At 47.7% G+C, this 143,307-nt stretch overlaps 6 protein-coding genes across 10 annotated transcripts in view; 1 reads left to right on the top strand and 5 right to left on the bottom strand.

The window, feature by feature from the left end:
• Positions 1–180, top strand: part of LOC149336729 (uncharacterized) — a 47,834-nt gene extending 47,654 nt beyond the window's left edge. For all 4 annotated transcript variants that reach the window (XM_089553081.1, XM_089553083.1, XM_089553082.1 and 1 more), the window contains exon 5: positions 1–180. This exon is cut by the window's left edge and continues 2,203 nt beyond it. The gene's annotated coding sequence lies outside the window, so the exon portion shown is untranslated.
• A 4,594-nt stretch (positions 181–4,774) lies between these two features.
• LOC149336730 (regucalcin-like) lies at positions 4,775–22,745 on the bottom strand. Its single transcript, XM_089554763.1, has 5 exons — positions 22,589–22,745; positions 16,315–16,509; positions 14,744–14,953; positions 12,563–12,709; positions 4,775–4,968 (listed from the first exon to the last, which is right to left on the bottom strand). Exons 1-5 carry the CDS (start codon positions 22,743–22,745, stop codon positions 4,775–4,777), a joined length of 903 nt encoding a protein of 300 aa, XP_089410889.1.
• Positions 22,746–31,718: 8,973 nt separating this feature from the next.
• On the bottom strand, positions 31,719–48,589 carry LOC149336731 (regucalcin-like). The gene is made up of 5 exons (XM_089554764.1): positions 48,433–48,589; positions 42,127–42,321; positions 41,135–41,344; positions 39,056–39,202; positions 31,719–31,912 (listed from the first exon to the last, which is right to left on the bottom strand). Exons 1-5 carry the CDS (start codon positions 48,587–48,589, stop codon positions 31,719–31,721), a joined length of 903 nt encoding a protein of 300 aa, XP_089410890.1.
• A 9,206-nt stretch (positions 48,590–57,795) lies between these two features.
• LOC149336732 (regucalcin-like) lies at positions 57,796–85,254 on the bottom strand. Its single transcript, XM_089554767.1, has 5 exons — positions 85,098–85,254; positions 69,893–70,087; positions 68,986–69,195; positions 64,998–65,144; positions 57,796–57,989 (listed from the first exon to the last, which is right to left on the bottom strand). The coding sequence occupies exons 1-5, from the start codon at positions 85,252–85,254 to the stop codon at positions 57,796–57,798; spliced, it is 903 nt and encodes a 300-aa protein (XP_089410893.1).
• Positions 85,255–96,099: 10,845 nt separating this feature from the next.
• LOC149336733 (regucalcin-like) lies at positions 96,100–116,995 on the bottom strand. Of its 2 annotated transcripts, XM_089554766.1 has the most exons (6): positions 116,281–116,995; positions 106,229–106,407; positions 104,417–104,611; positions 102,766–102,975; positions 100,794–100,940; positions 96,100–96,488 (listed from the first exon to the last, which is right to left on the bottom strand). In XM_089554766.1, the coding sequence occupies exons 2-6, from the start codon at positions 106,383–106,385 to the stop codon at positions 96,295–96,297; spliced, it is 903 nt and encodes a 300-aa protein (XP_089410892.1). In that variant the 5' UTR covers positions 106,386–106,407; positions 116,281–116,995; the 3' UTR covers positions 96,100–96,294. The 2 variants fall into 2 exon arrangements, with proteins under 2 accessions (XP_089410892.1, XP_089410891.1); XM_089554765.1 differs by lacking the exon at positions 116,281–116,995 and having other exon boundaries at positions 106,229–106,651.
• Positions 116,996–125,522: 8,527 nt separating this feature from the next.
• Positions 125,523–133,147, bottom strand: LOC149336734 (uncharacterized). The gene is made up of 3 exons (XM_089554223.1): positions 132,708–133,147; positions 130,215–130,365; positions 125,523–127,193 (listed from the first exon to the last, which is right to left on the bottom strand). The coding sequence occupies exons 1-3, from the start codon at positions 133,145–133,147 to the stop codon at positions 125,523–125,525; spliced, it is 2,262 nt and encodes a 753-aa protein (XP_089410349.1).
• Between the last annotated feature and the right edge of the window lie 10,160 nt (positions 133,148–143,307).

Genomic DNA, 143,307 nt, shown 5'->3' on the forward strand with positions numbered 1-143,307 from the left:
TTCACGTCACACATCGCACTATACGTGTTCTCGAAACTATTTTGTTGTGTCATCCCGTACTCATGTTTCTGGTCAACCCGTTATAGCGCCTCTTGGCAATCACTTAACTTGTGCCTATCTTTTGCAATGAGCCTACAATTTTTTCGAGTATTTCCGTCAATAAAGTGTGGAAGTGCAGGTAAGGATATTGTGCATTTCTGGATACTTGTTTTCAGGTCGGTTGGCTGACTGATTAATAACTGACGCTTCTGTTTTAATGATGGGCGTGCAGGTAAGCATAACGATGTGGACCAGACGAGCGACTTGTCCGAGTGAGGAAGCCTGTAGACTTCAGAATCTTTCACCTACTCCGTGAAAGGCTTTATGATTGCAAAGTGGGCTTGTGAATGCCTGTTCACTCGTCACATATACTTACTTGTTTAATCTTATATTCAACCAAACAATGATGCGGCATGACAACTTCCAGCCCATGCTGGTGGGAAACCTCTGGCTTAAGGACATCCTAGGTGTGGTTTTTACTACTTTAAAATACATGTTTGCCCCTAATTATGTATATTAGAAGTTTGGTCACTCGGTCGAGTGCTCGTACAGACCGAGAGACCGAACTTTTAACATGCATCATGAGCACGTGGCTTGTGTGCTGTTTATAAGTCCTGGTTTAGTGCACTGTTCCACCATCCAAAGTTTACGTAAGAAACGATATTTGGAAATTATGATGAGTTCAGCAAAACTGCTTGCATGTTAACGTTGCAATAAATACTTTACATTTTTATCTAACCTTACAGTTTCTTTTAACTACAGCCACACTTCGGAGATAGCGCTGCCTAAAGAACAAAATTTTGTATTCCTTTATTTGTTGACAGGCGATTTTGTTTTCATGTCTCCGTTTACAGTTATTCCAAGCCTCACCTAACTCATGCAAGAACATGCCCAGATGTAAGCACCGCAGATGATATTTGAACAAAAATGGCTGCGGCTTAGCTCAGCTAACAGAATCGACCACCCGTAGAGCCGCCATATTGCATGCACGTTTCATGCAGGAAACACTTCTGCCACAACGGGCATTAGCAGAATAGCCATCTCCAATTGTTCAGATGTACTGAGCATTGTTAGTGCGATACCAAACAGCCTCCTCTGAGTTCCCGATTAAGCTCACATTATCTACTCAATTCTGACAGAGCAATGTATAGATAACGGCCATCGTTAAGACTTGCAAGTCGCTGCTTCTCAATCTTCGTGTCTGAGCTCATGCTCTCACATGTTATTGCCGAAGCATGAAGAGGAGCGGTCATACTGCGACTGTTTATTTATTTAATTACTGCATTCCCACAGAGACCGCCAGGAGCAGCAAACGATACTGTCAGATTCGTGGCGACAGGTAATAAAATACACAGTGAAGACAAATCCACAGATGAAAATAAAACGACGGAGATTGATAAAAAGAGGTTAGGTGGAACAGTCTTAAAAGCAATCTGTTTTTCTCCGTATGCTTGACAATTTGACGGAAACCAGGTAAATGAACGTGTTTGAGGCGTTTTTTATAGTCTTTCTCGCCACATTCTTCTACCTGCTGAATTTGCCTAATACACTGAACACGGCGGGAAAGACTGGACAAGAAAGTAACGATAGACAAAGCGTCGCGGAGCGTTTTCGTTGGTTGTCATGATTGAACCGTCTCAGCAATACTCCACCAATTCTCCAGCAGTCATCCAGCAATATTGTACGATGCTGCCCTTCCTGTGAGAAATAAACACTACTATCCCAGCGGACCTGCCGGAAAAACGGAATTGACGCCTGCCCGCAACCAGCACGTCCGTTCTTCATCGTTGACACTACATCAGCCACGTGGCCGGTGCTTCCCTCGGGGCCCGAGCATAACGACGCCCGGCGGCCTTTTTATTAGCACTGCTTCCCGCCAACACCGATATTAACAATATCCCTTTCCGACCCATCGATCAGTACACTAGACATAACAACAAAAAGCGACGAGAATAAGCAAACAAAGCCTAAATCAATACCCAAACCCTTTCCACGGCTTCCGTAAGAGACGAGAAATATCTCGATCATGCTAGTTCCTGTTTCGGTCGCATCTTCTTAAGAGAGCAGCGCAAAGTAATGGTGTCCTCCACTATGCCACGAGTAGACCACCGCCCGCGACGTGCTTAACTTTTCACTTCGTGCAATTCAAATAAATATTTCGCTCGAGTTAATGTTAAAGTCTGCCCTAGTTATAGTTTAGTTAAAGTTATAGTTAAAGTTTGCCCTAGTTATAGCTAGTATTTCACAATGCAATAATGTTCTTATGTCCAGTGTACTGGTCGCTAGGATTCAATAGGTGCGTATTACTCAAATCCCCGTGCAAGCAGGTTGTTTGATTTTCAATATTTTTTGGCGCCAAAATGACGCAACTAGCAATGTCGTTATAGAAACAACCTTATGTGGATTTCTGGTGCAAGTAACACGACTTTGAGCACCATTTGGTTGTTTAATTTTAAGAAAGACGCCTACTAATAAGGATGGTCGATGGTTTATGAGGATTATAATATCTGAAAGAGTCCCAGGCTATAAAGGACGCTGTAGTGAAGGGCTTAGGAAGTTTCGACAACCTCGGGTTCTTTAACGGGCACTAATATCGCACAGTAGACGGGCCTCTAGAATTTCGCCTCCATTGAAATGCTCTCTAATGAGGAAATCCAGGAACTTCTGCTTGGAGACAAGTAAGACCTTGATGTTGATTCGTACTCAGGCGAGGAAGCAGAATTATTACAGCCAGAGTCTGTACTTCACACCGAAGAAAGCAGCGACAATTCCAGTGCAGATGAAAAGGTTCTACTCCTAGTGCAACGAATAAATCAGAGTGTCCAGTATACTGGACATGCTTCTCCCTTGAAAACCATTGTACTTACTGTTTTCGTAATTTTTTCACGCTTTTTAATAACATCTTAACAGAAAAAAAGCGCCACGAACTTTTGTGCTCGCCCACAAAAAATTCTGGATGCAAAGGGCTATGCGTCCTGAACATTGCTATTTTATGTAATTGCTGGCAGCCGCTGCTGTAGATTTCTGCATCTAAGGATGCTTTTAAGGATGCTGATCAGCCTGACTACGTCCACTGTAGGGCAAAAGCCTCTCCCATGTCTCTCCAATTAACCCTGTCCTTTGCCAGTTGCGGCCACCGTATTCCTGCAAACTTCATAATTTCACCCCCCCCCCCCCCCCTAAGTTTCTGCCGCCCCTGCTACGCTTGCCTTCCCTTGGAATCCACTCTGTTACTCAAGGACCAGCAGTTATCTTCCCTTCGGACTACATGCCCTGCCCAAGCCTATTTCTTCCTCTTGATTTCGACTAGGAAGTCATTAACCCCTGTTTGTTCCCTCAACCAATATGCCCGTTTCGGTCCCTTATCGTTACACCGGTCATTTTTCTTTCCATAGCTACCTGCGTTGCCCTAAACTTCAGCTGAGCCCTCTTCGTTAGCCTCTATTACACCTAGCTGTGAAATGTAAGTATCGTCTTACATTACGTTGGGCATATTCCTTTGATTTTTTTTTGTTCATAAAGGCAACGTCCTCTTTAAACATTCTGACACCAGCTTTTAAGTCCGGCCGCGTAGCAGGGCTCTGGCAGAACCACTGGCATCTCTAAGCTAACGAGGGTAAACGGGAAGTTCTCACCCTGGAGAGATGTTGAGAGCTTGGATAATAGCGGTAAGTTGCAGTTTTCGTAGTTGAAGATTTATGTCTTTCACTTTCGTACAGGCAGGTTCTCTATTTGAGGGTGCCATGCAATTTCAGAATGGATTGCCAGGAAGTTTTCATCAATAAACTTTTTTTTTGCGGAAGTTCGAAGAGCTACTACAAGGTGATAACGTAAATTTTTATGTTTTCTTTCCTCATTTGTGCACAATACAGCGTTACTACTGTACGGGTCTCCAGTGGATGTAAATCAATAAATAAATGAGTTATTGAACAGTTACATAGCCAAAAATTTTCAACTAAAGCATCTTTGAGCTGGAAACCGTTTATTAACGCAGTTTTTTTCACATAATCTAAGATTTCAATATAAGAATCAATATATCCGCCGATTACCCGACGGCATTCAGGAATATTTTTTCTCAACGTTTTTGCCATAATCGAAAGCGTTCCCCATTGGGTTTCTGTGGCAGTATTAAATGCGATGGAAACACTTTAAATGAAAGATCTTTCTACATATCCGAAGAATTGACCATTGACTTCAATGTTTCTATAACAGTATACCTCACAATTTTCCAGTTTTCAAAATTTTTGTCCGAGGATGTTGGACATGTGTCTGCGGATAGAAAATTTCACGCACAGAAGAGTGTTTTTTCAGCCCAACGGTGCACACAGCCACGATTCAATCCATGATATCCTCGTGTGTGTGTTCTCTTCTCTCTGCCGGTTTGTAAAGGCTACCACTCTCCTATTTTCCCATAAAGGCATGAAGGCTGGCAACTTTATTAATTTTCACGTGAATAAATTTCTGCACCACACTTGATCGTGATCCGATTGGTCTGCCCGCGCCTGGCTCCAAATCCAGAACGTTGCCATGGTGACGGCATGAAAAAACAGAGTGAGGGAAATGAATTTTAATGAGAGGAAAGAAGAGAGGCATGAAAATAAGCTGCGCATGTGAGAGGGCGGTGGTAACAAAGGTGATGTGGTGTGGAGAAGAACGTGTTCAGCGCGCATAACACATTCCCAGGTGTCAAAGATGATCAGCGCACATTGCAGGTTCCTAGCTGTCAATGAGCGTGTCAGCCGCCGAACTCGTACGCGGCCTTGCCTTTGACCCCCAGCTCCGTCACTTTAAAAAGCCGGCCGTCTTCCGGTCTCGTGGCATCCGGCATGAAGCTTCCGGAAGTGACGTACAGCGTGTCGTAGTTCCGGCCCCCGAAGCAGCACGATGACGTGTACTTGGCCGGGAAGCTGACCTTGGTCAGGATCTTGGCTGCATGGGTGCGGAAAAAAAAGAGAGGGTGAAAAAATCAGCTTCGTCCCTCTCTGAAAGAGGCAATCATTGATTTGTGGTTCGCGCAGAAATACGAGCGCAGGACAATGCACAGGTTCCCGAAAAAGTTTACGGAACACAAAAAACCTGAATTTCCCCGTTGCTTAAAGGCGGGGCCTCACATTCTGGGACGGAGTGTGCAGGCAGCGAAGGTGAGTAGCTTACGCTTTGCTCTCTGGTTCCGTGTTAAGGTTGGGAATAATTTGAGCATTTTATTGGTTTCTGCAGTCCAAAACTCTTCTAGGCATCTGTTAAAGAGCGCCCAACACATGACGTTTTATAAGGGGCTAAAAGAATGCCGATACCACTTGCTGCCAGACCTATTTTTAGCTGTAAAGTGCGTCATACGATCACGCAACGTCTCTAGGGCTGCGTATACCAGCTGTTTCACCGAAGGAGAACCAGAGTTTTAAAAACTAGGCTTTTTGAGATACCGAGATGGCTTCTGCTGCGTTGTAATACCGGTGTTGGCGGACATCAGAAAAAAGAGGATCACGTTAACTTGTTAGCTGGTTTACTAATTTCGAATATCTACCTTCTTGACTACCACATTTTAGGACGTTGATTTCACAAGATTTACGCATTTTTTTTATGACCGCTGACATTGGTATTTCGAAGCCGAAGAAGCGACCTGGATAACTCACAAAGCATATTTTCAAGAATTTCTGTTCCTCTTTGTTCAAACAAAAGCTTTATGAAAGAGCAGGATGGCGGTGCAAAGGGCTCTAATAAAGTTGCGGTATGCTTGGGATATCAAAGCACCCGGATTCGATTCACGATTATTGCCCAGGAATAAATTTTTTAATACGCTTGGTAGAAGCTGAGTTATCTGTAGATAAAATTCAAACTTCAGTGTCTTCGTGCCCTTAACTCTTGTTATTTTATGCACGCTGGAAGGTGGGCGCTATTTCACCGGAGCTACGCTGCTTATTAGCCGCAGCCATACCCTTACAAAAAAAGTTTTAGACAGTCTACAGAGTCTCTATAGACTTCTGTCTATAAAGTCTATAGAATGTTTATAGACAAGAGTCTATAGGCAATACAAATTCCATAGACAGTCTATAGAGAATCTATAGATTTATTGCCATACACTTTTAGTAGACTTTTCTCTATACACAGTATATGAATATAGTATATAGTTTAACAGGTAAAAATAAACTGAAGCTTCCGGAGTGCATTAAGCGTCCTCTAGTGAGAAGGACTCGGAACGTTCATAAACATTCACTTACTCCCCTTTTCGCCAAAACTAACAGTTTTAAATACCGTTTTTTCCTTAGAACAGTGCAAGATTAGAATTCGTTACCGGAATCTGTTTTTTCCTCGCAAAATTTTTCTGATGCGTTAAATCGTCTACTTACCTGCTAATATTGCTTATATGTATGTTTTGTATCCGTGTGCTGCTAATATTGTATAAGTTTATTCTTTTGGTTTTATTCTTTTGGTTATGTAACAATGCAAGTTCACTCCTGCTTGGGCCAAGCAGTGGCCGGCAGTATTATGAAATAAATGAATATATAAATAAATAAAGAATAGACAAAAAGCAATATCTATAGGAAGTCAATGGAGTCAATAAGATGTCTATAGACTGTCTATGGATCATTTTTATAAGGCATAGTAGATGCCTGACGTCTGAAGGAATCGAACCAATAGCCACCTTGCAACTTGCATACGCAGGTGCGAGCAACGAAGGAAGGTAACATCATGAAAAACTCGCCGGGAAGGGCTCTCCAACTTTCGCCCGTGATTGTGGGTTCTCTGCTGCGTGTTGAGATGTATTATTTGGCTAAGGCTTTCATGGCAACACAGTGCAGTGATTAAGAGAGTGGATGTTCTCTCCTGGGAAGGCGTTTCAGAGCCCCTTTAACTCACGTGCAGTTGAAAGGGTTTCAAATGGTGTAACCAGAAAATCGTTAAACAACCAAGCTACAAAATCTTGGGCCCGACTGGACATGCACCAAATCTCCAAAGGCTTAGAACTGGGGGGTCCTTACTCAGTGAGATTGCAACTCATTGTTTTACTGTACGCAATGCATGATATCTGATGATGGTAAATAGGTGGTCATTGCGTAATGAATAAGACGCCGGCCTACCAATTACGCTGTGAGCAAAGATTTGTGTTTTTTGTTCACGGCTTAATATTTCAGGCATTTTCCAGCGGTAAATGAACAAGGAGAGAAAGACACGGACGAGACAAACGCTGTCGTGCGTTTATTTCTGCTCTTGCCCAATGACCGCTGGAGAATTCCTCGTCATTAAAGGCCTCTGGATTTAATCGCACGGCCTTTTGTTGAAATAGAGGCGCTTTCATTAGCACCGCCGAAAAGCTTTCGTGACGGAGAATCATGGACGAAATTTTACCAACAATTTTGCTGCATTGCTGTGTTTCCCAATAGACTGTTATTCACTCCATCTTATACAACATGTCTGCCGTTAGGTATAAATAGCGTTTTAGTAAATTCTTTTCCCGGACCTCAAAAAGTATGTATTTTCTTTTTTCCTGGAACCGAAAGCCCATAATCTTTCTTTACTCTATGACTGTAAGTACATGGGACCGATTATCACAGCCGGCTATGGTCAACGAGAGTCAGAACATGTTGAACAGACAACGACGAAGGATCTGCTAGATACAAATAAGTGCTAGACTACGGTGTTAAGGTGAGCGTTAAGCTTAGTATTTGTTCCACACGCGCCTTAAGTTGTCGTTCCACGCCTGCAAGCCAGTTAGGGTTAGGATACGCCGCACCTGATTCCGCTGGCCTAACGCGACTCAACGTGGGAAGATGAGAACAAGCTTCTCGTGCTGTGTAGTGCGAAAGACGATGACGTTGATGCTTGCGGTAAGAACTGAATGTAATAAAACTCAGTCAATTAAATCAGCAATTAACGTCAAGAAGTTGGTGCCCTGTTCTCAATTTTTTTATTAATGCATCCATTTGAGTGTTACAGCATAATCCTCTGGGTCTCAGAAGGGGAAAATGAGAACAACATTTCAGCAGACATTAACAACAGCTACAACACCACAGCGATCCATGTCAATGCGGCTTAGGTTTCTAAACTTTCCTCGTCCACAATTGCACGTCAGTGCACGGCATAGGCTGCAACCTTCGCGCACGCGCAGTGACGTTGGGTTCGAAGTGCTGCTCTCGCGCGAAGGTAAAAGGCCCGTCGGCTCTTCGGGCACTCGAAGCGGTTCAGGGTGCGTACACCAAGGGGTGCAAATGAGCGAAACTTGGAACGGAATTCCTCTCTTCTAGACCTCGGCGCTTTTCCTCACGCAGCCTGGCTAGCGCCCGCCAGGAAATGTCGCGTAGTGAGCGCTGTGCGTGTTTGAGCAATTATGCGTAATCGTTAGTTAGAACCGTGACGTTATGTGCCCGTTAAATGCTGTCGCTTGCCCTGTTTGTTCCCAGGAAAATGACCGCGCGGCAAGCTTTGTTCTGAAGGGTACTAGCTCATCTATCGACTGCAATGTGGCCTCGGCGGCCCGTTGAGGCAGGTGCGCTCGGTCTATTTTCGTGATCGAAAACAACTTCGCCGTTTTTCAGCTCTCTGCTAAATGTGTTCGGCATCCGCTACAGCTTTGCGACATCTAGTGCCTCGTAGTGATGTTTTTATCCCCGGTGAGTGAACGCCCATACACGACGTTGTTGGTGCTGAGAATTAGTTCATGGTTCCGAATCTCTTTCCCGTTGGTAGCATTTCATTCGAAGTTGGCAGCGAAGCCCGTGCGGGTTGATACACTTCCACGTTAAACACCCTGGCTGCTCGAAATTATAATATGGCATGGTTGATAAGCTAGAAGTGGCATCCGAGAGGTAAAAAATGTTCAGTAACAAACGAAAACAAAACAAAAAATAATGCCCGCAGGACTGCAGGAATGAACACATAGTCATTGCTTGATGCTCAAACACCTGGGGTACATCGCTATCGGTCACAGGAGAACTTAATCATGCATCCTTCTTTCCAATTCATATCCATGAAGTCGTAACGCTACGCACCAGTCACAAGTTCGCTCTCAGCCGAAAGCATAGCCGGGGACTAAGGTTAAAACTGTTTTCACACTTTCAAGCACGCCAAGACGGGCAGCAGCATAGTGAGCACGTGTCTAACGAGGGCAGCTATAAATAAGGGCAGTATTTCCAGGTCAATGCGCGTGCGCCCAGCGAGATGCGAGAAAGCGAAGGCAGCGTGACACAACAATGACAATGAAAGGAAAGCTAGACATGAGAACAGCTCAAGTTTCCTTTTTTATACTTGTGGTGAAGTGCTGGCTACAATGCCAGTGAATTCACACTAACTAGGGCAAGCCTAAGTGGGGACCTAAATCCAAGAATACAAGGTTAATTCCTGTGTTTAGCAGCTCAGATGGCGTACCAAGGCAGTAATTTTCGGCATTTTTGTATTCCCGTAAATTGTTCTGACCGAGAAGCTACAATGCGTGGTGACGCGCTTTACTCGTCCCCTGTGGTTCGCTTCCCTGGAATGTACCCTTTTTAGCCGTTATAGTTACTTTAACTAACAAGGGAGGACGCTGGCGTCGCAGCGACACGTGCGCCACGAATGGCGTGCTCGCTGCACGCACGCGTGGCAGAGACGGCCCTCTTCGGCTCGAGAGTTGGCGGCGTTCGAACGTGTTGCGCGGTGATCCGCTCTTTGTCAGCGGGCGCCTCGTGGTGGGAACATGCTCCCGCCAGCTCGTCCCGTCCGGCGTCGGAGTTTCCCCTTGCCCTAGCGTGGGCGAGCATTCGCTCGTAACCGTACTTTTGAGTAGGATGTCCTCGGTTCTGCAGCGTATTTTGTTGCTAGCTGATGTTAGTGTTGTAGCAATAAATGCCTTGTTTGTGTCAGCTAGTATGTCGTTATTTTTTTCCCTCAGAGCAATGCCCGCCGTGGTCGGCGTGAGCTCGGTAGCGTGCGCGATCACGTGGTGGGGTCTGGCGGTTCTGAACTGGGTCAGCCGCGGTTAAACGGGGAGGAAACGTACTTACCTCCACCCAATTAAACACCACACAAGTGGCGCCCAACGTGGGGCTTGCTCTTGGAACATTGGATGACTGTCTGTTCGGTTCGAGGAAAGGACTTTGTCCGGACTTGACAAGTGCTAAGCCTAGTGCGAATTTTGGTCGCTAGGATCTGCGGCATGCTTTCTCGAGTGCGAGGTGTACTGCACTGCAGCATCTTTGAACTTTTCGATATGCTCAGCACATTTTGCGTCAAGTTTTCTCTGGAGTTTTTTCAGCACGAGAAGCACTTGGTACGCATCGAGGGAGCGCGAGGCCTAGCGTCCGCAGAGTAAGTGCGAAAGCCGCGTGGGTGGTCCGAGTTTTCTGTATATATTTTCTCTGCTGTCGCTGTTACGACTCCGGTAGTCGCGGCTACGGGAGCCGGGTGGCCTGGGGCCACGGATGCCGCTACGAGCTCGCTGGTATTGCAGCTGGGCACCGGACGCTCCGACGCCGTCAGATACGGTGGGCGCCGACCGCTCAGAAGCTGCTTCGTGCAGTGAGCGGGGTAGCACCACCCCACAGAGCTAATGTCTCCTCGCGGCTGCGCGCACGTAACCCGTTCTGGGTCTCTCTTTTTTGAGGGTCGTTGTCATCATGGAAGTTAGGCCTAAGGCTTTTCAGAGCTGCCTGCATTATGTTGCAAGAGACACGACCATCGGACCATAGTGTTGAGAGGGGGTGCGCTTTGCTGCCCACCCGTTTTGTAACCTAGCATGAACTGAGCAGTCGCGTTCAACTCAAGAAATGACTTTGTTAACTCGAACTTTGCTTTGCACAGCCGCCCGACACGTTTTGCTAGTGAGCTGAGCATTGAGCCACGAGGCCCTTGCGGACGCCGTTTCCCCTCCCGTAACCTACGTTAAAGGCATGCGGAGTGTGTTTCGGCAATGTTACAAATCCAGCGGAGCCACCCGGGCTTGGTGCCATGTGCACATCGTCTCACTGCCGCCTGCTGCGACGGAACTGCCTTATCCTGTTTGGCGCATCCATCCGGGGCAGCCGTGGCGAGACCAGTCAGCAGTCTCCTCCGGCTGCTTTTACCCTGGCGACTACTGCAGAATCCTGGCCTGCCGAATCCTGGCCTGCGGAAAACCTAGTCCACGGTCCATGCGAGTCGTCCCAGCGGAGACCTTCACGCCGCCTTCGGAATACGGCTGCAAGACCTGCCTCAAGTGCATGAAGACCAGAAGACTCCTCCATAACATGTATTTGCAGGCGCATGGGTCTATTTAAGGTTGGGGGGTTGTAGGGACGCGCTTTCCTCGTCCCCTGTGGTTCGCTTCCCCGCAATACATCTTTTTAGCCGTGATAGTTACTTTAACTAACAAGGGAGGGCGCCGGCGTCGCAGCGACACGAGCGCCACGGATGGCGGGTTTACTGAGCGCGCGCGTGGGAGAGAGGGTACCTCTTCGGCTCGGGATTTGGCCGCGTTCGGCCGCGTTCGGAGCAGTGATCCGCTCTTCGCCAGCGGGCGCCTCGTGGTGGGAACATGCTCCCGCAGCTCGTCCCGTCCGGCCTCGGAGTTCCCCCTTGCCCTAGCGTGGGCATTCGCTCTTAATCGTGCTGTTGAGTCGGACGTTCTCGGTTCCTCAGCGTATTTTGCTGCTAGCTGGCGTTATCGTTGTAGCGATAAATGTCTTGTTAGTGTCAGCCAGTGTGCCATTTCTTTGTTCCCTGAGAGCAAGGCCCGCCGTGGTCGGCGTGCGCTCGGTAGCGTACTCGATCATGGGGTGGGATTCGGCTATTTCGAACTGTGTCAGCCGTGGTTAAACGGGGAGGAAACGTATTTATTTCTTCCCAATTAAAAACCCCACAAGTGACAGGAAGCAATGATCACGTGAGATGATTTTTTTTTTGGAAAAGCAGATGTTTGCAGCTACACCTCCTGGCATTAGAAGCTAAGTTCCATTCAGTCATTTTGATGCGCTCGCAGCGGAATCACCCAAGCGCAGCAAGATCATGCTTCCACATCGTTTGAAAAATATGGTAGCTCTCGTTAAGGTGCGTCCGATCCCCTCAGTGCAACATAAGGGGACGTACCGGGGTTATATGCAGCCGATCCTTGGTCAAATGTTTAGGGGAATCCCCCAAGGTGGAGTAGATTTGTAGTAAAGGGGGGGTGCAGCTGTGGAGCTGAATAAAGGTGTATAGCTTTCCTTTGTAGCCATGTGGCTGCGTTCGGGTGGATGTCAATGATTAATTACTCTCTTATTGCAGCCGATCTCTGACGGCCCACGCTGAGATAGCACCAGCGGGTGATCCGTCATTCAGTATTTAACCAGTCACTGCACCTATACCCGTTGATGGCCAGGCAACCACACCATGGATTTCACAGGATACTTCAGTTATCCCATCGGCTGATGCGTGAGCACGGGCGCTTAATATTTACGGGGAGGACTTCATTATAAAAGCAAATGTGACTTGACTAATGCTCACTGGGGCAGATAAATGCTGGAACATAACTAAGAATGGGATCTATCATTTCTCCCCTGACTTCCATCGCATGACAAACACACAGTGGTCCTACCAGTTTCCGGGTCAATCTGTACGACGGCGCAGCCTCCGAAGCAGGCCAACCAGACTTTGTCGTTGAGGTCGATGGTCATGCCGTCCGGCACTCCCAGCTCCTGGTAGCCGGGCGTCTTGTTGAAGTCAACCAGGACTCGGCGGTTGCCTGCGAAGGCCCTCGCGCATGAAACTAGGCGCCGAGTTAAACCACTATAGACCCGTGTAAGGACGACCGCTGAAATCGCTGTGCAATCACTACATCAGTGATACATGAGTGGTGCGTGTGAGGTCTTCTCCTCTACGTCGACCTAACATGTGTCCTATCTGGAAGCAAGTCTGGATAGCTAGTCTGGAAGCATACTTTCCGGGTAGGTCAGATAAGCACTCCATAAGACGCATCGCCGTCTAGCCAAGAAACACGAACCGCTGAGGCATTTGGTTTACTGCAGTCACTGAAAGAAACAGAGGAAACAAGACGCAGGATAAGCCACAGAAGGAGCATATCTGTATGCGCTCCTTCTGGCCTTGTCCGTTTTCTTCCCAGCTGGTTCTTTCAGTGCCATATGTAATTAAAACATTGTCCCGAGCAGTTGCGGAGCTGTGACTGTCGAACTGCACATGTGGTAAGTATTTGTGCTCAAACTACGCGCACAGCTCGAATGGGCATCAAGAAAATCATCATCATCATCATCATCATCATTTATTGAACCCTTAAAGATCCCGTCTGGGACATTACATAAGGGGGGGGGAGACTGTGGTGTGAAACGGTCATAAAAAGGCATGTAAACATAAAAAAGCATAACAAAAAATAACAAGAATAACAAGTTTGACGTGCAATTAGCGTCAGGTAATTCAAATAGTACAGAATATATAAGGCAAAGCAGTAGTATATAAAATTAAACATTAAAATGTGCGGAAATTAAATAAGTGGGAAAACACTTGTGGCGGGGAGGGGGGGGGGGTCGCAATGGCACAAGCAGTTCAAATTGCAGGCAGAGAATCGCGAGGGAAGTAGCTATAGTTGGTTCAAGTGGTCTGTTATTAGCTGCCTAAATCTGGCGGGATTAGTTTCGATGCATGGGCTTAAAATGCATAGGCTTAATCATTCGTACGTTGATAAACGAGGTGCTGAGTTCCGATTTCCCGCGATTAAGTGAAGCAGTGAAGCCATTCCTTCGTTAAGGTCTTACAATTTCCTAGGACATTATTCGCAATCTGCGTTAAGGAGCTCATGTCCCAGGAAATCCGACGGCGGCATCGTGTTTGACCGTGAGCAAAAAAAATCCAAGGAAAATCCCCTGACAAGCAATCTACGAAGCAGGTGGGCCACCCAGGTCACGTGACCTTGCGGTGACCTTGCGGTGACCTTGGCAGGTGGGAGTTAAATTAATTATTGGTCGTTCGGGAAGAGCAACCTGGCACGCACAAGGTTCACCGGTGGCGCATTGCTCAACCATTGCATCACTGCAAAAATTATGCGCTATCTTCGAAAAACAAGTAGTTTCCCTAGATGTTACAATGAGAAAGTTGCGCGTGTCTACGCGGAGGGTACGGCGAGTGACTCACTAGGTGGTTCGAGAAATGATTCGAGAAACGCTAATCGGTAATTACTCCCGGATCACAACTCTAATCCACATTGGGGAATCGGCTTAAAAAATTGGACTGTCCAGTACTTGTTTTCCGACTAAAGCAGAAAGCACAGAAATACAGTAATATTATATAGAGATCACAACAATATGAAAGGAAAGTTTGAGCATTCAATTGATTATTACTTTATAATTACGCGTGACAAGCACACTGTCTTCTGCCTTCAAACTATTTTTTTTTTGGTGTATAACACCCGAAAGTCAGTTAGCAGAGAAAGTATTCAACAAAGAAATAACAAAAAATTTCCTCCTGCTACGCAAACTGGTCGTTCCTTTCATATTGGAGGGACCTTTATGATATGGTGTAGCGCTACTGCGTACTGGATGAAGTCATGGACATGGATTTAAAATGTAGCGAGTCCTCCTAACAACACCTCCTTTTAACTTCTCCTTCTTATAAAAAAAAATGTGTGAACATCCTGACATAAAGCTACGCCATCCGCGCAGCTTTCCACCTGGAAGCCTCTTAACTCAGCTGCGGATGTACAGGAGTTCTAGTGTCTTAACAGGCGAGACTTCAAGGTACGAGGACTTTCGGTCATTGGTGCACTCACTAATTTCACCCGTGGCGAGGTCGAAGTCAAAGGCGTAGACATTTCCGGGCACCGTGTCAACGTAGAACATGGTTCTGTTGTCGCCTGTCCACGTTATTCCGTTGGACAAGGAAATCTTGCCGAGCTTGTGTTTCAGCTGTCCCTTGGAGAAGGACCAAAAATTGTTCTTCTCGGGTATCAGGTTCTGCGTTCCCGTCGAGGACATCGATCCTGCAGACACAAAGAAGCGGTTAACCGTCCTCCAGGACCATTGCCATTGCTCGCTGGGTAAGTAAACACTTAAATCACCAACTGCACAGAAAGTACCGTCCTCAAGCACTTTTCTGCGGAACGTGACCTGAATTCGAGGACAAAAATTTTGATGATGGGAAAACTTTCGGGTACTGGTCCATTCTCCCGATAGGTATCAAAATCTTTCTTTTATAGTGCTTCCATCGATCGCACAGAGCAGTTAAGACTAACATAGAAAACCAATGGGGAACACTTTTGACGACTGCAAAAACGTTATACAAAAAATTCAACCCTGCTGACCTGACATCTGCGCATATATTGTTTATTTATTTATTTATTTATTTATTATTCCTCAAAGGTCCCTTTCGGGACATTACATGAGGGGTGGGCATAACACGGCAAAAAAAAATATACATTAATAAGAAAATGGACAAAAATTACGTTGAAAATTATAGCCGGCTTCCTCGATAGTGGTCTTGAAGAGTCGATGATTCATGATGGTGGCCACTTCAGCAAAGAGGTCATTCCAGTCACGGGCAGTCTTTAAGAAAAATGATTGCTGGAATGTGGTGGTATGTGCACGTTCAGGGTAAACAGCGTTCGGGTGGTTATGGCGGGAAATGCGATGCACACGTGGAATTAATTGGTTGGCTTCGGGAAAGTTGTGGAAGAACTTGTGAAATAAGCAGAGACGTGCTGCGTTCCGACGGGTGACTAGCGTAGGCAATTGCAATCGTGATTTCAGACCTGAGATGCTGGTATGATAGGAGTAGTCGGATGAGATGAACCTGGCGGCACGATTCTGAACTTACTCAATGGTATTAATTAGGTTAGTCTGATGGGGATCCCAGACAGAATTAGCATATTCAAGTTTAGGTCTGACGAAAGTCTTGTAAGCCAGCGATTTGAGACAACTTGGTGCTAGAGCAAGGTTGCGCCGAAGATACCCAAGGACAAAGATACTGTAATCTTACATTATATGAAAAATTGCGGTCAAAACCGCCCTCTTGTTAAAAAATGTTTTTGTCCAGAAGCAAACTATGTATCGGACACCACTTACAAAAGCATCGGAGTGGAACAACTGAGGGTAGTAGAACCCGTGGTAGCCGGAAAGAAGACGCAGGAGTCCTATATGGCCTCTCGTAGCGCAAGTGCAGTTTCGGAGCATTAAACCGCGTATACTGGGCCATAAAGCGTGCTCTCTCAGCTAACAGGCAGAAACCAATGGGCATGCAGAGCTATACGCGTCATTTCAGAATCACCGGTATCTCCGGCAGCCTAATGCTGGGGCGAAGACCAAGATCAAGGCATTCGAATGCAGGGTACGACCGCTCACTCACCGAGCCACAGGCGTCCGTTGGCATCGCACTTTCCGTCGTTTATGCGTGTCTGCACCGTAGATTCGGGGTCCTGCACCTCGACCAGTAGCTGCTTCTCTCGCGTGTCCAGGTTAAGCCGGTAGACGCCTCGCTCCATGCACAACGCCACCAAGCGGTTGTTTTCGGCGTACGGGATGGCATTGCCCACGTCGCCTTCTGCGGGGATGTAGACACGGGCATCTAAAGAGGTGATATACTGGCACTAAAAATAAAGCGATGTAAGTGGCCCATACACTGTTGACCGCATTTTTGCTAACATTGGTGGTAGCCTTTCTGATAAGCCTCGGGATAGTGCGCTGCAGGCATACCCCGCTAAAGCAGCGAGCCCAAACTGAAGGCATCGTTTTGGTGTGTATTGCATCAGCCCTGTATCCCACGGACCAATAGCAACTACGCCTACGCTGCATTCTTTCCTAACTATGTTGAGCCTCTCACAATCTAACGCTCTTACGCAAATGAAATTCACTGATTATATCAATCTGGCAACATCGATCGTTTTTCATATCCCGTGATTACTACCGGTACTGTGATGGCTGAAGTTATCATCAAACTGAATCTTACTGACTGCATTCGTGCCTTGTTTTTAAGTATTCATAATGCCCAGGAGGGCAAATATATTCGCAGGAAACTGTGCTCCAACGCTTGTTTAAGTAGTGAGCCTTGAATTTTGTATATATTTCTGTACGAATATACTGCAGCAAAACAAACTGTGCAAGCGAAACAAATCCAGACAGCTATGGCAGTGGCTGATTTGTTCGCACGGGGCTAACACGACCTCCTCACCACACTTTTCGTCTTCGTATGCATGATCAGAGGCCCGTGGTATTGTATGGGATACGGAAATATGGAATGGAAATATAGGTGCTAAGGTGTGCCTTGAAAAGTGTGAATATGAACGTATATGTCAATATTTTGTTGATATTCTACTCTATTGTGATAACAGTTCTCCAGTTTGTTTCATTATATGTGAAAGTTGTCTGCCATCTTTCGTTGTGTGTTCTAGCAGTTCGGAGGCACACTTCTTCAGTTTACTTGTTTTTATTGTGTTGTATTGTAGATGAGTACTGTCAAGTTCCGCTCATAATAGCCTGATAACTGTAGCCTGTACTAAATTTGTGTGAAATAATGTTGTGTATCAGTTATTGAGTTAAGAGATGATTTTTGAATGTCGCGCGGCATCGTTGTTGAGTTGGAATTTTTTCTGCTGTGCTTTCTCGCCTTTAGAGGCCCATCGGCGTAGCATATTCATATTCAGGGCTGTGTTGCCGAGGAGGCCAGTGACATATGCATCTCATGAGTCCGAATTATACATTGAATGAGGGCTCTGTTAATGTATAAAAGGAAATAATGTCTCCAGCAAAGGAAAGGGTCACCGATATCTTGACAAATTTGTGATTTAAATAACAAATAACTATTAGAGATGCGGCATCTCCCCCATGGCAGTGTCCTAGCACAGACACTTGGCAACGTTGCACAAAAGAGCTCTGCGTGCAAAATATTACCTACTCGATTAACAGAACAAAATACGAGTCTATTTGCTCAATTCCCGGTGTTAAGTGCAGCAACCCATTCTGAATCGGGATCTGGCAACAACACAAAAAACACTTTTGGACAGAAAGCCAAGGAATAGCAGTGAAATATTTCAAACGCTTCAAAAGTTAATTTCCAATAGGGAAAGTAAACCAGAAAAAAGGCTAAACAAATGCAGAGAATGGATTCGGAATTTTCTGACCGACCGGTAGCAGTTTGTTTTGGCTAATAAATGGACATCTTCTTGAACTTCTATCGCGGTACCCCAAGGCATCTTCCTGGGGCCCTTTCTATTCATTATTTACATAAAGGACATACCGGCTAACATAGTTCTTATGTGCGCATGTTAGCAGATGACTAGGTTATTTACCGCCAAATAACCAACAACAGTGACCTTCAACTGCTGCAATTTGTCGTTGAATGCGTAACAACCTGGTGTGACAAATGGCTAACGTTTTTAAACGTGAAGAAAACATCATTACTATCTTTTCATCGACTTCACTCCCAACCGTCCTCAAATTACTTTATCTCTAACTACAAAATCACTGTTGCGACTGATCATAAATACTTAGGCGTTCATTTAACAGGCCATCACAATTGGTCACATCACATTGCGCAGATTACTAACGAAGCTAATCGCGTTCTCGGTTATTTTCGGCGAACTCTTCACCTAGCACCCCTTAAGTGAAGTTATTAGCTTACTTAACGTTCATTCATCCCAAACTAGAATACGCACGTGGTTCTTGGGTCAAGTATCAAAGTAAACTTTCTAACTTACTAGAAGCAACACAAAACCGCGCAGCAAGATTCATCTACTCGGCCTATTCCTATCATGTAAGAGTCAGATAACTAAAACGTAATGCTCACCTTACAAACTCAGCCAACAGCCGTACTATTGCAAGACTGCCTTTTTCACTAGTTCTACTATCATCCCAAGATAAAGTCTGATACCAGCCCTGTCCATCGCATCTCCATCCGCACCATTAGAAGGCCGTTGCCCGGAAATTGGAGCGTTTGTCATCATTTTTTTCTGTTCGCACAGCAAAGGACTGGAACGACTTGGCCAACGCCGTCGTACTTCATTCCGAACCACAGTCGTTCATATCATCCGTGGAATCAACCATGTGCCCTGAAATCTCATTTTAATGAAATACCATTTTAATGGGGCGTTTCAGGTAGTAATAAGTAAATATATAAATAAAAAATAAAAATAAACAAAACAGTTTCACAGCTCCTGAAATTTTCCCTCTTCACTGGGGCGGGGTAGTAACAGTAATAGCTGCTCAGAGCTTCGCCACTTCCCAAGACCACCCACTGTCGAGGCCTATGTATGTGGACACACTAACCCTGATGGCAGTCCCGTAAGCACCCACACGTCTTCCGTAGCTCAGGCCACCCTTGATACCATTCTTCAGGAATATCACGTGAGCATGGCCTACCATAGGCACAGTGCTGATACTGTTTGGGAAAGATACAACTTCTAGGGCGGTTTCTAGCGGTCGTGGGTCATTCATATGCTCGGTGTTGCGATCCACTAATGGCGAGTGTAATACACAGTCTCTCGCACTAAACGGGCCTGAATACAGGTTCATATGTGTCCTAATTTTTATTCCAAAAAAAAAGACATGTGCATAGTCTCCGTTTTGCGAAGACATGGTCCATTCCAGCTGTTAAGGGCATCACAAATATAACGTGATTTAAACCTAACGAAACAAAATTAGTATCTATGAAACCAGACCCTGAAGCCAGGAAGAACCTAGTCCAAGTTAGCCGCCTATAGGCTTGCTAATAAAGATGCCATATATATTCTGTACGTGTTGTTCTGGTACCAAAAATATTATTTGCCGTGCTTCCAAACTCGCGATGATGGCTGAATGATTAGAGCGCTCCGCTACTGTGCCGGAGTTCACAGGTTCGAACCCGGCCGCAGCGGACGAGTTTGGATGGAGGCGAAACGGAAAGGCGCTATGTTGGTGCACGTTAAAGATCCCAAGGTCGTAGGAATTGTTCCGGATCATTTTAATCCGGTCTATACATTCAAAGATATATTATCAAATTTGTCATCGCCTTTACCCTAGCCCCTGTAAAGGCCTGAAGAAGGCGTATGAGCGGCTCGTTCTCCGCCTTCTCACCAATACATTGCTGTGCCCGGCAGCGCTAAAACATTTTGACCCCTCCTGTTGCGGCAGCTGCCCGCACTGTAGTGCAGTGTCTTCTGACACCTACCACATGGTGTGGGCCTGCCCCTCCAACCCCGCTATTCCCCCCATACCCAAGCCAACCCGGGAGGACTGGGAGGCGACCCTGCTCGGCTGCCACGACTCACAGGCCCAACAAGCCTTAGTTGGGCGCGCCAGGGCGGCGGCCACCGCCACTGGGGTCCCATACTAGGGACCTCCACCTAGTGTTTGTAAGGATCGGTCCCTTACGGGCTGATCCAAACATACCTCCTGTTCATTCTTAATAAATGTTTTCACCTCCTGGGGGTAGAACCAAGACGTCTCTGAAGATGCCCCCAAACTGCAGGAAAAACCATTAGTGTAAATAAAGTTTTCCCTTCCCTTCACCACCACCACCACTTTACTACAGCACCTCGTCCTGTATTTCCTTTTTCATTCCCTCCTTTACCTGTTCCCTTACGGCGTGGTTCACGTGTCCACCGATGTGCGAGAGAATTTCCTTTCCTCAAAACCATTTTTCAATTTCTTTATTCCTATAAAGAGCAATTTGCATCAAGACGAAGCCAGAAATCCACGCTACCCCAGCAGTTGTCGAGCTTGTGTATGAAAATACAATGTCGACAATAAACATTAATGATGGCACAGCAAAATGATGGCTATCCGTACTGCTGGCTAAATGCGTCAGCAGAACGATACCCGGTTCCGTGACGTATGAATAGCGCCGGCAGTGGCTCAGTATGCGATACGCTCGAGAATACACCTCTGCCTACTTAGGCAAGGTCAACTGTGCATCGCTGATGCAGTTCGACATCTGCCACACGCGATCTTTGAGTGTTCGGTAGCTACGACATTTTCGGTCCTTATGTCGCGAATGTTCGGGGCGACCCTTGGCCCCAATTCAAGGTTCCGCGACCCTTTTGTGCGTATGCTTCTTTGTGTCGGGGCGTTCGTACTGTGGCGCCAGAGAGGTGCGGCGGCTCTACAAGGACGGCCGCAGAGGGCCATGTACCCCATGTTGCGGCGGGTGCGTGCTCGCATGTTCGCCCAGGCGTGCGTGGACCTCGTGTCGCTGGAGGAGCTCCAGTTCCTTCGGCGCTGGTCTACCCGCTTCATCGTCGTAGGCAGGGGCCGTGTTACGGTGCGGCCCCTGCCATATTAAGTGTGGCGCGCATGTGTGGCGCGCGTGTGTGGTGCGCGTTGTTCGTGCGCGGGTTTTTGTGCGCGGTTTTCAACCCGGCGTGCTTCCCCCGCGTATGGACCCACTAGAAAGACAGCGACAGTGATGACGTTCATCATTGGTCAACAGGCTCGTGACGTCATTCCGCCACCATTACGTAGTGCCTGTTACACTGGGACCCGAACCAATGCCTCTTGGAGGGCTGAGTTAGGAGCGCTACTCCCGTCCACTGAGGAAAGATCGTTCCATTAGGTTACAGGGAGGATATGTGGGTCTTGTGGTAGAAAATAAAAATAAAATAAAGAACAGTGCCAAGGTGTGTGAAGTGATATGCAAACAGTACTCCAGGCCGGCGGAGGGACTTAATAACGTTGTCGTCCCGAATACCCTTGAGGCCGAGCTTAAGTTTTGCAATTTTTTTTCTTCACGCTACTGCACCCGCAGTGAACACATACCAACAAGCTAACCATTCCGTCTCATCAGGACAGCGAAGCTGTGCCTCTTGCTATCTTCGGGGCTAGACTTGGGCACGGATGTTACAAAGTAAGATTTGAAAACAATCTCACTTGTCCTTCGGTTTCCTAATGGCGCGACGTTGTATTGCTGCGTTAGACGGCTACATAACTGCAGTTTGTTGTTGTACACTACCAGGACTTTGAGCAGGAAGTCAGGCCGCTGACTTCTGTGTGTTATTTGTGGAAAGTGGACGTATCTGGGCCATAAACTATGTTTAAAGTTAGTTTTTAAGGCCTAAATAAAGCGTTACTCAATATGTATGCTCGGAGACTCGCTGAACAGAACCATCCGTTTATCCTCTTCGTGGATGTCTATTTGCTCGTTATGCACCATACACCCACAGTGATCATGGTGGACGCTTAGTTTAATATGCAATAAATTTAAATTTTCGGTTGCTGGACCCCACATCTCCTCAGGTTCTCAGCGAGGTGCATTACTGCTAAATAAATCTATAATCTGCCCCATCGATCTCAGCTTGACTGATCAAAGAAACGCCTTGCGGCACTCGACAGCTGACACGAAAGACGAGGGTTCGATGCTGGCCGCGGCGGTCGAATTTCTATGGAGGCGAAATTCTAGAGGCCCGTGTACAGTGCGACGTCAGCGAACGTTAAAGAACCCCGGGTGGTCGAAATTTCCGGAGCCCTCCACTACGGTGTCCCTCATAGCCTGAGTCCTTTTGAGACGTTAAACAATAATAAACCAAACCTTGCAGCACGAGTCTATTTTAGTGCGTGACTGAACCAAAAAGATGAATACGACACACATACTGCATGGTGTCTAACATACGTAATCGATACGCGTCACACTGTCCAGGTCAGAGGTGGCTTACCCAACTTGATGACTTCTGTCTCTGTGCGGATCTCGGGGTCGTACCGCACCAGCTCTCTCCCAAGGCAGTCAACGTGGAGGAGCGTCGAGCTGCGGCCGTCCCAGTGGGGTCCTTCTCCCAATAGATTCTTGCGGGTGCTGGCCACCTCTACTTTCATCTCGGAGGCCTTGGACTATGCGGCGAGGGTACGATAAGGAGGAAATGCAGGCTTATGGACCGAACTGCGTTTACCCACTGTTGCGCCAACCTGGCGTCGTGGCCTAGTGGTCTGGGCGTCCGCTTCGGCTGCGGGAGGTGGTTGGTTCGAAACCCACCGCCGGACACCCACCGGTAAAAATGGGTACAAGCCACCCCCGGTCCGGCGCCCGGCTTCTTCAGGGGTGTGCGCTTGGAGGAGGCTCCGCAAACCACGCTGCGCCCCTTCGGGGGCAACCTAGTTTCGAGCACTCAGCCTGCAAAGGTGGTTCGTGTTTCACTGCAAAGTGAAGAGTTTGGACTCAAGACTCGTACGCTCTAACCAGCGTGTCTCAAGAAAAACTACTGTAAGCGATCCTTCGTTCCGAAGAGAAAACTTCAGAGTATCACAGCTGACCAGACACCCCGGTTTTGCCGGCTGTCTGACTTGCGAGAAAAAGGGCCACAAGTTAGGCTTCCACCGCACGAGGCGGATTTAAGGTTGCCTGACGGCGGAACTTATCTCTGATCCGTCAAGGCAACTGTGGTCTAAGACCCTTTTCCCAAGCATTTCACCCTAGAAGAGCCGAGCACCAGGCCAGGGGAAATCTTGTACCCATTAAAGAAACCGGTGGATACCCGGCGGCACTGGGGATCGAACCCAGCGCCTCCCGAATGGGAGGCGGATGCTCTACCACAAGGCCACGCTTCGGTGCTAAGTTCCAACACCGAAGTTCCAACAGAAGTTCCAACAGAAAGTGTTGGAACTTCTTCTTCGAGACGCATCAGAAAGTTGTTGTTGTAGCTGTGACCACTACTTCTCGGCGACCACGTGCCGCTGCGGCTAAAGATAATGATGATGTCCTCAGGCTTAATGGCCCATACCGACGGCGGGGGACTGGACAGGATGCACAGCGGATACAAACGCACTCATGTAAAAGGAGTGGAGTATTTGAATAATTGTGTGTCTTACAGTGCTGGAAAAAAAAACAGTCTTCGTTCTTTGTCCCTCGTCTCAGCGCTGTTTTTTTTCCAGCAGTATGTATCAACTAGCTTAACACTCCATTTTATTGAAGTGTCTTATAGTCTAGAATTTCTACAAAAAAAATGAAATAGAAAAAGCTGTGATATCTCATTCTAGTAGATGAATCTACCTGATGTAATTATATAGCCGTGCCGTGAATACAGTCGCACACTGGTTTCAGGGCATATCCCTTGACGCTTGCCCCGAAGGAGAGGACAATCGGAATAGGCAGAGGAATCCCGAGTCGAGCGAGGGGGATCTTCAAGAAAATTCTACGAGGACCACAGAACCGCCTGAAGAAGAGGAGAAACTGACCTATGGACTCAATTTCACCACACGACTCACAAAGGTTGGTCGTAGATAACCGTGAGCGACGTAATTAAAGATTTACACGCGGTATTCTGCAGCGCAAGGGGGCATTGCCTTGAAATGCACATCCGCACACTCCAAGGGAATGCCACGTGTTGAAATCCACTGCAGCAAGTAGAGGCTCATGGCTCAGTTAGTGGAGACGCTGAAATCACTGAAAGCGTGCTATAGTCAAGTTGACTGTAGTATAGTCAGGTTGAAGGGAGAATAGGTCCACTAAGGGAGCTCTTTGCTAAAAAATAAGCCCTACAATTAGAAACAATGCCACATTGCCCAGGGAAACATGAGAGCGTACGTCTGTAATATGTGGTGGATTAAAAAATTGAAAAGAACGGCTTATTGGAGTATCCCTCGAGTTTTCAAGCGCTGTCGAGACGGAAAGCCTGTCTGAATGTATAATAACCTGAGAGACACAGCACGGAATCCTTATTAAAGCCACAACTAACGGCCAGAAACTTAACGTCAAAAATAGGAGTATAGTCAGGCACCCGAAATGAATAACTCCCATCAAGAGGTCTTGAGTAAATGCCAATCGCTGCCTTTTCATTTTTCTGGGAGGCGTCTGTAAAAGCGGCAATACGGTTGGAAAAATTATCTAGGTACTCCTCTATAAGCCCGTTTAGCAAACAGGCAGGCAGATTCTTAGCATTCCATCGGAGGGTGCCGTCAAAACAGACTACCGTATCAGCCCGCCTGTGGTTAACTTGTACTAAGGATGTATTGATACAGACATTTTTGACAGTACGGAATTAGGAAACCTAAAACCAGAGGGAGCTTATACCTAGGCCAAATAGTACCAGAGAGTTGGGTTCGTTGTAAATGAGGGGTTTACAACGAAACTATTCCTGCGCAATGCTGCCCATGTTTACCGGGGCTGCTTTCAGGGCGTACTTTCAATGCTGCATGAGTTTACTGTGGCAGAACACGTTGAGGTCTTAATAAATGATTTCTCGAATGTTTAAAGCACATTTTTGAGGCTCTAAATCCCGCATTAGCATCTCACACTGCATCAACTGCTAAACACGTATAAGAAAGGCACGACTTACCGCGGCGACGCGTAAAGCACTGAAAGCGCCAAAAGATGGCAAGCGTGCTACCCAGCTGTGATGAGAGGCTAAGGACGGAGGATCCTCAAGCCGCGTATTGCAGCCAGAAAACCATGCGCACACCTGCCTAGTTCGAAGAACAGATGCGAGCGAAGTCTGGGGCACGTTCAGAAAGCAATAAACGTATCTGATGCCAGAGTACGGCCACCGCTATACATGAGCAGTCCTATAGAATGAGCTATACGCCTTACCTGTAATCGCATAGTGAACAAAAGAGGGAAGACCTGAAGGTGCTTGCCAACGTTTCGACAAGAAGAATTTTCTTCGTCTGTCTGGGCAAAGCGTTCACCATTGGCAGGGTTTAAAGAGGGCCATTCCTCCTCCGAGGAAGGCCCGGTAAAGGGGAATGAATTTGTTCCTTACACCTCGACGAAGAGAATGGTTGCGCTTTTTTTTTTTCAGTGGGCGAGACTCATGCTCCTTTATAGAAGAGCAGAGGCTTTCAGTGTAATATAAGATAACGAACCGGGGTCCGAGGCCCACAGTGAATCTACACTAGCGGTGCATGACCATTCTCTATTCAATCTAGTTATTACTACACATGCCAGTGTATGTCCAGCCAGGCGTTCCAGGCACCTAAAAGAATGCTAGGAATATTCTCTGCACGGATGCGCAACCCGGAGCGCCCATTTCTCGCTTCTGGGGGGGGGGGTCCTTTAAAAGCAAAACTAATTTGCATTCACTGCCAGTTTACAGGAGCTATTCCGGGGCCTGAAATGGGAACAGTTGGGAAAAAAATTAATGGAGAATACCTAAGTAATCTGCGATTCGCTGATGACATTGCCTTGCTAAGTCACTCCGGACATGAACTGCAATGCGTGATCAATGAGTCAGACAGGCAGAGCAGAACGGTGGGGCTAAAATTAACATGTAGAAAACCGAAGTAATGTTCAACAGCCTAGCAAGAGAGCAGCTGTTCGCAAACGGTAGCGAGGTGCTGGAAGTAGTAAGAGAATTTGGCTACTTGGGGCAGGCAGTGGCCGCTGATCCGGATCAAAAGAGGGAAATAACAAGAAGAATAAGAATGGGGTGGAGTTCATAGGGCAGGTTCTCTCAGATAATGAATCGCAGTTTGCCAATAACCTTCAAGAAAAAAGTATACAACCGCTAGATCTTACCGGTACTCACCTGTGGGGCAGAAAAGCGGAGGTTAACAAAGAGGGTTTACCTCAAGTCAAGGAAAACGCAGCGAGCTACGGAAAGAAAAATGGTAGGTGTAACGTTAAGAGATCGGAAGAGGGCGGAGTGGGTGAGGAAACAAACGCGAGTTAATGGCATCCCAGTCGAAATCAAGAGCAAGAAACGGGCTTAGGCCCGGCATGTAATGCGAAGGCAAGATAACCGGTGGTCCTTAAGGGTAACAGAGTGGATTCCAAAGGAATGGCAAACTTAGCAGGGGGCGGCAGGAACATAGGTGGGCGGATGAGATTAAGAAGTTTTGCGGGGATACGGTGGCCGCAACTGACAAAGGACAGGGTTAATTGGAGAGTCTTGGAAGAGTCCTTTGCCCTGCAGTGGGCGTAGTCAGGCTGATGATGAGGATGTATATCCAGCCAACCCTAACCTAAACGCAGGAAGGGAATCCAACAAGGAGTTCGCATTTGCGCCTCTACGTCTGCATCGCGCTCAATGAATGGTAAAGCACAGCGGTCCAACCTGTCTCCGGGTCAATCTGTACCACGGCGTAACCATCGAAGCAGGCGACCAAGAGTTTGTCGTTGACGTCGATGGTAATGCCGTCCGGCACTCTCAGCTCCCGGTATGCGGGCGTCTGACTGAAGTCCACCAGATCTCTGCGGTTGTTTGTGATTGCCCAGAACAAAAAATTCCGAGTTGAAGTGTTATAAAGCAGTGCAAAGACTACCACTAAGCTAACCCTCGTGTCGTTTTGACGCTTGCAATATTCGCTAACAAAAAAAATTTGTTTTAAAGGCATGCTGGGTCTCTCTGCAGCAAAAGCACGCGCTAATCTGCTAGTCAAGCCACATATTTTGCTAATAGTTGTCATACCTATATCCCTGTATCATATCATACCTATACCATAATCATGTGTTGCCCAACTTGTCTCCTTCACTAAGAAGCTTCACCTTATTTTAGTGTAACACAAAGAACTCTTTCCTGTACGCATACTACGCGGAGAAGCAGAACGACGGTGCGCACTGCAGGGTTTTAGATGGCCGTTTCGAGAGTATTTCAAATAGCACGTATACAAAAGGACCGTTGAAATACGCCAAAATGTTTAGCTGAGCGCTCAGTCTCGTTATCACATATATAAGGACAGAAAACATTATCATCCCGACGTACGTGAAAAGCCCTTGTTCGTAATCACTTAACTTGTGCCTATCTTTTTCTATGAGCCCATGCTTTCTTTGAATACTTCCATCAATAAACGTGTAAGTGAGTATTTCGGTTCACTTGCTTTCAGGTCGGTTGGTTGACTGACCGATAAATGATGCTCATGTGTTAGTAATGGGCGTGCAGGTAAGCATAAAGGTGTTACCCACACGAGCGACTTCGGAGGAAGCCTGTATACATCTGAATCTTACACTCCGTCAAACGCTTTATTACTCAAAGTGTGCTTGTGAATGCCTGCTTACTCGTCATATATACTAACTTGAATAATCTTACGCTCAACCCTACACTAATGAAGCATCGTAACTTCCAGCCCAAGCTGGTGGGGAACCTCTGGATTAAAGACGTCCTAGGTGTGGTTTTCACTTCTTTCAGAGCACATTCTTTGCCCCTAATAATCCATATTATTAGTTTGGTCACTCGGTCGAGTGCTCGCACACACCGAAAGGCCGAACTTCTAATATGCATGTGAGCACGGATGTATTTATTCTACCGTCGAACAGTTACAAACAAAAGGCTTCAAATACAGACGGCAGCGTCTCCGCTCGCGGCTGAAGGCTCTCTCCCCGACTCGGCACTTCGAGAGGGAACGCGCGGAGACAGTCAGGGTTGCCAGGCCACTTATGAGTTTGGCTGTTCTAGGCGGTGAGTGGCTTGCACCTCACAATACTAACTTGAATAATCTTACGCTCAACCCTACACTAATGAAGCATCGTAACTTCCAGCCCAAGCTGGTGGGGAACCTCTGGATTAAAGACGTCCTAGGTGTGGTTTTCACTTCTTTCAGAGTACATTCTTTGCCCCTAATAATCCATATTTTTAGTTAGGTCACTCGGTCGAGTGCTCGCAGACACCGAAAGGCCGAACTTCTAATATGCATCATGAGCACGTGGCTTGTGTGCTGCTGGTTTATTTCACTCTTCGTTCATCCAAAATTTACATTAGAAACTTGATATTTGCACATTATTATTAGTTCAGCAAAACTGCTTGCCTGTTAACGTTGCAATAAATAATTTACATTTTTATCTAACCCTAAAGTTTGTTTTAACTTAAGCCGCACTTCGAACAAAGCTCTGCCTGAAGTGCTAAGTTTTGTATTCATTTATTTGTTGACAGGATATGTTGATATTAATGTCACTGCTTAAAGTTATTCAGAACCTAATGCAGGAATATGCACAGATGCAAACACCGCTGAAGATCTTTTAACAAAAAGGAGAGACGCGTGCCTTGCTGAATAGACCATGCATTCGTAGGGCTGCCGCAATCGTGACACGTTTCATGCAGAACAATCTGCTGACCGAACGGGCATTAAAAGAGTAATTATCTCCAATCGTTCTGTTGTACTGAGCATTGTTAGTGGCTCGTCAGACTGCCCCCGCTGACCTGTACATCAAGCTCATATTACCAGCAGAAAAATATAACATACAGCACCCTTGGTACACAAGTTGCTCTTTATACGCAAATCCCGAGCTTTTTTAAAGTATGCAAATATAGCAGACACTTCTAACGCCGTCCCTCGCCTTGAGCTCCTCGCAAACTAAGAGGTCATTTCTACCACATGGGCTGCCATTTTCCTGAGTACTGCGCCTCTTCGTGTCACAAAGGGTTTTTATGCACATCTTGGTTTCGTCAAAGTTATTGCATTGAATGTGTCACAATAAATCAACACTTTGCCACCCCACCTTCTAGCGCCCTCATGTATTGGATTTGTGCCCATGCAAGAGAGTTGTCCACTCAACAAAGTGGCATGCTCGTTCACACGCCTTCTACTCAATTCTGAGAAAGCAAAGTAAAGATAGCGACCATCGTTAGGCCTTGCACGTCGCTGCTTCTCAATCTACGTCTCTGAGCTCACGCTCTCACACGTTATTGACAATGCATGAAGAGGAGTGGCCGTATGGCGACTGTTTATTAATGCCGACAGAGACAGACAGAGACAGACAGGGCGGAATGGGTTACATAAAAATGGTCGTGAACAAGCATTAGACGATACTCGCCGATTTGCGGCGCCAGGTAATAAGATACACAGTAATGACAAATGCACGCTTTCAAAAGAGCTCTGACGGAGATTGATGACAATTGGTCTTGAAAGCAATCTGTTTTTCTCTATATGCTTGACGATTTGACAGAAACCAGCTGAACAAACTTGTTCGAGGTGTTTTTTATTGTCTTTCTCGCCAAACTCTTCAACGTACTGAATTTACCTAAAACAATTAAAACGGCGCAAAATATGGGATAAGAAAGTAACGATAGACAAATCGCCGGGGAACGTTCTCATTGTGTTTATCATGAATTAACTTGCTCAGCTATACTTCGGCAATCCTTGAGCAGTATTGTACGATGTTGCACTTGTTATAAGAAATAGACTCTGCCATCCGAGCGGACCTGCCGGACATACGGAAATGAAGCCTGCCCGCAACTAGGACATCCGTTCTTCATCGTTGAGGTACATCAACCATGTGGCCTGCGTTGCTCTTGGACGTCGGGCACAAGCACACCCGGCGGCCCTTTTATTAGCGCTGTTCCCCGCCAACGTCAGCATTAACTATATACGTCCTGAAGACTGCTATTGTGTAGGATTGCTGGCAGCCGCTGCAGTAGATTTCTACATCTCTTTTATATCATCATCATCAGCCTGACTACGGCCACTGCAAGGGAAAGGCCTCTCCCGTATCGATCAAATTAACCCTGTCCTTTGTCAGTTGCGGCCACCGTATCCCTGCAAACTTCTTAATCTCATCCACCCACCCAACTTTCTGCGCCCCCTGCTACGCTTGCCTTCGCTTGGAATCCCCTCCGTTATCCTAAATGAAGACCGGTTATCTTGCCTTCGCCTTACATGCCCTGCCCAAGCCCATTTATTCCTCATGATTTCGACTAGGATGTCGTTAACCCGCGTTCGTTCTCTCATCTACTCCGCCCGCTTCCGATCTCAACGTTACACCTATCAATTTTCTTTCCATAGCTCGCTGCGTTGCCCTTAAATTAAGCTGAGCCCTCTTCGTTAGCCTCTATTACATATAGCTCTAAAATTTAACCATCATATTATACCATCCCATTAACCCGTATTCTGTTTATGTTTTCTTTCAATAAAGACAAGTCCTGTTTAAACATTCTAAGGCCATCAGGTCTGAAGTCCGCCCACGTATCATGGGCTTGGTTGAACAACTGGCGTCTCTAAGCAATCGAGGGTAAACGGGAAGTTCTCGCCCTCGCGAGATTTTGAGCGCTTGGCAGTGTTCGTAGCTGAATATTTATGGCTTTCCTTTTCGGAGAGGCACGTTCTCGATTTGAGCGTGATGTGAAATATTAGAATGGACTGCCAAGAAATCTTCGCCAATTAACTTTTTTTGTGTGTGTGGAAATTCGAACAACTACTACACCGTGATCAGGTTAAGTTCTTAAACTTTTATTTTCTCTTTTGTGCCCAATACAGCGTTACTACTGTACGGGTCTCCAGTGGATGTAAATCAATGAATAAATAAACTAATGAACAGATGCATATCCAACAATTCGGGACAAAAGCATTTTTGAGCGGGAAACCTTTTATGAACGCAATTTTTTCACATAAATTTAGATTGTAATATAAGAATCAATATATCCGGAGATCACCCGACGGCAGTGTTCGAGTTTATTTTTTCTAGTAACGTTTTTGCCACAATCAAGAGCGTTCTCCGTTATGAGAGTCTTAACTGTTCGATGCAATCAATGGAAACACTTTAGAAGAGAGATTTTGCTACACATCAGTGAATGAACCCCTGACTTCCATATTTATATAAGAATACCTTACAATTTTCCAATTTTCGAAAATGTTGTCCTAGAATGTTAGACATGTGTCTGCGGAATGAGAATTCGAGGCAAAGAAGAGTGTTTTTTTCAAACCAACGGTGTAGCCAGCCACGATTCAAGCCATGATATCCTGGTATCCGTGTTCTGCCCGCTCTGGCTGTTTGTAAAGGCTACGAGTCTCCTATTCCCCCTAATGGCAGAAGACTGGCAAATTTATTGATTTATTGATTTTTATTGAGGTGGTAACAAAGGTAATAGAGTGTTGAGAAAAGCGCGGTCAGCGCACTTTACATATTCCTCGCTGTCAATGAACGTGTCAGCCGCCGAACTCATATGCGGCCTTGCCCTTGACTCCCAGCTCCGTCACTTTAAACAGCCGGCCGTCTTCCGGTCTCGTGGCATCCGGCCGGAAGCTTCCGGAAGTGACGTACAGCGTGTCGTAGTTCCGGCCCCCGAAGCAGCACGATGACGTGTACTTGGCCGGGAAGCTGACCTTGGTCAGGATCTTGGCTGCATGGGTGCGGAAAAATAGAGAGGGTGAAGAAAATCTGCCTCGTCCCTCTTTCGAAGGATAGCACATGAGACGCATCTGAGAGAATGACTGATTTGTGGCTGGCATAGAAATACGAGCGCAGGACAGTGCACAGGTTCCCGAAAAACTTTACGGAGCACGAAAAACCTGAATTTCCTCGTGGAATGGACTGCCCAGGCTGCGAAGATAACTAGCTTACGCTTTGCTTTGTGGTCGCATGTTAAGGTTAGGAATAATTTGGGCATTTTATTGGTTTTCGCAGTCCAAAAACTCTTCCAGACACCTGTAAAAGAAGGCCCAGGACATGACGTTTTATAAGGGGATAAAAAAATGCCGATAGCACTTTCAGCCAGACCTTCTATTTGTAGCTGTAAAGTGTGTCATACGATCATGCAATGTCTCTAGGGCTGCGCATACCAGCTGTTTCAGCGAAGGAGAAGCAGAGCTTTAAAACTAGGTTTTTTGAGATACCGAGATGGCTCCTGCTGCGTTGTAATACCGGTGTTGGCGAACAACAGAAAACACGGTATCACGTTAACTAGTAAACTAATTTCGAATATTTAACCCATTGATGATTATATTTTAGGGCCTCAATTGCTATTGGACATTTATAGCCGGCTGTTGTAACAGCCATATCAATTTATAGAATTTAGAAAGCGCGACTTGCCTCGGCGGAGTGGCTCAACAAGTTTCGGCTGCTGCGCGCCATTTTCGCCGCGGTGGCTCGGTGGTTATGGTGCTCGGCTGCTGACCCGAAAGACGCGGGTTCCATCCCTGCCGAGCCGGTCGAATTTCGATGGAGGCGAAATTCTAGAGGCTCGTGTTCTGTGCGATGTCAGTGCACGTTGACGAACCCCAGGTGGTCGAAATTTCTGGAGCTCTTGACTACGGTGTCCCTCACAACCTGAGTCACTTTGGGACGTTAAACCCCTTAAAACTATAAAAACCTTTCCAAAAAGCGCGTGATATGAATCGTTTTCCTCACTACGCGTTACTCATTGACGTACGTACCTCGTGACCTTCTCTCCCGCTCGCGCCGCGGTGTTCACCGCTGCTCGCTGCTTCAGCCAACACAGCAGATTGAAGGTCCCGTGGGACGTGCGCCACGGAGTGACATAAAGTGATGGACGTCGCTTCACGCGTGCCCAAAACGCGCACTTTACGGTAAGGAAGCGCGACGGCGAAAATTTTTTGTATCACAGGGCCTACAGTAATCGCGTTTCGAAGTTCTAAAAAGTGACATGGCTATGTCTCCAAATCTCCAGTCGCAACCAGGGACTTAACTGTAATGAAGCAATGTTACTATTTCACAAGATTTATGCATTTTTTTATGTCCACCGACATCGGTATTTCGAAGTCGAAGAAGTGACCTCGAAAACTCACAAAGCATATCTTTAGGAATTTTGGTTCCCCATCTTTCAAACAACCGCTATATGAAGCAGCACGATGGCGGCGGTTCACGCGGACGTTCACACACGTGCAGTTGAGAGGGTTTAATACGGTCTATACCGAGAACCGTTGAAACAACCAAGCTACAAAATCTGTCTCCGGACAAGGCATGTATCAAATCTCCAGGGGCATAGAACTGGAGCGTCCTTATTCAGTAAGATTGCAACACGAGATTTTATTGTACGTAATGTATGTATGCTGAAAAATAGGTGGTCATGGTGTAATCAACTAGACTCAGAACTTCAAAGTACGCTGTGAGCAAAGATTTGTGTTATTTGTTCACGGTTTATTATTTCAAGCATTCTCCGGCGGCAAATGAACAAGGGCAGACAGACACGGAGGAGACAAAGGCTGTCGTCCGTGTATTTATGTTCTTGTCCAATGACCGCTGGAACAAGCATCGTCACTAAAGGTCCCTCGATTTAATCGCACGGCTTTTTGATGAATTGGAGGCGCTTTCATTCGCACCTCCGAAGAGTTTTCGTGGTGCGCAATCATGCACAAAATTTTACCGGTATATAGCACTTGCGCGAAGTACATTATTGCTGCGTTGCTGTGCTTCCCAATAATTCTATATGACGCAACTTGCATGCCGTTAAGTATAAATGGCTTTTTTAGTAAATTGCTTTCCCGAACCTCCAAAAAATTATTTTTTTCTCCTCAAACCAACAGCCCATAATCGTTTGTCTGTGACTATAAGTGCATGGGACCGATTATTAGAGCCGAATAAGGTCAGCGACAGTCAGACCATGTTGAACAGACAACGACGAAGGTTCTTCCATAATCGTTTATCTATGACTATAAGTGCATGGGACCGATTATTAGAGCCGAATAAGGTCAGCGACAGTCAGACCATGTTGAACACACAACGACGAAGGATCTTCTACTTACAAATCAGTGCTTGATTACGGTATTAAGGTGAGCGTTAGGCTTAGTAGTTGTTCCACACGCGCCTTAAGTTGCCGTTCCATGCGTGCTAGCCGATTAGGGTTAGGATGCGCCGCACCTGATCCCGTTGGCCTAACGCGACTCTATTATGAGAACAAGGTTCTCGTGCTGTGTAGTGCGAAAGACGATGACGTTGATGCTTGCGGTAAAAACAGAACAAAATAAAACTCAATGAATGAAGTTAGCAACTAACGTCAAGAAGTTTGTGCCCTGTTTTCAATTTTTTTATTATTGCATCATTTTGAGTGTTAGAACATCATCTTTCGAGTCTCAGCCAATCCCCACAGTATGTACCAGTTCCCAGTTCAGGAGGAGGGGGAAAATGAGAACAACAATTCAGCTGATATTAAAAACAACACCTACAACACCACAGTGACTGATGTCATTGCGGCTTTGGCTAACCTTCCTCGCCCATAATTGCACTTCAGTGTACGGCACAGGCTGTAAACTTCGCGCATGCGCAGTGGCGTTAGGACTCGATGTGCTGCTCTCGGGCAGAGGTAGAAGGCCCGTCGGCCGGCTCTTCATTTACTCGAAGCAGTTGATGGTCCATTCATCATCACCAGTCTGCCTACGCCCACTGCAGGGCAAATGCCTCTTCCACGTCATCTCAAATTAAGCCTGTACTTTGCCAGTTGCGGCCCCCGTGTTCCCGCAAATTTAAGCTCATCCGCCCACCAACCTTTGTGCCGCCCCCTGCTACGCTTGCCTTCTTTCGGGATCCTCTTCGTCAACCTTAAGGACCAGAGCTTATCTTGCCTTCGCATTACATGCCCTGCCCAAGCCCACTTCTTCCTCTTGATTTCGGCTAGGATGTCATTAACCCGCGCTTGTTCCCTCACCCAGTCCGCCCGCTTGCGGTTTCGTAACGTTACACTTATCATTTTTCCGTATGCCAGGGGGGTTCAAATGAGCGAAATTTTAAAAGGAATTCCTGTCTTCTAGAGAACGGTGTTTTTCCTCGGGCAGCCTTGGTAACGCCCGCCAGGAAATGTCGTGTACTGAGCGCTGTGCGTGTTTGAGTAATTAACCTTCACGTAATCGCTAGTTAGAACCATGACGCTTCGTGCGCGTTAAATGCTATCGCTTGCCCTGTTTGTCCGCAGCAAATTTATCGCACGGCAAGCTGTGCTCTAAGGGACGTTAGCTCATCTATCGGTTGCAATGCAGCATCGGCGGCCCGTTGATGGAGGTGCGCTCAGTCTAATTTCGTGATCGAAAACAAGGCCGTCGTTTTTCAGCTCTCTGCTAAATGCGTTCGGCATCCGCGACAGCTTTGCAGGGTCTAGTGTCTCATAGTCATGTTTTTATCCGCGGTGAGTGAACGCCTATACACGGCGTTAGGAATAGTTCCCGGTTGCGAATCTGTATGTCCCGTTGGTCGCATTTCAGTCGAAGGAGGCAGTGAAGCCCGGTCGGCGTGATGCTCATCTATGTTGAAGACCTTGGGTCCTCGAAATTCATTCGGAACATAACAATACGGCATGCAAGATTACCTAGAAGTGGCGTCCGACAGTTAAAAATGATTAGCAGCAAGCGAAAACAAAAATAATCCCAGCAGGACTGCTGGAATAAGGACGTAGTCATTGCTCATTACTCAAACACCTGCGATAGATGGATATCGGTCACAGGACAACCTAATCGAGCATTATTCTTTCCAATTAATATCCATGAAGTCGTAAAGCTACACACCAGTTACAAGTTCACTCTCAGCCGAAAGCATTGCCGGGGACTTCGGTTACTTGTTTTCACACCTTCATGAACGTCAACAACGGCAGCAGCATAGTGAAGGGGTTTCTAACCAGTAATAGTTTTTTCAACAGCGCAAGCTACACAAGGACACAAGACGAGGAAACACACACACACACACACACACACACACACACACACACACACACACACACACACACACACACACACACACACACACACACACACACACACACACACACACACACACACACACACACACACACACACACACACACACACACACACACAGACACACACACGCACGCACGCACACACACACACACACACTCACACACGCGCGCGCGCGCGCGCACGCACACACACGCACACGCGCGCACACACACACACACACACACACACACACACACACACACACACACGCACACACGCACACACGCACACACGCACACACGCACACCAAACAACCATCCTGAAGAAATGCACCTACCAGCTGACTCGCTAAATAATAGAAGCAGCCAAGATTTGTAACCTCAAGAGTGAATGCGTTAGTACACCTTCTGTTTCACTTTCAAACAAAGAGATAGCGTTCCTGTCTGGTTTTATGTGATTTTGACCTGGTTTTTTCCGGTAGTTCTTCCTTCGTTTTTTACTTTTGCTTTTACTCTCCTTTTTGTACCTCTGTTTTATCTCTTTTAGTCTTCGTGTTAGCACTTTTTACATCGCATTTGCCACCACTTTTTTAGCCGTGTTAGTTGTTGGCTCTCATGCACTTCAGATGTTTTTCGCCTCGGTCATCATCATGCTTAGTTACCGCGATTCGTGCTTTTACCACCTTTAAAAACGATTTCTGCCCACTGTTTGTTACGCAGAAAAAAAAAGGGCAAGTGAAAGAATTTCTTCTCGCTGCTTCTTGTAATCTTTCTTCTTTCTTGCGGTCTTGGTCACCTGTCTACTGTATGCTTAACTCTTGAATATTTTTTTCTTGCTTGTGGTTTCACACGTGCAGTGATTTTAGGTTTTACCCTAGTGGGCGGTTCCTTGAGGGTATATATGTAGAGTTTGGCGCCTTTTCTCAAATAAAGTTGCAGTTCAGCGCTCGTGTGTGTGTTTCCTCGTCTTGTGTACTTGTGTAGCATGCGCTGTTGAAAAAATTATTATGAATAACCAACTAGCCCGCGAGCTCACCCTGTGTCTAACCAGGACAGCTATTAATAAGGGCACTATGACCAGGTCAATGCGCATGCGCGCAGCAAGATGCGCGAAAGTGAAGGCAGCGTGACACAACCATGACAAAGAAAGAAAAGTTAGACATGAGAACAGCTCAAGTCTCCTTTCTTTATCCTTTTCGCGCAGTGGTGCCTACACAGCAAGTGAATCCACACTAACTAGGCCAACCCCCAGCGCGGACCTAAATCTAAGAATACAGGTTGAATTCCCCCGTTCAGCTGCTCAGATGGCGTACCGAGGCAGTAATTTTCGGCATAGCTTCAGTATTCCCATAAATTACTCTTCCCAAAAAGCTATAGTGGCAGGGCGCAGTGGTGACATGGGATGAATTCTTTGGGGACGGCTGAAGGCAGATCTTTGTAGTTCCATCTCCGGCCATTACACGTTATCCACTCAATAGGTTTGATGCGTTCGCAGCGGAATCACCTAAACGCAACGGGAGCATCCTTCTACGTCATTTGACCAATATGGTGGCTCTTGTCAAGATGTGTCAAATCCTCTCAGTGTAGCATAGGGGGACTACCGGGGCCTCACGCAGCCGTCGTAGGGCCCACGCTGAGATTGCACCAGCAGGTGCCTGGTCATTCAGTATTTAACCAGTCGCTGCACCTATACCCGTTGATGGCCAGACAACCACACCTTGGATTTCACAGGATACTTCAGTTATCCCCTCGGTTGATGTGTGACCACGGGCGCTCAGTATTTACGGGGAGGAGCTTCGTTATAAAAGGAAAAGTGACGACTAATGGTTACTGAGGCAGACAAATGCTGGAACATAGCTGATCATGATGACGATGCTTTTTGTGGCGCAAGGGAATCTCTGGCCAAAGATTGCCATGGCGCAAGGTGTTTTCTTCTAGTCAAGGTATGGTAAAAGACCCATTTCCCTAAAATTTCACCCTAAAGAAGCCGAGCTTCAGGCCAGAGGAAAGCTTGTACCCATTGTATCCCCGGTGGTTACCCGGCGGCACTAGGGATTTGCTGGAACATAAGTCCACCATAGTCACTCAGGACATGAACTGCAAATCATGATCGATGAATTATACAGGCAGAGCAGAACGGTTGGGCTAAAAATTAACATGCAGAAAACCAAAGTAATATTCAGCAGTCTAGCAAGAGAAAAGCAACAGGTGGCGCGGTGTAGGAAAGAGTAAGAGGATATGTCTATTTAGGGAAAGTAGTGGCAGCTGATCCGGATCATGAGAGGGAAATAACTAGAAGAATGAGAATGGGGTGGAGCGCATATGGGAGGCTATCTCAGATCATGAATGGCAGTTTACGGATATCCCTCAAGAGGAAAGTACACAACAGTTGTATCTTACCGGTACTCACCTGTGGGGCAGAAACGTGGAGGCTAACAAAGAGGGTTCAGCTTAAGTTAAGGACAACGCAGCGAGCTATGGAAAGAAAAATGATAGGTGCAACGTTAAGAGATCGGAAGCGGGCGGAGTGGGTGAAGCAACAAACGCGGGTTAATGACATCCTAGTTGAAATCAAGAGGAAGAAGTCGGCTTGGGCAGGGCATGTAATTCGAATGTCAAGGTAACCGCTAGTCCCTAAGGGTAACGGAGTGAATTCGAAGAGAAGGCAAAAGTAGCAGAGGGCGGCAGAAAGTTAGGTGGCTGGATGAGATTAAGAAATTTGCGGGAATATGGTGACTGCAACCGTCGAAGGACAGGGTTAATTGGAGAGACATGGGAGAGGACTTTGCCCTGCAGTGGGCGTTGTCAGGCTGATGATGATGATGAACTAAGGAAATGAAAAAAAAAACACAGTGGTCCTACCAGTTTCCGGGTCAATCTGTACGACGGCGAAGCCTCCGAAGCAAGCCAGCCAGACTTTGTCGTTGAGGTCGATAGTCATGCCGTCCGGCACTCCCAGCTCCTGGTAGCCGGGCGTATTGTTGAAGTCAACGAGAACTCGGCGGTTGCCTGCAATGGCCCCCGCTCATGAAACAAAGCGCCGAGGTGAACCACTATAGACCCGTGTAAGGTCGACCGCTGAAATCGCTGTGCATTCACTGCCCTGCGGCTGATATATTAGGGGTGCGGGTGAAGCCTTCTCCTCTACCTCGACCTAACATCTGCCCCGCCGCGGTGGCTCAGTGGTTACGGCGCTCGGCTGCTGACCCGAAAGACGCGGGTTCGATCTCGGCCGCGGCGGCCGAATTGCGATGAAGGCGAAATTCTAGAGGCCCGTGTACTGTGCGATGTCACTGCATGTTAAAGAACCCCAGGTGGTCGAAATTTCCGGAGCCCTTCACTACGGCGTCCCTCATAGCCTGAGTTGCTTTGGGACGTTAAACCTAAATAAACCAAACCTAACATCTGTCCTGTGGCTTAGACGCGGGCACTACTCGCCTGAGTTGGGAGCCGAGGCATATGTTCAGTGATCCGGTCTGGAAGCATACTTTTCAGGTAGGCCGCATATGCACTCTATACGAAGTATCGCCGCATAGTCAAGGAACGCGAACCATTGACGCATGTGATTCACTGCTGCCACTAACGGGAACAGCGGTAAGAAGACGCAGGACAAGCCCTAGAAGGAGCAGAACTGTATGCACTCCTTGTGGACTTGTCCGGAATTTTCTTTCCGCGAGTTCCTTCAGTGCCACCATGTAATTAAAGCCTTGCCCCGAGCACTTGCCGAGCTGTGAGTGTCGAAGGCCACATGTGGCGAGTATTTGTGTTCAAACTACGCGCACAGCTGGAATGACGATCAATAAAATGCATGGGCTTAATCATTCCTATATTGATGAGCGAGACGCTGAGTTACGATTTCTCGCAATTAAGTGAAGCGATTCCTTCATTTAAGATATTTCAATTTCCGAAGAAATTATCCACGAGCGCTATCTCTTGACAACCAGCAGCGAACACCGCGCAAACCAACTAATCTATTAACACAGCAGCGTCAAGGAGCTCATGCTTACGTTTACGTGGTTGACCGTGTGCAAAAAAATCCAAGAAAAATCTCCAGAGAAGCAATCCACGAGGCAGGTAGGTCACCGACGTCACTTGACCTTGCGGCATCATCAACACCTGCCCGCCATGACAGGTGGCGGTTAAATTAATGATTGGTCGCTCGGGAGGAGCAACCTGGACCGCACAAGGCTCACCGCTGGCGCTTCGCTTAACCGCTGCACCAGTGAAAAAAATATGCCCTGTCTTCGAAAAGCAAGGCGCTTCCTATACAGGTGCAATGGGAAAATTGCGCCTGTCCACAGGGAGGGTACGGCGAGTGACTGCTAGCTGGTTCGAGAAATGATTCCAGAAATGCTAATCGGTGATTATTCCCCGATTATAATTCAAATTCACATTTGGGGATGTATCTAAAAAATTGCACTGCGCAGTACTTGTTTTCAGACTAGAGCAGAAAGAACAAAAAACAGCCACGTCATGCCCAGATCCCGCCAATGTGAAAGGGAATTAAGAACACTCTATTAAATATTACTCCATAATGCTGCTTGACAAGCACACTCTTTTCTGTCTTCAAACTAGATTTCTTGTTGGTGTATAACACCCAAAAGTTAGTCAGTAGAGAATACTTATCAAAGAAATAACTACAACTTGCCTCCTGTGGTGCAAACTGGCCGTTCCTTTGATATTTGAGGGACCTTTAAGATATGGCGTCACGCTATTGTGTGCTGGTTGAAGTGATGGACAAAAATTTCAAATGTAGCGAGTCCTCCCACCGACACCTCTTAACTGCTCCTTCTTACAAAAAAATGTATGAGGATCCTGACATGAAGCTACGCCATCTGCGCAGCTTTCCACCTGGAAGTCTCATAACTTTACTCCGAATGTACCTCAAGAGGCCAGACTTCAAGGCACGACGACTTTCGGGTGCCTCATTGGTGCACTCACTGATTTCTCCAGTGGCGAGGTCGAAGTCAAGGACGTAGACATATCCGGGCACCGTGTCAACGTGGAACATGGTTCTGTTGTCGCATGTCCAGGTTATTCCGTTGGACAAGGAAATCTTGCCGAGCTTGTGTTTCAGCTGTCCCTTAGAGAAGGACCAAAAATTGTTTTTCTCGGGCATCAGGTTCTGCACTCCCGTCGAGGACATTGATCCTGAGGACACAAAGAAGCGTATTCACCGTCATCCAGGACCATTGCAATTGATCGCTGGGTAAGTAAACACTTAAATCACCAACTGCACAGAAAGTACCGCCCTCAAGCAGTTTTCCGCGGAACATGCCAAACATTCTTGAAGAGAGATTTTTATTATGGGAAAAATTAAAGGTACTGGTGCATATATAATGACGGTAATGTTCCATTCTTCCGATATGTCGCAAAATCTTTTATAGTGGTTCCATCGTTCGCACCGATCAGTTAAGAGTAATATAGAAAACCAACGGGGAACGCTTTTGACGATACCAAAAAAATGAAAGCCTCCTGACCTGACATCAGGGCATGTATTGATTGTTATATTGTAATCTTATATAGTGTATGAAAAATTGCGCACAAAATGTCTTTCCCGTGCAAAAATGTTTTTGTCCAGAATTTGGTATATACTGCTTCTACAGTGAACGACATATCGAACACCATGTACAAAAGCATCAGAGTGGAACGACTTAGGAAAAATGAGAACCTCAGGTGGCTGGAAGAAACACGCAGGAGTCCACTACGGCCTCTCATATCGCAAGTGCAGCTTTGGAGTGTTAAACCGCATATACTGGGCCGTAAAGCTTGCACCGCCTGCTAACAGGCAGAAACCAATGGGTATGCAGAGCTCAACGCGTCGTTTCAAAATCACCGGATGTCTCCGGCAGCCGAATGCACCAGTATCTAGGTGTTCTGGGGCGAAGACCAAGATCAAGACTTCTGAATGCAGGATACGACCCCTCACTCACCGATCCACAGGCGTCCGTTGGCATCGCACTTTCCGTCGTTGATGCGTGTCTGCACCGTAGATTCGGGGTCCTGCGTCTCGACCAGTAGCTGCTTCTCTCGCGTGTCCAGGTTAAGCCGGTAGACGCCGCGCTCCATGCACAACGCCACCAAGCGGTTGTTTTCGGCGTACGGGATGGCGTTGCCCACGTCGCCTTCTGCGGGGGTGTAGACACGAGCATCTTAACAGTTGATATACAGGCACTAGAAAGAAAGCCATGCAAACGACCCATACACTGCTTGACCACAATTTGGTCAACCTTGGTGGTAGCCTTTATGACAATCCTTGGGATAGTGCGCTGCAGGGTTGCCCTACTAAAGCAGCGGGCCCAAATTGAGGACACCGTTGGTAAACAAGCAAATTGGATTTTGAGGAAAGGAAATGGAGCAGTATCTGTCTCACATATCTCGGTGGAGACGTCAACTGAGCCGTAAGGGAAGGGAGGAAGGTGGAGGTCTGGAAGGAGGAAAGAAGAAAGAGAGATAGTGGAGGTCTGCGGACTAAGTTCGACCACCTGGGTTGTATTCCAGCAGCCTGGTACAGCGTGGATCAATAGCAACTAGGCTTTCTTTCCTCGCTATGCTGAGACTCTCAATAACCTGGCGCGCTTATGCAAATCAAATTCAGAGATTATACTAATCGGGCAACATCGATTGTCTTTCATTTCACGTGATACCACCGGTACCATACTGACTGATGCTACCATCAGTCTGAATCTTACTGACGGCATTCGTGCCTCATTTTTAAGCATTCAGAATGCCCAGGCGTAGAAAAATATTCGCAGTAAACAGCGTTTCAGGGCTTGTTAATGTAGTGAGTCTTGAATTTTGTACTTGAAGTCTAGTGTTTGACGGCAACCCGTCTGGTCGGGATGGTACATGAAGAAATTTGAAGGTGGTGGCGGTGAAAAGCATTTATTACAGGTTACACATAGAGAGGTAGTTTGGGAGGTGGCCCCTAGTGCGCCACCCCCCTCACAATACTAGGTGGGGTCCCTATTCCGGAACCCCATTTGACTCTACCGCCGCTCGGGCACGCGGGACCATGGCCTGTTGGGCCGGAAGGTCGTGGCAGCTGAGCAGGGCCGCCTCCCAGTCCTCTCGGGTTGGGTTGGGGTGCGGGGTGAGGGAAGGATTTTTCTGGCATGCCCACACCATATGGTAGGTGTCAGCCACCTCCGTACAGTATGGGCAGAGGCCAGAAAAAGAGGGGTCGAAGTGTTTCATGACTGCCGGGCACAGCAATGTATTTGTAAAAAGTCTTATCAGAAGACGCTCACCTGCTTTTCCCAGCCCCTTGAGGGGTGTCGGGTACTTGCGGTGAGAGTCTTGATAGTGATTGACTATATCTTTAAATTTTAAAAGGGGTTGATTTTCCAGATCCGAATCGGTAAGGTCATCGCCAGGGGCCCGGGAAGTGAGTGCGTGGGCGGCTGCGTCTGCGGCCTCGTTACCTGGTAGGCCTTGGTGGCCCGGAGTCCAGACTAAGTAGCGGAGCGTAGGATCTCGGTCCCGTGCCGCGTTCCGAAGTATTCGATAAGCTGTGAGGGAGACCCAAGGCGCCGACCAAAAGAAAAGATGAGATGACGTTTCGGCTCCCCCACGGGAGCGTTGTTCACAATGAGGCAGAACGTAGCTGCGTTGTCCATTTTATACACGGCGCAAGAGCGAATTTTGTACATATGTCTTTACGAACATACTGCAGCATAACAAACTGCGCCGGCTGACAACTATGGCGGTGGCTCGATGGATTCGCACGGGGCTAACACGACCGGCTCATCGCACTTTAGGTCTTCGAGTGCATGATCAGAGGTCCGCGGTATGGTATGGGTTATAGTTTTATGAACTGTAAATACAAATGCCGAGGTGTTCCTTGCGAAGTAAGAATATGAGCCAATATGTGAATATTTTGCTGATATTTTATTGTTTTCATAGTTATCGAGTGTGTTTCATTTGTGAAACTTATGTTATATTTTGCGGCGTGTTCCTGCAGTTCTGAGGCACAGCTCTTCAGTTTACTTGCTTTTAGTGTGCTGTATAGTAGTTGAGTACTGTCAAGTTCGGCTCATAATGGCCTGGTAACTGTACCCTGTACTAAATTTGTGTGGAATAGAGTGGTGTATCAGTCGTTCAGTTGATATGATTTTTGAATATCGTGCAGCATCGTTGTCGAGTTAGAATTTTTTCTGCTGTGCTTTCTCGCCTTCAGAGGCCCTTTGGCTTAGCATATTCATATTCAGGGCTGTGTTGCCGATGAGGCCAGCGACATATGCATCTTATGAGTCTGAATTATAGATTGAATGAGGGCTTTGTTCAAGTATAGAAGGAAATGTCGCCAGTGAAGGAAAGGCTCGCCGAAATCTTCACAAATTTGAGATTAAATTAACTAATAACTCATCTCCCCCTTGCAGTGTACTAGCACACACACTTGGCAATGTTACACAAAGACCCCTGCGTGCAAAAGATTACCTACTCGATTAGCAGAACAAAATACGAGTATATTTCCTCAATTCCTGGTGCTAAATACAGCAACATAATCTGGATCTGGAACTGGCGACAGCAAAAAAACACTTTTAGACGGACAGCCAAAGAATAGCAGTGAAATATTTCAAATGCTTCAAAAGTTAACTTCCAATAAGAACAGTAAGCCAGAAAAAAGGCTAAAAAATGCAGAGAATGGATTCGGAACTTCCTTACTCACCGGTAGCAGTTCGTTTTGGCTAATAAGTGTACATCTTCTTACACCTCTATTGCGGTACCCCAACGCACCGTCCTGGGGCCCTTTCTCTCCCTTATTTATATAAATGACATAACTGCTAACATATGTTCTAATGTGCGCATGTTTGCAGATGACTAAGTCATTCAACGTCACACAACCAACCGTAGTGACCTTCAACTCCTGCAATTTGTCACTGAATGCGTAAGAACCTGGGGTGACAAATGGCTAATGTTTTTAAACGTGAAGAAAACATCTTTACTATTTTTCATTGACTTCACTCCCAACCGCCTTCAAGTTACTTTATCTCCAACTACAAAATCACTACAAAATCAAGATTTACGTACTCGGCAAATTCCTATTATGTAAGTGTCAGAGAACTAAAACGTAGCGCTCACCTTACAAACTCAGCAAACAGCCGTAGTATTGCAAGACTGTGCCTTTTTCGCAACTTCTACTATCATCCTATAATCAAGTCTGATATCAGCCCTGCCTACCACTCCTCCAGCCGCACAAACCATGAGAAGGCCGTTTACCCTCGCCTTTCTCGGACATTGCAGCATAAGTCATCAGTTTTTTGTTCGCACTGCAGAGGACTGGAAAGGCTTGCCCAACGCCGTCAGACTTCATTCCGACCCAGAATGGCGACCTGAGAAGTAATAGTAACAGCTGCTCAGAGCACCGCCACTTGCCAAGACCACCCACCCTCGAGGCTTATGTGGACACATGGCCCCAGATGGCGTTCCCATAAGCACCCACGCGTCTTCCATAGCTCAGGCCTCCCTTGATACCATTCTTCATGAATATCGTGTGAACATGGCCGGCCATAGGCACAACGCCGATACTCTTTGGGAAAGGTACAACTTCTAGGGCGGTTCCAAGCGGTCGTGGGTCGTTCACGCGCTCTGTGTTACGATCCACAACTGGCTAGGGTAAACAGCCTCCCTCACTAAAAGGGCCTGAATACAGTTCATATGGGCCCTTATTTTTATTCAGAATAAAATACATGCACACAGCCTCTGCTTTGCGCACCAATTGTCCATTCCGGCCGATGGGGGCATCATAAATGTAAGGTAATTTAAAACTAACGAAACAAAATTACCACATATGAAACCAGACATTGAAGACAGGAAGAGCTATAGTCCACGTAAGCCGCCAGTAGGCTTGCTAATAAATATGCGGTAGTGATGCTCTACGTGTTGTTCTGGTAGCAAACAAAAATTATTTTCCGTGCTTCCTAACCCGAGGTGGCGACTTAGCAGTTAGGGCGCTCGCCTACTGGGCCGGAGTTCACAGGTTCGAATCCGGTGGCGGAACGTAAAGGCACCCGTACGTCTGGTGTGCGATGTCAGTGCACGTTAAAGATCTCCAGGTGGTCCAAATTGTTCCGGATCCCTTTACGACAGCACCTCTTTCTTTCATCTTTAACTCCCTCCTTTACCCCTTCCCTTACAACACAGTTCGGGTGTCTGCCGAGGTGCGAGAGAATTACTGCGGCATTTTATTTCCTCACAACCAATTTGCATTTTTTTTTTACTATAAAAAGCAATTTGCATCAAGGAGACGCCAGTAATCCACGCTATCGCAGTACAAAAGTATCTTCTGGCGGGCTAGTTGGTCTGAACCATTCATATCGCAGTAGTTGTCGAGCTTGAGTATGACAATGCGATATTGACACTAAACTTTAATGATGGCAGGGAAATATCGGCTATCCATACTGCTGTCTAAATGCGTCAGCAGAACGATACCCGGTTCCGTGACGGATGAATAGCGCAGGCAGTGGCTCAGTATGCGATACGCTCGAGAATACACTTCTGCATACTTAGGCAAGGTCAATTTTGCATCGCTCATCCAGTCCGACAGTACTAAAGTAAACTATGAGGTCGATATTCACAAGCATTATACAAATCAGCTTCGCATCTTACACCGCAACCACTTTTTCTATGCACAGTATGTCACTTCACAAAATGTATGCAAAGTGCGCGACATCAGGTGGTCCAAGACAGTAGCACGAAAAAAACAAACAGAGAGAGCGATGAGGCCACTACACAATTCATCATTGGTCAACAGGTTCGTGACGTAGTAATTCCACCACCATTACCTAGTGCCTGTGAAGAAAGGAAAGCAATTCCGCTGAAAAGAAAAATAATCGAGCTGGGACTGGAAGCGCTGCCCCTTGGGGTGCTGAGCCAGGCTCGCCCTTCCCGACCACTAAGAAAAGTTCGTTCGATTTGGTTAAAGGGGGGATTTGTGGGTCTTGTGGTAGAGGAGAAAAAAAAAAGAAAATAAAGGTTTGGTTTTGGGGTTCAATGACCCAAAGCGACTCAGGCTATGAAGGATGCGGTAGCGAAGGGTTCCGGAAATTTCGACCACCAGGGGTTCTTAATGTGCACTGACATCGCACACTACGCAGGCCTCTAGAATTTCGCCTTCATCGAAATTCGACCAAAGTGCATATACTAAAAATAAAACAGCGTCAAGGTTTGTGAAGGGATATGCACACAGGACTCCAGGCCGGCGGAGGGACTTAAGAACGTTGTCGTGCCGAATACCCCTGAGGCGGAGCTGAAGCGGAGCTCAAGTGCAACAATTTCTTTTTCTTCAGCCGCCGCGGTGGCTCAGTGGTTATGGTGCTCGGCTGCTGACCCGAAAGACGCGGGTTCGATCCCGGCTGCGGCGGTTGAATTTCTTTCTGGGAGAAATTCTAGAGGCCCGTGTACTGTGCGATGTCAGTGCACGTTAAGGAACCCCAGGTGGTCGAAATTTCCGGAGCCCTCCACAACGGCGTCTCTCATAGCCTTAGTCGCTTTGGGACGTTAAACCCCATAAACCAAACCAAACCTTCTTTTTCTTCACGCTACTGCACCCGCAATGAACACATGCCAGCAAGCTAACCATTCCGTCCCATCAGGAAAACAACGCTGTGGCTCTCGCAATCTTCGGGGCTATACTTGGGCAAGGATGTTACAAAGTAAGATTTGAAGACAATCTCGTCTGTCCTTGGGTTTCCTAATGGCGCGGCGTTGTATTGCTGCATTAGACGGCTCCATAAATTCAGTTCGTTGTTGTACACTGCCAGGACTTTGAACAGGATGTCAGGCCATTGACTTCCATGTGTTATTTGTGGAAAGTGGACGTATCTGCACCCTAAACAGTTTATAGTTCGTTTTTAAAGTCTAGAAAAAGCATACCTTAATATGTATTCTTCGAGATTCGCTGAATAGAACCGCCCGTTTAACCTGTTCTTGGACATCTGTTTACTCTTTATACGCCATACACTCTCACTGATCATGATGGACGCCTACTATATGCAATAAGTTTGAATTTACGGTCGTTGGACTCCACATCTCCTTAGGCCCCAAGCTGGGCTCTTTACTGCTATATAAATCTATAATCTGCCACGCCGATCTGAGCTTCCGGGAAACGTCTTGCAGCATAAGTATGTATCTTACTCCGTGACTGAACAAAAAAGCTGAATACGAGTTACATACTGCACGGTGTCTAACATTCGTACTCGATACACATAGCACTGTCCAGGATAGAGGTGACTTACCCAACTTGATGACTTCTGTCTCTTTGCGGAGCTCGGGGTCGTAGCGAACCAGCTCTCTCCCAAGGCAGTCAACATGGAGGAGCGTAGAGGTGCGGCCGTCCCAGTGGGGTCCTTCGCCCAATAGATTCTTGCGAGTGCTGGCCACCTCTACTTTCATCACGGAGGCTTCCGACTATACGACGAAGGTACGGTAAAGAGGAAATGCAGGTTTATGGACCGAACTGCGTTTACCTACTGTTGCCCCTACCTGGCTATGGCACAGAAAGTGTTGGAACTACTTCTCCGAGACGCATCAGGAAGTTGTTGTTGTAACTGTGACCACTATCTTCTCCGCGACCACGTGCCGCTGCGGCTGAAGATAATGATGATGTCCTCAGGCTTAATACCCACGGCGGGGGATGGGACAGGGTGCATAGCGGATACGAACGTACTCATGTAAAAGGAGTGGAGTATTTGAATAATTCTGTGTCTTATAGTCCTGAAAAAAAAAACAGCTTTCTTACTTTGTCCCCCGTCTGAGCGCTGTTTTTTTTTTCCAGCAGTATGTACCAACTAGCTTAACTCTCCATTTTATTGAAGTGCCTTATAATCTAGAATGTGTACAAAAAATACGAAATAGAAAAAGCAGTGAAATCTCATTGTGGCAGAGGAATCTACCTGATGTAATTATATAGCCATGCCGTGAATATAGTCGCACACTGGTTTCAGGGCATATCCCTTGGCGCTTGGCCTGAAGGAGAGGACAATCGCAAGAGACAAAAATCCCTAGTCGAGCGAGGGGGATCTCCAAGCAAATTCTACGAAGACCAGAGAACCGCCTGCAGAAGAGGAGAAACTGACCTATGGACTCAATTTCACAACGAGACTAAAAAAGGCTAGTCATAGATAACTCCGAGCGACGTAATTAAAGATTTAGACGCGGTATTCTGCAGCGCAAGGGGGCCATGGACACCTCACATTGCCTTGAACTGCACATCCGCACACTCCAAGGGAATGCCACGTGTGGAAAATCCACTGCAGCAAGGAGAGGCTCATAGCTCAAGAAGTGGAGACGCTGTAATCACTGGAACCGTGCTATAGTCAAGTTGACAGTAGTGTAGTCAAGTTGACAGTAGTATAGTCAGGTTGAAGAGACAATAGGTCCACTAAGGGCGGTCTCTGCTAAAAAATCAGCCCTCTCATTAGAAACAATGCCACAGTGCCCAGGGACACATGAGAGCGTACGTCGGTAATATGTGGTGGAATCAGAAAATTGAAAAGAACGGCTTACAGGAGTATCCCTCGAGTTTTCACACGCTCTCAAGACGGAAAGGCTGTCTGAATGTATAATAACCTGAGAGATACAGCACATAATCCTTATTAAAGCCAACTAAGGGCCGGAAACTTCGCGTCAAAAATGGGAGCACAGTCAGGGGCCCGAAATGAATAACTCCAATCAAGAGGCCTTAAGTAAATGCCAATCGCTGCCTTTTCATTTTCCTGGCAGGCGTCTGTAAAAGCGGCAATATGGTTGGAAAAATTATCTAAGTACTCCTTTATAAGCCCGTCTAGCACACAGGCAAGCAGATTCTTAGCATTCCATGGAAGGGTGTCGTCAGAAGAGGCTACCGTATCAGCCCGCCGCCTGTGGTTAACTTCTACTAAACAATGTATTGATACAGAAATTTTTGACAGTATAGAATTAGGGAACACAAAACCTGAGGGAGCTTATACCTAGGCCAAATAGTACCACAGAGTTGGGTTCGTTGTAATTATAGGTGTTTACAAATAACCTATTCCTGCACAATGCTGCTCATGTTTACCGGGGCTGCTTTCAAGGGGTACTTTCAGTGCTGCCAGAGTTGATTGTGGCGGCTCTATTTCCGGCATTAGTATCTCACACTACATCAACTACTAAGTATGAGAAAGGCTCGGCTTACCGCGGCGACGCGTAAAGCACTGAAAGCGCCAAAAGAAAGCAAGCGTCCTGCCCAGCTGAGATGAAAGGCTGATGACGTAGGGCCCTCAAGCCACGTATTGCAGCCAGAAAGACCGTGCGCACACCTGCCTAGTTCGAAGAACAGATGCGAGCGAAATCTGGGGCTCGTTAAAAAAGCAATAAACATGTCTGATGCCTGACTGCGGCTACCGCTATACATGAGCAGTCCTATATAATGAGCTAGACGCCTCACCTGTAATCACATAGTGAACAAAAGAGGGAAGACCTGAAGGTGCTCGCCAACGATTCGAAAAGAAGGCTTTCCTTCGTCTGTCTGGGCAAAGCGTTCATCATTTGCGGGGTTTAAAGAGGGCCAGTCCTCCTCCGAGGAAGGCCCGATGAAGGAGGATGAATTTGTTGCTTACACCTCGACGACGAGAATGGTTACTCTTATTTTTTTCAGTGGGCGCGACTCAGGCTCATTTTTAGAACAGCAGATGCTCTCAGTGTAATATAAGATAACGCACCGGGGTCCGAGGAAGACAGTGAATCTACACTAGCGGTACCTGACAATTCTCTATTCAATCTAGTTATTACTACACATGCCAGTGTATGCCCAGCCATGCGTTCCAGGCACCTAAAAGAATGCTAGAAACATTCTCTGCTCTGATGCGCAATCCGGAGCGCCCATTTCACGCTGATGGGGACTTTCCTTTAGAAGCAAAACTAATTTGTATTCACCGTCTCTTTACACGAGCTTTTCCGGGGCCTGAAATGGAAACAGTAGCTGAGCAGAGTTAATGGAGAATACCTAAGTAATCTGCGATTCGCTGATGACATTGCTTTGCTAAGTCACTCAGGACATGAACTGCAAGGCACGATCAATGAGTCAGACAGGCAGAACAGAACGGTGGGGCTAAAAATTAACATGTAGAAAACGAAAGTAATGTTCAACAGTCTAGGAAGGGAGCAGCAGTTCGCAGTTGCTAGCGAAGTGCTGGAAGTAGTAAGACAATATGTCTTCTTAGGGCAGGTAGTGACCGCAGATCCGGATCATGAGAGGGAAATAAATAGAAGAATAAGAATTCGGTGGAGTGCGTAGGGCAGGTTCCCTCATATCATGAATGGCAGTTTGCCAATATACCTCAAGAGAAAAGTCTACAACAGCTGTATCTTACCGGTAGTAACCTATGGGGCAGAAAAGCGGCGGTTAACAAAGAGAGTTTAGCGCAAGTTAAGGAAAACGCAGCGAGCAATGGAAAGAAAATCGATTGGTGCAACGTTAAGAGACCGGAAGCGGGCTGAGTGGGTGAGGGAACAAACGCGGGTTAATGGCATCCCAGTCGAAATCAAGAGGAAGAAAAGGGCTTAGGCCCGGCATGTAATGCGAAGGCTATATAATCACTTTAAGGGTAATGGAATGGATACAAAGAGAAGGCAAGCGTAGCTGGGGGCGGCAGAAAGTTAGGTGGGCGGATGAGATTAAGAAGTTTTGCGCGGATACGGTGGCCGCAACTGGCAAAGGACAGGGCTAATCGGAGAGTCTTGGGAGAGGCCTTTGCCGTGCAGTGGGCGTAGTCAGGGTGATGATGAGGATGAATATCGAGCCAAGCCTAACCTAAACGCAGGAAGGGAATCCAACAAGGAGTTCGCATTTGCGCCTCTACGTCTGCATCGCGCTCAATGAATGGTAAAGCACAGCGGTCCAACCTGTCTCCGGGTCAATCTGTGCCACGGCGTAACCATCGAAGCAGGCGACCAAGAGTTTGTCGTTGACGTCCGCTCTCATGTTCTCCGGCACTCCCAGCTACCGGTACGCGGGCGTCTGATTGAAGTCCACCAGAACTCGGCGGTTGCCTGCGATTGCTCAGAAAAAAAAAATTCCGAGTTGAAGTGTTATAAAGCAGTGTAAAGACTACCACTAAGGTAACCCTCTTGTGTCTTCGACGCTGACGATATTCGCTAACAGAAAACATTTGTTGTAAAAGTGTGCTGGGCTCTCAGCAGCAAAAGCACGCGCCAATCTTCAAGTCAATTTCTGCAAGTCAAGCTACATATTTTGCTAATCGTTGTCATACGTATAGTCCTGTGTCATATCATTCCTATATTATATTCATGTGCTAGCCAAGTTGGTCCTTAAGGAACAAGCTGCACCTTATTTTAGTCTAATAAAAAGAACTTTTTCCTGCACGCATACTACGCGTAGAAGCAGGACGATGGTGCGCACTGCAGAGTTTGAGATAGCCATTTCGAGAGTATTTCAAATAGCATGTCTACAGAATGAATGTTGAAAGGCGCCAAAATTTTGGCTGCGCACTCAGTCTCGTTATCAGATATGTAAATGCAGAAAACATTATCATACCGACGAAAGTGAAAAGACCTTGTTGACAATCAATTAACTTGTGCCTATCTTTCCCTATGAGCCTACGCTTTCTTTTAGTACTTCCGTCAGTAAATTTGGAAGTGCAGGTAAGGAAATGGTATATTTCGGTACACTTGCTTTCAGGTCGGTTGGTTGACTGACCCATTAATGACGTTTGTGTTAATACTGGGCGTTAAGGTAAGTATAAAGATGTGGACCAAACGAGCGACTTGCCGGAGGAAGCCTGTAGACTTCTGGATCTTTCACCTGCTGCATCCAATGCATTATTACTGCAAAGTGTGCTTGCGAATACCTGCCTGCTTACGCATCACTTATACTTACTTGTTTAATATTATGTTCAACCCAACTTCGATGAAGTATGGTAATTTCCAGCCCAAGCTGGTGCGGAACCACTGGATTAAAGACGTCCTAGGTGGGGTTTTCACCTCTTTAAAACGCATTTTTGCCCCTAATTATGCATATTGTAAGTTTGGTCGCTCAGTCAAGTGCTCGCACGGACCGAAAGACCGAACTTCTAATATGCATTATGAGCACGTGGCTTGTGTGCTGCTTACAAGTCGTTGTTTAGTTCTCCGTTCTGTCATCGAAAATTTGCATAAGAAACTCAATACTTGCAAATTATTATTAGTTCATCAAAACTGCTTGCCTGTTAACGTTGCATTCAATACTTTAGATTTTTATCTAACCTTCCAGGTTCTTTATCCTTAGCCCCACTTCGGACATAGCGCTGCTTAAAGAACTAGATTTTGCATTTATTTATTCGTTGACAGCTGATGTTGATCTTAATGTCACTGCTTAAAGTTGTTCAGAACCTCTTGCAGGAATATTCCCAGATGCAAACACCGCTGATGATCTTTGAACAAAAAGGAGAGACGCCCGCCTTGCTGAATAGACCATGCACCCGTTGGGCTGCCGTAATCGTGACAAGTTTCGTGTGGAACAAACTTCTGGCACAACGGGCATTAACCGACTAATTATCTCGAATCGTTCAGTTGTACTGAGCATTGTTAATGCCTCGTCAGACTGCAACCTAAGACCTGTAGATCAGGCTCATATTACCAGCAGAAAAATATAATACATGGCACCCTTGGTGTACAGGTTGCTCTTCACACCCTTGTCCCGAGCATTATTTAAGGTACGCAAGTATAGCAGACACTTCAAACATCATCCTTCACCTTGAGCTCCTCGCAATCTAAGAGCTCATTTCTACCGCCTGGGCTGCTATTTTTCTGAAAACTGCGCCTCTTCGTGTCACAAAGGGTTCTTACGCAGCTCTTGGTTTCGTCAGAGTTAATATTGCATTTAATGTGTCACAATAAATTGATCATTTTGCCAACCCGCCTTCTGACGCCGTCATGTACTGGATTTGTGCCCAGGCAAGAGACTTGTCCACTCTTCAAACTAGCGTGCTCATTAACATCCCTTCTACTCAATTCTGACAGAACAAAGCATAGATAACGGTCATCATTAGGCCTTGCACGTCACTGCTTCTCAATCTTCGTCTCAGAGCTCACGCTATCAGATATTATTGCCGATGCATGGAGAGGAAAGGACATATGGCGACTGTTTATTTATTTATTTACTTCATTACTGACAGAGACCGACAGGGTGGAGTGAGTTACATAAAAATGGTCGTGAACAAACAGTAGACGACACTCGCCGATTTGTGGCGACAGGTAATAAGGTACAGTAATGACAAATGCAAACATGCAAAGAAAACTGACAGAGATTGATAAAAAGAGGTTAGGTTCAGCAGTCTTAAAAGCAATCTGTTTCGCTTTGCATGCTTGCCGATTTGAGGGAAACCAGGTAAATAAACTTGTTCGAGGCATTTTTTATAGTCTTTCTCGCCACATTCTTCTGTCCGCTGAATTTGCCGAAAACATCTAAAATGGCGCGAAATACGCGACAGGAAAGAAGCGATAGGCATAGCGCCGTGGAACGTTTCCATTGTGTTTCTCATCAACCAAATCGCTCAGCAATACTTCGGCAATAATCCAGCAATATTGTACAATGCTGCACTTGCTGCGAGAAATATACACTGCCATCTGAGCGGACCTGTTGGACGCACGGAAATGACGCCTTCCCGCAACCGGGACGTCCGTTCTTCATCGTTGACGCTACATCAGCCACGTGGCCTGCGTTTCCCTCGGGGGCCAGGTACAACCACACCCGTCGGCCCATTTATTAGCGCTGCTCCCCGCCAACGTCAGCATTAATTATATTCGTCCTGAGATCAGGTATTGTGTAGGATTGTTAGCAGCCGCTGCTGTGGATTCCAAGCGCTGAGGATGTTGTTCTATTGCGTCATCATCATCATCAGCCTGACTACGCCCACTGCCGGGCAAATACCTCTCCTGTATCTCTCAAACTAATCCTGTCCTTCGCTAGTAGCGGCCACTGTATCCCCGCAAACTTCTTAATCTCATCCGTCCCCTTAACTCTCTGGCGTTCTCTTAGAATTCACTCCGTTACCCTTATAAGGAAAAGCCCATTTCTTGCTCTTGATTTCGACTAGGAGGTCATTAACCCGCATTTGTTCCCTCACCCACTCCGTCCGCTTCCGGTCCCTTAACGTTACACCTATCATTTTCCTTTCCATAGCTCGCTGCGTTGCCCTTAAATTAAGCTGAGCCCTCTTCGTTAGCCTCAGTTATAACTAGCTCTAAAATTTAATCATGGTGTTATTATTCCATTTCCGAATCCGTATTCGGTTTATGTTCTCTTTCAATAAAGACAACTACTGTTTAAACATTCCAACGGCATCAGGTATGAAGTCCGGCCACGTAGCAGGAGTCTGGTAGAACAACTAGCGTCTCTAAGCTATCAAGGGTAAACGGGAAGTTCTCACTTTCGCGAGATTTTCAGCGCTTGGCGGTGTTCGTAGCTGAAGATTTATGCCGTCCCTTTCGTAGAGGCACGTTCTCTATTTGATCGTGCTACGATATATTAGAATGGATTGCCAAGAAATCTTCGTCAATTAACTTTTTTGTGTGGAAATTCGAACAGCTACTACAAGGTGACAAGGTAGAGTTTTTATCTTTTCTTATCTCTTTATTGCCCATTTCAGAGTTTGTCACAAAGTGTGTACTTGCCTTATTTTCGTTTTTTCTTTTGCGACCGAGGTGGAGACGGCTGGCCACGGCGCCGGTTCTTCGCAAGCATGTCGCGACGAGGAGGCGATAATTTCGCACTTCTCGTGCGGCCAGTTGACCGCTCTCGACACTGGAGGGTCAAGGCAGCTCCGCCCCCTCCCCAGGATTATCGCCGGGAAGCGAGCGATTGCACGAGGTGGGGACGGGAAGTGGTCGGTTGAATGCCCTAGCACCCTTCCCGACCTTGGTAAATTAGCATCGCTCCTCGTGAGGACCGTGGCTTTCCCTCGCGTCCCTTCTCAATCTCTTCGTGTTTTGTTTTTCTCCCGTTCTCAACATCTGCAAATCGTTGGCGCACTGTGCCTGGAAGATTTCGGTGCGGGTGGACGTGTGTGAGGTCAGCCAGGGAAGTGGTCGGCAAGCGAGCTAAGGCGGATAATCTAGCAAAACTTTTTGATGGGCTAGTTAGTCCATTCTGACATTGGTGAAAACAGCGCGAAAGAAGAAGCCCGAAGGCGAAACGAGGAAGTGACAGGAAAGAGCGCTGACTGACAACTGAATTTATTGAGCGAAACTCGCGCAATAAATTGAGCGAAACTCGCGAAACTTCGGGCTTCTTCTTTCGCGCTGTTTTCACCAATGTCTAAGGCGGGTGTCTGACGCGTAGAGCGCGGCGACGGCGGCCCCGAAGACGCGTGGCCCAAGTTCGCCCGTATCCGCAACCCCCCATGCCACCCCGCAGCTAAGCCACCGTTTCTCATGATGAGGAAGTTAGAGCGCAAAAAAACACAAAGACAAAGTGGAGACGTGGACGGGACAAGCGCTAACCTTCAACAACCGCTTCTCCCCACTCGCTTTACTCTTTTCTTTGTCTTGTCACTCTTTCTCGTCGCAACCTTTTGTACATTATTGCTTTTTTGTTGTAACGTGGTTGTATAGTTCTTGCCCTGCTGTTTTCCTCTTCCTGTAAATAGTTGTTTGTGTTCTGATTCTGTGTTATTCGCGTCGCGCCTGTGCATTGCCGCTATCTTGTTGGGCCTTGGTGTTGTAACTTTTCATTGTGGTTCTGTGCCCAAGTATAAAGGTGTTTGATAAGTAACTTTTCTACGCCTCATGCCTCCGGTCAACGGCTAATCAGGCGTGGCCCCTATCGCCGATCAGCAGTCGAATCTCATATTCCGCACGCGGGGTGGAGAAGTTTGTCGCTCCTCCCCCACCAAACTTAAGGAGAGTGCAGTGGTGGGCAGGTTGGCCCGGTTAATTATAATTTCGGCGCCAACCAAAAATCAAGCCGCCCCGAATATCGTGACAGCGTTACTACTGTACGGGTCTCCAGTGTATGTAAATTAATGAATAAATAAGCCACTGAGCAGATACATATCCAACAATTCTGGAGAAAAGCATTTTTTATTGGGAAAAAGTTTATTAGCGCCATTTTTTCATGTAAAGGATTTTTATATCAGAATTAATATATCCGGAGATCACCCGACGGCAGTCTTGAATTCATTTTTTCTATTAACGTTTTTGCCACCATCAAGAGCGCTCTCCGTTGGTTTTCTACGGCAGTCTTAACTGTTCGATGCAATCGATGGCAACACGTTAAGATAGATTTTGCTACATATGAGGATAATGGACCACTGACTTAAATATTTATATAACGGCACCTTACAATTTTCTAATTTTCGAAATTTTTGTCTCAGAGTGTCAGGTGAGTGCCTGCGGAATCAGAATTTCACGCAGAGAAGAGTGTTTTTTCCAATATAACGCTATATACAGCCATGATTCGATCCATGATGTCCTGGTATCCGTGTTCTGTTCTCTCTGACGGCTTGTAACGGCTACTAGTCTCCTATTCTGCTTAAAAGCATGGAGGCTAGCAAATTCATTGATTTTTATTGAGGTGGTAACAAAAGTGGAAAAGAATGTGTTCAGCGCACATAACACATTCCCAGCTGTTAATGAACGTGTCAGCCGCCGAACTCGTAGGCGGCCTTGCCCTTGACTCCCAGCTCCGTCACTTTAAAGAGTCGGCCGTCTTCCGGTCTCGCGGCGTCCGGCCGGAAGCTGCCGGAAGTGACGTACAGCGTGTCGTAGTTCTTGCCCCCGAAGCAGCACGATGACGTGTACTCGGCTGGGAAGCTGACCTTGGTCAGGATCTTGGCTGCATGGATGCGAAAGTAAAACAGAGGGTGAAAAAAATCAGCTTCGTCCCTCTTTCGAAGGTTTGGTTTGGAGTGGTTTATGGGGTTTTACGCCCCGAAGCGACTCAGGCTATGAGAGACGCCGTAGTGAAGGGCTCCGGAAATTTCGACCAGCTGGGGTTCTTTAACGTGCACTGACATCGCACAGTACACGGGCCTCTAGAAGGATAACACATTAGACGAGTGTGAGGCAATAACTGATTTGTGGCTCGCACAGAAATACGAGCGCAGGACAGTGCACAGATTTCTGAAAAACTTTTTAAAAAAATCTACTCCACCTTGGGGGATTCCCCTAAAACATTTGACCAACACTGTTCCCACTTCGAGTTATTGATCAATTCGCTCTCGCCCTACCATAAGCTTGCCGTCCCGGTTAGCTCAATTGGTAGAGCGACTGCTCCGGTGAAGCGGTGGTCCCGGGTTCGAACCCCGGACCAGGACGAATTTTTCTTTAACTGCGAAGTTTCTGAGAAAGCTGTATAGCTTTCCTTTGTAGCCGTATGGCTGCGCTTGGGTGGGTGTCAATGAGTAATTACTGCCTTATTACCTTACGGAACATCTGAATTTCCTCACTGTCTGAAGGCGGCGCCTGATATTGTGGGATGGCCTGCGCAGGCAGCGAAGGTAAGTAGCTTACGCTTTGCTTTGTGGTTCCGTGTTAAGGTTGGGAATAAATTGGGCATTTTATTGGCTTCCGCAGTCCAAATACTCTTCCTGGCAGCCGTAAAAGACGGCCTAGGACATGACGTTTTATAAGGGGCTAAAAGAAGGCCGATACCGCATGCCGCCAGACCTTCTATTTTTAGCTATAAAGTGAGTCATACGATCCTGCAATGTCTTTATGGCTGCGTATACCAGCTGTTTTACCGAAGGATAACTAGAGTTTAAAACTAGGTTTTTGGGATACCGAGATGACTTCTGCTACGTTGTAATACCGGTGTTGGCGGACATCAAAAAACAGAGGATCACGTTAACTAGTGAGCTGGTTAACTAATTTGCAATATCTAACTTCTTGACTATCACATTTCAGGACGTTCGTTGCTACAGGAGATTTTTAGCCGGCTGTTGTAACAGTAATATTACTTTATACACATTTCGGCTGCCGCGCGCTTTCTTCGAAAAGCGCGAGCTATGAAGCTTTCTGCTCACTACGCGTCAACCAGTGTCGTACGTACCACGTGACCTTCTCTACCGCCCGCGTCCGGGTGTTCACCGCTGCTCGCTGCTTCAGCCAACACAGGAGATAGACGGGCACGGTGGACGTGCGCCACGGAGAGTCGTGAAGTGATTGACGTGGCTTCGGCGCGCGCTTTTTGATAAAGAAATACGACAGCGGAAATTGTAGGGCATGGTTTGGGTAATCGCATTTTTGTAGTTTTAGAAAGTGAAACGCCTAATGCTACAAATCTCCAGTCGCAATAGAGCACCCAACTGTAATGAAGCTATGTTACTATTTCACAAGATTTAGGTATTTTTTATGCCCGCTGACATCGGTATTTCGAAGTCGAAGATGTGACCTCGATAACTCACAAAGCCTATTTTTAGGAATTTTGGTTCCCCATCTTTCAAACAACCCCTATATGAAGGAGCAGGATGGCGGTGGTTCACGCGGACTTTAACTCACGTGCAGATGAGAGGGTTTATTACGGTCTATCTCGAGAACCGTTGAAACAACCAAGCAAGAAAATCTGTCTCCGGCCACGACGTGTATCAAATCTCCAGAGACGTAGAACAGGACAGTCCTACTCAGTGAGATTGCAAACCACGGCGTTATTGTACGCATTGCATGATATCTGATGATGATAAATAGGTGGTCATTGCGTAATGAATAAGACGCCGGCCTCCAAATTACGCTGTGAGAAAAGATTTGTGTTACTTGTTCATGGTTTAATATTTCAGGCATATTCCAGCAATAAATGAACTAGGACAGAAAGACGCTCACGATACAAATTCTGTCATCCGTGTATATCTGTTGATGTCGAATGTCCGCTGGGACAAGCATCGTCACTAATGGTCCCTCGGTATAATCGCACGGACTTTTGATGAACCAGACATGTCCTCGTCTAATGTGTTATCCTTTCAGTCGCACCGCCGAAGAGCTTTCGTCACGCAGAATCATAGACAAAATTTTTCTGGTAGCATTAATATACTGTCTTGCTGTACATCACAAAAAAACTGTTATTCATTCCATCTGGTGCAACATGCATGCCGTTAGGTACAAATGGCTTTTGAGTAAATTCGTTTGGCGGACCTCGAAAAATAATTTCTTTTACCTCGAAACCACAGCCCCAAACTTTCTCACCTCAGACCGTAAGTACAAGGGACAGATTATAGGAGCCGATTAAGGTCAACAAGAGTCAGAACATGTTGAACAGACAACGACAAATGATCTATTACATACAAATAAGAGCAACAGAGCTCGACTACGGTATTAAGGCGAGCGTTAGGCTTAGTAGTTGTTCCACACGCGCCTTACTTAAGTTGTCCTCTCATGCGTGCCAGCCGACTAGGGTTAGGATGCGCCGCACCTGATCCCGTTGGCCTAGCGCGACTCTACGTGGAAAGAAGAGAACAAGCTTCTCGCGCTGTGTAGTGCGACAGACGATGACGTTGATGCTTGCGGTACGAACTGAACACAATAAAAGTCAATAAATTCATTTAGCCGTTAACGTCAAGAATTTTGTGCCCTGCTTCTCAATTTTTTTTTAATTAATGCATCCATTAGAGTGTTACAACATAATCTTCCAAGCCTCGGCGAATACCCACAGTATGTACCGTTTCGCACTTGAGGAGGACAGGGGGAAAAATGAGAACATTTCAGCAGATATAAACAACAGCTACAACACCACAGCGATGCATGTGAATGTGGCTTTGGTTTCTGAACTTTCCTCGCCCGTAGTTGCACGTCAGTGTACGCCTCAGGCTGGTCAAATGTTTACGGGAATCCCCTAAGGTGGAGTAGATTTTGTAATCAGGGAGTAAATATTCATTGACGTCCACCCGATCGCAGCCATACGGCGACAAAGGACAGCTGTACAGCTTTCTCAGAAACTTCGTAGTTAAACATTCGTGCCGGTCCGGGGTTCGAACCCGGGACCACCACTTCACTGGAGCAGTCGCTCTACCAATAATAAGCGTAATAAGGGAGTATTGCGTAATAAAGTTGTATTTACGCCCTTATTACGCCACAGGCTCTAACCTTCGCGCATGCGCAATGACGTTAGGGTTTTAAGTGCTGCACTCGCGCGAAGCTAGAAGGCCCGTCGGCCTTTCGGGCACTAGAAGCGGTCCAGGGTCCGTACGCCAGGGGTTGTGAATGAGCGAAACTTTAAACGGTATTCCTCTCTTCTAGACCCCGGCTCCTTTCCTCACGCAGCCCGGGTAGCGCCAGCCGGGAAATACGGCGTAGTGAGCGCTATGCGTGCTCGAGTAATTGCACGTAATCGTTATTTAGAACCGTGACGTTATGTGCCCGTTAAATGCTGTCGCTTGCGCTGTTTGTTCCAAGGAAATTTATCGCACGGCAAGATTTGCTCTAAAGGGCATTAGCTCATCTGTCGGTTGCAATGCGGCCTCGGCGGCCCATTGATGCAGGTGCGCTCGGCCTATTTTCGTGATCGAAAACAAGTTCGGCATTTTTCAGCTAAATGTGTTCGGCATCCGCGACAGCTTTGCGGGGTCCAGTGCCTCATAGTGATGTTTTTATCCCCGGTGAGTGAAAGCCCATACACGACGTTGTTGGTGCTGAGGACTAGTTCATGGTTCCGGATCTCTTTCCCATTGGGAGCATTTCATTCGAAGTTGGCAGCGAAGCCCGTGCGGATTGATACTCGTCCACGTTCTGGTTGCTCGAAATTATAATATGGCATGGTTGACAAGCTAGAAGTGGCATGGACGCTTATACACGGCATTGGTGGTGCTGAGGGTTGGATGATGGTTCTGAATTCTGTCCCATTGGTTGCCTTTCAGTTGGTTGGTTGGTTGGTTGATTTATGGGGTTTAACACCCCGAAGCAACTCAGGCTATGAGAGACGCCGTAGTGAAGGGCTCCGGAAATTTCGACCACCTGGGCTTCTTAAAAACGTGCTCTGACATCGCACAGTACACGGGCCTCTAGAATTTCTCCTCCAAAGAAATTCGACTATGATGTCGACTAGAATTTCGACTATGATGTCATTAGCCAGCGTTTGTTCCCTCATCCACTCCGCCCGCTTCCGATATCTTAACGTTACACCTGTCGTTTTTCTTTCCATAACTCGCTACGATGTCCTTAACTTAAGCTGAACCCTCTTTTTTAGCCTCCACGTTTCAGTCCCATAGGTTAGTACCGGCAAGATACAGCTGTATGCTTTTCTCTGAGGGATATACGTTGATTTATTGGGGTTTGACGTCCCAAAGCGACTCATGCTCTGTGGGACGCTGTAGTGAAGGGCTCCGGAAATTTCGACCACCTGGGGTTCTATGACGTGCGCGGACATAGCACAGTACACGGAGTTCTAGAATTTCACCTCCATTGAAATTCAGCCGCCACAGCCGGCATCGAACCCGTGTCTTTCAGGCCAGCATCCCAGCGCCGTAAACACTGAGCCACCGCGGCGGGCTGAGGGATATAGGTAAACTGGCATTCATGATCTGAGAGAACCTGCCATATGCTCTCCACCCCATTCTTATTCGTCTAGTTATTTCCCTCTCGTGATCCGGGTCACCGGTCACTACCTGCCCTAAGTATACATATTCTCCTACTACTTCCAGCACCTCGCTACCAATTGCGAACAGCTGTTGAACCCTGATGAACATTACTTTGGTTTTCTGCATGCTAATTTTTAGATCCACCGTTCTGCTCTGCCTGTCTAACTCATTGATCATGCTTTGCAGCTCATGTCCTGAGTGACTTAGCAAGGCACTGTGATCGGCGAATTGCAAATTACTTTGGTATTCTCCACTAACTCTTATCGCCAACTGTTCCCATTTCAGGCCTCGGAATACCTCCTTTAGACAGGCTGTGAATAGCATTGGCGAGATCGTGTCCTCCTGCATGACGCCTTTCCTTTTTGGAATTTTATTGCTGGCTTTATGGAGGACTGTGGGAGCTATGCAATTGTTATACAGGGTGTTTCACCTAAGACTTTCTGCAATTTTTAAAAATAAGCTATTTGAATTAGATGCGTGCTTTTTCTGGCATAGCATTGTCAGTGGTGTAGTACATCATAATGCAGCTAAGACGTGCTAACTAGCAGGCTTGTTAACCAATATTTAATAGTTAACTTTTAAACTATTACCGTTGGGCTCCTTAATTATTGAGAGACATGCAGCCCACCGTAAGTAATATCCATATCCATTTTTAGAATTTCGAGAACGCGATTATCCTCGGCGCTGTGGCCCAACAAATTCTGGCTATTTCGACGAGTTAGGTTCACTGGAGAGGTTGCTTTGCCTGCAAGCTTCTCAAACCGCATGCATTTTGACGCGATGTAGGCGAAATTTGTTGGGCCACAGTGCCGAGGATAATCGCGTTCTCGAAATTCTAAAAACAGATATGGATATTACTTACGGTGGGCTGCATGCCTCTCAATAATTAAGGAGCCCAACGGTAATAGTTTAAAAGTTAACTATTAAATATTGGTTAACAAGCCTGCTAGTCAGCACGTCTTAGCTGCATTATGATGTACTACACCACTGACAATGCTATGCCAGAAAAAGCGCGCATCTAATTCAAATAGCTTATTTTTAAAAATTGCAGAAAGTCTTAAGTGATACGCCCTGTATATATCTTCCAATATAAAAAAAGTCATATCCATGAAGTCGTAACGCTGCACACCAGTTACAAGTTCGCTCTCAGCCGAAAGCATAGCTCGGAACAACGACTAAAATTGTTTTCACACCTTCATGCACGTCAAGACAGGCAGCAGCATAGTGAACGGGTTGTGTCTGACCAGGACAGCTATTAATAAGGGCACTATGTCCAGGTCAGTGCGCGTGCGCACAGCGAGATGCGAGAAAGTGAAGGCAGCGTTACGCAACAAGGACAGGGAAAGGAAAGCTAGACATGAAAACAGCTCAAGCTTCCTTTCTCTATCCTTGTGGAGCAGTGCTGCCTTCACTGCACGTGAATCCACCCTCCCAGGTCAGCCCTCAGCGCTGACCTAAATCCAAGAATACAGGGCGAATTCCCATGTTCAGCTGCTCAGATGGCGTACCGAGGCAGTAATTTTCGGCATTGTTTAAGTATTCCCATAAATTTCTCCTCCCGAGAAGCGACAGTGGCAGGGGGAAATGATGACGTGAGGTGAATGTTTTGGGAAAAGCCAGACTTTTGAAGCTCCATCTCCGGGCATTATAAGTTATCCGCTCAGTCGGTGGTTTGAAGCGTTCGCAACGGGATCACCCAAACGCAGCGGGATCATCCTTCCACATCGTTTGACAAATATGATGGCTCTCGTCTAGATGCGCCAAATCCCCGCAGTGTAACATAAGAGGACGTACCGGGGTTATATGCAGCCGATCCCGGGTGGAATGTTTAGGGAAACCCCCAAGGTGGAGTAGATTTGTAATAAGGGAGGAGGGCAGCTGTATAGCTGCATAAAGCAGCATGGCTTTCCTTTGTAGCCTTATGGAGTCGCTTGGGTGGATGCCAGTCAGTAATTACTCCCTTATTTCAGCCGATCCTGGAGGGTACACTCTAAGATTGCGGCAAGGGTGCTCGGCCATTCAGTATTTCCCAAATCGCTGCACCTATACCCGCTGGTGGCCAGACAACCACACCATGAATTTCATAGGTTACTTCAGTTATCCACTCGGCTGATATGTGACCACGGGCGCTTAATATTTACGGGGAGAACTTCATTATAAAAGCAAATGTGACTTGACTAATGCTCACTGGGGCAGATAAATGCTGGAACATAACTAAGTTATGGGATCTATCATTTCTCCCCTGACTTACATCGCATGACAAAACTCAGTGGTCCTACCAGTTTCCGGGTCAATCTGCACGACGGCGTAGCCTCCGAAGCAGGCCAGCCAGACTTTGTCGTTGAGGTCAATGGTCATGCCGTCCGGCACTCCCATCTCCTGGAAGCCGGGCGTCTTGTGGAAGTCAACCAGAACTCGGCGGTTGCCTGCGATGGTCCTCGCGCATTAAACAAAGCGCCGAGTTGAACCGCTATAAAACCGTGAAAAGACGACCGCTGAAATCGCTTTGCAACCACTGCCCTGTGGCGGATACATTAGTGGTGCGGGTGAGTTCTTCTCCTCTACCTTGACCTAAAATGGAAGGAAGTCTGGATAGCAAATCTGGAAGTATACTTTCCAGGTAGGCCGCATATGCACCCTTGCGACGTATCGCCGTTCAGCCAAGGAACGCGAACCATTCAGGCATTTGATTCACTGCTGCCACTAATGGGAACAGCTCTAAGAAGACGCAGGACAAGCCATAGAAGGAGCAGAACTGTACGTACTCCTTGTGGACTTGTTCGCCGCTTTCTTTCCGCTGGTTCCTTCAGTGCCATCTTGCAATTGAAGCCTTGCCTCGAGCACTTACAGAGCTGTGAGTGTCGAACGCCACATTTGGTATTTGTGCTCAAACTACGCGCACAGCTGGAATGGGGATCAAGAAAATGAATGTGCTTAATCATTGCTATATTGATGAGCGAGGTGCTGAGTTCCGATTTCCCGCAATTAAGTGAAGCGATTCCTTCATTTCAGATCTTACAATTTCCAAGGACATTATCCCGAAGCGCCATCTGTTGACAACCAGCAGCGAACACCGCGCAAACCCATGTAAATATTAACGCGACACCGATAAGGAGCTCATGTCCTAAAAAAATCCGTCGGCGGTGTCGTTGACGTAGTTGACCGTGAGCAAAAAATCTAAGCAAAATCTCCAGAGAAGCAATCTACGAAGTAGATGGGTCACCTAGGTCGCGTGACCCTGCGGCGTCATCACAAACTGCCCACCATGGCAGGTGGCAGTTATATTCATTATTATGCGAAGCATATTAAAGTAGGTTTTGGGCCTTCGCGCGACGCCCGGCGGTGGCCACCATTGACCTTCAAGTGACCTTCAAGTAGGTCACGTGACATGACGTCACGTGATGACGTCACACCGGCTGCAGATGGGGCCTCATATCGCGCCGTCGGTCGCCTCCCGGCGGTGGCCACCATTGACCTTGAAGTGAGATCACATGATGTGACGTCACGTGATGACGTCACACCGGCTGCAGATGGGGCCTCATATCGCGCCGTCGGACGTCGCCCGGCTGAGGCCTTCACGCTTCGGTTCGCGCCGTCGCACGCGACGCGGCGGCGGCGCCACCATCGCTACATCACGTGATATGTGACGTCACGCCAGGGATGAGGCGGCGCGCGCCCGCCGTCGCATCGGTCTCTGTGCCCGCAACCGCGCTAGCGTCTTTGCGCCGGGCGTGTATGCGGTCAAGTTGCCTCCAAACGCTAAGGACATGCTTCGCATCCACTGGGCTTAACCTTGATAAGCCTCCAATTTTTTGGTCGTTTGGAAAGAGCAACCTGGGCAGCACAAGGCTCACTAACCGCCGGCGCATCGATTAACCGCGGCACCACTGCAAGAATTATGCCCTGTCTTCGAGAAACAAGGCCCTTCTCTTACAGTTATAATGCGAAAATTGCGCGTGTCCACAGGGAGGGTACGGCGAGTTACTCGCTAGCTGGTTCGAGAAATGATTCGAGAAATGCTAATCGGGGATTACTCCCCGATTGTAATTCTAATCCACATTCGGTGATTGATCTAAAAAACTGCACTGTCCAGTACTTCTTTTCAGACTAGAGCAGAAAGAACAAAAAAAAAACAGCAACATCAAGTACAGATCCCGCGAATATTTTATTTATTTATTTATTTACACATACTGCAGTCATAGAGACCAAGCAGGGGGGCAACATTCAAAAAGCAAAAATAATATCAAACACTACGCAAATCCAGCGTTCCGGCAACAATAAAAGAAGAAAACCAAACAGAGGGCAATGATATTGTTAAGTTTACACATACAATAAGACACTCTTTTCAAAAGCAGCGGCATCCTGAGCCGAAAAGACATTTGCTGGCAGTGAGTTCCATGTTGTGATTGTTCGGGGAAAAAATGAGTTTTTGAACGTATTTGTGCGTGCAAAGTACGGGGTAAGGTTATGGTTGTGGCTATTGCGTGTCTGCCGTGTAGAACGGGGGGATATATAGGGAGCAGGATTAATATTAAATTGACTAGAGTAAAATGAGTACAAAAATTTAAGCCTTGCGAGTGCTCTCCTTCTTTCTAGAGTGGATATGTTCTTCGTAGACATCAGAACGGATGGCGAGATAGAGCTATGGTAAGCGTTAAAAATGAAACGGACGGCTTTTCTTTGGATCATCTCAAGTTTCTTTATATCCTTTTTTAAGTGCGGATCCCATACGACGGAAGCATACTCAAGTTTCGGACGAATTAGTGTGTTGAAGGCAAGTTGTTTAAGTTCAGAGGGAGCGTGTTTTAATTTGTGTCTTAGAAGGCCGAGGTTCCTTGAAGCAGACGAGCAAATGCTATTAATGTGGCTGGACCATGAAAGGCGATTTGTAATGGTGACTCCAAGATATTTGTATTCGCTCACCTGTAGCAGTGGAAGATTGTTTATTGCGTAATTAAAACTGTATGGTGCTTTCTTGTTAGTAACCTGAAGAAGAACCGATTTGTCGCTATTTATTTTCATGGACCAAAGGGTGCACCACTCTAGGACATTATTAAGATTTGACTGCAAGCATTCTTGGTCGGTAGTGCTGCTAATTTTCTTAAACAGAATGCAGTCATCTGCGAATAGTCTAATACTGACTTCGGACGTATTTACGGAGTTAACCAAATCATTGATATAAATAAGGAATAAAAGAGGCCCAAGTACGCTGCCTTGAGGCACACCAGAGGTAACGGGTAAAATACCTGAATGAGATTTTTTAACATCGACGAACTGTTTTCTGTTGGAAAGATAGGTTTTAATCCATTTGACAAGTGCTGTTGGAAGACCAAGATGCTGAAGTTTAAAGATGAGCTTATTGTGCATGACGCGATCAAACGCCTTGCTGAAATCTAAAAAAATGACGTCAACCTGTCCAGCATTGTCAATCGATGAAGCGAATTCATGAACTGTAGTGACGAGCTGAGTAACCGTAGATAAGCCTCTTCTAAAACCATGTTGAAAGGGAGACAGGATGTTATTTTTTCCAGAAATGACATAAGATATTTAGATATAACATGCTCCATAAGCTTGCAGGTACCTGAAGTTAGCGATATGGGACGGTAATTGTTAACGTTCAAACGATCACCTTTCTTAAAAATTGGAACAACGCGAGCTAAGCGCCAGTCATCAGGGACAACAGAATCTTTTAATGAAAGTTCGAAGAGGCGAGTTAAAATGTGGGCTAATGGTTCGGAATAACGGCGCAGAAACTCATTAGGGATATCATCAGGCCCCACTGCCGATTTCGTTTTTAAGTTTAGCAGCATGTTTAGTACGCCTTCATAGCTTATAAAGTCACCTGATATATATGAAAAGGAACTAAGAACATTCTTTTAAATATTACGCCATAATGCTGCGTGACAAGCACACACTTTTCTGTTTTCAAACTAGATTTCCTTTTTGGTGTGTAACACCCAAAAATTAGTAGAGAAAACTTATCAAAGAAATAACCACAGTTGGCCTCCTGTGGTGCAAACTGGTCGTTCCTTTGATATTTGAGGGACCTTTATGATATGGTGTAGCGCTACTGCGTACTGGCTTAAGTGATGGACAAATTTCAAAAGTAGCGAGTCCACATACCAACACCTCCTCTTAACTTCTCATCTGCGCAGCTTTCCACCTGGACGCCTCATAACTCAGCTGCCGGTGTACAGCAGTTCTAGTGTCTTAACAGGCGAGACTTCAAGGTACGAGGACTTTCGGGCGCGTCATTGCTGCACTCACTGATTTCACCCGTGGCGAGGTCGAAGTCAAAGACGTAGACATATCCGGGCACAGTGTCAACGTAGAACATGGTTCTGTTGTCGCATTTCCAGGTTATTCCGTTGGACAAGGATATCTTGCCGAGCTTGTGTTTCAGCTGTCCCTTGGAGAAGGACCAAAAATTGTTCTTCTCGGGTATCAGGTTCTGCACTCCCGTCGAGGACATTGATCCTGCTGACACAAAGAAGCGTATTCACCGTCATCCTGAACCGATGCCATTGATCGCTGGGTAAGTAAACACTTAAATCACCAACTGCACAGAAAGCACCACCCTCAAGCACTTTTCCGCGGAACATGCCCAACATTCTTGGAGAGAAATTTTTATTATGGGAAAAATTAAAGGTACTGGTGCATATATATTGATGGTAGCATTCCATTCTTCCGATATGTAGCAAAATCTTTTATAGTGGTCCCATCACTGGCACCGAGCAGTTAAGAGTAACATACAAAACCGACGGGGAACGCTTTTGACGATAGCAAAAAAAATGCAAGCCTCCTGACCTGACATCTGGGCATGTATTGATTGTTATATTGTAATCTTACAGTTTACAAAAAATTGCGCTCAAAAGCAATAGAGTGGAAGAACTTGGGGCAATTGAGAACCCCAGGTGGCTGGAAGGAACACGCAGGATTCCACCACGGCCTCTCATAGCGCAAGTGCAGCTTTGGAGTGTTAAACCGCATATAGTGGGCCGTAAAGTTTGCTCATCCTGCTAACAGGCAGAAACCAATCGGTATGCATGCAGAGCTCTACGCGTCGTTTCAAAATCACCGGTGTCTCCGGCAGCCTAATGCAACAGTATGTCGAGATTCTGGGGCGAAGGGCAAGATCAAGACATCTGAATGCAGGATACGACCCCTCACTCACCGATCCACAGGCGTCCGTTGGCATCGCACTTCCCGTCGTTGATGCGTGTCTGCACCGTAGATTCGGGGTCCTGCGTCTCGACCAGTAGCTGCTTCTCTTGCGTGTCCAGGTTAAGCCGGTAGACGCCGCGCTCCATGCACAACGCCACCAAGCGGTTGTTTTCGGCGTACGGGATGGCATTGCCCACATCGCCTTCTGCGGGGGTGTAGACAGGTGCATCTTAAGAGGTGATATACCGGCACTAAAAATAAAGCGCTGTAAGTGGTCCATACACTGCTTGACCGTATTTTTGATAACCTTGGTGGTAGTCGTTAGATTAAGCCTTGGGATAGCGCGCTGCTGGGGTACTCCATCCAAGCAATGGGCACAAATTTAAGGCACCGTCTTGTAGTGTATTCCTGCAGCCCAATGTCCCATGGATCAATAGCAAATAGGCTGCATTCTTTCCTTGGTATGTTCAGCCTCTCGATAACCTGTACCACTCTTATACAAATCAAGTTCATAGAATATACAAACCTGACAGCATCGACTGTTTTTTAAATCACGTGATTCTACCGGTATCTTGTAGGCTGAGGTTATCAGCTTGAATCTTCCTGACTGCATTCGTGCCTCAATTTTAAGCATTCAGGATGGCCAGGAGTAAAAATATTCGCCGTAAACAGCGTTCCAATTCTTGTTAAAGCAGTGAGCCGAATTTCGTAATTGCGCATACTTTTTTACGAGCATGCTGCGGTAAAACAAATGCGCTGGCGAAAAAAATGCGGACAACTATAGCGGTGGCTCGATGGGGTCGCACAGGACTGGCACGACCTCCTAATCACACTTTAGGCCCTCGTATGACTGACCAGAGGCCTGTGGTATGGTATGGGATATAGGTGTATGTTTTCCTTGTGTTCATAAGTTCTCGAGTTCGTATCATGACTTGTGAAAGTTTCTTGCTATATGTAATTTGTCACGTGTTCCTGCAGTTCTGAGGCACAGTTCCTCAGTTTACTTGCTTTTACACTATCGTACAGTGGACGGGTACTATCTTGTTGCGCTCATAATGGCCTAATAGCTGTATCCTGTACTAAATATACATAGAGTTGTGTATCAGTTGCTTAGTTCAAGAGATGGTTTTTGAATATTGTGTGGCATCGTTGATGAGCTGGAATTTCTTCTGCTGTGCTTTCGCTTCTTAAAATTCTCCAGCCACCGACATGTGCATTGCATGCGAACGAATTACAGAATGAATGTGTGCTTTGTTCGAGTATAAAAGGATATTTCGCTAGCAAAGGTAAGTATAATCTAGACCATAACTGATCTCAGATTAAAATAGGTAATACTAATTACCGATGAGGCATCTTCACTCCTGAGCTGTGCACTAGCACTGATACTCAGCAAGTTTTCTCGAAAGAGCCCTTCCCGTAAAACTGTGCTACTCAGTAGAACAAGTCATCTATTGCCACTAAAACCCAGCCCCTGGTGCCAAGTGCAGCAGTCTAATATGACATCCAATAAGCAGTCTAATAAGCCGGCTTTTGGTAGCAGGGTTCCCCTGTTCGGTCCTGACAGCAGTCTCTTAGGCCATCCTTCAGAAGTGCAAACGGGGAGCAGGACGAAAAACGGCTGATGCTCCTCAAAAGACCCCTAGGCCTGAGGTTGTGCCCTACCTCCCAAAATCTCGCAAAACCTGAAAAAAAGACACTAGCAGGCATGTTTTGTTCTCGGCTCCAAACAAGTTGGGAAAGCTCTGTCCACGCAGTGGAAATGCAAAAAAGCGTGAGTGCCTGAAAAGCACCAGAAGCCATTAGTAAGGTGTTCCACTGAAGTAGCTGGTCTATTCCATTCCCATGTCCTGTGGAAAGTTTTATGTCGGCCAAACTGGACGTTATGTCAATGGCCGTCTAGGAGAACACGCCCTAAAATTGGAAAAGAAATATGATCAATAAAAGCATCTTCTTGCACACGTAAGTAAATGTGAAGCCCGTGTGGCACGGTTTGAAGAGACAAAGGTTCTTGGAAAGAGTAAAGACAGGATAGCACGGATTAGCCTAGAAGCCTACAACATACGTAAACAAACTTGGCAGCGCGAGTGCGTCAGCGAACAGTCTTTATCTCTCTTCCAAGCTGAGATTGGCTTTCTTAATGCAGCCTACCTGTTGATACGGTGGGAAGATATACAAAAGTGTGATACCCTTGCATACCCGCGAATACGTTCTTGATTTGATGGCTCTTTGACAACCCTTGTTTTTTTTGTGTGTTTGTCATCATTTCCGTCCCGACCCTTCCGCCTATATAAGGTGTGGCCTTCCGCCAATAAAACTAATTGCACGGGCCTGCGCTGTGTTTGTGTTTCGGCTGTCTTGTCTGTATCTTTGTTTGCGCAATAAACCCTTCCACATCAAGATGAACTACCAGCTCGCCCAACAGAAAGTTTTAATCCCAATACCATTCTTCATAGATAAAACGTGAACATGAAAGACAGCACGAGGACAATTATGTTATGGAAAGATAGAACTTCTGGGGCCGTTCCAAGCTGTCGTGAGTCGTTCATACGTTCTGTTACAATTCACCAGTGGCTATAGTGAACATATAAAGCCTTTCGCACTAACCGGGCCGGGATACAGGTTCAAAGGTGGCCTTATTTTTATTCAGAAAATCGATATCGGCACAGCCTCCACTTCCCACACAGATTGCCATACCGGCCGCTGAGGACATCATAAATGCTAGGTAATTCAACCTTAACAAACCAAACTTTAAACTAATATCTCATTTTCAGTGCAAGGGTAGTGGGCAACTTTTTTTACTTTTTATGAAACGTAACTCTGAAGCTAGAAAGAGCCTAGCCCCCATCAGACGCTGTTAAAGGGAGACTGAAGCACTTTTTCTGAAAATCGGGCTGGCAGCGGCATCCTATAGTTTTCCATACTGTATGCTGGAATATCGCATCCAAATAAGGCAAAAACAAGCGCGAATTGCCTTTTTTAGCCGAAATATGCGGCCTGTGCCGCGGGGCACGCCGCGCGGCGCGCCGCCGCCCGTGATTGGTCAAGAGAGGTCGTGACGTCACTTTGAGGACTGGAGAAGCTGCCGATGCGGATCTGGCGCTGCGTTGGGGGCAGATCGCAGCTTTCCGTGTCGTTGTAACAGCGAATACGGTGACTATTTTTTTTACTGACCACCGAAGAAAAGGATACTACAGTTTGCTCATTCCACGTATCGCCTGAAACCAAAAAAGACACAAGCAAAAAATTCTATGCCTAGCACAAGCATACGCCAGCGTCAAAGACGCGATGCAGCACAACATCGGCTCGTATTCTCGGAAAGGAGGGAGGGCGCCACCAGCGCCACCGTGATCGGCTGTGCGCACACCGAGCTCCAGCAAAATCACGTCTACGTCCAGGTTCCTGACCTCGGATCGCCACCAACCGGTCTATAGGAGTGCTACTTCATCGCCTGTACGCCTGGTAATCAAAATTCCAAGCGTTCTGCGCCGTTTTCTGGCACATCAGCATCTTGCTGGCCGCCCACGCCGGGCGCGCTAAGCCAAGCCTACATCTGCACCGCCGGGGCAACGCCCCCCGCGCTCGCCAGCATGCTCGCAGCCGGAACGGCGGGGAGCTCGCCTAGCCAGTCAGCAGCCCAGGCGCTGAATCACAAGCACTGTGCTCTCGCGGCGCCCCGGCAAGCCACCGCAGCCACGATCGTCATGAAATTTGCGAACCACCTCAACCTCGGCAACACTTTATTCCCTGTGCCCTGTCGGTCCGTCATGGATTCCGCCCGCCTAACCAAGACTGAACGTGACAATACCTACATCAAACTCCGCACCTCGCAAAACATCCTGGCCATCGATACCCACCGCCCAGCCGCTGCTGACAAGCTGCTTCAACTCAAGCAAGTTTCACTGAACAACACCCAGTACGAAGTCACCTCGTACGTAGCTAACGACCCCCTTAACGCCCGTGGTGTTATACACGGCATCACCATGGACTTTACCGAAGACGACTTTGCCGCTAACCTTCGTGTTGACGGCACCCGACTACTAAGCGCCCGCCGTCTCGGTCGTACCAACACACTTCTGCTCACCGTCGAAGGGCCCCGTCTACCACGCTGTGCCGTCTTCTACAGCGGAGTGTACCGCGTCTACCCGCAAAAGCCCCACAGCAAACAATCCACGCATTGTCACGCCATAGGGCACCGTGCCGACGTCTGTCCTAACAAGCCTAGCCTTGTTCGGTGCTCGATTTGCAGCCAACCGTTTCCTCCTGATCAAGACCCAACGACTACCCCACATGAATGTGAACCACACTGCTGGAACTGCAAGGGCGACCACACACCGTCTCATCCTGAGTGCCCCGCAAGGAAAGACGCCGACGCTGCAGTCCTAAAGTGGCACCGCGCCCAACGACGCCATCGCGCCCGCGCCGCCCCTCCACCCCCTAAAGCCGACGCGACCATCTGGCCGCCCCTGCCTACCTCGAACCGCTACGAGGCCCTTCAGCTCTCCTGCAGCAGCAACAGCAGCAGCAACAGCAGCAGCAACAGCAGCAGCAACAGCCCGGGGCACGAGACCGAGCAAAGAAGTCAATCTCGAACCAAGCCCTCTGCCAAGCGGCCACCGTCCACCACTTCTGGTGCGGCAACCAGCACCTCCACCTCCTCTACTAAACCGCAAGCTTCCGTGATGCAGTCAGAGACTCCACCAAGTCACCAGGTGAGCGGTCCATCTCCCACATCCATCGCACCCCCTCCCCCGTCCTTCAAACACCGGTTTTACTCACGTCCCTCCACACCTACTCCACTTTCACCCCTCCCTACCGACAACGCTATTGCTCTCATACAGCAATCCCTTGCTCCCGTCCTATTGGCCTTACAACAACTGATGGCTCGCGTCGAGCAACTAGAGCACCATCTCCTCTCCCTCGCGTCCTCTGCCCCATGCTCTCCCGACACAGACTCCAATGCTCCCCCTCGAAAGCGCGCAAGCGCCCCTCCTGTGCCTAACCTCGACACCATGGAGGAAGACCCGCATGATGAGTGATATCATGCGACACACATCTCCACCCCAAAACCCTCTAATTATTTGGCAGTGGAACTGCCGCGGTTTTCGTCGCAAGAAAAATGCCCTCTTGCAACACATGCGGATTACTGGCGTTAACCCAGACGTCATCGCACTGCAAGAAACGCACGGTGCCTTTTCTCTTCCAGGTTACGACCATTTTACTCAGCCAAGTATAGTCATGAAGAGAAAAGGACATCAAACGCCCCCTCCTCCGCCGATTTTGACGGTTACATACATACGGCGCACGATACCCACCATTCAGGAAGATACATCCCACCTCAACTCCGGGACGAAAGAGCATGTCCTGACACACTCCACCTATCAGGGTCACCGTATCACCATTTTAAACTGCTACTGGACTCCCTCCGACTCTAAAACCAGCATCCCACCTTTGCATACGGCCCTCCCTGCCTCTAATGTCCCTACTACTTTCGTCCTTCTTGGTGACTTCAACTGCCCACACCCTGCATGGGGATACGACCGTACTTCAGCCTCCGGACGAAAACTCGACCGCTTCGCCAGTATTCATCACCTCACCCTCCTGAATGACACGTTCATGCCTACACGTCTAGGATGTGGAGCACAATCCGACACAAACCCCGACCTTGCATGGATTCGCAGCGATCTCCGCGCTTTTTGGAGTAATACGGGTGACACGATGGGGAGTGATCACTGTATTCTTCAGATAACGTTCACGTCCCAGCGACCCTCCAGACCACCCGGAACACATCTACCTCCCACTATGCTCGTAGACTGGCCAAAGGCTCGGCCGGCCCTCGACTCATCAGTCTCACTCGAGGACCCCGAAAAATGGTGTAGCGCCATTATGGAGACCGTCTCCCAACACACCAAACATATCCACCGATCTCCCGACTATCCATACATTGACACACACCTACTTGGGCTATGGAAACAACGTCGCCGGGCCATAAAAGCTTGGCGCAACTGTAGATCTAGCCACGCACTGAAAAGAAAAGTTGCTGAACTAACGCAAGCAGCCCAAGAATACGCCGACCAACTAGCCACGAACAACTGGCTTCAGCTCTGCGATGACATGGTCGAGAGACTCCACACTCCAAAAGTCTGGCACATTATGCGCACTCTACTTGGACAGGGTAAACCTCGTAACACACTTCAAAAGCTACAGTTGGCCCTCTCCGTCTCACAAGAAGAGCTGGCTGAGCAAATCCGAAATCAATTTTACCCATCCTCTACTTCTCCTGCCAGCTCCCCGTCATACCCTTACACCGAAGAAGAAGCAGACGAGCAAGGAATGAATTCTGACTTCACATTCGCCGAACTTCAGGCTGCTCTACGCTCCCTTAAGCGAAACACAGCACCCGGCCCAGATAAAATTACCTATGGTATACTCCGTAACCTCCCCGATTCAAAACTAGACGAACTTATTCAGATCATTAATACTGTTTGGCGCTCCGGGAAAATTCCCGCTGCGTGGAAAGAGGCACACGTAATTATGATTCCGAAACCAGGAAAATCCTCTGCGCTCATCACTAACCTCCGACCTATATCCATGACTTCTTGCCTAGGGAAGCTGATGGAGAAGATGGCCCTTACCCGCCTCGAATGGCACCTGCATACCAATCGCTGTCTTGCTCCCACTATGTTCGGATTCCGCGCCCACGTATGCACACAAGACATTGGACGGCAAATCTATGAGGATTTGTACGCCTTCCCAAGCAGCGCACAGCTTCGAGTTTTGACCGGCGTGGATATCAAAAAGGCTTTTGATAATGTCGCCCACTCCGCAATTCTCACCAACCTGGCAGACACTCGGCCTGGGGTCCGCATGTTCAACTACATCAAAGACTTTCTTACAGACAGGACCCTCCGAATCATTGGCCCCGACAGCACACCTTCCGCCCCCTTTCCCCTCACCGCAGGTACACCACAGGGATCCATTCTTTCACCTATGCTTTTCAACTTGGCAATGAAAGAACTGCCCCGAAAACTCGCTGAAATTCCTGCCTACGCCACGCTATATATGCGGATGATATCTCTCTCTAGTCTACCACAGGAAACGCCGGGGAACTAGAATCCACTTTGCAGCAAGGCCTCGACGTCGTTCAGGAGCATGCACGCCGCTTAGGTATGAGTTGTTCCGCCGAAAAGTCGGAATACATCGTGGTTTCTAACGCTCCTCAAAAAACCGCTTCTTCCTACCGCGAACTCATTCAACTCTCTCTCGCGCAAACCCCTATTCCCCGACGGAGCCACATCAAGATCCTTGGCTTCACTTTTCAACAAGATGGCAAGTGAAACGTGTGGCTTAGCCAACTCCTGCAACAACTGAACCAAATTCGCCACATGCTGTCCCGTATATCTCGTCAAAAGCATGGACTCAGAGAACACGAACTCCGTCGAGTTATAGAAGCACTCGTTTATTCGAGGGTCATGTACGCCTACCCCTATCAACGCCTCACATCCTCTCAAGTAAGCAAACTGGAAGCGTCTCTGCGTCGCTTCACTCGATTAGCCATGGGAGTTCCCATCTACGCCGCAAATGCTCTGATCGCAGACGCCGCCATTTTCAACTCCCTCGAAGAACGCGCAGCAGCACACCACCGAGCCCAGATACACCGTCTCTCTACCTCCGAGCAAGGCAGAGACCTCCTCAGCCTTTTCGGACACACCATTTCCCAACTACCCTCGCTTCAACCATCTGCTCCCCCGTGGAAAAGCCTCCCGCGTCTTACTGTAAAACCCATTCCACGCCACATGTCTCCAACGATAAATCCCGGGCGGCGTGAAGCACTGGCGAACCATTTACCCGCACTGGGCCACGACACTTACTATACCGATGCCCATATCCTCGAGCACCAAGTAGTTACTGCAGTAGTCGGCCCTCGAAGCACCTCCACGCATCTCCACACAGGAGTGCCCTCCTCAACCGACGCAGAAACGCTGGCCATAGCAGAGGCGATTACGCTTCACGACCACCTTTCCTCCACCATCACCATACGTGCAGACTCTCAGGCTGCCATACGCTCATTCGAATCTCAAAAACTCCCTCCCCATATCCTAGACACTTTGCTGCAATACCTAACAGCCCACCCTACGCTCCATGTCCGCCTTGACTGGATTCCTGGTCATCAAGGTATACCGGAGAATGAGCTTGCTCATGCTCTGGCCCGTGAAAAAATATCACCGGGCCCTCCGACTGCCTGGCCAGCCCATTATAATCCCAAGGCAGACCGCGCTACACACCGACAGGACCACCGCGAACACCTTCGCAATTTGCGCCACATGCGATGAACCCTTCCGTCACCCTTCCATTTCCGTTGCCGTGCTGACGCCACTCTAATTCGACAGGCACAGACTAACTCCCTTCCCTGCGAACTGTATTCCCACTACATCCTTCATAAACCGGGCAAACCCGCCTGTCTCGTGTGCGGGGAGCGCCCCTCAAACATTCATACATATTGGTTATGCCCCCGCGCCACTAACTCTCATACCATACCTTCCTCGCATACCTTGCCTCCCCCCTTTCACCTCACGTGGGCCCGATGGACCGCTCCACCAACCTCTCTGCAGCCCACCCTCTGGCCGCTCCTCGCCGCCCACATCCGACGCATCCAAGGGACACGTGGCCCCACTCCGCCACCGCCGATAAATAACGCCCACCAAACGGGCAGATAAGAAGGCTCGGACTTGAGCTGAAAAATAAAAGTTATCTCTCTCTCTCTCTCTCTCGGAAAGGAAGGGGTGCGAACAATACTCAAGTCAATTACCACCACCGGACGCCTCCTGGCTCGCCCGGAAGAGCGTCATCCTAAAGAAAAGGCCCAAAGCACTGTGTAAATCCTGTTCTCAGTACCCGGCGTTGCAGGTTGGGGCAAGAAAGTATTTCAAGTGAACGATGAAAGAGCACAAAGTTGGTGTCAAAATTAGCGAAGCGCAGTGGCCAAGCACTGCGAGGCATGCGACCACAAGATAGTGACGCAATCATGGTGCGCTGGAAACCAAGCCAAATACGCGCACAAATACGCTTCACTCCTGGCGCGTTCAGCAGATGCCAGAAAATATTAATCGCTGCCTCGGAAACGTTCGCCCTTCCTAGATTTTCAGTTTAGGTTCAGTGAAGTAGTTGCCAACTATATGTGTGTTTAAAAGCCAAGCTAGCTGCAACTCGACCGCTGCCACAACTTGATGAAGAAACCGAGTAAGGTTGCGGTGTTTTTTTGCAAAAACTCGGTTGGAATTCATTTCTCTCATAAATTTGCATCCGAAATCAACGTCGAACGCTTTCATTTTAATTGCTTAGCTAGGATTAAACGAGATGCCGCATATGAAGAGCTTCGATGCTTGCTTACTTTGCTTTATTGTGATTTGCTCTGCTTGCTTGCTTGCTTGCTTGCTTGCTTGCTTGCTTGCTTGCTTGCTTGCTTGCTTGCTTGCTTGCTTGCTTGCTTGCTTGCTTGCTTGCTTGCTTGCTTGCTTGCTTGGACACGTCGAACCGAGTATAAAATCACTAACCGAGCCTTGCTGAGCACGTCTCAGGTGGTCTGGCCGCACCTAAGCTGAGGAGAGCGACACATGCTTAAGCCTCTATAAGGTTTCTTCAGGGGCTAAGTGAGCATGTTTCTACTTTTAAAAGAGGCGCTTCTTCAGAATGGTGACACGCCTCTTATGCGCGAGGAAATCGATGGAACTGTGTCATGGTTCAGCCGCGCCTTTTCGACAGAAATCTCCAGAGATCACACTAGGACAAGCTCTGCCTGTAGCCGCTCTTACGAAAGTGTTTCGAGCAGAGTAAGCTTGCTTTAGTCGGCTTGAACTCTTCGTCACAGCAGCGAGCGGTTGCGCTGCGAGCTTGTGGTCTTGCGGAAAAGAGTGGAAGACGACACAGACTCGGCCGTATTTGTTCGTGGACACGAACGCAGAGTAGCACCTGTTGAATCTGATTCTCAAGGTCGGCTGACACGCTTTGTACGTCGCAACGCACGTAGTACGAGGAACAACGCATGCAGCACGAGAAACAACGCGCGCTGAAAGCGCGCTCGGGTGCGCCGAAGCATCCCCGGCTCCTCAACATGACGTCACGCAGGCCGACATGGACGAGGTTTCCCTCTCTGTTCCCCTCTCGTGCGCTCGCGCGGGGCGCGGGAAATTTAAACATCGCGTTTTAATTGGTGACTGAGCCACTGTTTTAGCCAAAATCGAAAAAATAATTTCACAGACGTGATCAGCAATGACACTACTTCAAAACCCTAGAAGGTTAGCCGATTCGAAAACCGCCTCAGTATCCCTTTAAGCTTTATAATGAAGTTGATGCTTTGGTTGTGTATATGTAATTCTGAAGGCAGAAACAATAATATTCCTTGATTGCTATAAACAGCCAATTACATCAAGAAGACGTCAGCAATCATCGTACCCTAGTAGTTGTCCAGCTCCAGTATTAAAGTACAATGCAGACAGTAAGCATTTATGATGGCAGTGTAAGACGACGACAGCGTACTGCTGTCGCAAATGAGTCACAGTACAGATACCCGTCTCAGTGACGGATGAATGCAAGTGGCAGCGGCTAAGTGTACGACCTCTTTGAAAAGACACCTGGTGTATATTATGTAGACGTAGCAGGCCCATCGCCCACGGGATTTTACACGGCCGCTGTCGTTCACCAGGAAGTGCACGTTGATGCGGACTCTCTTTTCGAGCCCCGAATTCAATGCGAGCCGAGGAAGTAGCGATAGCGCTTGCTGCCGCCCACGCCAATTCGAGAATCATCATTACGGACTCCCGAAAAGCATGTGATCATTACTTGGCAGGGGAGATCTCCCCCTTAGCTGCTTGTATTCTAAGACGGACTGCCACTGATCCAACACCCAAAAGAATCATTTGGGCTCCTGGCCACCAGGGCTTACGAGGTAATGAGGCCGCTGACGCGGCTGCCCGAGCGCTTACTCACCGGGCTCCTCATCCCAGCTCTTCTGGCTCGGAGACTAACCAGCCGCTGCTGCGATTCAAGGAAATTATAACGCATTATAGCGACATCCACCGCCTTTTCCCGGCCCCTGCAAAGGGGCTGAGTAAGACGGAGGAGCAAACTTTAAGGCGCCTGCAGACAGGTACTCTACTCTGTCCTGCAATCTTAAAGCATTACGATCCTAACACGGATTGGCGATGCCCACACTGTGGGGAGACCTCTGATATCTTCCCCATGGTGTGGGCATGTACTCAAAATCCCCACCTCCCCCCTTCCCCTACCCCTTCCAGAGAGGCATGGGAGACTGCCCTTCTCAACTGCTCCTCGCTTGAGTACCAAAGGGCTCTGGTGAAACGGGCTAGAGACGGGGCATTGTCATGCGGTGTCCCGGACTAGGGACGCCGACCATGTAGCGGGGCCACTCTGTGGCTCCCAAACTCTATTTCAGTAATTAAAAGTTTTCACCACCACCACCACCACCACCCCTGCCTAGAGTGGAAACACCAATATTGCTCCGCTCATGCGATTGAACCATGAAGTCGATGTTCACAAGTATTAAGGCGAAAGCCTTTAATGTCTCATCGTTGTAAGCAGCAGTTGTCGACAGAGAATGTCACGCTTTTCAGTTGGTCGAAACGGTCGTGACGTCACAGTGCGCCAATTTCAAACGGGGCCAATTGTACTTTGGCTAGTAACCATGCAACCAATTGAAGGGATCATATAGACATGCTCCAAGTAAGTGGGACTGAGCGTAGTTAATTGATTAATTACCCAATTAGCCTAATTAACTTCTCTAGTCAGGCCATATAAATAAATAAAACCTAGTAAGAAATTGGTCGAGCTCGGGAATCGAACTCCGGTCTTCGGAGTGCGAGACGAGGATGCTATCCACTCCGCCATGCCAGCTCGATGGTTTGGAATGAACAAAGGCACGTCTAGTGAATACGGTGTCTTCGCTCACTGCCATACTCCTCCCTTCCCTTCCGGCGAGGTTTAGGTGTCCACCGAGATATGAGAGAGAAATACATTTCCTTTCCTCAAAAACCAATTTACCGACAAGCGAGGCGTAGAACCGAATGGGCGATGGCGTTCTATGGACTCCCTGGCAGCGTTGCAAGACGCTCTCGCGTTCCACTCTTGGAGGCGAAGCTTAACATCCTAACCACACATCAGTGACCACACTTTAGGTCAAAAAAGTGCACCCCCCCCCCCCTGAATTTTGACGGGTGTCCACCGAGATATGTGAGACAGTTACTGCGTAATTTTCTTTCCTCAAATACAATTTTCATTTTCTTCATTACGGGCCATCTTCGTCTTTCTTCTTTCACTCCCACTTCCTCCGTTCCTCTACGGTGCGGTTCAGGTGTCCACCGAGATGACAAAGATTTACTGCGCCATTTCCTTTCCTCAAAAACCGTTGCGTTGAAACAGCAAGGCACCGCGCCGAACGGGTGGTGGCGTTCCGTGGACTCCCTGGCAGCGCTACAACACGCTGTCGCGTTCCACTCCTAAAGGCGAAGCTTAAGCTTAATTAGCAGTTAATTAGTATCCAGGCATTAATCAGTAATTAACCATTAATTAGTGATTTGTCATCACTTAGTAATTAGTACTCAATTACATGCGACGCCACCAGTACCACAGAAGCACTGAAAGTGGTGCGGAAAACGCTTTCGCCTCTACGCACTTTAGACAGTCAAAGTGCCGCCTGAATTTTTTTTTCAATCTGCTTAGCGCCTTACACCGCAAGGAATTTTATGCGAAGCATATTACTAGAGCTACACTACAGCCCGTCGAGCGCGGCGGTGGAGCTACCATTGACCTTTAGCGTGACCACGTGACACCACGTGACAACATGACGTCATAGCAGAGGAGATATGGGCTGCCGGCTCGCGCGGTCGGCCGCGGCGGTGGAGGCTCCACATCAGAGGCGCTGCAGCTGACCACGTGACGCTACAGCAGCGGTATAAAGCTGAGCTTGCCTCTCTCTCTCCTTCCTCTGATCTTTTAACTCTCCTCTATCTGCACGTGGCAGCAGTGGTGGCTTGGCTCGAGCCAGTAGCAGGCCCGTGCAATTTCTTTTTCATCCTTCTCTCAGTCACAACAACAACAACAACAGCTCTCCGGGCACTTACGAGGCGGCCAGGTGTTGGGATGCCGCCTAGAAGCAGGGCTGATTTGAACGAGAAGCGAAAGCTTCAGCGTGCCACAGAGACCTATGAAGAGCGGGATGAACGTCAACCAAGGAAAGCCATGTATTACCAAGCCTAGCCATCAATATGCTTCGCATCTGACTGGACTTAACCTTAGCTAAGCCTTAGCCATTTTTTCTTTCAATGCGTAATAGGTGATTTCACGAAATATACGTCAAATGCATGACCAAAGGCTTTACCGACACAGTAGTGTGAAAAAAATCTCTGCCTCTCCCGTAACCGAGAGCAGAGTAAGCATGAAATGTTTACGGGCATAACACGAAGTGTACGCGGACAGGACGAGACGCAGGCCTGACAAGAATGTATATGCAGCGCGTTCGAAACTGTCTAAAGTGCGTAGAGGCGAAAGCGTTTTCCGCACCACTTTGCCTATTATATGTCACACTGGTGACGTCACTAGTGGATTACGTCGCACATAATTGATGACGAAGTAATGACAACTTACTAATTAGGGACTAATTACTGGTTAATGACTAAATACTAACCAACTGCTAATTAATAACGCTTAATCTTCGCCTTTAGAAGTGGAACGCGACAGCGTGTTGTAGCGCTGCCAGGCAGTCCACGGAACGCCACCACCCGTTCGGCGCGCTGCCTTGCCCTTTGAACGCAACGATTTTTGAGGAAAGAAAATGGCGCAGTAATTCTGTCATCTCGGTGGACACCCGAACCGCACCGTACAGGAAGGGAGGAACGCCACCCCCCCGTTCGGCGCGAAGCTACCGGCGCTTGTACGTCGGTCCTGTAGGAGGGCTTAGAGAGTCTCGTTAAATCTCGTAAGGTGCCCGGATGTTCTCGTTTCAGTGCCCGGATGAGCGGAATTCAGTGTCCGGATGCTGGCTCTCGGTCTCGGCGTGACGTCACGACACTGCCGACAACGGGAGCTAAAAGCATTTCATGCTTTAAAAAACGAAGGGCGAAGGATATACACAAGATTCATATCTGTTTTCTCGCGCTAATGCACCTGCAATGAACACATACCAACAAGCCAAACGTTCAGGCCTATTAAGACAGCAATGGTGTTCCTCTTCAGCTATTCGGATCTAGGATTGAGCAAGGCTGTTGCAAAGTAAGATTCGAAGTCAGTCTCATCTGTCCGTCGGTTTCTGATTGTCAGGGCCTAAGGTTGCTGCGTGCACTTCTATAAATTCGGTTCGTGCTTGTGCAGCATCAGGGCCTTGAACAGCAAGACAGACCTCTAACTTGTATGTGTTATTAATGAAAAGTGGATGCATCTGCGCCCTTAACTTTGTTTAATGGTCATATGTGGAGTCTAAAGAAATTGCAGGAATTGGAGGCTGACCTCTCCGTTGATGTATGTTTGCTATTTTTGCGCCATTACACTCTCACTCATAGTAATGCTTACTCATCATCGTCATCAGCCTGACTGCGCCCACTGCAGGGCTCTCCAATTAACCATCCCCTTTGCCAGCTGCGGCCGCCGGGTCCGAGCAAACTTCTTAATCTCATCCGCCCACCTAACTTTCTGCCACCCCCAGCTACGCTTGCCTTCTCTTGGAAACCACTCCGTTACCCTTAAAGACCCCAGGTTATCTTGTCTCCGCATTACATGTTCTGTCCAAGCTCATTTCTTCCTCTTGATTTCGGCCAGGATGTCTGTAAACCGCCTTTGTTCCCTCACCCATTCCGCCCGCTTCCGATATCTTGACGTTACACCTATCATTTTTCTTTAAATAACTCACTGCGTTGTCTTTAAGTTAAGAGTTCAGAGTAGTGCGATTTTACTTTGTTCATTGCTGATTCCACGTCTCAGTCCATGCAATAAATTTGAATTTTATATTGCTGGACTCCAACTCTGCTTAGGCCGCAAGCGATGATCATTACTGGTAAATAAACCAATAACCTGCCCCAGCAACGTGCGATCGACTAGTCCAAGATGATGTCTTGGAGCACCAGTCTTTATCTTACTCCCTGACTGAACCACATAGTCACATACTGCATGGTTTCTAACATCCGTGTACGGCACAGTTAGTCGTGACTTACCCAACTTAATTACTTCTGTCTCTTTGCGGAGGTCGGGGTCGTACCGCACCAGCTCCCTCCCAAGGCAGTCAACGTGGAGCAGCGTAGAGCTGCGGCCGTCCCAGTGGGGTCCTTCGCCCAATAGATTCTTGCGGGTGCTGGCCACCTCTACTTTCATCTCGGAGGCTTTCGACTATACGACGAAGGTGCGATAAGGAGGAAACGCAGGCTTATGAACCGAACTGCGCTTGCCCACTGCTGCCCCAACCTGGCTGAGGCACAGAAAGTGTTGGAACTTCTTCTTCGAGACACGCAGGCTTATGAACCGAACTGCGCTTGCCCACTGCTGCCCCAACCTGGCTGAGGCACAGAAAGTGTTGGAACTTCTTCTTCGAGACACGCAGGCTTATGAACCGAACTGCGCTTGCCCACTGCTGCCCCAACCTGGCTGAGGCACAGAAAGTGTTGGAACTTCTTCGAGACACGCAGGCTTATGAACCGAACTGCGCTTGCCCACTGCTGCCCCAACCTGGCTGAGGCACAGAAAGTGTTGGAACTTCTTCTTCGAGACACGCAGGCTTATGAACCGAACTGCGCTTGCCCACTGCTGCCCCAACCTGGCTGAGGCACAGAAAGTGTTGGAACTTCTTCTTCGAGACACGCAGGCTTATGAACCGAACTGCGCTTGCCCACTGCTGCCCCAACCTGGCTGAGGCACAGAAAGTGTTGGAACTTCCTCTTCGAGACACGCAGGCTTATGAACCGAACTGCGCTTGCCCACTGCTGCCCCAACCTGGCTGAGGCACAGAAAGTGTTGGAACTTCTTCTTCGAGACACGCAGGCTTATGAACCGAACTGCGCTTGCCCACTGCTGCCCCAACCTGGCTGAGGCACAGAAAGTGTTGGAACTTCTTCTTCGAGACACGCAGGCTTATGAACCGAACTGCGCTTGCCCACTGCTGCCCCAACCTGGCTGAGGCACAGAAAGTGTTGGAACTTCTTCTTCGAGACACGCAGGCTTATGAACCGAACTGCGCTTGCCCACTGCTGCCCCAACCTGGCTGAGGCACAGAAAGTGTTGGAACTTCTTCTTCGAGACACGCAGGCTTATGAACCGAACTGCGCTTGCCCACTGCTGCCCCAACCTGGCTGAGGCACAGAAAGTGTTGGAACTTCTTCTTCGAGACACGCAGGCTTATGAACCGAACTGCGCTTGCCCACTGCTGCCCCAACCTGGCTGAGGCACAGAAAGTGTTGGAACTTCTTCTTCGAGACACGCAGGCTTATGAACCGAACTGCGCTTGCCCACTGCTGCCCCAACCTGGCTGAGGCACAGAAAGTGTTGGAACTTCTTCTTCGAGACACGCAGGCTTATGAACCGAACTGCGCTTGCCCACTGCTGCCCCAACCTGGCTGAGGCACAGAAAGTGTTGGAACTTCCTCTTCGAGACACGCAGGCTTATGAACGGAACTGCGCTTGCCCACTGCTGCCCCAACCTGGCTGAGGCACAGAAAGTGTTGGAACTTCTTCTTCGAGACACGCAGGCTTATGAACCGAACTGCGCTTGCCCACTGCTGCCCCAACCTGGCTGAGGCACAGAAAGTGTTGGAACTTCTTCTTCGAGACACGCAGGCTTATGAACCGAACTGCGCTTGCCCACTGCTGCCCCAACCTGGCTGAGGCACAGAAAGTGTTGGAACTTCTTCTTCGAGACACGCAGGCTTATGAACCGAACTGCGCTTGCCCACTGCTGCCCCAACCTGGCTGAGGCACAGAAAGTGTTGGAACTTCTTCTTCGAGACACGCAGGCTTATGAACCGAACTGCGCTTGCCCACTGCTGCCCCAACCTGGCTGAGGCACAGAAAGTGTTGGAACTTCCTCTTCGAGACACGCAGGCTTATGAACCGAACTGCGCTTGCCCACTGCTGCCCCAACCTGGCTGAGGCACAGAAAGTGTTGGAACTTCTTCTTCGAGACACGCAGGCTTATGAACCGAACTGCGCTTGCCCACTGCTGCCCCAACCTGGCTGAGGCACAGAAAGTGTTGGAACTTCTTCTTCGAGACACGCAGGCTTATGAACCGAACTGCGCTTGCCCACTGCTGCCCCAACCTGGCTGAGGCACAGAAAGTGTTGGAACTTCTTCTTCGAGACACGCAGGCTTATGAACCGAACTGCGCTTGCCCACTGCTGCCCCAACCTGGCTGAGGCACAGAAAGTGTTGGAACTTCTTCTTCGAGACACGCAGGCTTATGAACCGAACTGCGCTTGCCCACTGCTGCCCCAACCTGGCTGAGGCACAGAAAGTGTTGGAACTTCTTCTTCGAGACACGCAGGCTTATGAACCGAACTGCGCTTGCCCACTGCTGCCCCAACCTGGCTGAGGCACAGAAAGTGTTGGAACTTCTTCTTCGAGACACGCAGGCTTATGAACCGAACTGCGCTTGCCCACTGCTGCCCCAACCTGGCTGAGGCACAGAAAGTGTTGGAACTTCTTCTTCGAGACACGCAGGCTTATGAACCGAACTGCGCTTGCCCACTGCTGCCCCAACCTGGCTGAGGCACAGAAAGTGTTGGAACTTCTTCTTCGAGACACGCAGGCTTATGAACCGAACTGCGCTTGCCCACTGCTGCCCCAACCTGGCTGAGGCACAGAAAGTGTTGGAACTTCTTCTTCGAGACGGGCCAGGAAGTAACCGCCACCACTGATGATGATGATGTCCTCAGGCTACCGCCACCACTATCTTCTCGGCGGCCGCGTGATGCTGCGGATCTCGAGCTTCAGTTCTTTCTTACCTTTGCTACGTCCGATGAAAAGAGGATCTTTGGCCCCGAATCAGAATTAGCGTGGTTTAAGAACAACTCCATGCTATTCTTGTTCTCAGTAAAATCGACTGTTGGCTCTTTCTGGCTATGCTAATGTATGATCGGTAGCAAAACGCGCATTTGTTGATCTGAAAATTCACTTTACATTTATAAATACACCGCCCCCCTCCCAAATTTTGGATTGGATTCCAAAACTTTCTTTTCCAGCAGTTTGAGGGGCTTAGGCCCTTCGCCTAAACGACGGTCTTGGCTTCTGGCGGCGCCTTCAGCCGGTACTCAGGCAGAAACGTGGAGGCTAACAAAGAGGGTTCAGCTTAAGTTAAGGACAACGCAGCGAGCTATGGAAGGAAAAAATGATAGGTGTAACGTTAAGAGATCGAAAGAGGGCGGAGTGGGTGAGGGAACAAACGCGCGTTAATGATATCCTAGTTGAAATCAAGAGGAAGAAGTGGGCTTGGGCAGGGCATGTAATGCGAAGGCAAGATAACCGCTGGTCCTTAAGGGTAACGGAGTGGATTCCAAGAGAAGGCAAACGTAGCAGGGGACGGCAGAAAGTTAGGTGGGCAGATGAGGTTAAGAAATTTGCGGGATTACGGTGGCCGCAACTGGCGAAGGACAGGGTTAGTTGGAGAGACATAGGAGAGGCCTTTTGCCCTGCACTGGGCGTAGTGAGGCTGATGATGACGAGGATGATGTCTGAGTATCCGGATCGGAGCTGAGTAGGAGTTCCTCCCGTTGTTCAAGCGACTTTGCTATTTTTTTTCCCTCTAGGGGGGGGGGGGGGGGGAAAGAGGGCACTCCCAAAGAATGTGATTGAGATTCGCTTTGTCGTTACATAGCTTTCACTCTTTCGAATATTGTCTCGGATAATAATGCCCTCCCCCCCCCCCCACGCCTCCCCCCCCCCCTCCCCCCCCCAAAAAAAAATCGATTCCTATTCATGACGTCAGTTTCTAAAATGACTGTGGTACCGGTTTAGAAAGTGTAAGCGGTGAATCCTAGCTTCAGCGATCCGCGAGAAAAATCGATCTCGAAGTCTTGCAACTTGTTTCTGAACACTGTCAGCTGTGGCGAAAATTGTATTTCGTTTTCTTTTTTGTTTTGTTTTCTAGCTTAGAGAAAGCATGCTTTCAGGGAAAGCAGCTTCTATGTAATTAGAATGCAGCAATCAAACGATGGAAGCCAACTTCAATTTGTATTCAGTGCATATTTAAACACGATGAACAGCGTCCTACGTAACCAGCACGTGCTTTCGTGAACTGTACTTTGTTCACTGTAAAATTAGGCATGCGTAATTGCGGTCTTTTGCGAACAAAGAAGTCGTATCGCTTGAACCATCGTAATACAAATCGCATCATGCGGTGGAACAGAAAAGAATAGGGGGGTCGCCGGACGGCCTTAAAAAAAAGTGACGCAAGTAGAAAAGAAATACTTCGCAATCTCTATTGATGCGTTCTACAAACTATCAGCAGCGGAGAGTGAACATTCACGTTAATTTTGAGCGGGTATACGACTGATAAGGGCAGTAAGTAGTAGTTATAGGTGTAGTAGTACGCACGTAAGTGGACGTGCCTGATATCGACTGTACCTTCCAGCGACGGCACCTGACGCCAGAAATTAGCCTGTTGTTTTTCAGCCAGCCTGTGATGGTGGAGCTTAACTTTTTTCCAAAACAATTGCGCAGCCAGACTGGCTATAGAGTTCTAAATATTTATTTTTATTTAGCCATTTCAGAGCAACATAAGGGCCGAGCAGGTCATTACATGTTGAGAGGGGGGGGGGAGGACTGATCAAAAGTAGGATCATAGGAATCAACTAAGCCAACGGGATCGTTAATTCTGACAGGGCCAGTGATGTCACAGCGTTAACGGTCATCTTTGCAGTCGAAAATAAAGCGGGTGAACAAATGACATATTTTTTAGCGGATGTTTATTGTCTCAGGGCATTAAGAGAAGTGACTGTCACTTTACTGCAGAGAGCTTTGCCGCTGAGAAGGTTCTGTACCATGGGCTAGTAGCTAGTCGTACAAAAAAGCGACACATATTTTTCATCTCAGCACTACTGTAATTCCTGCAGCTCTGTGTACGTACTGCGACAGAACGCTATTAGAAATCCTGCTCTCACTGTGCGATGACGTTTAGGCGGCCGTGGATGTGAGCGAATATTTAGAGCACATATGCGCGAAGAGGAAGTGCCTCTGTGTCCAATATTTCTCGGGCGACTTGCCTCACGGCATCCAGTTCTCGTTTACGAGGGTGGAATAAAATGTTTTGCTCCCGGATGTGAAGCAGACACGGAGGAACGAATGATTTTTTTTTTCACAAGGGAACGATTTGTCTTCCTACTTGCCGCCACGTTCCTTCCGTTCATGACGTATGCCCTCTGTTGGTATCCGCGGACTAGAGTCAAAATGGTAAGCATTGCAGTGAAAACCAAATTGCGAATGTTGTTCGTGTTGTGAATCATTACCGCTTTTTGAGGAGGTATGCGGCGAGGGGTACCTGTGTGAATACGAAAGCAGCATATCTCAAAGCTTTACTCCAAATCGTGCAATCTTGAATAGATAGGTTGCCGTGCTAAAATTGAAGGAGACCGCCAACCGCAGATGAATATTGGTCCGCCCATCCACAAAATGCGACAACGGAAAACAATCTGACACGTGTCCAGCACCTCGTTATGCAGAATGGTCCAGTTGCGCTGCCTCTGAGAGAAAGAGGAACGGGATTGCCACGTGACCATGCGTAGAGTCATACCGAAGTGGAACGTGAACACGCATATGCCGTACTTTTCTGCTCTGCAGCGAGATACTGCTCAACCACCGGTTTATTGATATGCCCTTCGATAGACTGTTTACACCTAAACATGGATTAGGCTTGCTGCAAACTGAAGCTGAGAGTACAGTGGCAAAAAAATTGAAGGGGACGCTTAAGCTCCGCCTTAAATGGGTTAATTCCGATATATGCAGAAGGTAATTGTCTGAATTACATGCATTGATCCGTGGGCATCGTCATATCCCTCCTGGCGCTGGAGCAGTGGTGCAGCGGTGAAGAAATGGCAGGTGCTCCAAGCGGTGGGCCTTGTGCGTCCCAGGTTGTTCTACCCGAGCTACCAATCATTACCTTAACTGTCACCTGCCACGGTGGCAGGTTGTGATGACTAATTTCACTACGGCGTCCCTCATATCCTGAGTCGCTTTGGGACGTTAAACCCCCTAAAACATAAAACTTACTCTTTTATAATCATATATGCACACGTCCCGAGCAAGCGAGGGCTCTTCTGACTGGCAGAGGAGGTCTCTATAGCTTCTCGACGCCACGCTGCAACGGCTCCGCGAACTAGTGCATGATGGCTCAGCACCCGCGTAACAGCGTCGATTTCTCCGTTCTCTGAATAAGTCGCCGACATATTAAGACGCAGTTGTCAGAGTTTGGGTGTAAAAATATGTCCTAAGAGCGCTGCAACATTATGTTTGCAAATTACGAGATACAATAGCCGCTATGCGACATTGTGCGAGTTTGAGAGCGAAAGCTCTACTCTTCGCACTGCAACTCCCAAGGTCAAGTTTGGTGCGCGTTTGACCTTGAGCCGGTTGAGCGGAGGTGTGGCAAGTGACGTCATACCACGTGACTAGCTGGAGAGAGGCACCGCAGCTGCGCTCGCTCGGAGCCTCGCCGCTGCTGTAACACGTGACCAGCATAGGTATAACAGCTGCATCGTGGTGGAGCAGCGCAAAGGACGGGACACAAGAAACAAGGAAAGACGTACACAGGCGCTGACTATCAACTGAATTTTTATTGCGAAATACAGAGAATATATAGCGATCATGAGGGGGTGGAACATAGATAAAAGGTTGCTCGGTCACCGGAATCCAGAAGACAGTCACGTCAGTAGATAAAGTATGTTGGTGAATGTGGTGGCGGTGAAAGACGATAAAGAGAAGCGGAGGGTGTATAGGGCCAAGGCGCGAAATAACGGATGATCGGTAATGAAAGATGAGGTCGCCCTAAAGGGGCTAAAAGCTATAGACAATCAATAACAGAAATGATGGCATTAAAAACATAAAAATCGTTAAGAACATTTAAAAAAAAACACTTTAGAAACATTAATGCCTGGTAGGCTGGGAGGTATGAAGGGCCGGCAATCAACAAACACATTAAGGCCTCACGGAAGATAAATTTTTAAGGAGGCCAAAAAAAGGGCTAAAAGCACGAAACAACTAAAAGGAGGAGTAAAGGCCTGCGACGAATAAAAACTAACCCTATATCACAATTAAAAACCCGGGGAAAAACAACACTAAAAAACAGGAAGGGATAAAAATCAAACGCCAAGATTCAGAACCCATGCCCTGCTGTTCTCAGAAAATCCAATTCTTTCTGAGATAAACTAATGGAAGATGTACTGACACAGTGGTCTTTTGCACGACGGATGTTGCAAGCCTCAATTATTTCTCTCGACGTACGATCTCGTCCTTTCCCAATGATTGTACATTGGTTAAAAATTGGGGCGCAGGTTTTGCTTTCACATTTTTTGCAGTGCTTGGCCAGATTTCCAGTGATGGCTATATTACCTACATTATTATTATGTTCTTGAAGTCTGACATTGATGCATCTTCCCGTTTGACCAATGTATTCCTTCCCGCAGGATAAGGGGACAGAGTACACAACACCGGAGGCACAAGGAACGTGGGGATTGCTGTGCGTATGCCCACAACCACGGTGAACTTGCTGGTTGTTAACTCTCCTGCAGAGAGAGGCGAGCTTGTTGGGCGCAGAAAAAACCACGTCGACGCCTGCGCGTTTCCCAACTTTCTTAAGACCGTGGCTAATATTGTGCAGATAGGGCACAACTACAACATTTCTGCGGTAATCCTCCTTCCGGGTGGGCAAACGTTTTTTCTTTATGCTGCCTGCAACTGATATCAGGAGAGGTAAAGGGTAGCCCGCCGCGAGGAGCCGACCCACCTGCCCGTGAAGACAGTCATGAAGTCGATGTTCGCAGGTTTTTTGAAGGGCGTTGCGGAAGCACAGGCTGATGATTCCTCGCTTTATCAACTTCGAATGTGCTGACGCGTATGAGAGGAGCGGCTTTTTACCTCTGGGTTCGTATGACCAGCAGGCATGCGCGGGAGAAAAATGAAGACGTAGGTCAAGGAACCGCATGTTGTTATCTTCTGGGAATTCAGACGTTAATACGAGAGGATGCAAACATTGGTCAAACAAGGACTGAACTTCGGGAACTGCAATTTTGAATTCTTCACTGTTGCATTTTAAAAGGACGAGATAGTCGTCTACATATCGAAAGATTTTGACAACGCAGGTACTATCGATTCTTTTCAGCAGCAGTCTGTCATAGTGGGCCAGAAAGAGTTCACTAAGAACAGGGGCTGTGCATGAGCCTATGCATACACCTTTCTTCTGGATGTAGGTTTGTTCGTTCCACGTGACAAAAGAAGATTTCAAATAAAAGTCTAGGATTCGCAGAAAATCGCTCGCGGAAAGCCCTATTTGATTTTGGAAGCGAACAGTGCCATGGCTATCGATAGCTTCTTCTATACAACTCATTAGTTCCTGGTGCGGCAACGAATAGTACAAGTCTTTGATATCGACGGAGAATCCTTTAAGATCTTGGTGATGAGACGAGGATAAAAAAGTGATGATCTGTTCTGAGCTATCAACCACAAAAGGGTCGTCAATCACTAAAAGTTTTAGATTGTTTTTAATGAAGGTGGCGAGTTGCTTCTGCCAAGATTCTTGTTCGGAAACAATGACCCTAAACGGATAACCTGGTTTGTGTGTCTTGGCAGAAAAAAGACATTTCCTGTTAAACGGTTGGTTGACTTCAGGTTCCGGGCTAGCGCGTCAAGTTTTGCGGTCTTGCATAGGCGCAAGGCTTGGCTTTTTACCTTGGAAAGGTTTACGGTGTCCTTCCTGTGAAAGGTTGACTCCAAGGCAGAGATGGCTCTCGAGTTGTACTCTGCTTTGCTGGCACTCGGTCGCTCAGTCCCGCCATGGATGAGGCGCACGCCCGATCGACTCAGGTGACAAACCGTGCGTAACCACGGTCAACAGAGATTTAGCTTGTTTGAATAGATTTAAAAAGTGCTAAACCTTTGCTACTTTTTCTGCTGTCAGCAATATATATATAGAGAGAACTTGGAAGCGCGATGAGGGAGCTTGGAAGCACGGTGCTTCCATGCTTTTGTGGAACGCTTGCAAGACCACAACAGTGTACTTCTTATCAGAGACGTAAGCTATATTTCTGAAAAAAGAAAGAATTTCCTCATACTAGAACGCTCTATATAAGTACAGAACGCAGTTTCTTATTCGACGTCAATCAGCACAAGTGACTAACGGGCACATTTTAAGCGCGAAGAGTTGTGTACCCGACGTTTTCGGTGACTGAGGGCCACCTTACGACACACGTTTATGGTGATGTGGTGCTTTGTTATCAACGAAGAGTGAGTGGAGTGTGTTATGAATATTTCATTCCAATTACATTCTACTCGCTTTTTTCGCGCTTCAATTGCCCCATGTTCTTGCTCTCGCTAAAATCAATCAGACAGACTGGTCGATGCCAAGAACACACTAGAATTGGACGAATAGAACTGCATTACAGCGGCTTCAAATACATTTCACGCCTTCCATTCATTGCTTACGAAAGGATTGAGAGCACAAGGCGCAGTTAATTGCTCCGAGAAGACAGTCTACGTAGAAAGGTAAACTAATTCTTCTTGCTTTCCACCATTTAGAGCGCATATCGTTCATAAAATTTATCAGCTCAAGAAAGAACGAAATGGCGCAGCTTTACAAGCGCTGACTCAAGCGAGAGTGAAAGGAAAATTTTCCCAGCTTGTCGGCCTGCGAAGGAACCTGAAAAATTTAGAATGGCTAGTTTTTGCGCAACCATCTGGTATAGTGATTCGCCCATTGACCAAGAGGTTTCATCGCCAATATTATCATCATCATCATTATCATGAGTAATTCGCCCACTGTCCAAGAGGTTTCATCGCCAATATAATGGATTTTAAATTCTCTCCTAAGGACGCGTCAACCACCTACTACTCCGCTTTCACGCCTGTTCTTTTCAAACGCTAAAAAGTTATTTTTCCCCAGTCTGTCGTTTATTCCTTTTACCCCCTCGACAAGAGGGACTGTTTGACTCACTTGAGGTTGCCGCCATCGAGAAACAAGCAGGATTTTATCGTGAAATTTTGCAACTAGCGTGATTCTACCCGGGCTGAAACAAGGAGCTGTCCTCCGTAACGCCGCCATTTTGAATGAACTGAGGCGCCTTTTTTAGGTCGTAAAATCCGCCAATAGACTTTTTGTGCATACAGTTCATTGTGCGAACATACTATGCAACGTTGAAATGCATTGCCAGAAAATTTTGCAAAATAGCGTTTTTATAAATCTGCACAGCTTTTACAAGCTGCTAGCATTAAGTTCTTCTGCGTTTTCTTCCACAGTAAAACGATGTCGCTGAACAGGACTATAATAGATGATCCAGTGAAGAAGTAAGAAGTATGCGTGTGGATTCAGAATTTCGCGCACGAATGAGGAGCGTTTTCCCCCAACGGTGTGGGGACCGTCAACTCAAGTATGAAATTCTCGTATATCTGTATATCTGTATATCTCGTATATCATTACCTCTTTGAAGATGTGTAGAATCCAATATTATTGTGCTATTATTCCTCTTTGGCTGGATGAACAGCGAATTTATTGGTTTTAACTGAAGGAGTGTACGATGGGGGGCTAGTTGGTAATCCATGAACTAATAACGAAAACCACGCAAAGGACGATACACAGGGAAGAAGTAGACAGGACGAGCGCGGACTTGCAACTGTTTATTGAAACACATCTTCCTTCCATCACCAACCCTACGCATGCGCAACAAGCAATCTCTATCTAATCGAGTTCAGGAACTTCAGTTCCTTCTTGTACAGATGGACCAGAAAACACGTGAGGTCATCGAAGCCTGGCAGATTGATGGATATGGGCCCGAAAAGTGTGTAAGCGAGGCTTCGGTCCATCTGTACAAGAAGGAACTGAAGTTCCTGAACTCGATTAGATAGAGATTGCTTGTTGCGCATGCGTAGGGTTGGTGATGGAAGGAAGATGTGTTTCAATAAACAGTTGCAAGTCCGCGCTCGTCCTGTCTGCTTCTTCCCTGTGTATCGTCCTTTGCGTGGTTTTCGTTATTAGTTATTGGTTTTAACTATTTTAAACTTGTATTTTGTACTTCACCGCAAGCTGATGGGCCTGCCTGTTCAGGACAGTAACCAAGGTCGTTGACAATGCAACGATCGGAAAAGAAGCGATGGTTGTGGGATGGAAGTGATCGAGGGAAGCTTGGTGCGTCCACTGGCCACATTGACCACCGAAAACGAGCGTATCAGCCGCCGAACTCGTACGCGGCCTTGCCCTTAACTCCCAGCTCTGTGACTTTGAACAGCAGACCGTCTTCGGGATTCGTGGCGTCTGGCCGGAAGCTGCCGGAAGTGACGTAGAGCGTGTCGTAGTTCTTGCCTCCGAAACAGCACGATGACGTGTACTTGGCCGGAAAGCTGATCTTGGTCAGGATCTTGGCTGCATCAGCAAAGAAAAAAAAGCAAATTAAGAGAAAACTGCCGGGTCATCCCTCTTTTCAAGCAACTGGACATGATGACAAGGATGTGAATCAGCGGCTGATCCGTGATTATCCTACAATTATAAATACAGGATCGTGTATAACAAGGGTGCAGAGCCACACGTTTTAAAAAGGGCGAACAAGAATGCTGACACCATGTACAGCCAAGACTTTTCTTTATTCTTTTCAGATACGAAGTGGCACTGCGACCATCAGAGCGTAGTTGGAAGGCAACAGACTATTTATCCGGATTGGAGTTGATTGCTTTCTGTCCTTTTTTATTGCGCAGAAACCATGAAAGAGTGGAACATATTCTCAAGAAATACTGTGAGGTGTTTCCAATTCTAGGGCTCCCGCCAAAGGACTACTGAGAGTAATGCCTCTTTTGACACCTCTCCCTTCTGGAACTCCAGAGTTCCCGGTTGAAAAAACATATGATGCACCTAACACTAAGAGATCTTTCCTGTACGCATACTACGCGGAGAAGCAGGACGACGGTGCGCATAGCACAGTTTTAGATAGACGTTGCGAGAGTATTTAAAATAGTACGTCTACAAACGCCAAAATCTGTTTGCGCACTAACTCTCGTTATCATGTATGTAAAGACAGAAAAGTTTATCATCCCGACGTCAATGACAGTGTGACTAATCATTTTATATTACACCACGTATGGCGTCTGATAAGAAAATGTGGTCGTGATGTTATGGGCAGAACGCCATCCTGATTATCGCAGCGTTTCTGCCTCTATCCAGGGCATCTGACGTTCCAGAAGCTCTTTCTCTGGGCCCGCCGAAGGCAGTGCATGACGTACAGGGTCGGTCAAAAGTTTCCAGGCCACAGGGTCCTCTTCTGAGCGATATAGTCAGGTGGTTACGGTATTCCCGAGGCTTAAAATATCTAGAGAGGTTAGAAGAAGTATTGCTTTAACTTCTGAGAACCTTTTTGGCTTTACCGGCATCATAAGCGCCAGGATATACCAATAAAAAGCAGACCCTGTGGCCTGGGAGCTTTCGACCAAGCCTGTACATCGAACACGGTATGGATAGCCAAGCAGAGCACACAATAGTGCTATCATTAGGACGTCACCGCCAGAGTGTTGGCTAATCTGATACTGTGAGTGTGTGCAATTTCTCATTTGAGAATGATAAAAACAGCGCCTTTTAAACAGAGGCTGGCAACTACTACAGCGTGAAAACAATGAAGTACATCCATCCCGTTATGGTTTCCGGACGTTTCTCGCCCATAGATATACTAGGAGATACGTCATAGGCTATCGTCTTTTGGGAATGCACAACCCAATCAGAGCTCGAAGTGCTGCTCACGCTGTCAACCTTTCTCCCTCTCGAAACGTTTCAGCGCCTCTACAAGGGGGCGCAAAAGAGCGAGACTTTATAAGGAATCCCTGTCTTCTGGATTCTGAACACCACCTGGAGCGCCCGCCTAGAAATGGCATAGGGTAAGCGCTATGCACGTTTGAGTAGTCAGCCGTAATCGTTACTGTTAAATCCGTAAGGTTACATCAGTATTAAAAACCACCATTAATCTTGCCTGGCCCCACGGACACGGCAGCGCGACAGGTCTTGTTCCGAAGTGAGTTATCGCACCCCTATGGGGTGTCATGCGGCCTCGGAGGCCGATTATATAGTACACACAAGTGCGCGCACTCTGGAATTCAAATCGAAGCCCTTTCCCTTCCTGCCTTCCTTCTTCCTCGCGCTTGGAAATAACACACGTGTGAATGACCCAGAGCAACGTCCACGGGCATTCACGTGCCCTGGTTTCCGGATTTCCTCTGCGGTTGGTTACTTTGTTTGCTATACACGAGCTCAGCTGTTACGAACAAAACCCGGTCACCGCTGACATGTTCTTAACTACGTGTGCTATACATTCACGGCAGCTTTGCGGGCCCTAGATCGCCATTGTAACATCATTACACGCGGATCACAGAAGTGCGAAACGTGACGCAATCAGTGCCCATGCATGGTTTTGCTGGTTCCTAGGTTCGATTCCAGGTCACGTAGGTGGTCGCACTTCGATGTAAGAAAAGCTCAGCAAAACCTGTGTGCGGTAATGGAAGCCCAAGTACTAAAAATATTATACAATATTCTATACTACATACATCCTGTCAAAAGTTACAGACAGGAGAAAAATTCACTAACAAACAATAACACACTAAGGAATAGAGTGAACAAAGAAGCTGTCGTAGCTTGATAAGAATAAGCCTGGGGTGCGTCACAAGCAGAAACGTAAAATCTTGATTTCACATCCCCTCTTCACCGCTGGTCCAATAAACGGAGTTTTAGAGTGTGTCAAATCGTCCATAAGATTAGAATTCATGAGCCTGGAATATCGCCAGATATTCGTCTTGCTTTTATTTTTAGTTTTTATGGGGTAAAGGAGGGCAAAAGCGTAGCAAAGGGATATATGGGCGGCATGTTAGCAAGGACTTCATGTCTGGGTTAATGGACATGCGCGCAGCCACATGCGAAAAAAATATAGGCAGAGTGGCTGAACAAAGACAAAGATAGAAACTCCAAGCGTGCAAACATCTGGCGTTCCCTTTCTTTATCCTTGCTCCGTCGTGCTGCCTACTCTCGATGTGAATCCGCGAAAACTAGGTCATCACTCAGTACGGACCTACATTCAAGAATTCAGGACCTATTCCCGCACAATGTTGCTCATGTTTACCGGGGCTGCTTTCAGGGCGTACTTTCAATGCTGCCTGCGTTGATTGTGGCAGAACACGCTGAGGCCTTAATGGGCAACTGAAGCGGTTTTAGAATTTCATGAGTTTAAGATTGCCGAATGTGCGAAATGTGCTGGTAAAGCCTGCGAAATCGTTTTGCTCTAGCGTTTGAAATAATGGCGGCGTAATCGCCGAATAAACTCGTCGTCGGCGTTCAGGGTTCTCTGAAGTGCACAGCGACGGGCAGAGGCCCCGATAATGGCGTCACGTATGACGGCACTACGTTTCCAGCGAAGAAAGGGTTATTCCATGGAAGAAAACCGACGCCATTGAAGGTGAAGCTCACAATGCATTGTTTGGCGTCATCTGACGACGAACAGCAGCATGCAGGCGTAAGCAGCGCACGTCTGAAGTTTCGGCGATAATGACGTCACTGACGAGTTTTCTCGCACTCCTCCAAGGTAGTGAGGAGAAGCCTAAACATCGTTGCGGTTTCCATGGACGATTATGTCACCCTTTTAAATGCTAGTGCAAAAATACTTTGCATGGTTTATCTAGAAGCTTGTTAGATTCGAATTCTTGAATAACCTCGAATTCTTAAAAAACCGTTCCAGCTTCCCTTTAAGACATGATTTCTCGAACGTTTAAAGTACAGTTTTGCGGCTTTATTTTCCGCATTAGCATCTCACAGTGCATCAACCACTAAACACATATAAGAAAGACACGGACGCGTAAAGCACTGAAAGCGCCAAGAGAAAGCAAGCGTCCTGCCCAGCTGAGATGAGAGGCTGATGACGGAGGACCCTCAAGCCGCGTATTGCAGCCAGAAAGACCATGCGCACACCTGCCTAGCTCGAAGAAAAGATGCGGACGAAGTCTGGGGCACGTTCAAAAAGCAATAAACACGTCTGATGCCAGAGCACGGCTACCGCTACACATGAGCAGTCCTATAGAGTGAGCTATACGCCTTACATGTAATCACATAGTGAACAAAAGAGGGAAGACCTGAAGGTGCTTGGCAACGTTTCGGCAAGAGGACTCGTCTTCATTTGGGAAAAGCGTTTTTCATTGGCGGGGTTTAAGTAGGGTCACACCTCCGAGGAGGAAGGCCCAGTGAAGGGGTGTGAATTTCATGCTTACATCTCGTCGACGAGAATGGTTAAACGCTATTTTTTTTGCAGTGGGGGTGAATGATGTTCATTTTGAGAAGAGCAGATGCTCACAGTGTAATATAAGAAGACGTACCGAGGTTACGTAGACAACCCTCCGAGGCCCACCGTGAATGTACCCTAGCGGGGCCTGACAGTTACCTATTCAACCTAGTTATTGCTACACATGCCAGTGTATGCCCAGCCAACCGTGCTAGGCGCCTAACAGGATGCTAGAAACATTCTCTGCGCTGATACACAACTCGGAGCACCGATTGCTTGCTCAGGGGATTTCCCTTTAGAAGCAAAACTGATTTGCTAATATCGAGCCAACCTTAACCCAAGCGCAGGAAGGGAATCCAACACGGAGTTGGTATTTCGCCTCTAAGTCTGCATCGCGCTCATTGAATGGTAAAGCACAGTGGTCCAACCTGTCTCCGGGTCAATCTGTATCACGGCGTAGCCTTCAAAGCAGGCTACCCAGAGTTTGTCGTTGACGTCCATGGTCATGCCGTCCGGCACTCCTAGCTCCCGGTAGCCGGGCGTCTTATTGAAGTCCACCAAAACTCGGCGGTTGCCTGCGATTGCCCAGGAAAAAAAATGTCGAGTTGAAGTGCTATAAAACAGTGTAAAGACTACCGCTAAGATCGCACTCCTGTAGTTTCGACGCTGACGATATTCGTTAACGGAAAAAAAATTGTTGTAAAGGCGTGCTGGTTCTTTTTGGAGCAAATGCACGTGCTAATCTGAAAGTCAAGCCATATATTTTGCAAATAGGGTCATATGCATGCCGCTAGAGGTGTTATTTGATTCAGGCAATCGTGGACCATCAGTTTTTTTTAAAAGGTTGTACTGCTGAACGCCATGTTTCAATGGACATTGAGACTCCCACGGACGTACTGCTGACGTCCAAAAAGTCCGCATGACGTCCAAGAGAGTTGCAATGTCCATTGGGTGTGTTCAGTATAGCTTCGCAGCAGATATGCGCTAGCGTGTGTAAACTGATAACTGTAGGAACCATTGTGTGTTCTTTTTTTTTTTCAACTTCACTGCTTTTAAATGCATAGACAAGAGCGCCAAGTGTTCGCATTTTGTGCAACTTTTTACCAGCGCTGCCTTTCTCAATAGTTTTATTTCTGGCTTTTTAATGCGCATTTTCATAAGGTGGGTTTCTATACCTGCGCTTCCCGAGTAAGTGTTTACTTGTACGAGAACCCATGCGTTGTAGCGTGTCTCTTGTACTGTAGATTAGTTTCCCGTTCTTTCAAAGACCAGCAAAACAAGCGGCCGCGCTCAAGTTTCACGGGAACAAACGCTGTCATTGTTGTTTTTTTTCATATTCTATCACCCTTCTACTTCATTTCCGCTTTAATCAACTCGTTAACCCGAACTTTTGCCGGGCAGGGTTGTAAGGGGCTAGGGATAGCTTTCTTTGCATTCTTGCAATTTAGTCTTGTGCACTGCCTTCATTTTATAATTTTATTCTTTTTCACACAGTTATGCTTCCCGAAACGGATTGGGGACGTTTACTTACGCTTAACCTTTCTTTAAGTCAATGTCATATAGACTTTATCTCGGCGTTCACCATCAAAGCTCATAAGACAATGTTTTGTCTTTCCGAGAGACTGCCTTGCTTGCTAGATTGTGACTTTGTCTCTCGTTCCTTCTCTCTTCTCTTCCCTTTTTATCCCCTCATTCCCTTCCCCAGTGCAGGGTAGCCAACCGGAAACCTTTCTGGTTAACATCCCTGCCTTTCCCCTTCTCTATATCTCTCTCTCTCTTGAAGTCAGTGCTGGTGGCCATAGGCAAGGCGCATAGAGCCAGAGCGCCATTCAAACATAGTATCGTTTAAATGCAGTGAAATCGAAGGCATGTAGCATTTCCGTAATCCTATCGTTTATTTGAGGTTAGAGAGAACCATACGCATAACGTAATCGTGCTCCATCAATTGTCAACCTGGAATATGGTTTTATGGGGCTTAACGCCCCAAACCGACTCACGCAATGGGGCCGCCGCAGTGGAGGACTTTGGAAATTTCGACCACCTGGGGTTCTTTAACGTGCACTGCCATCGCGCAGGACATGGGCCTCTAGCATTTCGCCTTCACTGAAATGAGACCGTCGCGACCGGGATCGAACCCACGTCTTCCGGGTCAGTTGCCGAGCACCATAGTCACTGAGCCACCACGGCGGCCCTCCTGGAATACGCATCAAGACAAAACTCGTTCAAAAAACCCCGGCCAGAAGCGTTTCGTCAGCGAGAATTCTGCCACATCCTCGGAGTGTAAGGCACATCTCTTACAAGAGTTGCAAGCAAAAAGATTGCCGTTATGACTGCTTGTACGCCAGCTACTGGCGATGTCTCATGCGGAACGACCACAAGGTGCCTCTTCGGTGCACTCACTGATTTCTCCAGCGACGAGGTCAAAATCGAAGACATATATCTGCCCGGGCACCGAGTCGTCGTAGAACATGGTCCTGTTATCACCGGTCCAGGTGATCCCGTTCGAGATGGACACCCCATCGAGCTTGTGCCTCAGCTGTCCTTTGGAGTACGACCAAAAGTTGTTCTTCTCGGGTATCAGGTTCTGCACTCCTCTCGAGGGCATCGACCCTGCAGATACAAAGGAGTAGCTCACTGGTTCATGTTACCATCGCTTAAAATAGCTGGGTACGTTAACACTGACATCCTGAACTGCCTGGAGAAGACAATCCTCGGGCACTTTCCTGGGGAGATTGTCTCTGTAATCAGCGATGTACTGGTGGCTACATATTCCTACCATACAGTGCATGAATGGGGGCTAGATGGCTGCTCACATCTGTGAAAATGGCTGCAGAATCACTGATGGCTGGAATTAATACGCAGTCCTCCACTACGACGCCTCTCTTAGCCAACGCCTAGCTCTGGGACATTGTTGTTGTTAACCTCGTACAATGACGCATACATTGCATTGCCACATACTAAACCTTGGGCTCTTCGTTTTCTGAGTGTGTTCTTTTTCAGAATTCCGGAGGTAAAAATTGTCCGATATTTGTTTACTACAAAATTCGAGTGCAAATCGGGTTATTTAGGCAAAAATGTACGTAATTAGAATCTTTTGACTCTTTTTTTTTTCTTGCCCAAAATACAAATTACTACAACCGTATATAACTGATTGCTTTTGTACGTTGCATAAAATGGCCTATATTTTACTACTGACCTCATAAAAAACATGGAAATGGTAGGCCGTAATAAATAGAACTCTTCATCCAATCACTTTTTCTTCTTCTCGCCTATTCCAATTATTTGCTCCTGTACAGTCTTTGTCAAAAGTAACCAGGCTGCATGGTTTTGCTTCTCGGTTGTATATTTAAACTATTATGCTAGCCCTCAAGCTCTAAATCTCTATATGATAAGGAGAACACCTGTCCTCGCCTTCAAAGAACTTCGCGTCCTTAGGGAAAGCCGCAAATGCTATACTATACCAATGAGAAGCAGACCATGCAGCCTGGTTACTTTTGACAAAAACTCTACATTACCAATTCTCTACATAGCACTTCCGCCTGCCTTGTACACTGCGAAAACATTGCCCGTGTTTCGGCCTCTTTGTTTTAAAACGTAATTTTCGAAAACATCTTCAAATTATACCTATCGAAGGATACCAAAACTTTAAAAGAGGCTGAAGATTGTCATCTGTCCAAAAACACACCCCAGGAATACACACAGAGTATCCACAAATTTTCGTACGGCGTCTTCAGATTGGCTCAAGAAGGCGTACGCTCTCTTGAAGGTGTCTGGTTGGAAGAATCGGGTTTAACACAATTCTCAATATATATTTTCGGGGTGTATGAGTCGGCTAAAATCGGCCGTTACCTGAAAACGAAGGGCCCTAATTGGTCCACATTATAAAACCTACCCTCTCCCGACAGAGAGACAAACAGCAATACAGAGAGATCAAACACCTCCTTTCGGAGTCGCCGACGTCTCCGGTGTGGCTCAGTGCACCAAAACTCTGTGTTCAGTGACGAGGGTCAAGCTGAAGAGATAGCGCATCCGTGTGGTTAGCATCACTCACCGGTCCACAGGCGTCCCAAGGCGTCACACTTGCCGTCGTTGAACCTGGTCTGCACCGTGGATTCGGGGTCATGCACTTCAACCAGCAGCTGCTTCTCTCGCGTGTCGAGGTCAAGCCGGTAGACGCCTCGTTCCATGCACAACGCTACCAGGCCGTTATCTTCGGCGTACGGGATGGCGTTGCCCACATCGCCCTCTGCCAGGACGTAGACGTGCATTACGGAGTCAATAGACGTTTTTAGCATACCGAAGACAGACTACCGGAGACGTATACCGGTTATCATGGTTAAAGAATGCGGGGCGAAAAGACAAGGACAAACGAAGAAGTGGACAGGTTTGGCGCTGACTTCAAACGGTACAATTTTCCTTTTTGAGATAGAAGGAGAGGATCCTGGCCTTGCGAGTAGAGATCGCGATAAGATTCACGCAGGTTGTGGCGGCATCTTGCTCGCTCGAGGTAGATAGAAAGGAGCCCAATGTAGAAGAAATTCTATCTCAAAAGGAAAATTGTACCGTTTGAAGTCAGCGCCAGTCCTGTCCACTTCTTGGTTTGTCCGTGTCTTTTCGCGCTGCATTCTTTAACCATGATCACTGACCAACAAGCCCAAACAGCCACTTTAGTATACCGATTACCGGATGCCTCCTGAGCATGCGCAGTTGCCCCACATGGCAGCGCGCATGTCATTGCGCGTGCGCGGGAGGCGTGCGGTAAACCCGTATACGTCGCCGGTAGTACGTCTCCTGTATGCTAAAAGCGTCCAACATACGGGCAAGTTTAGTTTGGTTCATGGGGTTTAACGTCCCAAAGCGACTCAGTCTATGAGGGACGCCGTAATGAAGGTCTCTGGACATTTCGACCAACTGCGGTTCTTTAACGTGCACTGACGATGATGATAATGATGGACGTGCACTGACATCGCACAGTACACGCGCCTCTAGAATTTCGCCTCCATCGAAATTCGACCGCTGCAACCGGAGTCGAACCCGCGTCCTTCGGCTCAGCAGCCGAGCGCCATAACTGTAGTGCCTAGAATACTGGCCAGTATATTCTAGGCACTACACCATAACCACTGAGTGGCGGCCATGATGCCATGCGCGCCACCTTCATATGCTCGGTAACCGCGGCGGCAGCCATTTAGGTAACACCTCTTCATAGCCTGCCGCTCTTACGCAAACCAAATCCATACTGTCAAAGGCAGAAAGCTGCGCTTGATGGCTGTTCATGATTAATTAAAACGACTAGCGCATAGGATTGGGACTAAGAAATAGAAAAATAGAGGCGCGAAATACTTCCATTGAACGATTACATAAACTGAGCTGATGCTCGTACGGAACCAGGGCCTTGAATTACACTGGACACTGACCTATATGTCGTCTTAATGATCCGTGCGGTGCGTCTGCGCTCTCGACTTTTTTTTTCGTTAACTTTAAAAGCCTAAAGAAAGTGCAACCAAAATTCGCAGCGAGATGTGCAGGTGAAAACAATTGAAAGCCGACACCCATCTGTTCACTCTGTTCTTGGATGTCTCCTTGCTTGCTCTGCACCATCATGTTCTCAGTACTCTTGGTGATTGGTACATTGCATTGCACTCTCCGCTTCGTCCTAGACTCCTAACGGCATAAATTATTGTGAAATAAATCGATACACTGACACAACGACATAGGATTGGTTAGCCCAGGACAACGTCTTGCAGTATGAGTATGCATCTTACCCCGTGCCTGAACCAAAAATTTTAATACGAGATCAATACTACCTGATCTCACACAATCGTGCCTGTCACACGTCACGGAGTGCACCTTGAGGATGACTTACCCAACTTGATGACTTCTGTCTCTGTGCGGATCTCGGGGTCGTATCGCACCAGCTCTCTCCCAAGGCAGTCAACGTGGAGGAGCGTAGAGCTGCGGCTGTCCCAGTGGGGTCCTTCCCCCAATAGATTTTTGCGGGTGCTGGCCACTTCCACTTTCATCTCGGAGGCTTGGGACCGCTCTCTGCAAGTGAGGCCAGAAACGGACGCATGCTTACCGGCCAAACTGCGCGAATTCACGGTTTCCATAGCCCGGCTGCGCCATTGAAGGGCAAACTGCCTCCAAGTCTCGAAACAGAAATACAAATCCTTTCGTTACAGCCGTTCGTTCGTTACAGCTGTACGTAACCTTGTTCGCAACTTTCGCATGCCAACACGCTTATTTGCCACGGATGCACCAAGAATAACCTGGATTTATGTTTTCAAGACGGAATTCTTTTTAGCGCAACTTAGCCACCGTGGTGGCTAAGTGGTTATGGTTCTCGGCTGCTGAACCGAAAGACGCGAATTCGATCCCGGCCGCGGTGGTCGAATTTCGATGGAGGCGAAATGCCAGAGGCCCGTGTACTGTGCGATGTCTGTGCACGTTAAAGCACCCCTGGTGGTCGAAATTTCCGTAGCCCATCACTACGGCGTATCTCATAGCCTGAGTCGCTTTGGGACGTTAAACCCCAATAAACCATTAACCAAACCTTTTTAGCGCAATACATAAAGGGGACAAGACAGGCGTTGTATTGTCCCCTTTATGCGTTGCACTAAAAATAATTCTGCCTTGAAAACATGAACCAACTAGCCCCCAAGCAAACGTTGCTGAAATAGCTAGTGTTTAGTATGCCGCCGATGTTGTCCAGGGAGTTGTTCGTTAAGTTCGGTGACGCAGCAGCCAGTTTGGACGATGTAAACTTTGCACATGGTTAGGGGGGTTTTGTACGCTTCATCGGAGACGCACTACCCGAACGGAGAGGGCTTCCCGGCTGAAAAAGTTGTATGATGCAATAAACTCATACAGTTTGCCATACAAATATCAGACTTATCATACAAATCATAGAAAGTTATCATACAAATGTCATAGATTTCAGTAAAATCATACAGTCATCATTCCTTCCTTCCTTCCTTCCTTCCTTCCTTCCTTCCTTCCTTCCTTCCTTCCTTCCTTCCTTCATTTCCTTCCTTCCTTCCTTTCCTTCTCTCCTTCTTTCTTTCTGAGAGGTAATAGAATATCATACAAATTGTATGATGTTCTACGATGAAGCCACAGTGAGGTTATTGCATCATAGAACTTTTTTTCAGCAGGGTTGGCGCTTTACACAGTCCTTGTGTGCATGATAATGGGCATAGTGCGGCCAACTTGCATTGGGCTGAAAAAAAAAAGCACCGGGACACCGAACCGATTCGCCACATCCTTCAAATTGTGGGCGACCCCACGGACCGCCTTCGGTCTCGCTTCTTCGGTGCGGCTATCGTTTTTGCGTGAATTTCTACAACTCATCTCCGGCAGAACCAATACACGGAATCCAACTTTATTCAACCTGTCGACATGATGGTTGAAGCTGTCTTGCGCCGGGTGTCCGAAATGCGAGCTTTAAACATGACGAATCGCCTTCACGTCACAGATACGCGCTCTGGTGAGCTGCTTCTTTTCGTCGTCTAATTAGCCACGCGTCATCGCGATCGTTTGCGAGAGAAGCAGTCGCATCGCACGAACAGCTGCAGCGTAAATCGTCAGATGTGGCGCAACACAAAATGATAAGGCCTTCCGGCGGACGGCTATAAAAAGTTGACGCAAGTCGGAAATATAAAAATTGCAAACGCTTGCACTCAGGCTCCGACGAACGGTCAGCGCCAGCTGGTTCGCGAAAAAATTCATCATCATCATCATCAGCGTGACTACGCCTATTGCAGGGCAAAAGCCTCTCCCATATCTCTCCAATTAACCCTGTCCTCAGCCAGCTGCGGCCACCGTATACCCGCAAACTTCTTAATCTCATTCGCCCGCATAAGTTTCTGCCGCCTCCTGCTATTTAGGGGTGATCCGTCCGCTAGGTGCAGAGGAAATGTTTGAGCATTACACCCTTTTTAAGCATGAAATGCTTTTAGCTCCCGTTGTCGGCAGTGTGGTGACGTCACGCAGAGACCGAAAGCCAACATCCCGGCACTGAATTTCACTCATCCGGGCACTGAAACGAGAACATCTTGGCACCGTGCGAGATTTAACGGGATTTAACGAGACTCTCTAAGCCCTCCTACAGGACCGGCATACAAGCGCCGGTGGCTTCGTGCCGAACGGGTGGTGGCGTTCCGCTCTTCGTGTAGGGTGCGGTTCGGGTGTCCACCGAGATGACAGAGAATTACTGCGCCATTTCCTTTCCTCAAAAAACGTCGCGTTCAAAGGGCAAGGCATCACGCCGAACGGGTGGTGGCGTTCCTCACTTCGTGTAGGGTGCGGTACGGGTGTCCGCCGAGATGACAGAGAATTACCGCGTAATTTCCTTTCCTCAAAAAGCGTCGCGTTCAAAGGGCAAGGCATCGCGCCGAACGGGTGGTGGCGTTCCGTGGACTGCCTGGAGCAGCGCTACAACACGCTGTCGCGTTCCACTCCTAAAGGCGAAGCTTAAGCGTCATTAATTAGCAGTTAAATAGTATTTAGACATTAATCAGTAAATAGTCACTAATTAGTAATGGTCATTACTTCGTCATCAATTGTGTGGCGTAATCCACTAGTGACTTCACCAGTGTCACATAGGCAAAGTGGTGCGGAAAACGCTTTCGCCTCTACGCACTTTAGACAGTTTCGAACGCGCTGCATATACATTCTTGTCAGGCCTGCGTCTCGTCGTGTCCGCGTACGCTTCATGTTATGCCCGTAAACATTTCATGCTTGCTCACTCTCGGTTGCAGGAGAGGCAGAGATTTTTTTTTTCCAATGTTTTCATTATTTTTTTTCTGCCATCTGTCGCGCGGCATGGCAGTTCTCATCTGCGAAGATTGAATGAAATGCTTTGCTCCATCATGTTAAGTAACCATAGAGGAACGGCTGAATTCTTTTACAGGGGGATAATTGCTGTGCACGCTTCGCGCCACGTTACAACCGGATATGGCTTGGGGTTGCACTTTACGCTTTCTATTCTTTGAGGATTCGGCTCATTTTCTCGGTGTTTGCTTTAGAAGTTCAGGTTTTTTTTTCGGCGAATAATATTCTCCACGATTTAATCACTGACTACTTTCCTTTTTTTTTTAATGTGGCAATCCCCTACTGTCTGAATCGCTTTAAGTCTATCTTCCCTGCTGAAAAAAGTTTTATGATGCAATAAACTCATACAGTTTATCATAAAAATATCATAGACTTACCATAAAAATCATAGTAAATTATCATACAAATGTCATACATTTCTGTAAAATCCTACAGACATCATAGAGATGTCATAGAATATCATTCAAAATGTATGGTATATCACACGTATTGTATGATATTCTATGATGAAGCCTCTGTGAGGTTATTGCGTCATAGAACTTTTTCAGCAGGTTTGGCGTTTCTTTTTTTCAGCATGAACAATTTATTTAGCAAATAATTAAGGTACAAATGGTAGTGCATTTAGCTGTGCTTGTAGAATGGATTACTGCAGTCATTAAAAGATAAGGAAAGGTTTTGGTTTGGTTTGGTTTGGTTTTTATGGGGTTTAACGTCCCAAAGCGACTCAGGCTATGAGAGACGCCGGGATCGAACCAGGGCGCGGCGGTTGAATTTCTTCCACTACGCCCTCCACTACGGCGTCTCTCATAGCCTGAGTCGCTTTGGGACGTTAAACCCATAAAAACCAAACAAAACCAAACCAAAACCTTTCTTAATTTTTTAATGACGACAGTAATCAATTCTACAAGCACAGCTAAATGCACTACCAAAAGGTAAATGGAATAGCGAGCAGACAAAAATTCAAGAGGAAGAAGAGCTAGGATCGCATATTATCGTCGGGTTGATCGAGAGGGCGGGTCACCATGAGATCTGCGTGTTGACGGCAGCGACGAAACTGCCGCATAATCGTCGCGGTAGCCCGAATGTGATACCTGTTTCAGGTGCCCATGCACAGAATCTTGTAAATGTGTTACATGCAGTTGATAAACCTACATAACCGAGCGGGTGATGATAGCCGACAAACAGTGCTTAGCTAGCAGGTGACGACGAGATATCTTTCACATGGTGCGGGCGTTTACTCAAAATCCTCACCTTCCCCCACCCCCACCCGAGAGGCATGGGAGACTGCCCTCCTCAACTGCTCCACATTGGAGTCCCAAAGGGCTCTAGTAAAGCGGGCGCGAGACGGGGCCTCGTCGTGCGGTGTCCCGGACTAAGGATACCGACCATGTAGCGGGGTCTTCTGACCCCCAAACTCCCTTTGAGTATTAAAGTTTTTCACCACCACCGCGATGTTTGTCGCTGGCGGCGGAAATGGGTCTGAACCGAACGGCCTTGCCGCGCCGCTTTCCGCCTCGCTCGGCGTCAAAAGCGGCCGAATCCGCTTCGCTCGCCGGACTTTGGGCAAGTGCGAACGCGCCTTAAGGATACCGACCATGTAGCGGGGTCTTCTGACCCCCAAATTCTCTTTGAGTATCAAAGAAGTTTTTCACCACCACCATCACCATCGTATCACGCCCCTGCTTTTTTTTACTTGGTTAATTTTCAACTTTGAGTGTAACTCGCATTCAACAGCTATTTAGCTATGCGTAGCATGAAAAGAATAGACTTTTTCGGTTAATGCAAGCGCCAGGAAAAACGGCCAGCCCAAGCAGCGTCCAACGGGTGGAGAATCGTGCCGTAGTTTGTTGCCTGTTTTTAAAAGGTTCAGAGGGGACGGAGTACTACGTGGACATACAGGCGACATTGCGAGAGAGCTCCGAATAGCGTAGCACTGAAGATGTGCACTCTAAACGCGAATACGCTTATATGGGAGGTAAAAAAGGAATAAGCTATCATCTAGCTTACACCCTTTTATAAAATTGTGTGCGCTAGAGGACAGATTACTCCCTTGTTGCTCCTTTTTGTTAAGAGTGTGAGTGGTTGCGTCAAAGAGTAAGTGCAAGTGTTCCAGAGATCAACGGCGTTCTGATCGTAAGGAAAGTACGACAATGAAAAACGATATCACCTGTGTCCACGACTACGTTATTCAAGGCCAGCGAGTTATCTTAAGTCGGAAAGGAAACGAAGTGAGATGGTAATGTGGGCATATGCGCATCGCTTTACAGTCCAAGTTGCACGCGCGAGAAATTTTCGCTAGGAGGCGCAGTGAAATGTGACAAACGCAGTAAAGACAAGAACGGTTGAGGGTTGCTTTTTCTCACTCTAAGCTTCTCCGCCTCACATGGGAGATTTTTTTCACTAAGTTGATCATCCAAGGTGAAGCATGGGCGAAGCATCATCATCATCATCAGCCTGACTACGCCCACTGCAGGGCAAAGGCCTCTCCTATGTATCTTCAATTAACACTGGCTTTGGCAGCTGCGGTCACCACATCTCCGCAATCTTCTTATTCTCATCCGCCCACCTAAGTTCCTGTCTGCCACCCCATGCTACGCTTGCCTTCACTTGAAATGTAGTGTGTTACCCTTGAGGACCACAGGTTATCTTGTTATCTTGCCTTCACATTACATGCCCTGCTCAAACCCATTTCTTCCTCTTGATTTTGACTAGGATGTCATTAACCCGCGTTTAATCCCGGATCCACACTGCCCTCTTGCTGTCTCTCAACGTTATGCCTACATTTTTTCTTTCCATAACTTGTTGTGTTGTCTTAAACTTAAGCTGAACCCTTTTCTTTAGCCTCCACGTTTCTAGCCCATAAGTGAGTAGCGGTAGGGTACAGCTGTTGCATACTTTAGTTTCAGAAGGGAAGGAACAGTTAAAATAGCGAAAACATTTGAGCTCTCCGACTCCAGCAAATTTACGACAGCACGCATTCGAGGGAAAGCATATGGTCTCCGTCCTCTGAATCTATGGGGGACTGGAATTTACCATTAATGTCTGAGGTCAGGATCCCGTCAAGCTTTCTTTCGCAGCCTTTGGTCCTGGCTCCTGTCTCTTCGTGTGCTTGTGAAAAGAAATTACTTTGCTTGGCTTGACTTCACTTGATTAACACCAGAAAAGCTAAGAAATAATTCTCGAGTACTATTCAATCCTTTTAAAAACTGAAGGCCACCAGTGGGAAGAATTGCGTTGGAAAGCTTTAATGTGGCGCCATTCTTCTCCGGGAGCATGTACCCTACCAAACAGCACAGCATGTCTTTGTAAGCAGTCTACGCCTGCGGCTTTGTACCTTTACGCCACTTGGCTTATTCGCTTCATTTCGCACCGTGACACTTGCACCTACCTCTTCCCACAAAAGGGAAACACTGAAGGGAAAGAATTTTTCAAGACGGTGCTATTATGTGCAAATCCTAATAAGGGTAGAAATTTGGTTTTGGTTTTGAGACAAGAAAATGACGCAGTAACTCTCACATGTCTCGGTGGACACGAACCGCGCCGTAAAGGAAGTGATAAGGGAAGGAGTGAAAGAAAAAAAGGAAGAAAGAGGTGGTGGTGGTGGTGTAAAATATTTATTTATACTATCTACAAGAGAGGTATTGCTTGGAAGGGCCCGGCCATCACAATCACTAGGAGGGATCCCTAGTCCGGGACCCCTGTGGCCTCCGCGGTGGTGGTGGTGGTGAAAAACTTTAATCAAAGAGAGCTTGAGGGTAAAAAAAAAAAATCCTGCTGCATGGTCGGTATCCTTAGTCCGGGACACCGCACGACGAGGCCCCGTCTCGCGCCCGCTTGACCAGAGCCCTTTGGGACTCCAGTGTGGAGCAGTTGAGGCGGCCCGGGCTCTTGTCACCAGGGCTCGTTGGTCCTGGAGAGTTGAGCAGCCGAGCAGGGCAGCCTCCCAGTCCTCTCGGGTGGAATTGGAAAGCAGGATTGGCAGGGCATGCCCACACCATGTGATACGTGTTCGTAAACACTTCCCCACAGTTTGGACACTCGCCCGAAAAGGGCGAATTGAAATGTTTAAGCACTGCCGGGCACAGTACCGTGTTCGTCCGCCTTCTTCAGGCCTCTACGGGGGGGGGGGGGGGGGGGGGGGGGTATCGGCCGTGAGCGGTTTGATACAGTAGAGAGATCTCCCGAAAAGTAATAGCCGGATTGAACTCAGGAGCTGGATCAGGCAGCGGGAGAGGCAATGACCGATGGGTAAGTGCGCGGGCGGTAGCGTCCGCTACCTTCTTTCCCTCTCTCCCCGCATGTGCTGGGGCCCAGATGATAGTGCACCGGGTTGGGAAACCCTGATACTCACATATACGTAAAATTTGGAAGGCACGATCTGGAATTTGTCCGTAGAAGAGGTATCTAGAATAATTTAGACCACCTGGGGATCTTTAACGTGCACTGACATCGCACAGCACACAGGCGCATTTTTTTGCATTTCGCCTCCATTGAGACCCGGCCGCTGCGGTCGGGTTATAACCCACGTACCCTGGCTCAGTAGACGAGCGCCTTAACAAATGAACCCCCAAGCAGGGTCCCAATAAGGCTAGTTATTTCTTTTATTGTTGTTGAAAGTTTGACAAGCCTACTGTATCATTACGGGAATTAAGTTCGGCTTGTAATGCTGTAATTTCATGCTATATACAACACGAAATGCTGGAAGAAAAAGTTAAACCCATATGGTTTTCTTTAAGGTAACAGAATGGTTTGGTTAATGTTTATGGGGGTTTAACGTCCCAAAGCGACTAAGCCTATGAGGGACGCCGTAGTGAAGGGCTCCGGAAATTTCTACCACTTTCCTGACATCGCACAGTACACGAGCTTCTAGCATTTCGCCTTCATCGAAATTCAACCACCCCGGCCGGGATCGAGTCCGCGTCTCTGGTAAAGCCTACTAATTGCCTGAAAGTCTAAGCATGCAGTCAGGATCCCAAAGGATGTAGTTTCACTCTCCCCCTCGACCCTGCTCAATGCATTAGTAATGCAAAACTATCAGAAAATTGACTATCGATAGTATCGATAGTTTTTTGGAAACTATCGATAGTGTAAAAAACTATCGATGGTGCTACTATCGATAGACTATCGATCGTATTATCGGTAGCCTACTACCGATAGTAATACTATCGATTCTACTGTCGATAGTATTACTATTGATTCTACTATCGATAGTATTACTATTGATTCTACTATCGATAGTATTACTATTGATTCTACTATCGATAGTATTACTATCGGTAGTGTTGGTATCGATAGTATTACTACCGCTATCGATAGCAAGACTATCGATAGCGAAACTGTCGATGGTAAGACTATTGATATTATGCATTCGTTGGCCAGTGATATAAACAAACATTTGCGATACCTGATCGGTTTCACGATCTCATGAGGCTTAACGTCCCAAAAGACTGAAGCTATGGGGGATGGATGCCGCAGTGGAGGCCTCCGAGTAAATGTCGACTAGCTGTGGTTCTTTACCGTGCACTGGGACAGTTCGGAAAAATACCTGGAGAAGAACAAGCACTGGGACAGTGCGGAAAAATATCTGGAACTATATCCGATGAAAGAACAAACAGCACAAGTTGTGCTGGCTTACACGGCACTATCGTGCACTGCAGACGTCGTCTTGCTGACGTAACCGCTGCATAAAAGCTTTTCGCACACATGCTTCGCAACTAGGACATTTGCAAGCTAACATTTTATCCAGCAACATTACGTAGGGAACGTATGCAGAGCTCGGTGACGCGTAGGCCGCGAAAACGGGTGAGTCCTGTCATTTACTCATCGCCTCCATACCACATACTCGGGAAACCAAGTTTAGGATGCAGTTGGTACGCGTGGTTGATTTTATAGAATCGATAGTGCTATATGTAACAAGTAGTATCGACACGGTTATCGATATTACTGTCAATAGAACTATCGAAAGTACTATCGATAGTAATATCGATAGTTAATACTTTCGATAGTACTATTGACAGTCTTTTTTACCATCGATAGTTTGATAGTGACTAAACTATCGACAGTATCGATAGTACTATCGATAGTTTCGCAACACTACAATGCATCCCTCAGATTTTTCGAGGTTTCGCTGCATTGCGAAAACCTCTGCGGGCACCTGCCCATTTTAAATAGAAATCCGTCGTCAATTACGAGTAGTCGTAACGATGATAACGGCAGGTGGGCAGTGGCCGATGTAAACAACGGCCATAGCTTGTTCTTCTTAATAGTGGAGATAATTGGCGAAGACCAGAAAAAGCCGTCCTGAAATGTACCGTCGCCAAGAAATAGAGAGAATGCGACTACTCAACAATGGCCAGATAGGCATTCGTAGCTAGTAGTGCAATCTACACCTCCATCTTAGCGAAAGCAATTGTTTTAGCAGATAGCCCAAAAAGTCTTACTCCCAATAGAGGAAAGACTACGGTTACGTCATTGCAATGGAAACGCTCTTCGCACTATTATGAAGAACAACCTATGGACATTGTTTAGTTTGACCAGTGTCCACCTACAGCCATTGCTTTAATCGAAACTTGGATTCATTTGGAGCATGGAGAGTATCTGCACAAGCCTATGGTCCAAACGGTAATTGTGAGCCGTTTTTTGTCGGACTCTCGCTGGCAAACTAGTGTCGCATGACGCCTCACAGAAAAAAAAACGCATCATGAAAAGAGAAAGAACTACAATTTGCAAAGAAAAAAAGTTTCAGGGTTTCAAACGCACTTAAACCGAGTAGACGTGCGAAAGCATGTGTGCATTCTTCGTCTGTTCTTTCTGGTATCTCCATGTGCACGCAACCACGTTTCTCGCTCTTCATCGTCCTCTCAACTCGGCGGCCTCCGGCGCGATGCCCTCCTCCCATTGGCCACAGCGGGCACGACGTTGCTCCGAACTTTCCCGAGCTTCCTCCCATTGGCTGCAGCTTGCGCGACGCTCCTCCGAACTAACCCGAGCCTACCCGAGTTACTCCGATCCCACAAGACAAGGCTCGGGTGTCCGGAGTAGTGCATTTCGCGCTGAAAAGAACAGGATTAGCAAATGGTACTTTACCTTTGGCCTTCTTAAGTCCCGCCAGTAGTGTACCTTGCAATAATAAAGCGCCGGCAGACTGGACGATGCCGGGAGATCCTACAGGAGGTTCCACGAGTGTTCCGGGATGTGCAGCGCGGCCACGATAGCTGCCGCGTCTGCATCCAGGGCCCGACTGCCAAGGTCACCACACCGAGCCTACACCGGCGGTATGCCGCAGCAGCTGCGAGCACACCGGCTGCTGTGGTTGTCGCTCTCCTGTGGCCGGAAACTGACAGTCGCTTCTCTGCGAACAGGCTTGGCGACGTTTCACATGGTGCCGCTTCTGCACTAAAAAATTATTGTATCGGTGAATGACGAAATATTCGGTTTGGTTTATGGGGGGTTCAACGTTCCAACGCGACTCAGGCTATGAGGGACGCCGTAAAGAAGTGCTCCGGAAATTTCGACCACCTGGGGTTCTTTAACGTGCACTGACATCGCACAGTACACGGACCTCTAGAATTTTGCCTTCGTTGAAATTGCACTGCCGTGGCCGGGATCGAACCCGCATCTTTTGGGTCATCAGCTGAGCGCCATAACCACTGAACCACCGCTTCATTTATGGGGCAAGGAGTGGCCGCAGAGCTAGGCCAGAAAAGGAAATAACTAGGAGAATAAGATGGGGTTAGAGTTCGTGCGGCAGGCACTCTCACGTGATGAACATCGGATAACTAGTGAACCTTAAGGTGAACCTGTATAGACCTCTTGCATTGCCCAGGGGGCGCTGCGAAAATGGTGCTAAAGAGCGCCCTCTGCCCTCGGCTGGGTAGTACCGGGCTCTGGCGTCTGCTTCGGAAAGCACGTTGGCAGTATGGACCCGCGACATTCGCATGTGCTGTGCCATGGCCTACAGCGAATATTGGGCGCCGAATATTTTTTTCAGGGCTGGCGCGCTGTGTAAAGGGAAGAAATTATGCGACGCCAAGTACGTGTACTCTGTTCAAGAAATAAGCGGCGAAGTTTCAGCGCGGTGTCATTCGCAAGTGAAGAGAGTCGCGTACGAAGTTGAACTTCAGATAAGGTCTGCACGCTTCGAGATTTAAGCGCACCAACGCGATGAAATACTTGCAATATATGAATTCGCAGCAGCGCTAAGCAGACATGTATACGGGACTGCTCGAGCGCACGACGGTACACGCCGCGCCAGCAGCGGTCTTTCAGCATGCCACGAAACGGTGGGCCTCCTGCAGTCTTTGTTCACTGCATCTCGCTAAACAAGTAGTCATGCCTACTTTGTAGTAGCCGCCATATGTTTCTTCAGCAAATGCTAACATGATTTGTAGTAGCCGCCATATGTTTCTTCAGCAAATGCTAACATGATGCAATGCATATATGAGCTCGCAGCCGAATAACGCTGCAGCGCGAGCTCGTGCGCTGCGCGCTTGATGTAGCTTTTCATCCTTAAAACGACATCGCTCGAACACGTTCGCTGTTATTAGTGATGCCGCGCTGCCACATACGTACTGGTTTGAGGTCGACAATGTGCACATTTCACTCCCGACGCTGGGCTGCTCGTAGTGCGCAGCGAATTCGCACCTAATCAACCCCCCCATTTGTGGTCATTTGCACGCACCTGGCCACCTCACCACGTTGCACCGGTCGAATCGTCAATTGTCTCAGTGGCCGGGTCTCTAGTCGTGAACCACCAGCCATGCCTGCTGATATGCCGATTTGCCTTAATAGTGATTATCTGAAGTGAGATGTTGACATGACATATGAATTATACCATGCATTTTTTTGTGCTTTTGCTGTGTTGTGCATTCCCTTGATATGATCTCTGAATTATGCTGTTCGTTTCTCGCCTTTTGCTGCTTGCTCTGTTGCGCATTCCCTACTGTTTAGTGATTGTCATGGTACACTTTTTGCTGCTTGCTTGGTCCAACTGCCTATGCAGGGATGTGCTAAACAAGTTGTGTTGTAGAATGCATAAATTCTCATTCGACGCCTGCATATGCGACTGCTCCCTACATATACATTTTTTGAGAGAGGTAGGCGTCAAAAGAAGACGAACACAAGGAGGATGAGACCGGCTGTAGACCGCAGGGAAGATTGTAGGTACGTATGAGGGATGACTGGCATTGTTTTGCTCGTTACCCACAAAGTGGCGACTGCATATCCTGGTGTTCGGCACTGCATCCCACGGTTTGCCGTCCGGACTGCATGTGCAAAAAGAACGAATTTCAGCAACGCGGATAACCAAACAAACATCAAGGGAGGCGAAGCAGCCAGCACAACGCGAAGGTTCGCTTACTCAGTGCGTTGAACTGCAGCTATCCAGCGCGCCCGGCGCTCCGCTTCGTGAGACCTTGAAGGAAAACGGTGGAATTTGATATTGGGATTCAGACCGTCTTGCTCGTGGCAGCCCACGACACAGCAGTAACGACGGTGACGCTTTTTCGAGACTGAGCGAAGTCTCTCGGGCGGATCGGCGTCGCAGATTCCTTCTGCTGCCTGCATTTCGTCCTAAGGCACACGGAGCGTCGGTTTTCTAAAAACTAAGCCACGGCCAGGCCGCGGCGTGGTTGGTCACAAGTGACGAGCCTTGTCGCACTCACAACAGTGCAGAAAAACGTGCGAATCGACGCAAAACGCCGGCTAGACAGGTACGCCGCCACAGCCAGCGCTCACTACTACCCAGCCTGGTACTACCCAGCCAGCTTTTCCTTGCTGCCACCAGGCGCCGCCACGTTACCTCAAACTCCAGCGCAAGAGGCCTATAGCAGCTGCATCTTGGCACTACTCAGTACAGGGCGCAAACTTTTAAGGTAAAGAAAAGGCTTGAAAGTACACTGTAGGCAACGCAGAGAGTTGTCGAAATAAGAGACAAAACTTGAGCAGCGTGGCTTAGGGATCGAAGAGCACTAGAGATAATGATATCCTAGCTTAAACCAAGAAGAAACGGGATTGGGCGAGACGTGTAGAGTGAATAACTTGAATAACAGTTGTCCGTTGAGGTAATGAAGTGGATGCTAGGAAAGTAAAACATCGGTTAGGAGATTGGGACATTTGATAAGATACGGTAGCTTTCGAAGGTCACGGAGTGGGCTGGTAGGGGCGGTATGGTGTCATTCTTAAAGATTATCAAACGGTCTCCCAGACTGCGCACGATAGTTTGTGTAATATAACGTTTTAGGTGTTTATTTTTTATTGCCCATTAGAGAATGCAAATACTTATCAACATATGAGTGGGCTGGAACCAGCTGTATTTTGTTTTTGTTTATTATCAAATAATCTTCTAGACTACACTCGATAGTTTGTGTAATATAACGTTTTAGCTGCTCAGATTTTATTACACATTAGAGAATGCACACACTGGGCAATTTTATATCTAGTTGTTCATCTATATATAACTTTTTTACAATGATATGCATCGCACCTTTGGATTCACACCCTGAATTGCAACATCTGTTTCTGCCCAACTAATGATCCGTTTCACACCGTATGTAAAATGTTTAAATATATTATGTTATATAAGGTGAAATATTTACTAGCTGCTGTAATCCTGAACTGAACTTGGTTAGCATCTGTGCTTTTATTCAGTGCAGTAGAACTGTCCGCCTAATCTCATGGTAATCTTGCGGCACGGTATCTTATTTTGATCCTCCTTACTGCACACTGCACACGATAGTTTGCAGTGTGCAAACTTCTCTTGCAGTTTGCAGTTTGCAGTTTACTTCTCTGATCGATCCCAAAGACAGCCGAAACGAAAAAGTCCTCACGCTTAACCCCCCACCCCCTCCTCTTGTGCGAAGAAGTCCCAACAGTTGCGACAGACCCCCAAAGACACCATGAAAGCGACCACTTCCAAATCCACAACGGCAGATGCACATCATGACACTTAAGAAAAATGAACAAATAGTCGCTTTGCACCCTCCGTCCTGTCTGTTCAGTTATTACGGCTTGCGTTTTTTACTACGCGACGATTTTACCAAGGCCAACGCGAGAGCACTTCGTTGGGATGAGTTTCGCGCACGTCCGCCTAGGCGACAGGCAGAGCATAACCTTGTGAAGTTTTATACTTTTTCGGAACCATTGCTTTTGGATCACTACGTTCGTGATCGTCCGCAAAGCGACTCCAGTTATCCGCAACTAGCGCATCTGCCCTGCTGCTCTCCAAACGTTACAGCTGTAGCCGACCAGCTTCAGCTGTAACGAACGAGCATGTGCGTCATGGGTTGGCAAGACGACAGATGTGCTCTTCCTGGCTGTTATCCGGGCGTTCTAATCCTCATAGCTCTCAGGACGGTGTTGGAGTGAACGAGCTGTGAGAATTGTGGGGAAGGGAGTATATACGAGCAGTTGGAGTGGCATACAAGGTCTGGGGGATGTAGTAACTCACTTCCAGCTGGCTCCACATAGCTGTCTGGTTCATGCACCACTCGCGTCGCAACCTCTACCATACACACCACCCAAACAATATAGCGTCGTGCCAGTAGACCGGTATTAGCGATGAATCAACCATACTGCCATGTAGCGGTGACGGTTGGGTGTTCGATAAACATCAGCGTCCACGGCTGGCATTGACGCGGAGCGATCAGCGAAGGCAGCCGATTACACGTGTCGCTGCTTGAAGTCAATTCGAGCGCTGTTTCAGGCACCGACGACGGTTTTACTGTTCATTTTTTGCTATGTTCCTGTCGAGGGGCTCAGAAAATATAGTTCAAGGGCCGACATGCACCGTAATGGGAAGTCCCTTTTTATGCAGCTGCTCGAAGTTTCGCGGCAAAACGTACGTCCGCTTAGCGCGTAGTGTAGACATATGAAGGATTCCTCTCTCTTTAGGCCTGATCACACTGTCTGCTTGTCTGTATACCCCCGGAAAAGGGGGACGGTGGGGGGGGGGGGGGTCTTACTTGGATCCTGGCCACTGCCTGATGTCGTTTCGGCTGCCCTTTTGTGTCCAGTAGCAACACCGGCGGTTGTGGTGGGTATGGTTGAGACTTACACTCTGGGGTTGCAAACCCATTGGAAGATAGCAGCGACTTCTGAAAGTCCCGAGTTCCCTCTCAACACCCATAGCCTCTAACAGACAATCAATATCCTATCTCACAAATGTCATCCTTACCCGCTACTTCCCAGGGGGTAACACGGAAATTTGAGCTAGTTGGATCATGTTCAAAACTTTTATCAGCGCTGCGACAGAGGACAAGGAACAAGAACAAACAGAACGACAAGCGCTTGTCCTTCTGTCTCTTCTTGTTCCTTGTACCCGGTCGCAGCGCTGGTAAATGTTCCCAGGGGAGATAAGGGGAATCTCCCCGGGCCCGCTTCCTCAGCTGTCGGTCACTATAGTAACGTTCATGATTTTTTATCTCCACCTTCAAGAGATCAGAATCCAAGGTTCCCATTCTCGGGCACCATCTATTATATTCTAATTTGGACTTAATCCCCGATTCGGAAATGGCATATGAGAGACTCTTTTTCTTATTAATTTGCAACGCCTCGAACTGCAGTCTGTCTCGTTCTATGCTCCTGCACATGAAGGTGACAAGACAGCGCCTCTGACTAAAACGTCGTTAAAGCTGAAAAATATTGAGGTGGGTTGGTAGGTAAAAACATTAAGGAAGTAGGGGAGGTATGGTTGGCTTGGTTCTTAATCCCGGTTGACGGCCATCGGTCCATGACTTCTGGCGACCTCATCCGCCCATTCCACCAGCCTCTTCTGTGAGGCCGGCTCGGAGCTAGAGACCGCGATCTCCCAACCTTCTACGTCTGTGAGGTTCCAGCGAGATGGTGGTTGGAGCTCTCGGCATATGAAGAGTATGTGTTCGAAGTTTGCTCTCGGAGCCCCACAAAGAGCATTCGGGCTTGTATTGACCCGGTGTATTAGTGCCAGATAGGCCGGTGAAGTATGTCAGCTGGTGTGATGACCTGTTTCAGTTCGTAGTGTGGATTGAGCTCCGTAAAGGCAGAGGATAATACTGCAAGTTTTAGCCCGCCATCCGCTATGATGGCAGGGTGGGCTGGATTGAATAAAGACAGAGGTGAATACTGCAAGTTTCAGCATGTCAGCCATTATGATTCCAATAAAAAAAAATTTGAAATTGTTATTATGCATTCTAGCAAGGCTACCTTCTTCTTCGTCTAATACTTTTCCCTCTTCATGTTCCAAGCTCCCTTCGACAGCACTCACAACCTACCTTCTCACCAACGTGGCCACGTGCTCAGTACACGCTACGCACGGTCATGTGTACAGTGTGCGCTTGTAAAAGATGTGTGGTCACCAATGCTTCGCAGTGCGAATGAAAAAGTGTTGATGCGAAGTGCAAACTCGAAATTCGGTCCTCGAAATCTACCCTAGAAAGCATTTCCCCTTAACAGTGAAGCGGGGTATGCCCATCGGGACGAGTATACAGCTCTCTTCAATTAAATATAAGTTCAGCTGTTGTCAGTGCCCATCCCTTAATGAGTGTCTTTCGTCCGCTCTTCATAAAACGAGAGCTGAATTTTTTTTTTTGATTGATACCATGGTGGACGAACTAGTCCTGCAACGTGTACTGTCAAATAAACTTCCGCTCAGAATTAAAGAGATCCCACAATTCTTCTCTTAAAAGACACTGAACCTATGACCGCTTTTTAACCCACGCCGAAAGTGAGAAACGGAGCTCAAGAAAGCGGAAATAAATTTTTAATTTAACATTAATTTACCAGATACGACCAAGATAACCGCTCGTGAAGTTCACGGCTTCATAGTGGGGAAAAGGATCCACAAAAACGTTCGTTCTTACCTGCCTTTAAACTGCGCATAGCGCGTGTATCCTCACCGGAAGCCTGAGTGCACGACCAACTGCGTCGTTATGCGCTCTGACAGACACGTGCAACTCTAGAGGACGTATGCATTGCTATACGCGGACAGGAACACCGAGCAATCGAAGAATTTTATTTCCCAGCTTGTTATAGTTGCAACTACGGCCTCCGGACCAAGGGGAGAGATATTCCTGTTCTTCACGCTGAAACTGAAGCAACCTCTCGGGGACGTGCTTTCGAACTGATTCCAGTTTGTTATTGTGCCTTGTACGAATAACATGTTGCCTTGAACTGAAGACCCTCTCAGGCATCTTGTTTCTACCTCTTCCAATTGCACGGAGCGACTCCGTGAAACAGTAGACGAACCAAACCATTTGACGAAGTTTTCTCCCTTAAGGCTAGGTGCACTTTAACACGAATATGCCTATATGGGAGTAAAACGGAGGAAAGCTACCCTCCAGCGCATTCTCTTTTAACTCCCATATAGGCATTCTTACTCTACTCCTTTCTGTTTACACACTACCTCGCCCCTCATAGCTTGAGTTTCTTTGGGGTGTTAAACTCCAATAAACCAAACCTAACCAAACTTTCTGTATACAGGATACTATGCAACAGCGAAGCAACACTGGGACAATGCGCGCTTGTCTTGGTAGTTTTCTTCGCCGTCGCTGTTTTCTCAATGATCTGTGTTCTCGCTATTAACCGAAACCAATATGCCTCGCTTTTTGTGACTTTACGCGACTACGACCGAATAATTGCGTCTGTTCGGACCTACAACACACCAGCGTTTACCGTATTCTGGTTCGCACTCCATGACAAATTCTTGCTCCGCGAAGCATATAACAGAATTTAGGGAATTCGGAAACCTTGCAGAAAACCCTGCACCTAAATGGAGAAGTTTTTCAACACTGCCTGAACAGCTTCACCTCACACTGCGCGTTGTAGGTCATACTGATCGAGATACTGCTTGATTGGTTTGGTTTATTGGGGTTTATCGTCCCAAAGCAACTTAGGCTATGAGGGACGCCGTAGTGAAGGGCTCCGCAAATTTCGACCAGCTCGGGTTCGTTAACGTGCACTGACATCGCACAGCACACGGGCCTCTAGAATTTCGCCTCCATCGAAATTCGGCCGCCGCGGCCGGGATCCAACCCGCGTCTTTCTGGTCAGCAGCCGAGCGCCGTAACCACTGAGCCACCGCGGCAGGACAGATACTGCTTGAACATCTTAGCTATCATGGCTGCTCGAATCCATGGTTTGGCAATCGGAACAGTTGTTGCCGTTTTCTTGGCGAAGCCAGTCAATTTTCACTTTTGCAGTGGTGCAGCGGTTAAGCGATGCGCCGCTGCCCAGCGATGGTAGGTGCTGCCAGCGGTGGGACTATAGTAAGAACCAGGTTACTCTTCCCGAGCGAACTCTCCAAACCAACCATTGTTATACCTGCCACCGCATCAGTGGTCCGGCGGGCAGGTTGTGATGATGCTACAAGGTCACGTGACCTACACTCCATCCCAGTGGTTCCTCGCAACACTACCAAAGCTACGACGAGTGCACAGGCAACGTTCTGACGTTGCGGAATGTTGTGTCAGTATATACGTATACGGGTATACAGGATAGCCAGCTTAAAAGTGCCCATGCGCCAAACGCTATTTCATATCGAACCTTAATGTACGGTCGCGGTACGTAAGCTATTTGCGGAGTTTTGCGTGCGTTAATCTTGCATCATCTAAAAATTCGTTTCAAAATGGCGGCATCCTTTGAAGCAGGACCTCTCGCCTCGGACTGAATTAGTTGTTGTTGCTAGAGTTTTCAGTGGCCATAAATGGGGCACCGGGCCATCGCTTCGTCTCACCTCGCCTATAATAAAACGTACGAGCGATAAATTTGCTCTATTTTTTAATAAGGGTGACGAGTCTGCCGCTTTTAGTCCTGAAGGGAAGCGTCCATTTGTTGAGAAAATGTTTCTCCTTCTAAACACCAGATGGCGCCACTCAGCTGATCTTATTGTTCTGCCAGTTTCTATGCGCTGAACTAAATGTACGAATGTGAAAAATGGCGTCCTCATGCAAAATGCTTGCGTTTGGCGTACGTAAACGTGCATAGGAAGCTGGTACGTAGCGGGCGTCGATTTATACTCTTTTTCTAACCATATATGTGTACTCCGCGAGCAGACGACATGCAACAGCTAGGAACGAAGGAACACGTTTAACGCGCTCTCCTGATTGGCTGATCTCCAGCTTCTGCGGGGATTTTTCGCTCACAATACCGACGTCGATCGCCAACGACTCCGGACTTTCTGCAGAACGAAAGCCTCAACGCTATCGCGTTAGAACGACACAAACCACCACAGTTATTTTGCACAAATCTAATTTCCTGCATGCCGAGGTAATGAGGAGAAAATCTGCAGCTCTCCTTGAACAGGCATGCATATGCTCCCTACAGAAAGCGCAATTCAAGGGTACGACACAGCATTGCTACCGTATCAGGCGACACTTCTTCGCCGGGTTCATGGCGGACGCGTTCGCACATCCGAACGCCTGCGAAAAGTCCGCGCTGTGTTGGAGCGCCACGTTGCACATGCGGTCGCCATCCGCGTCCCCGCAGAACAGGTAGCAGAAGAAAACGAAGAAGAGCTCGTCTTCCTTCAGGGACCCGATTCCGCCAGCGCCGAAGCGTCTCAGGTCGCTCTTGAACGTAGCGTGCGTGTCGGAGCTCGCAGCTCGGAACGCCGTCCACGCCACGGCGACGGAAGCGACAGCGCCCTGGATCTCGAGGTCCGGGCTGCTTCCGGCGCCGGTTCCGGGAAAGAGGCACTCGTGGTTTTCGGCGTAGACACTTGCGGGACCGCCAGTGCTGTTTGGGCCACCGCTAGTCTCGACGTGATCGTAAAACAGCGCAGCGGCCAGGCGCGCTCCGCTGCCGGCCATTAGCACCGCCGCGCTGACGTTGGTGGCGTAGAACGGTTCTTCCATGTGCGCCAACGCCAAGCGGAAGTTACGAAACCTGCCAGCAGCGCGCCAGATGTCGCCATACGGGGGCGCGGGAACCGGCTCCTCTGTAGCAACAAGGCCCCCGGCAGAGGCAAACGCAGCGTGGTGTATCCAGTCGTACACGGGACTATCGGTCATGTTGGGGTAGCGTTCGTAATGTCCGGCGAACGTCATCATGTTCAGTTGGTCCAAACCGGACAGGGCCCAGTCGAAATTTCGGTGCCTACTTGAGGTATTATTAATCACGGCCATGTTTGTGCCACCGAGCGTTGTTCTACGGCGTCGCTGACCGGTGAAGGTCTCGTGGACGACGGTGGCCATGTGTCGGAGGTCCACGACCTCGTGGCTCATCGGCTGGTGGAAGTAGGCGTCGATGGCGCGCCCGTAGAACCGGTAGGATGTGGAGAAGCACGAGTCGTAGACGCGCTGGGTGGCGATCGCTTGACTGCCAAACAGGCTGGCCAGGATGTCGAAGCTGCCGTACTCCGCGAGTGTCTGCACGCACAGGCCTCCGACGAAGTCGTCGGTGAAGAACTCGCCGTGCTTGGCGTGCACCTCGAAGAGCGTCGCGAAGAGGTGCACGTCCTGAATGACCACGCCTCCTCGGAGCTTGTCGCCGTCCCCGTCCTGGAAGAGAGAGACGCCCAGGTATCGCCTCATCATGCCGTCCCATCGGGCCTTCGGCACCGACGGCGTGTATTGCAGGAAGAAAGACGCGTTGTCGCTCGTGGTGACATGGTGGGCCGCGTTCTGGTAGTCCTGGAAAAAGTCGTCCAGATAGTCGTATTGACTGGCGAGCTCCTTCAGCCGGCTCTCGTTCACATGGATGGCCAACGTCTTGTATGTGAGCCTCAGATGGCTCAAAAGGCCTCCCGACCGCCGAAGACTCGCCAGTGCCTTCACGTGCTCCTGGAAACGCCGGGACCGACCGAAGTGCAGAGTCAGGTGCTTGGACGGCGGCAGCTTTGTTTCCTGGCTCGTCGTCTCCATGGTGGCGACGTGGAAGGCAACGGGCAAAAACAGCTGCCGCGACATGTAGAACAGGGAGCCGAGGAAGTCCGGGTGGCCGTTGCGCGCTGGCCACGTGATGTTGCCTTTGGCGAGCAGTTCGTTGACCTCGGGGACCCTTGGCACTTGGATGATCGCCAGGCACGTCTGCGTACCGCCATTTGCGAGCGAAATGTTCGGCAATTACAAAAGAAATGAAGGAATTAAGTACGGACTCTTGTGCATGTTATAGAGTCGAGCAAGTGGGAGGGACCTAAGCAAACTTTCAAGGACATCTATGTGAATTTAGATTCGAGTTAAGTATTGTAGAACGAGCTGCGTAACACAGTATTTATTAAAATTTCGGTCGTGCTTCTGGGCCTTCTTTAAAACACATAGGTATAGAAAAAAAAAACCAGAGCAACCTAACTGGCACCTGCGTCACCAGCTGCCTGATATGAACAACGTACAGCCTTTGTCAAAAGTTTGGAGCCCAGGGGGTTCGCTTCTGAAGCACACTGTCTGGTTCGTAATGCACCTCCAACGCTCCAAATTTCCGGAAGGTAAGAAGATTTCTGGTCCTGCCTTCTCCAATGAGTAGGACTACCACGAATGTTACAGGAGTCCCACTGCGAGGCTTAGAAGCAAACTCCCTGGGCTCTAAACTTTTGACAAAGACTGTACATCACGTCGTTTTCGGCATGTTACCTTGGGCATAATGTCTCGGCCAGCAGCCTGCGCTGTTAACTGAGTCAGCATGACCATGTTAACTGTGCCAAGCAAGCGCATTCGACAACAGTCATTACCGCGGAGACTCTTTACCCCCCTCCCTCCACTTCCCAATAATATTTTGTGACGTCACGAAAAACACCGCCATTCGCACTGAGGGCGCAGCCTATATGTTCCTCATTGAAGGCACTTATATCACAAAGAAAATGCTAACAGCTTTCGTCACGACTCCACAGAGCTCGAACAACTTTTTGAAAGCAAATTTTTACACCCATCAAAACGATTTGCAATTTCGTTCAAAGAAAACTTTTTTTCCAATTTTCCCATTCACGGCCATTCCAGCGCAACTTAGTGACAAGTAACAAACAACTAGGTGGCGTGTGCATGGACTTTAGTTTGAACGGATGTTACTTTTATGCATCGCACACGCGCACTACCAGCTTTCCTGGGAATGAAAAAATGATTTCCAGAATCAATAAGGATCCATCCAATAAGCTGTCGACATACGTTCGCTGACAAAGCCAACCCGACACGAAAGCGTCACTAGAGCAGGACGCATGCCATACAGCTGCCCCTTGTACACTGTCTCGATGCCCGAAGAGGGCACTGCGCTCCGTTCGCGGTGGTAACAACGCCCACAAACTATTCGTGTAGGCTGGTTAGCTTCTCTCTCCTGACAAGGACAACCAAGCTTAGCTGATAGGCTTCCGAAGCCGACAATGCAGAGGCCACTGAGCAAAGACAGCGCGTTAAATATGGCGTGCATGGTTTTCATGTATTGCGTTATCCTCAAGCAGAGACTGTTCTCCGAGATCGAATCTGCCCGAGACTCGCCATTATACTGTGAAACTCTGCACTCTCACCGACGCTGGTCCCGTTCGAACTAAACAAGCTTTGAATTACGCAAGGAACACAAGGCAGCGAAAACACGATCCCCATGGTACGCATTATGTGAGCCAATGTATGCATAGAATTTAGGAAATACTGTGGTGGTCCTGTTGCGGTCGCATTATTTTCCTGTCTCATCACCATTGTGCAATTTAGAGCTAGTTTAGTTCGAAGATTATATACAAACTATATTCTTCATCTCACAAGTCGTGTGCAGCGCTGTGAAAGGTAGAGCTCTCTCGTCCAATCAAGGCCAAGGAAGACAACGAACTAGTCCCTCAAGTATGCAAGCAGTGTTAGGACTTTTTCAAACAGTTACAGAAGTAATAGAAAATGTAGTTCAGGGTGGTGCTTTGAACGTACAGCGAGCATTTCATTCACTGGTCAAGTTAGCAGAGAAAGTCCGCCCGAATACAGCACTGTGGAGGCCTCCTGCGAAGCGTTGCGCTTTCATTTGTTAGCATGGCGCCCGCTAAGTCCGCCTATGGCCGCGGTCTAGAAGGGAGCGCGGGCTTTTGCGCGCTGCACTTGAGTCTGATCGTAGTCGGCCGAGTCTCCTGTGCGAAGCAGTTGGACACTGGTGCTCTTTCCTTCCAAAAGATGGAGGCACCAGTAACGGGCTGTGGGGCGCAAAGGAACACATTTCGCAGAGCACACCGTTCTGATTGGTTCAGATCATCAAAGCCTTCATAGTGCTGCAAACAACTTGTGAGCTCTACACCTTTCCCTTGTGGTGCTGTTTCGTGGCCTTGCGTAATTGATACGGGGACTGCACAAGCCAAACTGCTCGCTAGCAGTCCCACATAACCATAAAGCTTAAGGGTCTATGCATCAGACTCAGGCGCTGGTATTTCTAGTTAAAATTTTGTCACAAACGTTAATTCTCAATTAGACCTGTCCGTATGCAGCAAATTTCCAAGGTAAATTTCGACTGAAGCGAAATGTGAAGATGGCGAAGTATTGAGACCTCTGTTCATCTGAAAACCCCGGGTGCTAGACATTCCCAACAATTCTGACAAAAGCATTTTGCGCGGAAAACCGTTTAAGAACGCAATTTTTTCATAACATTTAATGTAAGATTTCGCTATAACAATTGATATATCCGCGCCAGGCAGTCTTGTATTTTTTTTTTCTATTAACTTTCTGGCTATCGTTACAAGCGTTTCTCTATTGGCTTTCTATGGCAGCCTTAACTGTTCGATGCGATCAATGGAAACGTTTAAAAGAAAGATTTTGCCACACATCGTAGGAATGAACCCTTACCTTCGATATTTCCATAACAAAGTATTACATTTTTCGAATTTTAAGAACTTTTGTCCGAAAATCTTGGACATAGACTGCACTGTAAGGCGCGTACGTCTCTCATTACCTGCAGTGTTGCTGTGGAACGCGAAAATCCAGTAATCGTTAATTAACCAGCGTAAAAAGGAGTTATCCTTCACTAAAAAAAATGGAACCTGAAATGGTCAAAACAACCCGCAATCTTCGAGCTGCCGGACCTCTGGCAGTACTGGTTTATGCGGCCCCCCAGGGTTCCTTGACCTGCAGCTGTCCCGCGAGCACTGCACTCACGTAGATGAAGTGAGCAGCCCTGTGTACGGGCTTCGGACTGCCCGTGGGGTCCGGTATCAGTCTCAGCCGGGAAGAGGCCCTCCTGGCCAGCTGTCCCCAGGACTCCGCCAGCACGCTGTTCTCACCGGTCCTCGGGTGCGATGCGTCCCACCTTGGGGGCAGAGGCGAAGACAAACAATAGGCGAAACAGGCTTTGTTTATTCTTTATCGCCTTACATGTGACTTGAAATACGCGTTCAGCTCGCGTGAAGCATACACAAACTGCAGTATGGTTTCGATAGTCATTAACTATAGCATGCTCGTTATAGTACACACAAAACTGTCATCCTTCTCGCCGTCCTTGGAACGAATGAGAGAGAGCAATGTCGCAATGTGATGAACAAAAGTTTGCAGAGTGTGGACTACAGAAAAATTATTTATTTGCGCGGCGGGCAAAGCAACTCAATGAAGAGCATTGAAGCACAATAGGGCATGCGTGATCCATCGTCTTAAAGAAAACCAGCTGAATAGCTAGCGAGGCAACATGGAAATAATTTTTTTTCGCAGTTCCGCATCCGGCAAACTTTTGTGCTTGACTCGTAACCATGCGCTTATCGCGCTCGCCTCTCCGCTGAATATTGGCCACTAATTAAGGTCATTAACTTTTCTAGTGATCACTCTTACCTTAAGACTCGGTGTCGTGCCAGATGAAACACCTGGCACATGATTTTTTTTTATAATGCAGCCATCACGCTCTAAAAATTTTTTCCGCCATTTTCAAAGAAATTATTTTTGCGAACAAATACGGCACACATAACATGTCACTGCCAAATCACAATGAATATATTTGGAGACATTATATGGAATAAAGTTTTTTGTGGCGTGCGTTAATGAATTACCCAAAACTAGTAATGCAATAATCGCTGATCTGTTCTGTTCTTTACTAAGATTTTCTCACCTAGGACCCTACAGACAGCTGGAAATTAAAAAAAAAAACATGACATGAAAAGGTAAAAGCAACCTTTTTTACAAGGAAAAACACAACCGCTGCGTCAGCCATCCTTCAGTGGCCCTGTCTGATAAGGAATTCATGTACAGTCTGTGTCAAAAGTAACCAGGCTGCATGGTTTGCTTCTAGCTCGTACAGTGGAGCCCTTACAGCTTCCCTGAAGCTGAAATGGTCGTTAAAGGTAAGGACTGGGGGTATTCTTACCTTCAAAGACCTTTTGAGCTTTAGGAAAGCCACAAGGCCTCCACTATGCAAGCTAGAAGCAAACTATGCAGCCTGGTTACTTTTGACAAAGACTGTACATGTACTGTCGGATGGAGAGTTCATGGACTACCGGCTACATTTTTCTCCTGATTATTAACATTTAATATAGACTTCTGTGCCCCGCGGTTCTGACGTGCGGAGTTTCCTGTGGTTTCCTTCCCCTTTGTTCCCCTCCCCAAGTGTAGGGTAGCCAATTGGGCATCGCCTGGTTAACCTCTCTGCCTTTCCGTCCTTTTCTCTCTCTCTCTAAACGCATAACTTCGCCTTTCCGTTAAATCTCCAGTTGCGAGTCAGCGCATGTGGTACCTTCCTCTTTCGTTTGCATGTCATCCACTTTGCGCTGTTTTCCTCAAGAATATAGAAAGATCGTCTTGATGCATGCATTTTTGAGTACACCCACGAGTTTTCGCCCACTTACGTCATCCTTTCCCAGAAGTTGGCTTAATCTACTTTGTGCATGTTTCAGCTTCGAATCACTGTAGAAATTTCCCCATTGGAGGCTCGCTTACAATCACCGCATACAGGACCGCCTTTTATACGCCACTTTCTGGAAACACCCACTGATTGCACAGCCAATTGTAACAACTCAAGCAGTTATGTACAGTTTGCAAACTAATTACACAAAACACACCACAAGTTAAAACTTATATTTTAGCCCATACGCACTAACCCTAAAGTTCAGCTGTCTTCTCTCCCATCACCAAAGCATGACACATGTTGCCTAATGCCACGAGCTCTTTTCAATATCCAAGTTTCAAACCTACAAACGAAGAAACTATGCCGCATATGTAGGCTTGAACAACGCGTATATTTTTCTTCCTGTTCTGAGCTTATATCATAGGCGCTGTTCGCAGTCCCTGAATGCGCATATCCTTGTTTCCTGTTCTCGCTCCCTCACTAGCGCTCTTGGCACTGCAGTACGCAAAAGTTAACAAAGATGCGCCGATAACAAATTGTAATTGGTCATTAAGAAATCATGTAATCTCGGAGTGTCATTGAGCTTGTTTGCAGCGTAGGGTACACATCGTATACAGCGTGGCATGTTGGGGACTGGCAGTCCTTTAACTTCTTGCACCAGTGGGGGGGGGGGGGGGGGCTATTATAGGCCTGAGAGTATTCTCTTATCTGTGCGCCCTCAGGGGTATCCGCTACACGTCGTATATGGCGTGGCATGTTGGGACCGGTAAATAGTCCCTGTTGAGAGTATTCCCTTATCTCTGCGCGCTCAAGTATATCCGCACCTTCCGCAGGCGTACGCGTAGAAGTTGTCGCACGGAGGAGCGCTGGTGTTCATGGCGTCAGCGAAAAGCTTCGCGTAGCGGTCGCACTCCTCGCTGGTGCACACGGCAGACGCCCGCTGGGCCTGGGCTGCCCTCTGCCGGTGGGGCAGAGGGGCCGCGAAGGCCAGCTGCAGGGCGACGATGAGCACGAACGCAGCGAGGGCCATGGCCAGCGAGAGGTACTGCGCGACTCCGGGATCCGCGACGTCGTCCGGAGGGTAGGGCTCCGAGCTCGGGAACGCCTGGTCCTGCTCCCCTCGCTGGCCCGCTACCGGTTCCGAGACGGTGCGCCGGGCCTGTGGTCCGTCCCGCGAGGAACCGAAACGTCGATAGGGAAGCAAAAGAGGAGGTACGCTGCCCTGAGACTGCGTGACGGACGACGCCTGTTGTGTAGGACACATGACGTAACCCTTTTGAAGCACCTTCGTGCAGGTGGTGGCAAGTCTTTCAGGCATAAAGAGGGCGTGTGTTTTGAATGCACGCGTCGTGTGTCTCTGTACGTCCCTGCTATTGTAGTTTAAAGGAGCCAAAAACCACACACACACACACACACAAACACACACACACACACACACACACACACACACACACACACACACACACACACACACACACACACACACACACACACACACACACACATACACACACACACACACACACAAAAGGTTGGTTTGGTTTGGTTTATGGGGGTTTAACGCCCCAAAGCGACTCAGGCTATGAGGGACGCCGTAGTGAAGGGCTGCGGAAATTTCGACCACCTGGGGCTCTTTAACGTGCACTGACATCGCACAGTACACGGGCCTCTAGAACAGGACAGAGGACTGGACAGTTGCCAACTAACGCTAACAAGAAGTTCTCTTAAGCGATGTTTCTAATACAGTGGGCACTTCTATTGGTGTGCCATCAATACCTTTAAATTACAACGATCAATTACCAACTAGGCGAACAAGTTCTCTTAAGCTATACATCCAGTACAGTGGGCCCCTCTATTTGTGTCATCAATGTCCTTAAATTACAATGATCAATTACCAACTAGCCCAAAAAGAAGTTCTCTTAAGCCCTTGCTACTGCCGTGGTTCTGCATGTTACCGTTTACAGATCATTAGCTGAAATGAAACAACACCTCTCGGCGCGAACAAAAACAAACAATACTTATCGCTCTAGGCCTGCTTATCCGGAGTTCACCATGAACGTCCATGGGTCCAAAGGAATATCACTCGATGCAAGCAATGGCAGCTATCGACCGGGCGCGCCTCGAGCACTAACGAATTATGCGGGAAGGCAATAGGCTGACCTGAAGGCTTAAGCTCTAACCTGTGGTAGCTCGATGCGTACTCTCCAGGCGAAATGAAATTCTTCCTCTGGTGTGATGCTCAAAGCGCAGTAATAACGATTTCTAAAGGAGCAGGTGTATAGACTTGCTGACAGTTTTGAGCCCATCACCTGTGTATATGGCCTCGGTACTTTTAATTGTGGTATGTTGTAATAAGATACGACTTTCTTAGACACCAGCAGAGTTCGCTGATCCGGGTACTAGACCATCGCGCACAGCAGGCTTCAAGAGAACAGCAAAGTGATTTGTAAATAAAAGAATAGTTACTGCTAAATTGCGCCTGAGAGCATATTTGCAGCCAGAGAGGCAAGCCGTACAGTGAATCAAAGCTCGAGAAGCTGTATTTAGAGTTCGACAAATAGCCGGAATATGCACTATTATTATCCTGTAAATTCTCCAGTAAGCTCAGTTCGACCACGTGAGCGCACACTTCGAGTGAACCGCATGAGAAGTCCTCAGAGGGATGCTGGATGTTTCATTGCTGGAAAACTATTGTGTTTCAGGGCGTAAAATTTCTGCTTACCCTATACATATATTACACTCTACAAAAGTCTGCGCATAGTTTACACTGCACATATTTCAAGCCTCACCGTGCGCGAAATACCACACACCAAAGTCAACCCAGATCATAATGATTGAAGGAAGGTGTTCCACCAGGCTGCAGGACACTTATGGTGTTCCTGCAGCTTCTAATCCTTGGAAGCTGAACAGGCCTCTGGTCCGCCTCTCCGCGGAGCTATGCAGCTTCATCATCATCATCATCATACTATCTACGCCCACTGAAAGACAGAGGACTATCCCATATACCTCCAGTCAACCCTTCCCTGCGCCAACTGCGGCCATCATTATCCAGACACCGCAGACTTCCCAGTCAGATTCTCTGATGTCCCCTTGGTGGTAAATATTTGTTGACTATGTACAAGTAGGTGTTTGGGCCCAGGCCCTATTGGTCCAGGTCCTCACAAAATCTAGGTGGAGCTCCTATTCCGGAGTCCCAATGCCTTCTAATGCCGCTCGCACCCTGGCGACCAAGGTTCGTTGGGACTGCAGGTCATGGCAACTGAGCAGCGCCGCCTCTAGGCCTCCCTAGAAGGGTGGGAGATGAAACATTGGGTGGATGCGGACTGGAAGGGCAGGCCGAGACCATGCGGGAAACGTCCGAGAACGTCGTTCCACACAGGCTGCAGCCCCCATCAAATTCTGTGTTGAAGTGCTTCAATACTGCCGTGAACAGCGTTGTGTTCGTGAAAATTTTTTCAAGGAGCCATTCGTCTGCTCACGGGAGACCCCCCCCCCCCCCTCCACCCAGGGTTCTGGAAAGCGACGATGACTTATTTCCTCGAAACCCCGTCCGCTATCCTAAGCGACCATCGGTTACCAGTTCTAAGCTTTACATTTCATGCCCACGTTCATTTCCTATATTCGAGTACAACTAGGATAGCACAAAATCATGTTGTTTTTTTTTCACTGACGCACTCTGCTCTCGTCATTCCCCTTAAGTTATACTTATGAAGTTTTCTTTCCACATCTCGCTGCGTGCTCCTCAATTTAATTTCAAGCCTTTTCGTTAGCCTTCAAGTTTCCGCCCAATAGGCCAGTACTGGCAAGATACAATCAATATGTACTTTCTTCTTCGGGGATACTAGCTGGTAAGCTGCTATTCCTGACCTGAAAGTACCTGTCAATGCACTCCACCTCATTTTATTCTCCTAGCTATTTCACCCTCATGTGCTAAATTTGTGGCCACTAATTGCCCTAGGTAGGCGTATTCCCTTGCCACCTCCAATACCACGCAGCCTATTTTAAACCGTTGCTTTTTTCACAGAGAGTTTTCTTCACCTTATTCTATAATAATTAAGTCCTAGCAAAATCTGAGGCGACTGCATTGTTCTTTATGCATTGACTATTCCAACCCTTTGAATACCGCTCGTAAACACGCAGTGAATAGAAGTGAAGAAATTCTGTCTCTTTCTCTGATGTCCGCCCTAATTCCATCTCTTTTCCACTGAAGGACAATGGTCTCTGTGCCTTTCCTACGGATATTTTATAAAACCTTTCCATATGCCTCTCCTCCGCGATCGTTACGCAATGCTTGCATGACGTTTCGACTAACTAAAATACTTTTTCGTTTTTTTTAAGGCTCTATATATAGAATGGATATATCTGCATATTTCTCTATAGCCTGATGGACGGCGTGAATGTGACTGTTGACTCGAACCATGAGAATTAAATACGGTAAAATAAGAAAAAGGAGCACTGCGCTTCGCAGAAGCTTCAGGTTATGAACAGCAACTTACCAACATTCCACAAAAGGAGAGTATTTAACAGGTATGTGCTCAGCATCGAAGCCGAAACTTAAAGGCATGCGGAAAGGACTGAAAGTGAATTGCATACAAGGGAGCAAGCTGTGAAAAAGAAAATAATAGGCGTAACGTTAAGCGACAGGAAGAGTGCAGAACCGGTCAGGGAGCAAACGCGAGTTAATGATATCTTAGCCGAAATTAATAAGAGGAAATGGACATGGGCAGAACGTGTAATGCGAAGGCAAGAAAAGCAATGTTCGTAGAGAGTAATGCCGTCTAATCCAAGAAAAGTTATAGAGAGTAGCAAGACTCGACAGGAAGTTGGGAGGGTGAGGAGGTTAAGTACTTTGCAGTGGTCAGGTGGTCGAAGATAGGAAAACACAAGGTTCTTGATTAATGGGAGAGACATTTAACCTGCAGCGGACACAACTGCGCTGATGACGACACCGGAGAGGAACCTCTAATGATGGATAAAGTAGTACCAGCTAACGGGGGTAGTTTCGATCGGATCATCGATCCCTTGCGTTTACGGCAGTTAGTTGGTTTGCATTGTGGTGGGGTATATTGCTTGCAAATCATGCTTAGAACTTCTGACTTTTTTGTTTGTAATTACAGAGTGTTACATCTGCTTCTTTTTAGTTTCTTGATGGCACTGCACAGTATTATTCTCCTGTTCGCTCTCCCGCTATACCGCATTGGTGCTGCAGCGTACGCCGTAAACAAATTAATCAAAATTACTGGCAGCAACCGTATCCAATTAGCAACCGAGTAGGTGGCTATACGAAACCACGAAAGGCTCCAGAGGTGGTAAAGAGCGGAGTGTATGAGTGAATGTTTTACAACACAAGCGGTGTAAGTTGTAAGACAAGCTCGAGCTCAGAAAACTAAAGCTTTGGTATTTCTTGACGTTTAAATATTCAGAACACAAACACGCACATAAGATGGCATTATGCAGGTGACCGTCGCGGACTGGGTTGTTGCTGCCTCTCCTTCGTCTCGCGCAGGTTGACCTCCATACATCTTGCCGACTTCTGTGAGCCAATACTCCCTCACCTTCACGTCAATGCGCGAGTACAGCTGTTTCGTTTTGCAGCGCTCAGTCCTTTTTTGAAAAGACACGTTTCGGGATACCTCCGAGTCGGACACATTGTAGAAAGGCTACAAAATTTATCACCGAGTTTTATACCACACATTTTCCTGAGAATGGCACGCATGACGCATCAGCTTCTTCGCCTCGAACGCCAATGATGTCCGAAAGTAACACCCTGAAAGTGGAGTGGCGTCTACAAGTATTGTATCGCATCGTATCGTACCGTATCCTATTGCATTGTATTGTATAGTACTGTATTGGATTTTATGGAGCATAAAACTCAGACCATCATGCGCCAAACACGTGGTATAATTTGTTTCAAAAAAATGGGTGTCCACAGCGGCAGTCATTGTGCCGACAAGGACTTTGAGGAGCTATGCAAATCAAATAAAGACCCCAGCCTTCTTCTCAGGCCTCCGAAAATGAATGAGGTGCACCACGAAATGCATCAAAGCACAGGGTAAGGATTTTTAGAGTTTATAGCTTTTGTTATATTATAGTTTGTTTAAGAACGCCGCTTCTTTCAGGAAACTAAAAACCTATTAAATATATACAAGTGAATTATCGCCTAAAAGTCTACTAGATGCATGGAACCATCTCCGCCAGCGGGACACCGAGAGCGAATCCGAGTACCCAATGTTCCGCAAAGGCATCCTTTTCTCCATTTCACCTAGGAAGTTCGTGAAATGTTTTCGCTGAAGTAGACTCTGCTGCCTTCCTATGATCGTTACCTTTACTGCTTTGCTTTGCTCACCTCACTGTGGAGTCCAAATTTCGGCCTCACGGGTGATCAAACGCCGGAACATACAGGACATGTCGGTTGTACACTTTAGGCATGGAGCAGTTTTAGATCCCATTTTCTGTAATCTCACTCGAACGTCGTTCGACAAAAGCGGAGAACTTGAGACCAGACACAAAACCGAACCGAGAATAGCATCCAGCACAAAAACTAATCGTACTATAGCCTACAGCGGGATCGTCGGCACCAAGAGTGGATGCGTCCCTGGATGCCTCAGACCAGTTGACCATTGGCCACCACCGCAGTCTCCGGCGCAGCGTCTTTTATAAAGTTCGAAATTATATCCTTCGTCATTTTTGATCCGTTCGTTTTGCGCTTTGAAATGCTTGGCAACATAGCGAAAGTTCAGTACCGAGAAAAAAAGGCGAATGAGCCAAGAGTTAGAAATCATTGCCTATGTCGCCAACAGCAGGTCTATGCTACCACACACGACAGCAAAAAAGGTGGTGGTGGTGAAAACATTTATTTGGAAGGCACATGAGGTACGTTTGGATCAGCCCATAAGGGACCGATGCTTACAAGCACTAGGTGGGGGTCCCTAGTTTGGGACCCCAGTGGTGGTGGCCACCACCCGGGCGCGCCAGACTAAGGCTTGTTGGGCCTGTAAGTCGTGGCAGCCGAGCAGGGTCGCTTCCCAGTCCTCCCGAGTTGGGCTGGGGATGGGGGGAATGGCCGGGTTGGAGGGGCAGGCCCACACCATGTGATAGGTGTCAGAAGACACTGCACTACAGTGTGAGCAGCTGCCGTTAATGGAGGGTCAAAATGTTTTAGTGCAGCCGGGCACAGCAATGTATTGGTGAGAAGGCGGAGAAGGAGCCGCTCATCCGCCTTCATCAGGCCTTTAAATGGGCGAGGGTAAAGGCGATGACTATCTTGATAGCAGGTTATAATATCTTTGAAGGTATAGATCGGATTATGATCGGGCTCCTGATCAGGTGGGGAGGAGAAGACAGCCCGGTGAGAGAGCACGCGGGCGGCTGCGTCTGCTACCTCGTTTCCTGCCAACCCCTGATGAGAGGGGCCCATATACGGTAACGGTGCGCGGGGTCCGTATCCCGTATGCAATTTTGATAGATTCAATAGGCTAGGAGGGGAGTGTAGCCTTGTTCGACGTTCCGACAGGCCCCTCGCTAGTCGGTGATTATGTATTTTGAATCGGAATGCGAGGCCGCGAGAGCAATCGCGACCTCTTCTGCTTGTGTTGCACTACGGGCTCTGAAGGTGAGGCCGTTAACTGTGTTGCTGTTCTGAACTACCTCGATTTCTGCTTTGATTTCTTCTTTTGTGAGTGGGATGTCAGCTTGGGATTCAGCAGCCCGGAATACTCCGGCTGTTCCACGACTTGGTCCGTGCACAGATACCTGGTCTTGAGCTTTTCCATCAACTCTGTGTCCGTACCCGGGGTGGTGTGTACGACCTTCGTGAGCCGGTCTTTAGTGGCCGACTCTCTGCTGCTGGGGTCGATTCGGACACGCAGGAGTGCGTCCTAATTATACACCTAGCTTCCCCTCAGTACCATCGCAGAGCGAATTCCAGTTCTGCCTGGCCAAGGATATGGCGTAGGATTCTGCCTTTTTGTTTATCTCCTCTATTTTTTTCTTGAGTTTGAGGTTAAGCCGTTATATTCACCATGTCTTTGTCAATGAGTACCTCACTTCCCATAAACATAGAAGGTGCAGATCGACCGCTGGGCAATATTCTGTCGTGCAGACCTCTTTCGTAAAGGCTTTCAAAGTGTGCACCTCCTCCTTAACCCATTCCTCTAGGTCTGTAATAGGGTTTGCAGTAGATGCCTGGGCCTTTCTCCACCTGTCCTAGTTCATAATTCTTGCGATACCTATTTTGCGCTTGCCCGCGTTTGTGCTTATCTCCAGAAAGAGGATGGAGTGATCGCTTCCTAGGTGCTGTTCGGTATTCTTCCAAATGGCGCTTTGTAGGTTCTTGGTGAACGTCAGGGTCGGACACGTATCTCTACTAACACTGTTTCCCAGCCTCGTAAGGCAGGTACGTGGGATCGGTGAGGATCGATAGCCCTTCTTGCGTCACTACTTGTTCCAGTTTTTTGCCTTGTGGTGTCGCCGCCCGGTAGCCCCATGAAGGGTGTGGCGCGTTGAAGACGCCCCCAATCACGCAGGGCGCATGGCCCACTAAGACAGAAATTCCTTTATGAGGGAACCCAGTCTTCTGTGCCTGTCTTTAGGAGGTTTGTAGACATTCATTACATGCGTGCGTGTCGCTCCTTGAGAGTGTGGGCAATGTAGCTCACGCTACAAAACCAAAAGACGATTGCGTGCAATGGTGGTAAAAATTCAGGGGGGCGCTTTGCTGACCTATAGAGCGGTGACGCGAAAACCTTAAGCGTGGTGTTGCTGCTTGTGTCACTGATGTGTGGTTAAGATGTCAAGCTTTGCCTCTAAGTGTGGACGGCGACAGCGTCTTGCAACGCTGCCAGGGAGTCAACAGAACGCCATCACCCGTTCGGCTCTACGCCTCGCTCGTCGGTAAACTGGTTTTTGAGGAAAGGAAATGTATCTGTTTCGCATATCTCGGCGGACACCTGAACCTCGCCGTAACCGGAGGGTAGGAAGATGGGAGTGAACGAAGATACCGTATTCACTAGACGCGCCTTCGTTCATTTCAGGCCGTCGAGCTGGCATGGCGGAGTGGTTAGCGTGCGCGTCTTGCACTATAGAGACCCTGGTTCGATTCCCCAACTCGACCGATTTCCTACTAAGTTTTATTTATTTTATCTGGTCGGACTAGAAGAGGTAATTACGCTAATTAGTTAATTAAGCAATTTACTAAATTCTGTCCCACTTACTTGGAGCATCACTATACGATACCTTTAATTGGTTACATGGTTACTAGCCAAAGTGCAATTGGCGCCGTTTGAAATTCGCGCACTTTGACGTCGCGCCCATTTCGACTAATTGAAAAGCGTCACATTTATGTCGACAACTCCTGCTAACAACAATGAGGCATTAAAGGCTTTCGCCTTAAAATTAATCCGGAGCACTTCTCAATGGCACGTCTTCCTCACTATCTTCTTGTGGCCATCGAGAAATGGACCCTGGGGGGCGCCAGACGACGCCGAACTGATAAAGGTGCCAGATTTACATCCAGACATGGCTAACGGAACCAGCCCTCACTTACTGATCCACTTTTGCGTTCCGATACAGGACGTTCTATAGCGCATTAGTTATTTTGGGAACCTATTGCTTCTACTGCATCACAGCTTAAAAAAACAATATGCTCAATGAATGGGAATTTCGATCTCTTCCTAGTCCCACAGGTTTTTACATCAAATATCGAAAAAATATAGTTCGAGATAATGGCAAAATTAACACGGTTGCATGGTTTTCGTATTGCATTCTGGGGCCCTGATGCCTTCCCTAGAGACGAGAAGGGCTGCGGTGGCTATGCGATTACTGCGCTCGTCTTCCGAGCCGGAGAACCCGGGTTGGAACCCGGCCGCGGCGGCCACGTTTAGATGGAGGCGGAACGCAAAAGGGGCCCTTCTGCTGTGCGATGTCACTGCACGTTAAAGATACCCAGGTGGTCGAAATTATTCCTGAGACCTCCACTGCGGCACCTCTTTTTCTCTTTCTTCTTTCACTCCTACTTTCCTTCCTTCTCTTACAGCGCGGTTCAGGTGTCCGCCGGGGTATATGAGAAAGATACTGCGCCATTTCCTTTCCTCAAAAACCAATTTACCAATTTTACTTGAAAGGTGACGACAAGGTCCATTTCGAAGAAGAGACCCCGCCAGGACAACGAACGCAAGACAACGGGGACGCTACTACACGCACGAGCAGATCCAGAGAAAAATAACGGGCAGACGCAACAAAGCAACCGCTCAGTTCAGAAAAAAAAATTATGGCTGAGGCTTAGCTAAGGTTAAGCCTAGTCAGATGCGAAGCATATTGGTGACTAGGCTTGGTAATACATGGCTTTCCTTGGTTGCATACTTGGTCATTTTAATACAACCACTAGAAGCCTTCTTTGTGGGGGAAGACAACGGCATGGCTACAGCGGAACGCCGACTAACCCCGAGTAGTAGTAGTAGTGAAAACATTTTTTTTTTTCAGAAGGAAGAGTTAGGGAGTAGGGGGATGGGGATAGATAGATGTGGAGCTTCAGTGGTCGGTCTTCCCTAGTCCAGGATCCCGTTGGCCTCCGCCGCTGCCTTGACCCGCGTCACCAGCATAAGCTGTGTGCTCGGGTCGGAGTCAGCCAGGAGGGCCTCCCACTGCTCTAGACTAGGGCTATTTACCTTTGGTAGTAAAGGGCTTTTTTCGCAGCCCCAGGTGGCGTGGTACGTTGTGGCGTAGCCCCCACACCACACGCACTCTTTCGCGTATCTGTTCGGCCACATTTTGTGATACATGGCTCTGCTTGGGTATGTGTCTGTTTGTAGTCGTCTGTGAGTGGTGGCCTGCTCTCTGTCGAGGATATCCGCCGGAGCCGAGTACTTCTTGCGCGCTCCCAACAACGCCTTCATTGCCTCCCCGTAAGATTCTGGCGTGCTGAAGGGTTCGACAGGCAAACCCGCCCTCCGGTTCGTGAACCCTCGGACAACGGTGTCTGCCATGAGATTTCCCTCAACCCCAGTGTCAGGGACCCAAATGATGGTGTGTTGAATGTTTGTATTGTTTGATCCATGTCTGTGTTGTTTTTGTTGGAAGAGAATACTCGAGGCTTTTCGGCCGATCCTTCCATCTCTGTATGCCCTTGCTGCAGCCTGAGAATCCGTGGCTATCCAGTAACTCAGTCCCTGCCGATTGGCTTCAGTCAGGGCTAGAGCTATGGCGATCTCTTCCGCTGCTTGTGTTGTCCTTGTGCGCACTGATGCACCAGTAACTATATTCCCATTGGCGTTCACTACTGCTACCGCCCTAGCGTTTTCCTTCGTGCTGTACTTGGACGCGTCTACATACAGAACCATCTGTTTCTTGTTTAGGAACCTGTCCAACTCCAATGATCTCGCCGCCCGTCTTCCTTCGTGGTTCTTCGGGTCCATGTTTCTGGGCACT

Source organism: Amblyomma mixtum, chromosome 7, assembly GCF_055824585.1.
Source record: "Amblyomma mixtum isolate Tamu chromosome 7, ASM5582458v1, whole genome shotgun sequence".
NCBI lineage: Eukaryota > Metazoa > Arthropoda > Arachnida > Ixodida > Ixodidae > Amblyomma > Amblyomma mixtum.

Excerpts from the sequence above, each read along its gene's own strand:
- LOC149336730 (XM_089554763.1), bottom strand. The coding sequence starts at position 22,745 with ATGAAAGTAGAGGTGGCCAGCACCCGCAAGAATCTATTGGGAGAAGGA. Across the intron at positions 14,954-16,314 it reads CAACGGACGCCTGTGGCTCG|GATCGATGTCCTCGACGGGA; the intron begins GTGAGTGAGCGG and ends TTGTGTCTGCAG. Across the intron at positions 12,710-14,743 it reads CCTCGCCACGGGTGAAATTA|GCAACCGCCGAGTCCTGGTT; the intron begins GTGAGTGCACCA and ends GGGCCTTCGCAG.
- LOC149336732 (XM_089554767.1), bottom strand. The coding sequence starts at position 85,254 with ATGAAAGTAGAGGTGGCCAGCACCCGCAAGAATCTATTGGGCGAAGGA. Across the intron at positions 70,088-85,097 it reads GACAGAAGTAATTAAGTTGG|AAGGCGATGTGGGCAATGCC; the intron begins GTAAGTCACGAC and ends ACACCCCCGCAG. Across the intron at positions 65,145-68,985 it reads CCTCGCCACGGGTGAAATCA|GCAACCGCCGAGTTCTGGTT; the intron begins GTGAGTGCAGCA and ends GGACCATCGCAG.
- LOC149336733 (XM_089554765.1), bottom strand. The coding sequence starts at position 106,472 with ATGGAAACCGTGAATTCGCGCAGTTTGGCCGGTAAGCATGCGTCCGTT. Across the intron at positions 102,976-104,416 it reads CTTGGGACGCCTGTGGACCG|GGTCGATGCCCTCGAGAGGA; the intron begins GTGAGTGATGCT and ends TTGTATCTGCAG. Across the intron at positions 100,941-102,765 it reads CCTCGTCGCTGGAGAAATCA|GCAACCGCCGAGTTTTGGTG; the intron begins GTGAGTGCACCG and ends GGGCAATCGCAG.
- LOC149336734 (XM_089554223.1), bottom strand. The coding sequence starts at position 133,147 with ATGTGTCCTACACAACAGGCGTCGTCCGTCACGCAGTCTCAGGGCAGC. Across the intron at positions 130,366-132,707 it reads TACGCGTACGCCTGCGGAAG|GTGGGACGCATCGCACCCGA; the intron begins GTGCGGATATAC and ends TCTGCCCCCAAG. Across the intron at positions 127,194-130,214 it reads GGGCTGCTCACTTCATCTAC|ACGTGCCTGGCGATCATCCA; the intron begins GTGAGTGCAGTG and ends GGCGGTACGCAG.
- LOC149336731 (XM_089554764.1), bottom strand. The coding sequence starts at position 48,589 with ATGAAAGTAGAGGTGGCCAGCACTCGCAAGAATCTATTGGGCGAAGGA. Across the intron at positions 41,345-42,126 it reads CAACGGACGCCTGTGGATCG|GATCAATGTCCTCGACGGGA; the intron begins GTGAGTGAGGGG and ends TTGTGTCCTCAG. Across the intron at positions 31,913-39,055 it reads ACAGATTGACCCGGAAACTG|CCAAGATCCTGACCAAGGTC; the intron begins GTAGGACCACTG and ends GCACCCATGCAG.